At 34.5% G+C, this 144,179-nt stretch overlaps 1 protein-coding gene across 1 annotated transcript; it reads left to right on the top strand.

The window, feature by feature from the left end:
• Positions 1-54,173: 54,173 nt before the first annotated feature.
• LOC118201049 (sperm transmembrane protein 9-like) lies at positions 54,174-138,813 on the top strand. The gene is made up of 9 exons (XM_085811275.1): positions 54,174-54,353; positions 70,130-70,210; positions 89,487-89,756; positions 96,520-96,768; positions 103,419-103,667; positions 106,338-106,583; positions 130,946-131,191; positions 137,379-137,624; positions 137,812-138,813. Exons 1-9 carry the CDS (start codon positions 54,290-54,292, stop codon positions 137,931-137,933), a joined length of 1,773 nt encoding a protein of 590 aa, XP_085667401.1. The 5' UTR covers positions 54,174-54,289; the 3' UTR covers positions 137,934-138,813.
• Positions 138,814-144,179: the final 5,366 nt, after the last annotated feature.

Below are 144,179 nucleotides of genomic sequence, written 5' to 3'. Positions count from 1 at the left end.
TTTTCGTTGCAGTTTTGTTCATGATGGTTAAATGGCCCAAAATCTTTTGTAAGAGAAATGGGATGGATGCACCAACATCAAATAAACTTAGAGAAAAACTATTAATGAAAATGCAAACAAAAATTAAACCATTGGCTTTCTTTCTACTTAAAAAAAAAAAAAAAATTGAGTAAATATCAAGAAGAGTTTATTTTATACTGTTTTACATGTTGCATTATTAATGGAAAAAAATATCCATTGTGTGTTAAATGCAGTGAAAACGTGGCACATGGAAAGCATGAAACCTGCGAAATTAAAAATACATTTAGAAACGGTACTTTTTCCGTTTTGCCGCCGCAAACAATAAAGTCGCCAACAACGGTACTACTGATGCCAAACGGAATATCTTCGCTGCCAACGTTTTCCGCCTCATTTTCGAAACAAGTCGCAGCCATTTCTTATCAGATTGATTGTTTCTTTCAATACTGGCATACAACTACATAGAATTTTTACAAGATAATTAAAATTTATGCCCCAAGACCATTCCGGTAATTAAGACAATTAGACTGCAATCACACCACTCACCCGAAGGCAAAATGAAGGGTTAAATTCATCAATTCTAATGAGAATGCAGTAGCGAAGTAAAGCACTGCGGTTTTACATAATTTCTGAGTAAGCTATTTGTACGAATTGAAATAATTCTTGCATTTAAACTTGTATTCCAAATTAAGATTTAACTTGAAATTAATGTAGATAATTACTGAGAGAATTAGATTTTTTTAGCGTAGTTTACGTGAGATGAGATCACGTGGTGTTACGTGATACGAACCTGCGAATCAGGATGTTGAACCATGAAAACATAGTAAATTCTTAATGTCTTTTTACAAATTTATTATCTTTATTTATTGGCTTTTTACAAAATTTTAAAAGATATTAATATGTTTGTGCCTTCAAAATAAAAATTCTTAGAACTAACGTTTGTTAACATTTTTTATGTGTATATTGTGTGTTGTCGTCAACAAAGTCTGCTTGGCGAGATTTGCGCCAGTAAAACTGAAAAGTACCTCAGAAACTAAACATAAAGATTAAGTAAATAAATCTGAAGAATTTTTTTAAGGAATAAGCTGAGAGCATGAAAAATTAAAATGTATTTTTGAAAAAATATACAATAGTTCCTGAGAAGGATTTACAGGCATCCTTAAAAGTTTCATATTTAATTGCAAAAAATTTAAAACCTCATACAATTGGAGAATCGCTCATTATCGCTTCAGCAATTAAAATGACAGCATTTATGCATGCAGAAAAATATAGTAACGATTTAAAAACAATAGCATAAAAAAAAGATACTGTTTCTTACGAAATTTTTGTCATATCAGACACCATAGAATACAAAATCCAGTCTTTACTATAAAACTCGATGAAACTACCGACATTCAGAGGCGTAGCTAGGGTTTTCGGCGCCCGGGAACAAGTGACGATTTTGCGCCCCTTTCTCTGTGCCAAGAATGGAAAACATTTCATTCTAAAATTTCATAACATCAGTTTGGCGCCCCCTGAATGCTGCGCCCGGGGACAGATGTCCCCCCTTGCCCCACCCTAGCTACGCCACTGCCGACATTACTAAAATGTTTCATTTCATCGTTTATGTGAGATATGTTTTTGAAAACGACGCAGTAGAATATTTTTTATGTTGTAATATTTGGGAAGGAAAAACAACTGGAGAGAAAATTTTTGAAATTATTAACAAACATTTTGAAACAAATAATCTTACCTAGACACACTGTGTCGCAGTTTGTATTAATGTAAGCTTTTAAAACTAAGCCAATACTATGGCAAGGAGAATTGAACCCCCCCCCCCAAAAGAAAAAAAAAAAAATAAAACAGAAACATGCTTTTTCACAATTTACTAAAGAAAATAATACAGATTTCTTGTTTAAAACAACATAGGAAAAAATTGACAGAAATTTTTTTGAAAAATTTCCAAATAAGGAATTAGGTTGGATCTGTGACCCATTTTGCCTTTGGTATTTTCAATTCCAATGTATCTCTAAATGAAAAAGAACAATTAATTGATATTTTAAGTGACGGAATACTGTGTGTTAAGTCTCTAAATTGCCAAAAATTTTAGTTGTTTGGAAATTAATATGCCGATTTAAAAGGAATGAAAGTAAATTATTACGTTTCTTACAGTTGTACAGTAAACCTTTAGCTTATATTTAAAACTTCTAAAATGCTTATCTTACATTTATCTGTTATTTAAGCATTGAAAGTGGATTTCTCACTGAAATAGAAATAATTTTGCTATTGAATTAACATGGAGAACTTTTTTATTGAAATATTTTTTCTCCGCGACATTAGTTGCATCTACTACAAAATAAAGATTAAAGAATGGTTTTTAAAACATTTTGAATTCGTTGTCATATTGATCTATGAAGCACTAGATTAGTGAGTTTTTATTACATTATTGACAAGTATAGTTTTTAAACGATCAAAAAATTTTCAGCGGAGATAATTATTTGCCAAATATGAATATGTTTCCAAAGAGGAAATAAATAATAAGTGATAAAAAGAAAATTGAGATAGAACATTCACATCTCTAACAAAGTAATTTGCTTTGATTTAATCTTTATTATACAATATATTTTAAAATGATACGGCAAAATCCAATTTAAAAGGTTATGCGAAGATTACGATAGTACCTAGAGTATTCAGCATTTCGTATAATCCTATAACCAGATAATAATAATATTAAAATAAATTTTATCTGAATGAAGTTTTCTTATTACAGAAACAGTAAAATTATGCAATTACATAAACGAATACACTTTCAGACAATAAACTTAATACTGTTTAGAAGCGCAGGCCAAAGTTCTGTTTATGTTACTTCTCGCCCTTCACCGCATGCTCAAGAATTACCATCCAGGAGAAACAAGTCGATTTGTCCATGACGTCAAAAATTCGAAAAGTGGGGTAGGGTTTGGAAATACGCCTCCGGTCGCAAGACAAATTACAACATCAACATCGGCTGATCGAGAACCGTGGAGTGATGATGAAGTCAGGAAAGACCAGCTGGAAGACCGCGCCATTAAACCCATAATTGATTTAATGGAGTAATCAACCAGAAAAACCTACCTGGCAAGACATTTCTATCTGTAGTCCTACAACCAAACAGTATTGGGCACTCTGGGATTCACTTCACATTCGAAACGGCGTCTTATAAGGGAAATTCGAATCGGATGATGGGAAGACGTTCCGATGGCAGCTGATACTTCCAAGATCCCGCATTCCTGATGTCCTTAAAGAACTACATAACAGCCCTACGGGAGGTCATTTTGGAATAATGAAGACCTTACAGAGAGTTCGTGAGCGCTTTTACTGGAATGATGCAAAGGATGACGTGCAAAAGTGGTGCCGATCCTGCGATGCCTGTGCAGGTCGGAAAGGACCGAAGAGACGCAGCCGAGGCAAGCTGCAACGTTACAACGTAGGGGCGCCTTTTGAACGTATCGCCTTTGACATCTTGGGACCTCTGCCACGAACTGCTGATGGCAACAAATACATACTCGTTGTCATTGATTACTTCACCAAGTTGCCTGAAGCGTACCCTGTTCCTGATCAAGAGGCTGTCACAGTAGCTGAGGTAATGATACAGCACTGGATTTCCAGGTTCGAAGTGCCTCTTCAGTTACATTCCGATCAGGGAAGGAATTTTGCCTCGGCAGTAATCAAAGAACTATGCAAACTACTCGGCATTGACAAAACTCAAACGACGCCATTCGGACGGCATGCTAGAGAGGTTCAATCGAACCATCCTTAATAACCTCTCATTAGTGGTTTCCAGAAACCAACAGGACTGGGACAAGAAATTACCACTCTTTTTACTGGCTTACCGCAGTGCTGTCCACGAAACTACCGGCTATTCTCCATCACAGATGCTCTTCGGTCGTGATCTTCGCCTGCCTTGTGATCTACCGTTTGGCCGCCCTCCGGATGCTCCTTCTTCGTCTGAGGAATATATTCAAGATCTCCAGGCCCGGTTTGAAGTGATGCACAACTTTGCACGAGAGCGAGTCAATTTGGCGACGGAGAAGATGAAGACCCACTACGCCACAAGAGCTACTGAACATCAATTCCACGAAGGAGACAAGGTGTGGTTGTGGAATCCGACTCGACGGAAAGGACTTTGTCCGAAATTACAGTCACCTTGGGATGGCCCGTACACAGTCCTAAACAGGCTGAATGACGTCGTGGTTCGGATTAGTAAGTCTTCGAACTCTAAACCTAAAGTCGTTCATTACGACAAGTTAGCTCATTAGTATGGCCGTAGTACATAATGTAAATAATTGTAAATAGTATAAGACCATGGTCCATTTTGTTTTTAAATGTGTATTTGATTTGATTTGTATTTAGTATTTGATTTGCATTTAGTATTTGATTTGTATTTGATAGCATTTGATTTGTTTTATTTATTGCATTTATTGTGCATGTTGTTTATTATTGTAATGTAATGCTTATTAATGCATTTATGCCACAGTTGTAAGTTTAGCTTCCTGTCCAGGGATTGTACTATGCAGTCCTTGGGAAGGGGGCAGTGTAACGAATTTGGTATTTAAACAGCTAATGTTAGTTCAATTATAAATTAAATGGTTTTATTTCTCGCGCAGTGCAGTGCGTGACGAATATTAAAAGAAAGCTAAGCCGGAAAATTGAAAATACAAGAGCGCGTGCATTAAATAAATAAATATCTCTTTTTGATTTCGAGAAAGTACTGGAAAATTCTAGCGCGTGATTTTAAAATCTTATAAAAGGAGGAAAACATCTCAGTTTGTAGTAGTTGCTTAGTTTGTTGTTGTTTAGAAAATTGTTCTTGTTGATTGTAGCGAATTCACGGATTAGCTTTCTTTAGCTGTTTTGAATTACGTTCTATTGGACATTTGAGTAGTTAAAAGATTACTACTGTGAGATATTGTAATATTGCATGATAATTTGAGAAAATTTAAGCATTATTGTTGTGATAATAATAAATTTTTGTTTATTTTTCATCGGACTTGTGCATTCATTTCATAACGAACCCGTACGCACGCAACAATATTAAAATCTGTGTGCCTCTGTCTGTGTGTTTGTTTGTTTGTAACATCATCTCCTCCGAAACGGCTGGGCCCAGAGCTTAGCGAAGCATACTGTTGGAATCGTCAGGTCCGTAGCTCGCCATATGGACCATCGGCGTCTTCGTGCGACTTTAATTAGCCGAGATATTAATTAAAAACTAATTTTCTTCCTACTTTCCCTACGTTTTGCACTCTCTTTCTCGGGTTTCCCCTATTTTAGGGATTTGGCTGAGTGCCAAATTTTGTTTTCTCGAATATCTACAGAACGGCGCAGAGTTGAAATTCGAGACGCATATCCTCGGATTCCAAAAAAATCAACAAATCCATCGACGCCGGTCTCATCTTTGTACGACGTTAATCGGCGGAGCTATTAATTAAAAACTGCGAAAACTTTAATTCATTTTTCGGAGTGGCAACAGTTTCGGAATTAGCTGAGATAAAAATACTTTCTCGAAAGCGATGGGGGAGGGGCAAACAGCTGGCTTCTGCTCTAGCATTTTGTTGGCGAAAAGGTCACGGGCCAAATTATTTTTCCTCAAATATCTATGGAACGGCGTTGAGTTGGAATTCGAGACATGTGTCTGCGGATTCCAAAAAATTCTCCGAATCCATTGATACCATTCTCATCTTCGTACGACTTTAATCAGCTGAGATATTAATTAAAAACTGAAAACGCTAATTTTCGCGCTCCTTTTTCCGATTGCAACAGTTTCTTTAATCGCCGAAGATAAAAATCAAGGTAATATTCTGAAGTTAAATAAAGCACGCGATTGCATGTTACCTCACTGTATTTTGAAAATATTTCCTTAATAACAAGTATCAATTTTTAGATTTTTGCGATATATTTAATGCTTTGCTTCCTATTTTTTTAAAGATCTATTCATTCGTGTTATATATTTCTGTTACTGTTACTTTAAAAATTGCATTCACATTTTATACACTTTCAATTTTGTGTGTGATAAAATAAAACAATAAATAGAAACACTCTCTTCATTTAGTTGTTGTTAATTGATTGCAGATAGGCTTATCCCATTGATAAGTGGATTAAACTGCAATAAATGAAAATAGCTACTTTTTTTTTCAATATTTAAAATTTACTTTTGAATTCTTTTAAAATTAAACATTTTCTATGCAGATATTTAAACAAGAATTTGAAATTACTAGATTTTTTTTTTAGATTAAAGGTTTTCTATGCAGATATTTAAACAAGAAGTTGAAATTACTATTTAAACTACTAATTTAAATTTTCACTAAAAATTTCCTTTCGTTCAGGGATTTAAATTGAATATGTGTTCCTTGGACATGGTATATGGAAACGTTTCTTATTATAAATAATTATGAATTATTAATATATATATATTGATACAATTTTGTGTGTGATTATATTGAAGTTTATAAAATAAAAGGAATTTTAATAACTAATTTACTGTTTGAATAATAAATGCGAAAATTTTCGCGATTACACTTTCTACAACGGCCCATTAGCGGCTGAGCGATAAAGTCACTGAACACTGGTAGTTCGGTCAACTTTCGAATCCCGGCGAACGGGCTGGCTGCGTGGTTGTTTTCGTTATTTTCCGTATGCAGTATCCTGTGCATGCATACGCAAATAAAGCGGGCGCAGCCCGCGCAAAACCACTGAACACAGGTAGTTCGGTCCAAATTTCGAATCTCGGCGAGCTGGCTGGCTGAATGGGTGTTTTCGTGATTTTCCGCATGTGTATCGTGTATGCAGTGTCTTCAATGCATATGCGAATAAAGCGGGCACGGCCCGCGCAAAATCAATGAACAATTGTAGTTCGGTCCAACTTTTGATCCCGGCGAACTGGCTGGCTACATGTGCGTTTTCTTGATCTTACGCATGCGTATCGTTTATGCAGTATCGTCTCCATGCAAACGTGAACAAAGCGGGCGCAGCACGCGCAAAATCGCTGAACACTGGTAGTTCAGTCCAACTTTCGAATACTGGCAAAATTCAAAATGGGAAATCTTTTAAAAACGAATAATGATAAGCGGGCTTGCCCGCCAGCTGATTTCTGGATACATAGGTAAATAAAGCGGGTGCAGCCCGCTGAACACTGGTAGTTCGTTCTAACTTTCGAACACCCGCGAAAGGACTGGCTGCATGGGTGGTTTCGTGATTTTAGGCATATATATCATGTATGCAGTATATTTCGGTCGCATACGTGAATAAAGTGGGCGCAGCCCGCGCAAATCCGCTGAACACTGGTAGTTCGGTCCAACTTTTGAATCCCGGTGAGCGGGATGATTGCATGGGTGTTTTCGTGATTTTTCGCATGTGTTACATGCATCCGTAAGTGAATAAACCGGGCACAGCCCGTGTAGAATCGCTGAACACTGGTAGTTGGGTTCAACTTTCGAATACCGGCGAAATTAAGCCAGTTGCTCTTAAAATGTCCTCCACAAAGGCATCACAGCCCTTATACTAGCGGGCTTCAGCCCGCTCAGCTGGCGGGCTTGCCCGCTAGTGCTAATATAAAATCTCCCAAAGCGAGTGCTCGTGGAATATGATGCAACTGGATTATTTTTCTGAAAGCTAGTGTGTTGTATGATCTCACTCTTTTCGCTAACATAAATACCACTAGATCTTACTAAGGAACCTTGCAACTTCTCGCACAGGCGTAAAAGAATACCATCAGACAAAAAGAGTAACATAACCCTTTAATATTCGTCAAACTATGAACACTTCGTTCACATTACACTGAATAAATTCAAAGATAAAGAACAGTGCTGGACTAACAATTTAATTTAAGGTTAATGAGGCTGACTAACAACCTACCCGGTGATATTGTTATTAAGTGGCCAAAAAGGCGTATCAGAAACTCCGCGTAACAGCAAAGACAAATTAGTAACGTGCGCTGGTTAGCGAAATCACACTCTGAATAAACTAAAAGATTCGTCTGTTTAAGTACTCACCTCACTTAACTTTAAATTTGCATCCTAGCGATGATATGCAAGGGGAAAATGAAAGGTTCAGGAAAGATACCAAAGTTAAAATAATTTATTATGCAAACTAAGAGAAATCCTACTGTGTATGTTTTGTGTAACTATGGCTTATAAAGATAATAAATTAAATGAACTCCAGTTTCAAACGTTATTCCGTTAATCTTGAACCAACTACCGGCTACGTTTCCTGTTTAATGTCGTAATTAATTATCTTATCGACTCATCGATCTGGTCATAATTCAGATCAAGTAAACGGAATCATCCTGGAAGAGAAAGCATCTGCTGTTTACCAAGGCTTTGAGCATTATATAACATCGAATAGTAATGCAGACAGTATGAATTTGCTGAACTTTGTCTCAGCTTCGATAAAGAACAATCCATGAGACAGATACAATGGTCTCCTAACTCTTTTCCAGCAGCAACCTTACAAGGACAACCTTAATTTTCCTGTTGTTGTCAAAATATAATAGTATCTGACAGTGCTTCGAGTCTTCAAGCTATAGTAGGGTAAAGTTGCTCTCCATTAATGAGAGATAATCAATATCTATTAACGCTCTTTCCAACAGGTCAAATCAAAATTATATTAGACACGTGCCCATGTAGGCACTGTCGACAATGAGATCGCTGATCAGCTAGCACGAAGAGGCTGCAAATAATATTTTATCATCAATTATTTCTTTCTTAAAATCATGTTTAGAAAAAGATCTGATGTCACAATGGAAATTTTTATGGTCACAAAAGTGACTGAAAGAAGAACATTTACTATCTTACCCATCCCCTGAAGTAAATTAGCTTCTACAAATAGTGCAGTGACTTATCATCTGACAGCTCATAGATCTTTGAGGTACATAACAGACAGCTGCATTTATGGCTTACCAGATAGATAGATAGAAAGATACATTAGACCACAACACTACTTCTTTCAGTGTCAAATAACCAAAGATCTACATTTTTGCCCTGCATAACAAATGGTTTCAGCAGATTCTCAGAAATAAATCTCTTTGCCAGAAGCTTCATACTATAATGAACTATCTCATTATGAACAGCGACAATCTCAAAGCAGTATAATTCTCATTTTTATTTATAATGTTTATTAATATAAGTAGTAAACATTATAAAATAAAATTGTTATAAATTTATTAATAAAAATTAAATGTAAATATTTACATTAATTAAAATAAATTTATTAATGTAAGTATTAATGTTATTAATGTAAGTAGCAGCCCGAAAAGTGGCTTATTATTTTAATGATAATAGTTTTACTTTTGTAATGTTATTTTATTACTTTTATTTTTATTTTATTAGTTTATTATTTAGTTTGTCATTTCATTAGTTTCATTTTTACTTTTGTAAAATTATTTGATTTTGTTAAATAATTTCTCTAAATTGTTTAATTTTCTCAGAATTGTAAAATCTTCTCAGAGTCTTAGAACTTATGGCAAAAGTATCCACTAACAACTCTGCTCATCAATTTACTCACTGTGAAATATTCTATAATATAGCTTTAATTTGTCGAAACTTTTGCGATGTTCTTTATAACATTTAACTTATACCTGTCATCCAGTTTTATACTTCACAGCAAAATCTCTGTCAAATGTAACATTCTTTGTAAATATGTAAAAATTCTCTATAACATTTATATTGCAATTATATCGAAATTTTGTATCCAAAGAATTTTTTTAAAAATGAAAGCCGCTGAATGAGCAGAAAAAGTTGAGACGGAACAGCTGCTCAATCTGTGGTTTCCTGTTGTTATCAAAACTTTCAGCCTATGAATTATCTATCATTGTAAGAGCTGAATTTTTATTTCCTTTAATTCACAAAATACTGAAATTCCTGCCGTATTCTCATGTACAAGATATTTCTTGATGAATCAGAAAAAATTGATCAAGCTCTCATTCTAAGAAATGTAGATTTATTCATGCAATTCTTCACAGTACATTGGAAAACAATCCTTTCTTAATTCAATGTTCCTTTCATCAAGAATTATTTTCTATAAATTATTCGAGATAGACTAATCATTCGAAACTTAACTTGAAGTTGGATTCCTACAGGGATTGCGGATATAACGAGAATTCCTTAGAGAAATCCACAGCTCAGGAAATTTTAGGAACGAATCACAAAGGTCACAGACTATTTAACCCTTTCAAAACATTATATCAAAAATTTTACAGAGCAATGGAAATTGATAAAAGATTTTCCTAATGATTTTGAAATCCACAGATTGAAGTAAATATCAGTCTTACCATTTTAGTGATAATTGCATGATTTTGTAAACGCAAGATATAATTATCGGTAAGACACATTAAAAAGAGAAAAAATATGTAGGCAAATAATTATGTAAAAGAAGTATTTTATGAATTACCTGTTATCATCAGAAAATAAATGTAATTTGAACACCGAATTTTTAACATATTCGAATCAAAGAAAGTTGAAGGGAAGACTCAGACGTATTCTACGTCTGCATCAATTACAAATATTCTAACAGAGTGCTTTTTTTTTTTTGTAACAGTGGGATGTACAAGAAATACAACATGTAAATGGATTTTGAACAACAAATTACGTAATTGTGGACGAGTTTGTGAGTAATGTTGAGATGATTCACAAAGTGGCCATTTTCGTAATATGCTACAGAGGCTGTTCGCACACGTTGTTTTACTGCAATTATATTTTTGAAAGTGTAAATTATCGTCTGCTATTTGAAAATTCTGCTTTCATGCAAAATGGCGCTTTTAAAGAAGTAATGGAAGAAGGCTATGTTTGAGCTCTTTCTGAAGAAAATTATTCGCATTTAGTTATTAAAATGTGCTGTCAAAGCCATGATGTTTCGGTATTTAAAGGAACAATAGATAATATTGCCGATAAGAAAGGGAAAAAACGTCGAAGTTTGGCTTCAAAAAGAAAAATTGTACAAAATACGTTTCTAGAAAAAACGAAATGTTTCTAATGGAGCAAAAGTAAGAACTTTAAAAGAAAATTTTCGAAGTAAAAGGACAGTTGTATAATCGTTAAAATGCTCAGTGTCAACAATAAACAAAGTGATTAATGCTGATTTTAATCTTTAAAAGACGAGAAAAAGTAATGTGCAAAGTCTTTCTCCACGGCATTTAGCCGACAGCAGAACGCGCTGAAAAATTATCTGTGAGAAACAATTATTCGTACAAAAATGGAAAAATGTTGTCATATTAGATGGAGCTTGGGTATATTTAAATGACCGAAATAAAAAGAGATCCATTTATTATCTTCGAAGAGAAAAAAATCTTAGAATATCGTTCGAAGAACCTAAAGACGATTTTTTAAAGGGATTTGTGATTTTGCTGGTTTTTGATACAATTACAAATGAAAATTAAAGGAAATTCAGAAAAATGTTAAAGTCAACTCCATATGTTATCAGGAATATATTTTATCAGCAATTTTGAAATATGAAATATCTTCTCTTTACCCATATTTCCTTTGAGAATGCAATTTTCTCGCACCACGAAGTTTATCGTCATTTAGCCGATCGTACGTTGAATCATATTCGAATAGTTGCACCGAGAGAATAAATTCTCGGCGAACCGGTTTTTCTCTCTCTTGTGTTTATAGCATGATTTTGACTTCATCCTCATCACTCATTTAATGCAAAGCAAAGGGTTGTAAATATTGTGTATATAATCTTCCAGTTAATGAGAAAAATTTGTATTTTATGCATTATATCTTGTCTCCAGGAATCACTTAGGCATTTCTGTCCCTGCATCGCTACATAAAACAACCAAATGAAGATAGCCGGTATACAGCTTGCAGCTTTGCAAGTTAGACGCGGCGCAACAGCAAAACGGAACGAGACGGATTTTCTGTCTCTTTCCGACGACGACGCCGTGGCCTTCGAGATAACTTCGAGATGTTATCTCGAAGGCCACGACTGAAGCCAGCTCTCAAAACATTGCATCTAAATGTGGAGGTTTTTTCCTTAATCCAGCCAAGGAATCATAAAAAATTAAAAGCCTACATTTTACATTACATACATACATAAAAAATGATTACATCTCTGCAAATAAGGCACTAGATAAAGGAAAGAACGAACTAAAGCCATTCTAGAAGTAATTCAACATAGGACACTGCATAAGAATGATTAAACCAGCGTGAGAACAAGAGGAATCATCAATAACGAATGCATGTTGACATCAGCGCTGGTCACAAGCTCTCAGCAGTTTTAAATTATTTCCATCGATTAAAAATGAAGCCAAAAAATTCGTGCAAATTTCAAAAACAATCAGGAGCAGAGAATTTTCAGGTATGGAAGAAGAAATCAAAGAATTAGTGGAGAATAATGATCATGAAATAAAATATCAAGAATTGGATGATCTTATAACACGAGTCGACGGTAAAAGCAGTGGTAAAGAAAAAGATAAAAAGCCTTTAACATATAAGAAATTAAACCAATTATTAAAAACGTGCGTAGAAACTGTCTGATTTTGTTACGATGATTGATCCAAATGAAGAAAAATGAGGGCATATTATGAGAGGTACTGTTTTGCACTCCTTACTGCGAAACGTTTAATGAGTTGGGTCAGATATCGGCCAAACAAAAATCAAACTACTTAAAAAAAACTGCATCATGTACCTACTTTTTAAGAAGTAACAGAAATCCTTTCAATTAACATTTGTCTCACGTTTCCTTTACAATCACAATAACATTTAGTTTCATAAAAATTTTGAATACTTTCTTAATCTGAGCTATGCATAACCCATTTTTCCAAAGAAAGTTAACTTTGCGGAACGCAGTTTCACTGTAGGCGAATTCTGTTAATGATCTAACCCCCACGTTCGGCAACGGTTCACTGTACTTAAATGCTCTAAACTTAAGTTACTGGAAAACTTTATGATGGATGAGGCTAGAGATCATACTCGAGAAATGGCCCACCAACAGCTAGCTGCTGGGAGTCTTCATGGTTGTAACATGCATACAAGCATGTGTAACACGCATACATACAGGTCCCTTAGAATGTCCTCCACGAAGGCCTTCCTTTCCTCAGGCAGACATCCCTCGCGTGCTTTACCATAATCCAGCAAGCCAAACACAGCGAAACCATATTCGAGAAACCAAACAAAGCAACGACAAACACTGGAAATCATAAAACTTATAATTAGCATATATGCATGCTGAACTAATGTTCTCATTTTTATAAACCACCGCTAGTCTCAAAGAGACAATGTTATATATAAACTATGCTACATTAGAAGATTTCATTGGTAATAGCAAAAAAAAATTTCAATGTTCATATCTGCTAAAGACACTAGAAAATTGGTAGGCAAAGGCAAGAGTTTGCTTCATAGTTTGTAGAAATTAATGCTTTTCTTTGATCGTGTTTTCCAGATATAATTGATTAAAATATTCAACTGAAATTTGAAAGGAACGTGTTGGACGCACCTTTGCCTATAGGGAACTGCAACGTCGACAATAAGAAAAGTTAAACTGTGAGGAATTGTTTACCTGTTTATACGATGCTAGTTGCGCACTAGGAATGCGCGTTATGACTGAAGTTAACGCTCATTTGTATTGAAAATTTAATATTTGGTATGAAGGAATTCGCATAAAAAGTTTCAAGATGATGGGATTCATTTTAAAGGGTGCATTTCGTTTTTTTTTTAAAAGGGTGTATTTGATATATGTATTAGATTAGATTTGATGTAGTTCATAAACTTAGGCGTCTCACAAATATTGAAATTGAACCAATAATAGCAGAAATGGGCTTACGGGCTGTTGTTACAAATTGTTATGGCTGGCCTCATGATAGGTAAATTCCTCGGAAAACTCATTTCGATCATTGCTGGATAAGTTGAATAAAGATCGTAAAAGCTTGTTACTTGAAAGGAGAATCCAAGAACACACACGCATAAGTAAAGCATCTTCAGGATTTTCTTGAATCTGTGAGGTTCTCTGACTTCATTCGGTATGCCAGTGACCAGAGAATCTTGGAGCACTTCTCCGGCGATTCCCCTAAATGATGTTTGAGTGCTCGCTTCTGATTCACTGATCATGTTCTTATGAAAAATATTCTAAAGGAATGAAGTATGCTACATGAGGAAAATTTTCCGGAAAGTGATTCAGTTTATTAATTTCATACAAGTCAAACTGTATTTTATTACATTAAATAAGTACTTAGCACAATTTAAAAACACAGCCATTAAAGATATTGGTAAAGATCATTATGAGTGCCACAGAAAATAAAGACAATCAACGTAAGAACGAAAACCTTTTCAAAGACTTTGGTATACTTTGAATATATGAAGGGCTATAAGTAGCCCTTCATATATTCAAAGTATTATTCAAAGTACTCTATGATCTATTAAAGAATATAAAATATATTCTTTAATAAATTATAGAGTTCACCACTCAGAATATTGAAAATAATTCAGTATGAGTTGACAGTGTCTCATATTTAGGTATTTATTCCCTAAAACCAAAGGGAGAAGTTCCCTAAATATGAGATATGCAACTATTAAGAATGAGACACTATCATTATATTTTTTTTCACACTTGTGAAATGTTTTATTAGAAAATACGATTTGATTGCGAGAAAAGTTTGCTTGGGCCAAAGCGTCAAATGAATTGTACATGATGAGAGGGCCTTAGGGCATGCGATGTATGCAGAGCATGCCTATAAATTTGAAATAGCCCCCCCCAAAAGGAATTATTATTTTTTAACTCAATCGTATAATAAAGTCCTTCAAATACACGGCTTAAATACTTTAAATACACGGCTTTTCATTGAATCATAGATTTTATTTAGAATCAGAAATTTAAAACAAAATCAACTGTGCGCTGTGGTTTTTCTGCATACTGTGCGAATACCAGCATTATTAACGAAATAGTAGAGCTGGAGTAAACCGCATGTATTCGTTACTGAGTAACGGGTACATCGGTTGACTCGAAGTACCGATTCGGTACTCACAAATTCATTTCGTTACTCGCGATGCGGTTTATTCGAGTGCGAATGATGCGGTTTCTATGCGAATACGAATGATACAGTTGCGTCACAATGCGCTCATATTTTTCATAGATAATTTTTAAATTTTTTGGGGCATCGGGCAAACTCTTGTTTACATTATGTGTTTTAGTTGAAATATTATTTAGTTGTTGATATTTAAGAAGATGAGCAATTTTGATAACGTGAAGCGTTATTTTGTATTTGCTTTTTACATTAAGATTTATGTTTGTAATTTGAAAATTTAGATGATTATTGATTTTTTTTCTTGAGCGTGCCATAGTGAGATTTTATTGATTCGAAATATTTATATACTGCACTTAGGTATTATTTATATAAGAATATGTAGGTTAATATAGGTTCTTTATTTCCTTGTACGAAATGAAAAGGTAGTAAGTATTGTAATCGAGAAAACTTTTGGGTATCATATTTTAACGGAAATATCCATTTTTGACGATTATGGAATGCATGTGAATTATATTTTTGGCTGACATGACTCTAAGTTGATACTTGAAAAGGATGTTTTCGTGATGTATAAGCATGTATGCATGCATTTCGTATAACTCAAAAACGATTAGTTGTAGAACGTTGAAATTTTGTATATGGGTCCGTTATAACATCTAGATGTGCGCCTCTCTTTTTATTGCAATCGGTAATACTACCAAACGTAAATATGTATATATATATATATATATTAAATAAATTAAAATTAAATGTAAAGTACATATACATATATATATATATCAAGCAAGGTAGTAATTACAATTTTGAAAAACTAATTTTGGTCTAGAAAACATCTTGCGCAATATGCTGCAAAATAAGTAAAATATAAAAAATGTAGTAAGCTCGCCTAAAAGTTACCAAGAGCTGCTGCTCCAAAAAGTTCAACACGTTTTAAAAAAATTAATACATATGAAAATCAAACCATTAAACATGTAAAACATTAAAAAAACAGAATCAGATAAAAAAGTAAGCGGAAAATGGTAAATTAGTTCAACTCGACTTCCAAACTGGCTTTTCAAGGGAAATTTAATTTATTTGAACGTCGAATCAAGCTAACCCCATTACGCGTTTCGCCGAAACAGACAATTGAAACTTTTTCGCTACAAAAATATTTTAAATTTAGACAAAGTGTCTTGGAAATTTTAATAGTCTCAATTCTCTGTTCCAATTTCCCGACGCGTCCGCACAAAATGACACATTAAGGTGTTAAAATATGTTAAACTATACCTAAACATCTTAAATCTAGACTAAAATCAAAATTAAAATCAAAATAAAACGAAAATAAATAGCGGTCAGCTATTAGTCCTAAATATACAAAAAAAAAAAAAAAAAAAAAAAAAAAAAAAAAATACGGGCTGGGCCTGCAAGCTTAAAGATTAACAATTTAATTTTTTATATATTTTAGAAATCTGTAATGAAAAACTGTAATTAAAATAAAAGAAAATTAAGATGATAACAAACTAAGTGGGTCTTGCTAAGACCAAGAAAAAGTTGTAACAAAAGAAACAAAAAACTGACCTGTGGCGATGCAAAGCTCTCCCTCTTAAAACTAGTTGAAAAGTGGATGTAATTCCTTTCTGTGTACTTCATCCGAATGACGTATGTAGGGGGGAGCGAAGTTCTGTGGGCATTAGCCAATACGAAGAGATTGTCAGTTATCTGCAACTCGTCTCCTATTATCGAAGGGGGACGGAAACCTCGGAAAAACGTGAAAAGATCTCAAAAATGGCGCCTGGCATGTAGTTGGATGGAAAAATTTTTTTTCTCGAAGTGAAAATGGCTATTCAGCTAAAACTACAAAAACTTGGCCATTAAAGCAAGAGTAAAAGGAAAAAACAGTCATTTGTTAAAAAAAGTCGTAATTCTTCAAGCTAGCGGGCGATCAAACTACTATGAAAAACGAAAAGGCCCAATTTGTTAATAAAAGCAGTAAAATTGGCCATTATAGTAATTTAAAACTATGTACACAATAGTATTTAAAAGTTAAGTGCCAAAATTTTGGAGGAAAGAGAATGAATAAATTAGAATTATCTGTACATTTTTACATTAGATTCTCTGAATTAGTCATCCATCTTAAACCGTCCGTGGCTTTAGGTATAAAATATCATTATCTAATTCAAAAAAATCTAAAAATAGGTAAGGCTAATGCCAGCTTTTGTAAGGGTATTTTTAATTATTTTATGAGGAATTAGGTTATTTTTTAAAATAGTTACGAAGTATAGTATTTCTTCTTGTAAGTGTTTCGCAGTATTGCATATTCTTTTTATTGCTGTGAATAAATTGTGTTGAGTATGACTCTTTTGGAAATATTTGAATTCCAGTTAGTTAATTTAAGTGTGGAAAAATTAAATTCTCTTCTTTTGTCGTAAACTTTAATAAAATTGTAATCTATAATATGTAAATCAAGGTAGACTACATTATGTTGTTCTGTATTTGTTTTATTTAGTTTTAAGCATGCAGGGTAGATATTAGCTATTTCTATTTTGTTGTAGTTATTAAATGCAATGACATCATCAATATATCTATAGATGTGTTGGTAAAAGATACGTTCTCCTGTACTGAGTGAACGGACATAGGTCAATTCTTTAGTAAACAGGAATAATTCACAGACAGAGGTTGAAAAATTACCGCCCATAGGGATACCCTGTACTTGTTTATAGACGTTATTGTCAAATTGAATAAAATTATTGAAGAGCACGCTGGTAAGGAATAGTTGCCATTTTTCGTTGCTGAGAATGGTAGAAATTTGCGGAAATAAATCTGGAAGAGCAAGTAAACTTGTAAAAATTTCTTCGAGCGGTAGAGATGTATAGAGGTTTTCAAAGTCGTAGCATTGGATATGGTCTATTTTAAGTGAATTCATAGTTTTAAGAACTAGTTCGTTACTAGAGATCATCCAGTTTCAATGCAAACCCTCAAAATCATAGTTATTTATTAGGTCACGTATCATACGAAGTTTTTGTGTAAAGAGATAATCTATTTCTTTGAGATAACTTTTGGTACTATTCGCTATGAACCTGAATTTAATTGGAGACTTATGAAATTTCGGTAAGGCATAGAGATTGGCAAACCTGTTGTTATATTTCTGGGGTTGTATTTTTAGTCTTATGGAGTGCTTTAAATTTATTGAGAAGAATCTGAGTACTGGTAGTTATTTTTTGGTAAGTGCAGGTGTTATTTAACTCTTTATGCAGAAGGTTGTAGTAGAATTGTTGTCAAATAATACTAAAATTGTTGCTTGCTTTGTCAATCTTCGTGATGATAAAGTGATTTTGCAATTTTTGAATTAGATCCTCCAGGCGTTTTTTATTGTGTAAAGAGTTGAAACAAGGTGCCTTGAACAGCAAACGTTGAAATTCTTTAATAAGTGCAGCTTTCCATTCAAGAAAAGTTGTAGTGGGTAAATTGGATCTATTACTAGCTAAATTAAATGTAAAGTACATTTATATATATATATATATAAAATAAAAGCCAAGTAAGTTACTTGACTTTTATTTTCGCAATCGTTGGTTGTAGTCAGGACTTAATTTTTAAAATTAGAAGTGCTGGAGCTCTATGGAAGGCCATCAGGAAAGATGAATGAATAAATAAATAAATAAAAATAAAAAATAAATAAAATAACTATTACAATAATAAAATAATTAGCAACTAGAATATTAAATTACTATTATTATAATTCAATAAAAATTTAAAGACAAATGAAAATTTAATTAATTCTTAAATTAATGATGATTAACTAAGTAATGAAATAAAATACCAGACATCGTCTTGTTTGGGAGCTGTGGCTGAAATTTCCTGAAAGGTGGCAAGCATTAGCTAAATGTAGGCTTTTTGATGAGCAAATAATGTACTGTTTACCACAGTATGGATAGAAATTTGGTTATGTAGCCCATTCTTCTAAAACGACGTTTCGTCGCTGCCTTCCACCATGAATTCCGTTTTTTTTTTTTTTTTTCGGTTTCGGTTTATTCGGTTACGGCAAAGCACACTAGGGCTATTGCTTACGGGGAGGGATGCCTTCGGGGAGGATTTTTTAAAGGAAACTGAATCATATGCAAGTTACACATGGGAAAAACCACGAAAACGCCCGTGCAGCCAGCCGTTAGCCGGGAATTGAACCCCGGATCGAACTATTAGTGTTCAGCGACTTTACCGCTCGAGCTCTGGTGGGCTCTATTTTCGTTTCATTCGCTGTTTCAAAAACAAGTGTTCACTTTGCGATAAAGCAAGCACCAGTTTACTTCAATTAAAATGGGTTAGATGATATGACTCTTACTACTTCACTCTCACTTAGCTTTTGATTTCTAGTATTGATTCATATTTTCTGTAGACAAAATATTCTTATTAGAATAACGGATTTCAAACATGTTCAAAAGTATCATGTTGTGTATCTGAATATAATTAGGTTTTTATAACATAGGGCCCATTTTATTAGTTTCACATATTTCTAAAGCAAATGAACCATAGTATCGCTGTTTTGAAAGAAAGTAAAAATGTGACAAATGTATAATGAACATTAATATACATGCTTTATGAAAAGTAGTCAGCCTTTTTAAACGTGACCGTCTATGCTATTAGAGGATTTTGGAGCTCTGTGCATTTGCTCTGGCATCTTAAAAAAGTGATGTTCAATATCAACGTATGTTTATGTTCTCAAAAATACAGGTCTCTTTCAAAGAGCGACCACTTAGAAGTCATCAATAAATGGTTCAGTGTAGTTATTTTCTAATAGATAATAGAATAAATTTATTTTAACGTCAATTTAAAAATGGCTGCTTGTACTAAGAGTTAAGAGCAATAAGACTCTAATTTTTCTTTCGCAATTAGCTGTTATGCCAGCTGAATTGTTTTTTGCATAATCTTTATTGTGTATAATTGAAATATTTAGCTACGCATTCAACAAATATACAACAAATGTAAGACCAAGCATTTAAAAAATTAAAATTTCAAACATTAATAATAATTTTTCTGTTATACATAAAATATTATTAATGAATGATGAATTTATATCATATTATATGTAAATCAAAATTTAAACTCCTATTCCTTTACAATAAATTGAAGAAAAGCTATAAAGTGAATTAATTTTTAAAAACAAAACGAAAATTTAAAAAAAAAATTGTCATATACCTAGAATCTAAAAATGACGAATACTGAATTTTACGACTCATATAATAATAAATGCATATTCATATTGTAACAGAAATTTTGTTAGAAGTCTAGCATATGTATAGTTATTTGTAATCTTTTAAAACTGTCGTAACATAATGCATATTTATCATTATCGTGAGCATGCTTTACATCCTTACAAATATACGTGATAGATTTTAATATTTATCTCTGCATATACTTACGTTTCCCAAAGACACGAAAGCAAGTTAAGCAGATTTTTGTTGTATTAAACAGACTTAAGTTCTCTGTTAGCTAGTGTAACATAATTTCGGATTTTATGAGCCTTCCAGAATTATTAGCAAAATAGTGGAAATGTCTTTACAAAGTGTTTTTGTAAGCAAACAGCAGATGTACACTGAGCAGTGATCAACTGATATATTTCTTAAATGATTTGGTTTAGTTGATTATGCAAAAACACACTGGGGCTATGTGCCTAAGAAGAAGAATGCCTTCGTAGAGCACTTTCTTAGGAAAGCTGGCTCCTATGGTACGTGGTAAGCTGTCTTGTAAGCTTGCACGTGGAAAAAACCACGAAAACGTCCATGAAGCCAGCCCGTTCGCCTGAGATCGAACTCAGGTCGGAACTACCAGTGTTCAGCGATTTTACCGTTCGACACTGGTGGGCCATTTCTTAAATGAATAAAGCTATACTCATAATATTATGAAATAACACTGATTGAAATATTTAGTGCTTCACTATTATCTCTAATAAAGTAACATAAAAATTTCCTTACCTTTTATAAATTTCTAAATTTCTTTCAAGTTCTTTCTTAATTCGTACTTAACCTATACATGTGCAGATGTTTTTATCGATCATATGGTTAAGTGTAAAAAAGCAAGTTGACATTTATAATGTAGCATTCCTTGTATTAACAAATAACACTCTCAACAAGGAGTTTTTGGAAAGGGGATGAATCGGGGAAAATTCACCCTGGGGGGGGGAAGCAGCGAACGAAATAACGAATAACGGACAAATAACGAAAGCTAATCTTTAATGCAGTCTCACAGTTTCTGTATTTGTATTTGGGAAAGTTTTATGGTTATTATGTGTGTGTGTGTGATTATGGCAAAGCCTCGAGGGCTATCTGCCTAAGGGGAGGAATGCCTTCGTGGAGGACTTTCTAAGGGAAACTGGCTCGTATACACGTTACACATGGGGAAAACCACGAAAACGCCCATGCAGCCAGCCCGTTGGCGGGATTCGAACCTCGGACCGAACTACCAGTGTTCAGCGACTTTACCGCTCGGCCGCTGGTGGGCCCCTATGGTTATTATGAAAAAGTGAAAAATTCGATATGGATACCACATGACTTCCTTCTACGACTATTTAAATTACGCTTATTTTTGCTGCATTTCATTTAAACTTGTTTCCTCGAATTATTCTAACTTAATTAAGCGATACCCGAAGGCAAGTTACAAATGGCATCAAACATTGCAAATTTTGAAACTAAATTTCCCGGTCAATGTCAATCTTGTCCTACGGGACACAAACTTCTTGTATTTTTATTTTTTCATAACGAGTATAAAACTTTGCCAGCTATAAATATAGGAACCAGAAGACAACATTAAAAGTTGGATTTCATAATTTGTCCAAAATTAATTCTTTTTAAAATTTGACATTGACAAAATATGAATATTTTCGTCATTTAAAATACTTCTGTATTTTTGTTGCACCGTATTCAAACTTGCTTCTTCTAGTTATTGACATTAAATTACATTAATTCCGTTATCTATTAGAAAATAATTATAGCAAATCATCTAATTACGACATCTCTAAGAGGTCACTTTCTAAGAAATCTGTATTTTTGAGAACATAAACAAACATTGGTAGTGAACATCACCTTTTTAAGACCACGACATGTAAAATCCTCTAAAAAGCATGAATGTTTGTATTTTAAGAGGACCCATTACTTTTAATAAAGAATGTAACATTAATGTTAATTATACATGTTTTTTGGTGTGCGTGTGCCAAAATAGTGATACCGTGGTTCTGTTGCTTTAGAAATGTGTGAAATTAAAAAAATGGATACTACATAACAAAAATGTTATTATATTCAGATACAACACCTTCTGAACACGTCTGAAATTCATTCTGCTCAGCATAATTCGTCTGTATAAAATAATAAATAGTATTAGAAATCAAAAGCTAAGTGGAAGTAGAAACAGTCATCTCTTCTAAACCATTTTAATTGAAGTAAACAGACGTTCGTCTTATCCTAAAGTAAACACCTATTTTTCAAACAGCGGATAAAACGGGAAAGCTCGTGAGAGAAAAATTCGTTTTTTTTAACCATTCATATGTTTTTGCATTATTTATACTCTTTGTAATTAAGTTCTAGATTTTTTTTCATTCTTTGTGCTAAATTCTACGTTTTCATATTTTTAAAATCAGTGTTGTATTTATTTACACTGTGTTAGTTACACTGTTTACATGTATTTACCCTGTTTACTTGTGTTTTGTCGCATTTATTTACATTGTTTACTTGCATTATATTTTGTGACCGTGTAATAAACCTTAAGTAAACTTTAGAATGGAATTTTGGCTGGCCTATATGTTATTATTAGTGACCTATAAGTTACTGTATTTGTTGCTTCTATTTTGAATTTCATCGTCCAAAGAAATCTGTTATTCATTTTTCTTTTAGTAAACTTTAATGAAGAAGTTTAAAAATTTCTCAAAGATGCGAACTTGAACACTCACAACAAAAATGTCATGAGGTGATGGTGCTCTTTTTAAAGTGCATAAAATGTCCCCCCCCCCGAAGAATAAATAGAGTAATAATCAAGCAGGAAAAATAATTAAAAGAAAAGGCTATCTTGCTGTATGACGTTATTAGTTTTCCAGCTTATATGTGTAGCTTCAGACGTGCTATTTGCCCTTCTCTACGCTTTTTGAAACTTTTATATTATTTTGTTTATTTTCTATTTTAAATGTAAATTACGCTAGCAAGATTTTCTGTTTTAAATGTAAATTATGTTAGCAAGGTTATTTAAATGTTTTAAAGTTTCTCCAAAAACAGACACAGTATTGTAAAAATAAAATAAGTCATAAACTTAACTAACATATTTAAATTACATATTTTTAATATTTAAAATAAAATATAGCTATTATGCTACCACATTACTTAGAGTGTCAACGTCTAGAACAGCAAAGAGAGTTACGCTAATCGTCCCGTGGTAATTTCTATTAAAAAATAATTAACTCAAATGAAGGTTTGCAATAAAATTATTATTATTAACCCCTTAGTATGATGGTTATACAACCCTGATAACACCAATAGAAATTCAAAATTTCCCAGCTTGTAAGAAATTCAATGCAAATTCAATTCAAACTAAAATACTAAATACAAAGTAGAACACACCTAAAATAACTTTTGCTCAGGACTCGAAATTTTCATGAAGCGTTTACGGTTACTTGAAGATAAAAACCAGTTAAGCAATTCGGATAAATAGTTAAGCAATTCTGGTAAATGGTAGGAAACTGTCTTAGAATAACTCGCTAACGATAGCTGCTAAAGCTTTCCTTTTCGAACATGAGAATTCCACTATTGTATGCTATTTTATTTGCTATATAATTGTATGCTATAATTTTGCTATTTTATATTTTTATGGTAGGTCAAGGAAAAAGGCAGGCTGCTAAATACGGTAACAGCACATTGCTCTGTTTCATATATAGCGAATCCGCTCTGAAATGAGGCACGAAGCAGTAAAGTAGCTGAACACCAGTAGCTCGGTCCGACTGGCTGCGCTTTCGTGGTTTTACCCTGTGTAACGTGTATAGGAGTCAATTCCCCTTAGAAAGTCTTCCACGAAGGCATCCTTTTCCTTAGGCAGATAGATCGTACCGGTGTTTATGTTATCAACAGTACTGGTTATTTTCCAAAATGATCATCCTATAAAGGTGATTGCCAAAAAGTATTCACTTCGTTTATTTATACGTTATGCATGAATATACTCTTTTTAGTCAATCTAACATATATAAATTACTAATGCTTAAAACAAATTCAATTTTCAATATTCTGTTTCCTATTTGTTCCTGTTCAATGAAACAAATTCATTCACAGCAAATCCAAATGCGTCGCTACAGGAAGATGATAAACCAGCTCAGTACGTAATTACAGTTGCATCCGGAAAAGAGTACATATACATATAAATATATAATATATATATATATACGATATACAATATATATATATATATACGATATACAATATATATATATAAATATTATCGTTTTTTAGGATGTATCTATAATATGTATCATTTTACTTTAGTAAAATATAATATTCAATTTTGTAATTTAGGAATTTCTTCCCCCTTATCATGTATTATCAGCTTGTACTTTACCCCTTCAATTATCAGCTGTATTTTATAAACCTGAAACATAGAAACGCAATTTGATTTTATGCATTTCAGTATGAAGTGAAATCTTGAAACTGATTGTTCATTATAACACTTTATGTAGTTTTCATTCAAAGCGGATCTCAGATAATGTGCCTTGTACTAGAAAAATTTGATAATGATTTATCCACTTTTGAAATAAAAAAATAATAGTTAGGAGTGTCATACGATTTTATAATACAAGTAAAAAATATATATAAAGCTCTGGAAAATGCTAACACATATTTATGGAATATTATGGATGGTAATTTATGAAATATTATGGATGGATAAGTAAATGGAATATTATGTGCATGCTATATATGTATACACATGTCATCAAGTATAAATTCATTTATATATAATTTTTATGTCGCGATGAAATTACCGAAATGCTTAAAAATCTACTTATTTTTAAAAACTGTTTTCTTCCGCAGAATAACGGCAAATTATGAAATATTACGCAACATTGAAAAGCGTGATGAACAAATTTTGCGAAAAGAAATAGCGACTGCTGCACGTATCTCATAGATATCTTTCATTCAACACAAAAGTGGAAAAGTTCTATTCCTGTTCAAAACATACCCTGCAGTCTGAGTCACAGACGGAAGAAATGACAGCAGGTCCTTTTGTTCAACTGAGGGGATGTGTTTAAGTGTTTTATGGCTTACTCACTTTCCCGCCAAACGAGTACAGAGAAAGGGAAGCGTCGTTGCCATAGTAACCGGGCTGTAGGTAGTCTTACAGATTTGAGTCTTTATCGCTCAACGTTCGTAGCGCCATCTGTTATTAAAAATCGACATGAGAAAGGGGTATTAAACGCTCTTAACTAATTTGCATCCTTGTAGGAGTTCACGAAAATAGAAGTAAAGTCAAAATAATAATACTGTAACTGGTTTAATTAATATAGACCCTTGCATAACTGTTTAAAATAATAAATTGTATTGAATTTAGGAGTATTAATGCACGGTTTCAGAAATTACGTGAAATATCTATTGTTTCATCTTTAAACCTAAAAATATAAATCAGAACAAAATTTCATGTTTTGTAATTTTGTGTTCAAGTTATTTCGTTAAAAAAATTGGGCAAATTTTTGTGAGCATAATTTTATATTATTTAGCTTTGATGATGCGTTATCACTTTTATTTTAGCTACTGGAGCATTTCCTTGCTGCTAGAATAAATAAAAGAATAAAGATGCAGAAAATCCGCGCTCCTTCAGGCCAATATGCCTTCTATCCTCCCTAGGGAAGATATATGAGAAGTTAATAGTCAATAGACTCAGATTTCACCTTCATCGCAGCCGCTATCTCAGTAATAGACAATTCGGCTTTAGAGTTGGACAATCCACCACTCATGCTCTGCATGCTATCTTGGAGGAAATACAAAGGAATAGATCAGGCAACCTGCACACCGCCTTCATCTCGCTGGACCTCCAGAGTGCCTTTGATACACTCTGGTGGCCAGCAATCAAGCAGGCACTCAGGAAAGCGCAATGCCCCATCAATCTCTACAGCGTCCTCTGCCACTACCTGCAGGACAGAAGTCTACTAATAACTCATAACAACGGAGTTACTACTAAACACCAAGAAAGGGGCTGTCCGCAAGGCTCGTGTGCGGGACCGATTCTTTGGACGATTACTTTCAATGCCATCCTGGAGGCCACATGGCCAAGACATACGTCCATCGTCGCCTACGCTGACGATGCCGCATTGTTAGTACAAGGAAGAACCCGCGACGAGCTTGAGAAGAATGGCACCGAGTCTTGTGCACTATTTGCAGAACTCTGCGGCAAACTTAAACTTCAACTATCTGCTGAAAAGTCCTGTGCCCTGATCATACCGAAGCAAAGAGCCAACCTGAGACGCAAACCATGCATCAAGTTAATGCAGAGGAACATTAAAATCAATAACACCTTGAAGTACCTTGGCCTTCTGTGGGACAACAAATTAACATGGATCCCCCACCTCCAAAGTATTAAACAGCGAACTTCCGAAATAGCAAGAAAAGCCCGCCTATTTCAGGGGCGAAACTGGGGTCAAAATCCCCACATACAGAAAATTCTTTATCTCACAGTCTCAGAGAAAATAGCCCTTTACGCTTCAGCAATATGGGCCAATCCGATGAGTGGTAGAAAAGTCAAACAGCTGGGAATTATACAACGACCTTACGCCTTACTCTTGTGTAAGGCCTACAGAACAACGGCCACTAGTGCAGCAGTGGTATTATCTGGTCTAATGCCACTGCACATACGCGCAGAAACTGAAGCTGCTTACGCTACTGTTATCCATTTAAAGAAGAAAGCTACCTTCTGCGGAAACACTTATAGTCCAGTTCAGTATGAGCATCCAAGGAATACCCTGGAGACGCACCCTGCGCACAAGGGAAGAAATATAAGGATTAACGTCAGCAGAAGTGGCGAGCAAATTACAATACAGGATCCACGGTACCCAATGCAGTACTATACAGATGGATCCAAGCTCGACGAGGGTACAGGTAGTGCCTTCGTCCTGTACCACGGAGGATGCAAGGAAATCGAGTGGAAGGGGCATCTTCAACCAATAAACAGTACATTCCAGGCTGAAGTCATAGCCATTACCACTGCGATTCAGCATGCAATTGACAGCGGGATCACCGATGCAATGCTGCTTACAGATAGCATGTCAACGCTATTCGCCCTAGTCAACCATAACCACACCTCCCCATTGGTAGCGGACCTCCAGAATATTCTACAATCACATCCTCAACTAATTGTAAATTTAATATGGACTAAGGCACACGTTAACAACGAGGGTAACGAGACAGCTGACCAACTGGCAAAGGAGGCAGCAAGCAACATAGCTGCACAGATGGTAACTATTCCAGCGCCACCCTCGTATCTCAAGAGAACTCTTAAGGAAAAAGGTCTGCAGAAGTGGCAAGCTGAATGGGAGACCTGTGATACGGGTCGCAGAACCAATTTATTTCTGCCTAGAGTGAAAATGGAGCGCCAATACTCCATACCTCCCATCACTAATTACATCTCGGGGCACGGGCCCTTTCCCACCTATTTTGAGCGATTTGGTATCTCTAATACAGGCTTGTGCGTCTGTGGGTCGCTCGGAACTCCAGACCATTACATCTTTGAATGCCCGCTCACGGAGGATAATCACCTCCACTTGCCAGTGGACAACCAAATAGCCTTCAAACGATTCATCGTTAATAACAAAGGCACAGTGAATACCATCTGCAGAATAATCAGCCAGATAACCGCCCTGGGGCAAGACCTATGCCAACCCCACTAATTCAGGGTCTTAAGTGAATGTAAGTACTCCTCTGCATCTAAGGAAATACAGTATCTTCCTTCTGCTAAGCGCATGTACCTTCTTTAGTAATAGTATTTATGTGTCATGTCATGTATGTGTTATGTTAATATTTTTTTTTCTTTTTCTTTTTTCTTTCTTTTTTTTCTTTTTCTTAAATGTGTAACCAGTATATTATGTAACGTATACCTTGCAAACCTAAAATCTGTAATACAATATAAATAGCCAATGTATCTCTCATCTGCCCTTGTATGGCAATGTAATAAATCTTTTAAGATCTCAATAAACCCCCGGTAGATAGGGGAGGGCGCGGGACATATGCCTGTTTACCTCTGTTAAACACCAGGCGTCCCCGTCCTCCGTCACCTGTCACATGTCACCTGCTTATAGGAATACTTATTGTGTTACTGGCATACGAAGTGTGTTACAGGATGCATTGTGGCGAATAAAACGTTAACGGAAATGACCAAAACTATAAAGCAATAAGGAATTGCTAGTTAATTTCGTAATCTGATCGGCCGTAGTATTATTTACATATCATGCTTTTTAAAAAAATGCAGTTGCCATAGTTTTTTTCTTTTTCCTACTGCTTCATAAAATTGTTTTCTTAGAGTTAAATGTCTCTACTTAAATGTCTCTACTTAATGCAGCCAAAGCAACACTACCATGATCAAACAGCATCCGGAATGATTCATTTAAAACAGGGTTTCTTAAACTTGTTTCAGTCGCGACCCCTTTTTATCACTGAGATTTTTTTCGCGGATCCCATAATATTTACAAAAACTTTGTGAGACCCCATAAGTATCGCACAAATCCAACATACGTGTGAATGAAACTGTCATTTTTTTTCACTTGTAATATACTATTGCAGTTTTAGGTAATTAACTTTAATTTCTAATTTTAAGACACAGAACAATGTGAAATGTTTAAATAAGTAACAGACGAAATGACAGGGTCACGTACAAAGCAAGGAAAATGAATATTTATATAATAAAAAGAATGCATCGAAACGTTTTCGTTTTTTTCTTTGTGTGTATTGTCTTATCTTTATCTACACTGGTTATCATAAATTAAGGAAAAATCACAAAAATAGCGATAACACCCTCAAAAATAAGCCAAACCGTGTAAAATTTGAATATGTTGCCAAGTAAGAGTAGCTGAGTAAAACTGCAATATGCAAATTAGTGGTGTTGCACTCGGAATACGTCATCTGCGAGGAGAATAAAAGTCCATGCTTGAGAGAAGCCCACATATTTCACTGTGATAGTGACATCAGAAATCTGAGATAGCCAATTTGTAACAATGACCTCCAGGCATCATTTGCCTGCAGAACTACGATGTAGAGCCACTGGGAGACTAGAGGCAGGATAAAGTCAAACAGAAGTGGCCAGATGGCTAAATGTGAGTCCTTCTGTGGTTCATAGACTTTGGAGGCGATTTCAAACCCCAGATTCGGTCTCTAGGAGGTTCAGCCAAGGACGGCCAACTGCTACGACGAGCGCTGGTGACCGATATTTGGCAGGAATAGAACCGCTACTCCGACTCTTCTTAGATCCTCCTTTGCTGCAGCCACCGGAAGGTTGGTGTCAACGTCAATTGTGCGTAGAAGGCTTCACGAAGGTGGTCTGTATGCGAGACGACCAGCCATTTGCGTGCCGCTCACGTCACGCCATAGGAGGGACCGTTTGCAGTAGGCATGACAACATGTCCACTGAACGCTTGACCAGTGGAGGGCTGTTCTCTTTACGGAGGAGTCCAGGTTTAGTCTAGAAAGCGATAGTAGGCGTTATTTGATATGGAGAGAACCTGGAACCCGTTATCATCCGTCAAACATCCGTTAAAGAGATGCATACGGAAGAGGCAGTGTCTGTGTTTGGGGTGGCATCTCTTTGGGTGGACGCACAGACCTCTATGGCTTTCCAACGGAAACCGTGAATGCTCCGGTTTATAGAGATGACATCCTTGATCCTTATGTGCGCCCATGTGCAGGGGCAATAGGTGATGCTTTCCTGTTACAGGACGATAACTTAAGATCACACACGGCTCGCATCGTAGATGATTATCTTCAACAGGAAACAATTATGCGCATGGAGTGGCCAGCTCAATTCCCGGACTTGAATCCTATCGAGCACGTTTGCGATGCTTTAGAGAGACGTCTAGCTGCTCTCAGTCTGTCCCCTCAGACCCTTGCTGCGCTTGCAACTGCTTTGCAAGAGCAATGGCTCTCGCTTCCTATGGAACTGATAGACCGCATGATTGAAAGCGTCACGCATCACTGTATGTGCTGTATTGCTTCTAGAGGCGACCTATTGAAGGTACTTTTCCTATAGCAAACTGATACTTTCGATTTGTTCATTTTATACAAGTGCTAATTTCTATACCATAATTGTTTGGTAATTTATTTTTATGTTATTTTATGCCTTACTATGTGTTGTGTATTGTGGGTAAGTTTCATGAAATTCTACATGTAACTTTTTCAGTAATCGTGATTTTTGTGATTTTTCCTTAATTTATGATAACCAGTGTATTTTCAAATATATTGTGTAAAAATATTTGGCAATTGTAAAATTATTATAATAAGTTAAAGAAATATCAAAACTTCTAAAATATTTGTTTGTTAATAAACTTCTAAAATATTTGTTGCAGTTCCCGCGACCCCCAAAGGGGTCGCTATCCACAGTTTGAGAAACCCGATTTAGAATATTTATGAGTAAAGAATTGCTTGCCAAGTTTTTTCAGAAGGTGTTATGATTTTCGTCTATACCTGACAACAATCTGTATATCATTTCCTCTTATCGTTTATAAATAAATTTATTATTCTCCCCCCCCCTAAAATGGCGAATGTAACTGAGTGAAGAACATGCATTTAAATTTTTGGATGTTTTCGCAATGGAGTTTCTGCTGTAAAACCATTTAAAATCTTTCAAAGGCCTTTGAGCACAGCACCTTTACCCATAACAAGAGCTTTCGAGTGGTTTAGATGATTAATATAAAGGCAGAGAAGGCTTCAAAGCCGAATCATGCTCTAACAGATCACCAACTTCATCTAATCATAGATCGGTCGTGCCAGACATAGATCAATCGTGTCAGAAATGTGACGCTTAGCAAGCGTCATTAAACAATCACAGATAACATCTAACGAATTCCTATATCATTTGGATCCTATCTAGCAATTTGAGTTAAATTTGGACTTGCTACGCGTCGCGTTGGGTTGCTACAAAAGGTGCATTTTTCTCAAAAACAATGTGTTCTAGCAATTCAGGGGATTTTTTTTCTTCAGTAGAAACTTGAAACGCATTATTGGCGATGATAAACCATTCTGCTTTTTTAAGCAGCTCAAAATGGCTGTCGAAAAGTGAAGACCTACAATATCACGTGAAATTCGGCCAAAAATGAAGAAACTGATTAGTGGTTTTTACTGATTGTCAAGGTATCATAATTTGAACTTACCAGTCTCTTAACAAGGAATATTTTTTTAGTATGTAGCGGCGTTTGCATGAAGTAGTTCACTGAAAACGTCTGAATTTTGATGAGATAACTGACAGAATTTGCCTCACAATAATGCATGGGCCCACCCACAGTGCTTGTTGAAACTCTCACCGGCAACCACGTGATTTGCGCATGCGCGCAGCAAAAACTAAAAACAGAACTTTTTAACTGAACTTTGAGAACTCGTGATGGACGTTTGAGTGAAACATGTAATCCTTATCTTCTGTGTTATACATATATATTTTAGTTTAGAGATGTGATTGTAAATTAAATATCTTATTATCTTAGAAGCCTCTCTCTTTCTGTGAGTAGTGCATCGATGAATGAAATAAACATTCCCGGATATGCCTTTGGATTAGAAAGAAGATCGATTAAAAGGTAAGTCCTTTTACCTTTTATTTTATAAGAATGATTATAGTTTAATCATATCATGAAAATTACATTTTTTGGCACCCCGTGCCGCGAATGAAAGCGAATTGTTGATACTTGTTGAATTATTGAATATTAAATAATGACGGAATTCATCGATACATTGAAAAGGAAACGCGGCCACATAAAGGCTGCCGTTACAAAATTAATTGGCCGAATCGAAACTGAATTACCAAAAACAGAAGTGAATGCAGAGGAACTAGAAATTTCCTTAGAACTCTTAAATGAAAAATCGAACGAGTTAAAACAAATAGATGCCGATATAGAAAAATTAATAGACATAAAGGAACTAGACCAGGAATTAAACGGTGTTGACGAATATCGTAAAAGAATAACTTCATTTAAATACAAAGCTAACAAAAAATTGAAAGAAATTAATATAGAACAACCAAAATTTTGTGTGTTAAGAAGCACTGAACAGTTAAGTGAAAGTATTATAGAAAACGTTAAAATCGAAAGTCATAATGTGAAGCTTCCTAAACTTACGATTCCGAAGTTTTATGGCGAGAGCTGCGAATGGCTGACATTTTGGAACACTTTTTCATCAGCCATACACCAAAATAAAACGCTTGACGCTATAAGCAAATGCAATTATTTGAAATCCTTTTTTGGGAGGTACTGCTTATAACACCATTGACGGTTTCGATTTAACCGAAGAAAATTACGAAACTTCAGTTAAACTACTCACAGAAAGATTTGGAAATAAAGATGTACTGATAAACGCCCATATAGATAAATTACTGAAAATAAGACCTCTAAAGGATTCTAATGACATTCAAAATTTCCGTAAGTTATTCAATTACATACAAAAACATATTCGATGTCTTGAATCATTAAATATGACCTCAGAAACATATGGAGCTTTATTAACACCTATTTTGCTTAAAACATTGCCCACAGATTTGGTTTTGGAATATAATAAAACATTTCGAAAATCAAATTACAATTTGAATCACGTAGTGGAATTAATTTCTCAGCAATTAATTGCTCGGGAAAAAACAGTTTTGCAGTCGAAAGAAGCGGCGTCAATTTCTCCTCCCCCCCCGACAAACAAAACGCGGAAGCAAGCTGTCGACTTGGCATGATAAACGGGTACCAGATGAATCGTCTGCCTCGCAGTTGTCTACAAATGAGAATCAAAATTATAAACATTCGAACTGCATATTTTGCGATTCAGATCATGAAAGTTCTGAATGTCGGAATGCGAGTCATTTAACCTTAGATTAAAAAAAGCAAAAATTGCAGAATCACGGATTATGTTTTAAATGCATGTACCGGTACCATATCTCCCGCTTTTGCAAGACCAAAGTTAAATGTTCCATATGCGGTAAAGCTCATTTATCAATAATGTGTAACTCTCACGGAAATAATTCTACAGACATTATTGGGGATGAAAATAATAAAAAGGACTGTGTTTTGACAAATAAATCTTGCATGCAGTTAGTAAATTTGCAAACTTTAGTAGTAAAATTTCGTGAGGATGGGATCGAAAGATATGTGAGAATTTTAATAAATAGTGGTTCCCAGCGATCCTACATTTCGAAGTATGCAGTTAGTATAATGAATTATAAAACAAGTGGTAAAGAAGAATTAATCCATGGTTTGTTCGGAGGAAGTGAAAAGAAAGAAACTCATAGTAAATATTTAATTAGATTGAGTAGTCTTAAAGGTGATTATCACTGTAATTTTCAGGTTTTGAATCAGGATAAAATATGTACTGACATTCCTCAAATTCGTATAGATACATATCTTATTGAACTGCGAAAACATGGAATTTATTTAACTGACATGCAGAATAAATCTGTGGATTTGATATATGAAAAATCACCTTTAGAAATTCATGTTCTTTTAGGTGCAGATGTGGCAGGAAAGCTTCAAACGGGGAAGGTTAGACAACTAAAATGTGGGTTATCATGCGTATACACTAGATTAGGATGGACAATGACGGGGAAAACTGAAAAGCGTGAGTTCTCTAACAGTACGACAACTGTATTGTCACTTCATGTTAATGATGCTAAAATTTCGGATTTATGGTGTCTTGAGTCGTTAGGAATAACGGATCCTGCTACAACCCACACAAGAAAGGAAATTGATGAAATTGCTAAAACATATTTTCGCCAGTCATTAAAGAGAGATAGTGAGGGTAGATATCAGGTCTCTCTTCCTTGGTTAGAAGGGCATGAGGTTTTACCTGACAACAGATTATTAGCAGAGAAAAGGTTAAAATCCTGCGTCAAAAATCTTCAGTCAAAAAACTGTCTGAAAGAGTATGAAAATATTTTTAACGAATGGGCTGAAGAAGGTATTATAGAATCTGTTGAAGATAAGAAAACCGAAAATTGTCATTACCTACCACATAGGGCTGTAATTAAGGAAAGTTCAACCACAAAGATTAGACCTGTGTTCGATGCCTCAGCGAAGGAAAGGAATGGTGTGTCCTTAAATGACTGTTTAGAAAAGGGCCCAAATTATTTGGAATTAATACCGAGTATTTTAAACAGATTTCGCCTAGGTAAATACGGGGTTATCTCAGATATACGTAAGGCCTTTTTGCAAATAGGTGTCTGTCCTCGAGATAGAGACTTTCTTAGATTTCTCTGGTGGGAAGAAGGAGATTCCGACAAATTGAAAATATATCGACATAAGCGCGTTGTGTTTGGCGTTAATGCCAGTCCTTTTCTTCTCGCCGCAACACTGAATTATCATCTCGAGAATGTTCCTGGACATCAACAAGAGGTAGCTAAGAAATTAAGTGAATCAATGTACGTCGACAATTGTGTGGCCAGCGTTGATACTATTGAAGAACTAAACACTTTCATTAATGTGTCGAAGGAAATTATGTCGACTGCTAAATTTGATTTAAGGGGATGGTATTACAATGAACCTAGCGGTGAAACTTTAAAAGGAAATCCTTGCAATGAAGACATCGATAAAACCGTATCAGTTCTGGGGTTGAAATGGAATTTATCAAATGACACTTTGTCTTGTGACTTTAAAGATAGTTCTGTGAAACAGCCTGTCAGCAAAAGGAATATATTGTCAATAGTACACAGGATTTTTGACTCGATTGGGTTTACAGCTCCTGTTACTCTGATTCCTAAGCTAATGCTTCACGAATGCTGGAAACAGAAGATTTCATGGGATAAAAATTTACCTAAAAGCATTTCTGACAAATTCGAAAGTTGGAAAAATAAATTGCACAATTTGGAAAAAATAGCTATACCCAGAAGAATTTTTGCTGACTCCGAAAGAATTTCCGATTTATCTTTACACGTGTTTTGTGACGCGAGTAAATCTGCTTATGCCACATGCATATTTATGCGAAGCTGTAATGAAAATTCCGTTACATGTCAGCTCATCTCAGCTCGATCTAGAGTGGCACCTATCAAGCCGATTTCCATACCTCGACTAGAGCTCTTAGCTTGTACGATTGGTGCTAGACTGGCACATCGTGTTAAGGAAGATTTGAAACTAGAAAGCTTGCCTATTTATTATTGGAGTGATTCTATGGATGCATTATTTTGGATAAAAAAGAATGAAAACTGGGCCGTTTTCGTTCACAATAGAGTGAAAGAAATCCGTACTCTAAGTAATCCCAACGACTGGAATTATATTCCTGGAACGCTAAATCCAGCGGACCTCCCTTCCCGAGGATGCAGTCTGGAAACCTTAGTCAAATAGAAATGGTGGGAGGGTCCCGATTGGCTGAGAAATGATTCAGAAAAATGGCCTGCCTCTGAAATTGTACCGAATTTTGACATTATAAATGCTGAAAGAAAGAAGACAATAATTTCTGCAGTTAATTCGAATGCTATGACTGAAGTTAATTTTGTTAAGATTTCTTCGTACAGTGCCATTCTAAAGATAATATCTTGGATCTTCCGTTTTGTTAAAAGTGTCAGACTAAGTCCTAATGAAAGAACTTTTGGAACAATTACAGCGGAAAAAATTAAAGGAGCCGAATTAACTCTTTTGAGATTAGTGCAGAGTGAATGATTTTCTGGATTAGATAACAAAAGATTACGTGTACTTCAACCAATTATTGATTCTAACGGAATCCTTAGGGTTAAAACCAGAATTTGAGAAGAGATGATACAGAAAATTTTCGATTTCCTATTATTCTTCCTTCAGATCATCCTATTGTAGTAAAATTAATTAGAGCTAAACATGAAATGAACAATCATGCAGGAGTACAATTTGTAATATCCGCTTTACGAGAACAATATTGGATTTTGAAAACACGAAAGACTGTCAAGAAAGTCATAAGAAGCTGTGTTGTATGTCAGAGGTTCGATACTAGTTCTTCGAAAACACCCATTGCTCCTCTTCCTGAAGACCGAGTAAGAGAAGCAGCAGTCTTTGAGATTGTAGGTGTTGACTTGACTGGACCGTTGATATCGAACGGAAATCAAAAATCATGGATAGTGATTTTTACCTGTGCTGTTTTTCGCGCAGTACATTTGGAATTGATTTTCTCGCTATCAACTGAAAGTTTTCTGCAAGCGCTGAGACGTTTCATTGCTCGACGTGGAAGACCCCACACCATCTATTCCGACAATGGAACGAATTTCAAAGGAAGTGATAGATTATTCCAAAGCTTAAATTGGGATAAAATCTTAGAACAAGCTAGTATCCACAGGATCACATGGAAATTTCTTCCGCCATCAGCTCCCTGGTGGGGAGGATGGTGGGAGCGATTAATACGAGTCCTGAAAAGAATCCTTCGAAAAGTTTTAGGACGATCATCTCTGAATCATGAAGAAATGATAACAATTTTGTGTGACTGTGAAGCAGTAATGAATAATCGTCCATTGACGTATGTCTCGGAAGATGTTGAAGATTTATCTCCGATCACACCTTCCATGTTTCTCCATGAGAAATTGGAGTTCCTGATCTGGATAATATAGATGCGAAATCTTTAAACAAAAGGCTTATTTACCGACAAAAACTTTTACAAGATCTACGTAAAAGATTTCGAATCGAATATCTCGGACAGTTACGGCAAAATTATGAACATGTAAAAGCTTCACAACCTTTGAAAATAGGAGATCTTGTTTTAGTGTCCGATGATAATAAGAAGCGAACAGACTGGTTATTGGCGAAAGTAACCGATATTTTCAAATCTCGGGATGGACGTGTACGTTTAGTTAAGGTCAAGACTGAGCTTGGAGAAGTTTTGCGACCAACCAAGCGTTTGTATCCTTTGGAGATAACATCATCAGATGAATAGTCTAGATTTAGAAATGTGGCAAGCAGCTCTTCTGATGAACCAGAGACTAAAGGCCCGTTTCCACTGCTGCGTATGCGTTGCGGTGCGTATGCGTTTCTCCAATCAGCGAACGAATTCACTTTGATTGACATCTGCAATCCGGTCGGTGTGCGGTGACGGATGGCATACGGATGGAGTTCAACAATGTTCAACTTCTATCCGTATGTCTGCGGATGCGTTGGGGTCACGTGGTAAAAAAGGAGCAATCAGGTGCAGTCACTAAAAATTAATGGCGGCAGAAGTAGCGATGAACGCTCGCTAATAGGGAAAGAATGTTTTGCTAAAAAATACTTATTTCTGAATTAACATTATAGCGAGAAATCTGCGTGCTGAAAAAGACAGCAATCAGCTGAATTTAGTTAAAAAAAGATAAGAAAAACAAGATAACTGCAACTACAGTACTTGTTCGTTCAAGAAATTCAGTTCAAGAAAATCAGCGGCAAAAATTATAATTCCAAGTCCATGAAATAGTAAAATTTGTTCTGATAATCATATTTTAGTTCTGCATACTTATTTAGCTTTAATGAAAATGAATGTCTGACTATATCAAACTGCTATAGCAAATTAGATATGATTGAAAGATTTGCTATTTTTTTCTTTTGAAACAGGTAAAAACTAAAAACGTTAATTATAAATTAAATTTGATAGCCTTTTAAATACTCCAGTTCATTGAAGAGTATGTTAAGTTTGTATTTCCCTTTATAAATATATCTTTTTGGATAACATATATGTGTAAGCACATGAAATATAACTTTAGCAGCCCGTTTAACTTCAATCCGAACGCCACTTTAAAAGATAATGATTTTTGTAAAAAATGTACTAGAAGCTGAAGAACAAAACTCTGGTGAATTTTTCAGACGATAGCACACTAAAATAGGACCAAAAAATTTAGTTTTAAAAATTGATTTACTTGATGATGCATATAAGCCAAAATATGCAGGCAGCTTACGTGCAATCCTAGCTTAGTGGTAAAGCTGATGGTAAGGATGTTCATTTTTTTTTTTTGGAGTCGTGAGTTCGAATCCCATACGCTTTTTGCACCCTGTCTGCAACTTTCTTACCTTTTTATTCCAATTTGATCTATATTCGTGTTTTATAATTTATTTCTATTATATGCATTAAATATATTGTTTTATTTATGCTCTTATTTAAAATTTTTCCCGCAAAAAAGTTTGAAAATTATATAATACTAATTTAAAGCATGTCCTTGTACATATATATTTGAATTTAACAAACATTCTCTATTCGTAAAAAGCAAATTTAAAGTGAATTAAATTTAAATTAGAAATGATTAATTATTGCTGCGAACTAATCTACAATATCATTTAAATTCTGAGAGCATATGTAAATCAAGTGCAAGTATCAAAATTCATGAATAAATATATAATTCCAAAAATTTATTAATCTTAAAAATTTTAAATAACAAGTTACGATACATTTAACATAACATAATACGATGTAGTTAAGAAATGATATGTGTTACCATCATTTTCTTCTCACTTCTAATAAGTGATATATCATTATACTTAATACATGACACAGCGCGAGGATAAACTCCTGAGAAGTAGTCAAATATATAACTATAGAGAAATTATAATATGATAAAAATACGGTTCAGTATGATAAAAATCCAGTATAGGATGACAAAAATACAGTAGTTTACAGCAGATTACAGTAATGATGAATACAAAGGTATGGACTAATATGTTTGCGGTAAACTACATTGAAAATATTATGCCAGTTAAAAATAGATGTGCATATGACATGATACAATTTAAACAGTTGTAGCATACCTTGGCAATAAAGATTTGTTGCATTTGTATAAATAACAGATTACGATACATTTAACATAATACAATGTAAATACGAAGTCATATATGTTATTGCATAAGACTTCTAATATTAGACTAAACTAATCTTAACTAAAGAGATATAGCCAAAGCTATCTAAATTCTAACAGAGTTGGCCCCTTAACGCTAACTGATTGTGAAGCTATCAAGGGCCTCAAGTACGGCCGAGAGTAATAATACCTTACGAGAGAATAGCCTAAAAGGGGCGGACGCTTGCAGCCAGAATATCTGGTACCTCTCTCACAAAGACTGTAGAACTTCGCATTTATATACCGCGCTTCCTCATTAGCACTCAGACGTGCTTCTAAAACTACGTTCTGGCCGGAAGTGGTAAGTTGAAGTAAGAATCGATAGGAGAGGAAGTTTAACTCAAAATTTAACTGTTAATAAAATTAACATAATTCTTACAACGTTCTTGTCGCTTACGCCCCATAAACATCCAAATCACAAAATATTTGAAAAACGCATATCTTTAAAATTTCCTATAGAAAGACTCGAGTGCTGACGATAAGTGCTTTTTTTTTTTTATTATTTATTTTTTTTACAGTGTTGCCACTGCTCGATTTGAAATTTTTGAAATTGTTAAGCAAAAAGTCGTTAAAGTTTTCCAAAATATACTTAATCTTCCACGTGCTCATGTTCTACGTTATTTACAATTGGATGGCTCTATATGTACTGTTGTTTTTTCATAATGAGAGCAACATGAATACAATCATGCAGATTCTTCATTATTTAATTTCTTTAAATATAACACAAGGCGATTATATTTGATGGCAACAATCTGAAAAGAGATACGCCGTTTAACGTGTTTCAACAAAAAATGCCATTTCGAGACTAATATCTCATTCGGGAGTAACGCCCTCTTTGGACTAATACAAAAATGTTTGTCCAATTAGTTATGAATGTGTTAAACTGTTTTTAAGTATATTACATGAAGATTCCTTTTATTTCCTGTTGTTTTACTCTTAATAATTTTCTTTTAATACGACCGTATATACAAAATAGCGATTCATCTGTGCCATAAGAAGCAAAAGATGCCTTTTCCTGTTGAGTTACTTAACCATAATTACTGAATTTTAAAATTTGAACTGAAATGTAAGCTGTTTCTCAAATATATTTTGTCTGAATTTCGAAAAAAAAAAAAAAAAAAAAAAAAAAAAAAACCTCAGTATCTTTTTAAAGATATAATTTTTTTATTTACAGAACTTCTCCAACACCTTCTTAATAATAAATACTGTTGTGAAGAAAACTGCATTCTTAAATTTGTTTTTTACTAAACGCAGATTTTATATTTTGTTTCATTTAAAAATCTTAGTATTCAGTTATATTATTTTTTATTTATTTATTTTCATATGAAAGTATGCGAGAACTTCGAGATTTCAGTAGCTTCTAAGATTCGGAATTGAGAAAATTTTACATGGCTGATATTTTTCAAAATTATGATATCAAAATAATTTTTTGCAGATTTTGCTTTAGAATAAATGAACCTTATAGGATTCATTTACTTGAAAATGGGAAAGAATTAATGATGTCCTAACATCTGAACCTATTATTGTGCATTTCAATCGAAATCTTTTTGAGGAGGTGAGTAAGAACCCTCCAGCGGCTGAGTGGTAAAAACAACTGAACGCAAGTAGCTCCGACCTGGGTTCAAATCCAGCCGACCGGGCTGGCTGCATTGTCGGTTTCGTGGTTTACCCCATGTATAACGATTATATACGAACCAATTTCTCTCAGAAAATCTTCCACGAAGGCATCCTTCCTCTTAAGCAGCTAGAGATCCCTAGCATGCTTTGTCATAATAAACTAAACAAAATCAAGCCAATAAGTGAGTAAACAGTAAGTGAAAATTATCATAGTAAGAAAAAACATGTATTCAATTGCATTGTTTACATTAATTATTTTTTCAGGCATTGTATATAGATTCAAAACTTTACTCCTTTGGTATCAAATTTCAAAAGTTCATAGTTTTTTCATTAAATTTTTCAATTGTATGAAATTTCAACCTTAATATTTAATACTAGTAAAAATCCAAAATTAATTTCTTTTGGAAATTCTTTACGAAATTTTGTAAAAAGATTTTTACTCTGAACTTTCCACATAAAATTAACTTAGGAATATTAAAGTCAGGTTAACTCAAGTAAGTCGCAAATAACTCAAGTAAGTCAGGTTAACTTAAATAAGTAGGTAAATTCAGGTTACTTTTTTTAAAAGGATTATTTTTATAATTTTGTTTTAATTTTTTATCAATACATCTATTATGAAATCGCTTTATCTTTAATTCTAATCATCATCGGACATGAAACAAGAATTTTTATAAATCCTATGATTCAAAATAATAATAATAATAATAATAATAAAAATAAAAAAATAAATAAATAAATAAAAATAAAAGTACATGTTTTTAGCTCAGAAGGGCTATTAGTTTCAAAACGGCATTTTGTGGCGTTTCACTATAAACGACGATTCGCTTTTTAAATTGTTGCCACCAATTATTATCTCCCTGTATTATATTTAAAGAAATTAAATAATGAAGAATCTGCATGAAAGTATGTTTGTCGCATTGGGAAAAAACGACGGTACCTAGAGCTATCAAATTTTGAATAACGTAATCCTCCACCAGAACAAGGGCACCTGGACCCTCGAATTTTGAATTTCGAATTAGTTTTATTCTCTATTTCATATTTTGTAAAACCGTAACGAATTTATGATTAACAAACTCAACGATTTCAAAGCGAACAACAACACTGTAGAGAAAAGACATTTTTATCTCCAGTATCGGAAATTCTAAACATGTGCTATTTTTAAATATTTTGTGATATTGCTGTTGAATTGAGTTTTATGTGGTTTAAGTGACATTTAGTACATCTAACATGACATTCCATATATAAAAGTAACACATCTTTAAAAAATGCCCTTTTGAGCGTGATATAAAATCTGAAAGCTTTCACATTTCCTTTTCTTTTTTTTTTTTTTCTTTTTTCTTTTAATAAAATGCACAAAAAAGCAAAATATAATTTTTTAATCATCGCTTAATATTTTTAATCATGTAATTAAAAGCAAAATTATAGAGCTGATAACAATTTAGTGATAACTATCAAAGAAATTTAAACGAATTGGAAATAGTTATTGCAACTATACTATTATTTCTTGAAATTCCTTTAATGTGCTTTTACAAGTCGTACATGGGAGCTCCACGTTTTTATATTTAGTCACATATAATCGAGAACTATATATATTAGAATATATTTTACTACTAAAAATATATTTCCTTTTTAGCGGGTTTGATTAAAACCTTATAATTTAAAAAGATTCTTATATTTTATTTTGTACTTTTAATATATACAATGTAAACAAGCAAAGAATAAAGTTATTGCTTATTGAACGTAAGAAATTCATTCTTTCCAGTCTGACTTAAGACTTCATGCTATTTTTTTAAAAATTTGTACTTTATTTAGATATCCAATCCAAAATAATGAGTTTGCTAATTATGAAAGATTAGATCTTTTAATTTAAATATCGGTTCTCGGAGCTGAAAGAGCCAGAAAATTTTTAAATCGCCGAAAATTCAGAATTTATATTAGAAATTCTGAAATAAATACATTCTGAAAAGATGACTTTTTTTTTATTTATTCGACTATATAAAAATCAAAACCCTGCCAGGATTTATTTGTCTGTTAAAGAAGGATTTGTGAAAAGATTCAACACTAAAAAATATCTTCTTGGAAAACTGCTTGCGAAATCTGCAAACCTGTCTGCAGAAAGCAATATTGTCATCGCAAATATGTGTTATATATTTCACGAATATCGGATCGTTAAAATGAAGTTAGAAATTAATATCAAAATTTGACCCAAATAAACGGAGAAACTAAATCAAAGGAACCCTGTAAGTGAAAACTGAGTCAAAGCTTCAATTTTCAAGCAAAAGAGCAAAATAACCTTACCTACTATTATTTTGCTTTAAAGGGTCTTCAGTCAATCTGATCAATTTCTCTCATCAAGTTTGTCCTCTCCCTTCGGTCATTTGGAGACATTTGGTCATGCATCCGACGCATCTCTTTCAAAATGAAGCGAAATAGATCTGTTATTAAAATTAATGTGTTCTAGCTGCATATTGGATGGAGTTATGTTTTAATTATTTCTGGTAATTTAGTTAAAGTCTGTTACTGGGTCTCATTTTGTTTTTATTTGTTATTTTCACAGAGAGTGAGTGACCTCAGAGACTCATTTGGATATTCTATTTAGTTTCAACATCAACTGCCTAACTGTGGTCCCCGTTCCATTAACATGATTGTTGAAAGAAAATGTATTTCGGAGAAATAATTACACAAAAATAAAAAAATAAAAGATTAATATAAATAAAAGAATTAAGATATATCGCATGTTTTCAAAAAACTACCGCTAACAAGAATTTTTTGTCTCTTTAGCTATATTATTAAACATCGCTTTCTTTGCATTTGCGCCACGTTTCATTCAACAACAAAATCACAAAAGTTTTAAAATCAGGATTAATATTTAGAATTTCAGATGAATGCTAAACGCTGACATGCATTTCCCTATTTTTGCTGAAGAGGGTGATTCGTCTCGAAATGCAATTATGCGCTGTTTCACTTTTCGTTCGAGTCTGTTGATATCCAGAAAAATGTAAGACATTATTCTTTCACATTTTATCTGTTAGTCATTAACAAACTAAACTATTTAAAAGAAATAGGTGCAGTACTGAAACACATTATGTTTTGCTTTTAAATCTAATTCCTTTAAATAAACCTGCGTTTAATTTATGATACATCGAATTAAAAACATTCAATATTTTTATGGAATTAGTATGGGATCGGTACTTACTATCTTGAAGTCTGTGAATTTACTTCAAGAGATGGCTGTCTAGTGGATAATAAACTAGTCCGATTTATAGATAACTTGAATATTGAATGAAAACACGAACAGTTATTACACAATGTGAAATGATTGCATTCGCAGATGGTAATTAAAGAGATTATTTGCAGATGTAGAGAGGTTACCATTTTTTACATGGAAGCGTCTTTCATCTTAATCGAGTCATAGCCTTAGTGCCGGTATCGTCTGAATTCTATCACCAGCAAGAAAAAAAAGTTCTTTCCCACAGCTTGAAGAACCATATGATTGTTGTAGACGATGCCATCTTACACTAAAGTACATATTGTTTTGCTTTTCAAATATACAGTTATATGATAATCTAATTACAAATTAAAAATATTTCTCCGTTCTCGGTCCTCTGTATTGATAACCTTTGCTGATAAATCATATTTTGGGCTATCATTAAAATTTGAATTCAGTTTTTCCTCGGTTCATAATATCAATGTTTAGTTTTCTTACCAAGATGACATAAAAAAAAAATTCTCTTTTTCTTTTTATTATTAGCCCAAGACAGCTATTAGTCTCTAAACACGATTTTACGTTGTTTCACTTTTCATTCGAGCCTATTGTAAATTGTAAAATAGTGATATGTTTTTTTTTATACTTAATCTGTCTGTTATCAAGCAAAAAACTAAACTATTACATTAAAATTACAAATTATTACGAAATTATATACATTATTAAGCATTGAAATACTAAGAAAAGCTCTCAAAATAGTCAACTACTTTGCATTGCTTTATTCTTTTAATATTAGAGTCGCGCTTGTTATTTTATCTCTTATGGGATAAAGCTCTGGATTTTCGATATGTAATCATCACAATAATAATCCTATTCTCATTCCAACCAACTTTATTTTTTCTTACATCTTCTTTATTAGGTTTCCAAGGTTATTCTTCCTGTTCCTCACTAACTCCACCAAAGTTTTCTGTGTAAAAGAAAACCCTGCTTAAATTAAAAAAGTAAAGTTTCATATTCAGACTGAACATATGAATATTTTTACCATGTCTACCATGTCATCAAACATTACCAGAGGGTCATGGTCCTTATGATTACCCCCAAATTTAGCCATGGCATATTTTAAGGCAATTAAGGAAAATTCAGTTCTAAACTTCATATGCGACAAGTTAATCTAACATTACTTTTCAACGTCCGGTTCAACAGAAAACATCTTCCTTTAATTTGTTTTCTAACAGCAGAGGAAATATCAAACTGCACTTCCCAGAGATGCTAACTGAAGTTACGTGTTTTTCACTTTATTTGCTTTAACAAATTATTTTGTAAGCTACCATTTTTTTTGGTAAATATGGTGGCAGTAGCATTTCTCTTTGCTATCAAGTCTTTTATAAAGCACGTTCGTAAAATGTTCTTTTGTCAGATTGAAGAAGGTTTCATAATACACTGCCCTCTACATGTTAAGGAACAGCATAATTTTCAAAGCTCACCATTACAAAAATGTCAGTAACGTTTAAATTCACAGTTCATATGCATGGTTGTAACCACGTTTAAGAAAATATATGCAAAAACAATAGCTACCACTTTTATTTTATAGAAATGATACTTATATAGAAGTTGGAGAAAAAAATGCAAAAATTATAATTTTTGTTTAGAGAGAATAATGGTTTGGGCTTGGATCTTCAATTGTTATTAGCAATTTCGTTGACAATATCCAGAAGAGTCTATCAGTGTCCATGACAGGTCGTTTGTCCGATTCGTTGAGGTCGCGCGCGATCGAATAGATGGAAATGGGGATTTCAAAAGGTGATGTTGCTAGACGTCTCAATGTCTCTCGTAGTGTAGTCCACCGACTATGGAATCGGTTTGAATCCGAGGATTCTGTGTCTAGAAGACATGTTCCAGGCACACCTGGAGTTACAAAACCTGCAAGAGACCGTAATTTAGCTCTTTCGGTCCTAAAGAGTAGTAACATTACTATGCCTCAGCTCATAGCAGATCATTTAGTGGCAACAGGAACAAGAATCTGAGTTACTACATTGCGCAGAAGCCTGCACAATACACAGGTCTGTATGCAAGACGACCAGTTGTTTGTGCCCCCTTAACCCGAGGACACAGAGTGCCCGTTTATGTCGGGCAAGAGAACACGTCTCCTGGACCAGTCAGCAATAGGCGTCTGTTCTCTTCACAGACAAATTCAGGCTCAAGTTGGGGAGTGATTTAAGTCATCAGCTAATCTGGAGGGAATAATGCACCAGATACAACCAATCCTACATTGTGGAAAGACACAGTTACAGAGGTTGTAGAATAATGGTTTGGGCTGGGATCACTCTCGGGGGGGGGGCACAATGGCCTGTATGTGTTCCATGGAGGAACTTTGACCGGTGTGAGATATCGAGATGAGATAATAATCAATAGATCTCCCCATATGCCGCTGCTATTGGTGCTGGATTTCTTCTGATGAACGACAATGCGTTACCGCACCGAGCTCGTGTTGCTGAAGAATATATTGAGGGTCACGGTATGGAGGGGATGAAATGGCCAGCTCAATTCCCAGATTTGAATCCGATAGAGCATCTTTGGGACTACCTTGGGAGACAGGTTGCTGCTTTAAGCTCTCCTCCAATTTCGTTATGAGCTTGAACAAGGATTACTCCATATCTTGTCGTTGCTTCTGATTTCACTGACCGACAACTTAATTGACAGCATGGAACGTCGCTGCTGCTAATGTATTGCAGCTAGGGGTTTAAACATTCTTTATTAGAACCTATTTTTTATAATGTTACCACATGTTTCCTCACAAAACCCCATGTTTCCTCTCAAACTGTTGTATACTGTGTCTGCAACACTGGATTTCTCTGCCAATAGTGCAAGTTTTGTTATAATTCATGTTTGTGTTAAACTTTAGAAACATTCTGTATCGCACTCATTAAAGAACTGTTTAGTGAACATTCCTGCAAACTACTTGTATCTATGTTGCTTCATTCTCAAATTAGACACAAAATCCATGCTCTTCCTTAATTTTTGAAGGGCAGTGTAGAAGAAGGTGTACTCATAATGTTAGCTTTTTACTCTAATATTGCATGCTGGAGAGGCCCACCAGCAGCCAAACGTTAAAGTCGCTGAACACTGGTGGTCAGTAGGAGGTTCAAATCTAGCTAACGGGTTGGTTGTATAGGTGTTTTCGTGATTTTCCCCATGTATAACGTGTATACGTGCCAGTTTCCCTTAGAAAGTCGACATAAAGGCTTGCCTCGGGTAAATAGTGCTCTGCCATAATCAAATCAACCAAAGCAAACCATGCCCAAGGAACAAAGAAACTTGGTATAATTCACCTACTAATAAAAAATCTTACATAATATAACTGTAAACATTTATCAATATTTATTTTGATTTAATAGTATCATGCTTTCTGTATTGTTCTAGGTTATGTTTTCATATATTTGTGTGTTCATTACTGCATTTTATGTAATAATTTTATAATGTATTTATGCGTAGTCAAATTTGTGGAACGTATTTTATTTGTAAGCGTTCATTTCTAATTCCGGATCGATAAACATTTAAGTTGTGACAAATATCTCGATTAGAAACCAAGACAGAAACATTTTTGGTGAGCCTTGGCGGCAGTTTTTGTCACTAAGCATTGTTAAGAAATTTTTATCATACTTGACCATTTTATGCCAACTTTCCAACTATAGAAACTTTTTAAGGCGCACTTTGAAAGCCCTAGAAAAGTGTTTTTCCGAAACTTGCAAAACACGTGGCAGCCCTATGTAAACTCCTCCACTGAGCCATGGATTCATTCGTGAATATTCAATGATAACTGGATCTCATGAACTTTTATAGAAGCAAATAAAGACAAGAGAAAACACGTTTTCTTCCATCGTTTCCAACATTACTCAGAAAGCTATGTTATGCTATTCATTCCTCGAACCATCAGATCCGTTTAGTTCGTTGATGATGTTCGTTTGGGTGAGTAAGATTTTGAGGAGCTTTACACTAATCACAGTAGAGATAAGGGACAGAGTTTACAATCCGCGGCAGCTGAACTTCTTGATATTTATTAACATTTATGAGGTAATTTATGTTCAACATCATATTCAGAAAATAATTTTATACTAAAAAATATAAATAAAATTAAAACTGCCCATTCTATATATGTGATCAGTTTTTTTCGTGATGCATCGTAGTACGAGGAATATGTCCAAGAGGTGTGAGTATAAATAATTGCATACATAGATGTAAATTATGTAATGAAAATGACTGGACTCTTGTTTAAAAATATGTACGGATAATATTTAAGAAAATCTGATGTGCACACCAAATGACTTCCTTGTACGGAATATCAAATTATACGCATTTTTTCCTGCATTTTATTTAAATTTTTTCACTCGAATTTCATTACAGATATATTTCTCATTCAATTAATTCATTCCTCACTTCGCGACAAAGCAACAATACGTAAAAACTCAATATATCTATATAAAAAATTGAAAGATATAGAAAAATGTAAAACACCGAATGCAGTTAAAACAATTAAAATTTTGTTTTCAGTTAAGATTATAGTATCTGCTCAAAAACAAGCCTGCTAGCGGGCAAGAAAGCAGATTTTTCGGTGCACAAAACTGAAAATTTACTTTTGGATTAATCCAGAGGGATTAAGCATAATTTAATTCCCAATAATAAAAGAAGACGTTACTTTGTTGTTATGAATCGTAGTTTTTCTAGATTGGCAACAAATCCGCTATTCTGCTAAGTTTCAAATGTAAACAAATGTGGCTGCTATACTAAAAAAATCTTATGTGTACACTACATGACCTCCTTGTACGTAATATTAAATTATACGCATTTTTTCTTACATTTAATTTAAATCTATTTCCTCCAGTTTCATTAGAGATATATTTCTCATTCAATTAATTCAGTTCTCACTTCTCAACAAGGCAAAAATACATAAAACCTCAAAATCTTTTTATTAAAAATTGAAAAACAAAACATTAATACAGTTAAAACAATTTAAAAAAGAACATTTACAATTAAAATTACAGTTTCTACTCAAAAACAAGAAATTCGGCCAGCAGGCAAGAAGGCAGATTTTTCGGTGCACAAAACTGAAAGGTTAATTTTAGTCTGACTCGGCAAAAAGACACTGAAAGCGTAGAAACTGATTTAATTTGTTGTGGAGTCTATGTTGATTCAATATATGGGATAATTTAATAACTTAAATGATAATTCCAGAATAGATTGAGCATCATTTAATTCGCAATAATAAAAGAAGACGTTACTTTGCTGTTGCAAACCATAGTTACTCTAAATTGGCAACAAATCCACTTTTCCAAATGTAAACAAATATGACCCTGGGTTCAAATCACAAATGCTCTAAAATATCTCAACAACAACCAAAGTGTGTAATAGAACATTTCTGAACAAACCAGAAAACATACATTAATAAATCCATCGGTTAAAATACATAGTTGGTTGATACAAATCTAAACTTTAGCAAACGCAGTCCCAATGGACCTTCTTGTGAGTATTCATTAATGATGAACTAAGTACACGCATTGTCTCTCCAAGTAACGAATGGCCAGATGTGATGACCATGCAATCGTATCATTTGCAATTAAATACCCCTCCAGCTCAAGTACATAAAATGGAACAATCTGTGACATTGCCAGCGGTGGCAGAACTTTTGGTGTCAGTTCACCAGACAACAGTAACAGGTGACAGGTGACGGAGGACGGGGACGCCTGGTGTTTAACAGGGGTAAGCAGGCATATGTCCCACGCCCTCCACTAACCAGATGCAACAACTCCCTGGAGCCGCACAAGGCCGCACCTGGAGCTTATTGATATTCCATTCAGATTAAACATGGCCATACAAGGGCGACATTGTGCTACATTGAAATTTGATGTACATTTGTGGGTGGGGCAGTCTTGTTTGTACATTAAACAGAGCATAAACACACATGAAATGTGCACATAAATAAATAAAAAGAATACATGAATACTAAAAACATCTATAACTTTCAAACACCTAAGACGCTTCAGACACGTAGACACCTAAACACTTAAAGACACTTGAGAAGGTACACAAAAACAACTAAACAATTAATACAATACACAATACAATATGCAATTGAGGTAATACAATGTACAGTGACAATATGCAATAATAAACGCATATAATGCAATACTCACATGCTCAGAAGATACGTAACGCAGTGCATATGTACACAGTACACATTACGCAGGACACATGAGTGATAATCTGAGATATTAACATGTTAACGCGCGCAATGCAGTAGCGATAGTAGTGTACAATCAATGTGGCTGCAGAGGTAATACAATTTGCAATAGAGGTAATACAATATACAATAATACAAAGTGCAATAATAAACACATATTATGCTGTACTCATATGCACAATTGATACGAGACGCAGTAACAGCTCGGCAACCGAATGGCGCCGTGGGCTCCAACAAGGCTAGTGTAAGGGGACTTTATTTACTTACTCAGGGTAAATAATAGGTGGCTGTTGCACTTATGTCTAACATAACCATACAATACGTTAATCAGAGTGCATAAAGCATTCCTGCACAACATTAGTACTTGCAGTACCTCTGCGACAGTTTTGAGTATTAACTGTTCCGTTCTAGGGTAAAATGTCATTCTTCTCGCCACATAATATTGTTGCGTGCGAACGGGTTCGTTATGAAATCAATGCACAAGTCCGATGAAAAATGAACAAAAATTTATTATTATCACAACAAAAATGCTTAAATTTTCTCAAATTATCATGCAGTATTACAATATCTCACAGTAGTTATCTTTTAACTACTCAAATGTCCAATAGAACGTAATTCAAAACAGCTAAAGAAAGCTAATCCGCGAATTCGCTACAATCAACAAGAGCAGTTTTCTAAACAACAACAAACTAAGCAACTACTCGAATTGGGAGGTTTTCCTCCTTTTATAAGATTTTTAAATCGCGTGCGAGAATTTTCTGGTACTTTCTCGAAATCAAAAAGACATATTTATTTATTTAATGTTAAATGCACGTGCTCTTGTATTTTCAATTTTTTCGGCTTAGCTTTCTTTTAATATTCGTCACGCGCTGCACTGCGCGGGAAATAAAACCATTTAATTTATAATTGAACTAACATTAGCTTTTTAAATACCAAATTCGTAACAATATTGTAAGGCCATGTATTGTGAATGGCTATTCTGGTCGAAAGAAGACTAGAAAAATCAGGACGTTTTTCCGGGTTTGCAAGATGCATGTCTTACTGAACATGGATCTTGTATGGATACTATATTACAATGGATCACAGAACTAGACTAGAAGAGAAACACGCTAATGTGACAATCAAAATCGTAAAAACAACCTTGTATTTAGCGTAGGTATAATGAAACACTCAATCGATTTCGAGGGCAGCTAAAGGTCCCTCCTCATCAGGAGAAAGAAATACATAGAAAGAAGAAAATAAAGGAGAAGGAGTCACAGAAACACGTGGTCCTTATCAGCAGAAAGAAGAAAATAAAGGAGAAGGAGTCACAGAAACACGTGGTCCTTATCAGCACTTGCTGATAAGGACCACGTGTTTCTATGACTCCTTCTCCCTTATTTTCTTCTTTCTATGTATTTCTTTCTCCTGATGAGGAGGGACCTTTAGCTGCCCTCGAAATCGATTGTTTCATTATACCTACGCTAAATACAAGGTTGTTTTTACGATTTTGATTGAGGATCACAGAACCTTTCGTACTGTTGACCAAGGCAGAGACATATCGTGCGACACCGCTTGAGCATTCGTTGAAGAATATTGGGAATCGGACGCGCTTTCGACCACGGATAGGGCGATGTTCCATAGTTTAATTTGAAATCCGTCCACCTCCTCGCGGCACACACAAATCTTCAGCTTCTTCAAATTTAGGTAATCATCCTTTTTAGACCCTGCCTCGACATAAGCATTTTTGTAAGCCTTTCAAGCATCAAAATTCTCGGACTGCAATTGAAAAATTTGTGCAATTCTGATAAAATAACGTGATCAATAAAACTCAACCTTTCTTCGCTAAAGGCTCGGGTGAAGAATGATTTTACGGTATTGACTACTGGATTTTTAGAATGATCGAAATTTTTCCTAACGTCCGTTCTGACTTTCCTAAAATGCGGCAAAAGCGCCATCTGTCGATCTAAATTTGAACAATTAATTTTCATTGCAGATTTCTGTTCTCCATGGTCTATATAACGTATTATAGACTCTTTTATTATTTATTCGTATGTTTTTAGTTACAAAAGCAAAACGCTCTGTGTATATAGTTTTTTTTTAACAGCAAAAAAATGTTTTTACTGTTTGAAATTAAAGTATTTATTTTCCCAAATGATAAATTTGGCGATTTACACCAATTTCCGTTCTCGAAGATTGGTTGGGTGCATGCGGTTTTATGATTTTCTGTATCTGCAGCGTGAATAAAAGCCACTTGCTGATATCGTTTGAAGGTAGATGATCATGTGAGATAGCCAAATTATGTAGAAAACGCCAAAGCTGTAACTCTAGCTCTAATTGTAAATCTTGTAGCGTCATCTAGACGTACGCGCTCATTGTTCCAACAGGCTGACGGCAACCTGAAATAGGAAAAGGCTGCATAAAGAGTTTGAATGCTTTTTAATTCTTTGTATGCTATTGTAATTAAATTCTAGTTAATTATTAATAGTGTATGGAGGCCTTTTTTGCTTACATGTGTTTATATCCTCACAATATAAATTTATAGGATTTTTGAAATTGTTTTAAAATATGCTTAAATTTCTAAAATTCTTTTCATTTTTAATTTTACTGTTTGAAAGATAAGCTTAGATCTTAATTAAGTTAAGCTTAGATCTAATATTAAATATATTTTTTACATATGTTAAGCTGACTTCTCTGACACTTCACTGCAGTCTTTCTAAAAGGAGGTCTGTTGTAGTCTTTGACTTTAAATAACAAAGTGCTCACTGTTTATGAATCTGTTTATGAATATCAAACATCATATAAGTTAATTATTTTATTTTGAAATGAGTACAAGTCTAGTTAAATTAGCCTTCATCTCTAATTTTGTGATTTCAATTATTACATTAAAATTTCGAGATTCATTATAGGCAAATTTATGCTGAGGAAAAGGTTTCTATATCAGATCACTTGATTCATTTTCAAAGCTTATTTCATTGTTATACAGGATATCTAAAACACATCTTTACAAATTAAAATATTTATGACACAAATTGTAAGTCAGATACTGAAATGCATTTTATTGTATATAATGCAGAACTTCATTAAGTTTTTTAAATTTTAGCTCAAAAGGCGTTAGCCCAGAAGGATTATTAATTTCGTTCTAGCACTTTGTGATGAAAACTTTAAATGTGCGTTTCACTTTTCAAATGGTTGCCACCAAATATTAGAGCCCGGCGTTATATTTAAAGATATTGAATAATAAAGAATCTGCATAAATGCATGTATGTTTCTCGCATTGTGATACAACAACGGTACCTAGATGCATAAAAGTTTTAATAACATAATCCTCCACAGATTACGACCATCTGGAAGCCCTAATTTGGAATTCGTTTTATTATTGATTTCATATTTTGTAATACGTTTACGAATTTTTGATTAACAAAGTCAACGATTTCAAAGGGAGCAATGGCAACACTGTACGGAAAAAAACATTTTTATCGCCAGGGCGCGAGACTTTGCATAAAAAATTCTGAAGATATACTCATTTTAAAATTATTTTGGGATATTGCTATTGAATTGAATTTTATGGCTTAAGTGCAAAGAACACGACATTTAATAAATAAACATAATACACAAAACGTTAAAAAAAGGCCCCTTTGGACGTAATACAAAACCCTGTCAATTAAATTTAAATTTTTATACTGTTTTTTATTTTATTTTGCTGTTGTGGAGGTGAATCATTAGGAAGTGACCATGTGAATGTCACTGGAGAAAGCACCTTGTGTTCACAGTCTAAATCAGATAAATAGAAACAGCTCAACTTTGGGATGCACGCATGCAAGTACGAAAGGTGGGCAAAATACTGAAGTAATGAAGATAGAGCAGCTAAGTTCCTGTGCATAAGATGGAAAGAAAGTGTGCGTAAAACATAACCTTTTAATATTCGCAAATGACGAAAATTAACAATGAAAACAATAAATTACTCAATCAAGCTGTATATAAAAAGCATGTTTCATCTTAAATTTTACCTAACAGCAAAATATTATTCATAATCTGCAGCAGTTGTTTCTCGCAGTGAAGTAGAATTCTGGGAATGCATCGTTATTTATAGTACTTACGTGACATTTCTTGCCACCGTTCTTATCTCTTAATTATTTCCGCTGCCCGCTAATTATAAACAGCAGTTTCCTTTCGCTAGTCTTAAGCCAAGTTACATTCTCTTAAAGAAAGCACCGATAGAAAGTATCAGTTATGGATTTATGAATGTAAAACTGGTTTTTATTTAGAAATTTTCTAATTTAATAAGAAACTAAGGTCTACTGAAAGAATGAAGAAGATATTATTGTTTGTAACAGTTCTGATTACCTCGGGATCTTTGGCAAATGTTCATGGTAAGTACGTATAAATACTACAGAGTTATTTTAAAATTCAAATTTTTCTCATATCATCTTGTACACTTATATAAAATTATTTTGAAGTAATATTTGGAGAAATTCAACTTACTTAATGAAGCTGATAATTGAAGTGTTAAAAAATAATGGTTTGCCGACTGAAGAAGAAACCAAATTTCCTTGCTCAGGCAGAAATCCTTGCGTGGCAGATTATTATGAGTACAAAAGAAAAAGAGAATTTTCCATTTTACTGTAACAATGAGTTAATAATTCTGATTTGGAAAGTAAACCAAAGAAAACCTTATGTTATTACATAAAATGTTCTAAAACATCACTCATTAAAAACATTCTAAGAGATGTTTGTTTTCGCATATAAATTATGATTATTAAATTCTCTTAGCTGCTGAATAATATTTGCGAGTTTAAAATAACTACATTACCAGGAGAATCTCAATAAATTTAAATTGTAATTTTTTCACACGCAGATTTTGCCTCGCAGACAATGTCTAGTTTTTCTTAAAGGGCTCCAGCAATAATCTATGAACAAATTTGGAGTTTGTTGACTGTGAATGCACGGTTCAAACTTGTATCAATATATGTAAAAGTATTTCAAATGCTTATCATTTTTAATAAAGTTCCTACGGAAAATAATAAAATGATATAAAAAAGTAGAGTTTCTAAAACTGTGACCATCTTCAACTTTCATAGTTCTCTTTTATAATTTAAGAATTAACTGAGAATATATAGTTCTACGAGCTTTTATAATGTTTAGGCATTTTTTAAAGACGTTCTAAGCCATTCTTTAAAGACGTTTCTCTTCTATTCTTTACGACGTTCTTGTACAAAAGTAAAGGAAGTATTGTAATCACGAAAAATTTCGGGTATCATATTTCAACCGCTCTTAAAACCATTTGAACGATGTTTCCGCCTGACATCTGTACGTACGGACAAAAAAGACAGTTTTTTCAAAAAGGATTGTGAATTGGATTTAAAATGGATTCAGAAGAGATTTTTTTTTTATGTCTGTACGTATATACCTATGTATGTACATAGGTATATATGTATGTATCTTGCATAACTCAAGACCTAATAGCCGTTGAAATTTTGTATATGTTACAGCTATAACATGTAGTATCTAGTTGTCCACCTCCCTTTTTCGTTGCAATCGGCTTCACCAATCATTATAATCATATATTTCCACTCTATTACCCGGCTCGTTGAGCTTGGTTTTTTATTCTTATATGCCAGTAAATTGTGCATGTTTTGCTTTAAAAGTGATTGAATTATGTGCGTTTTATGTTACGGTTAAGATTTTTATGCCTTTAGTTAATCTGCGTGGAAGAGTAAGACTAGAAACTCCAATTTTAACTGTAAAATTCTTTTTTTAAACAGTTTTAACTATATTTGGTGCTTTATGTTTTCTGTATTTTACAATTTTGATTGAAGATTTTTTGAGCTTTTATTTATTCTTGCTTTGCCGAAAAGTGAGAATAGAATGAATTGAATGAGAAATATATCTATAATGAACTTCGAGGAAATAAGTTTAAATGAAATGCAGCAAGAAAGATGTATAATTTAATAGGCCATACACGGTGTGGTGATCCACGGTTTGAAAATGGTTTCTGAATCAGAAGAGATTCGTGCACTAACCTAGTGCTTCGCATTAGAGAGTAAAGAACATCTATGATATAAAAATATACTTTTATTTACACAGTGAAAACGCGCAGCAACATTATTAACGAAAGCTCATTCTCCTAATAACCTACTTCTTTTTTCCACTCCGCTTGCGCATGCGCATTGACAATTACCAAAGGAGCTTGGCAGATACTGCCATCTGTTGGATAAACTATTCGCTACATATTCCTCCCACCTGAATTTACTGGGAGGTAAATTCACACATCTGTTAAGTATAATATATGCATAATAGTACAGTATACAATATTGAAGTATAAAATTATGCCTACCAAGATGTTCTAATTAAATTGAAATACAAATTTACCTGGAGATGCAGCATTCCATAATTTTCTAGACATATTAACAGATAATACTAAACCTAGAAAAATAAAAATAAATCAAATTATTACAAAGTATTCAAACAAGTACAAAACATTTCACAGACGTATCACTGGTTTCACAGTTCTACCACTGCTGGTAGTCATAGGAATATTTTCAGTCATATCCTTTTGGACTGGGTTATCCAGCTCAAGTCTGTACAGTCTTTGCACTGGTCTCAGAAACTCAAAAGTCGCTGTTTTTATGACAGCAAGTCTTATTTGTCCATCACGACCAGGTAGCAGCTTTATGACACGCGCCAGGTTCCAAAAAGCACGTTTCTTGTTGTTATCTTCAAGTAGAACAATTTCACCAACCTGGAGAGGTTTAGCTATAGAGTTTTTAATGGACTGCTGACGTAACTGTCCTAGATATTCCACACGGAATCTTGCTCGAAGGTGTTCTCTCACCTTTTGTAGATACTTAGCTCGTTTACTCAGTTTTTCCTTATCCTCTGTATCGATATCAGGTACTCCTGATTTGGAAATCTCCCGCAGGAACATTTCTGGAGTTAATGGGGATGAATCTTCAACGTCTTCCGACACGTAGGTAAGTGGCTTAGTATTGATTACTCTCTCACAGTCGCATAGTACTGTAAGCAACTCCTCGTAATCCAGGGCAGCACGACCTAGAACTTTTCTCAGAATCTGTTTCACCATTTGAACTAAACGTTCCCACCAACCGCCCGACCAAGGTGCGGAAGGAGGAATAAATTTCCACTGAATTCTTTGCTCAGCGGCCTTTGATCGCAGACTCTCCCAATCAATTGTATGCAGAAGGCTCTCCGCTCCTTTAAAATTACTGCCATTGTCTGAGTATATTATAGATGGTCTTCCTCGACGAGAAATGAAACGTCTCAATGACTGGAAAAAAGCTTCAGTTGTCAAGGATATTACTGACTCCAGATGAATGGCCCTATAGACCGCACATGTGTAAAGACCAATATAAGCTTTTCGACCATCTTTAAGGTAGAGGGGTCCTGCCAGATCGACACCCACTATCTCAAAAACATTTGCATCACGTACTCTATCTTTCGGCAAAATTCCTGGAGTTACATCACAACTTTTGGATTTAAATCTTTGACATTTAACACATTTTCTAATGCAGTTTCGTACTGTCTTACGAGTTTTGAGGATCCAATACTTTTCCCGCAAATGAGACATCACCATAGAAGTACCAGCATGCAGCAGCTCATTATGTGCATTCATTATTAGTAAGTTTACTACTGCATGATCAGATGGCAAAATGACAGGAAACTTAAAGTCATCAGTATCGTCGCGATAAGAAATATTTGTTTTAGCTCTGATCAAACCATCACGATCAACTATAGGTCTGTGGTCTTTAATTTTATCATTGTTCACACTCTTAAATGATTCTCTTTGAACCAATAACATAAGAGTTATCTCAGCTCTTTCAATTTACGAAACTGACAAAATTTTGGAGGTTTCGTTTGTAATTCTTCGTAATTTAAAGTAAAACCTAAGAATCCAACCTAACATGCGTACAATTTTCTTTATGGATGAAAAGTACCTGTAATACCAATTGTCAGGTTTAGAATCTTTGTTAAGAGTTGTCAATACTGATTTACGCCTTTCTGAATTTATGATCTCTTCGTCCGGCAAATCGGTGCCTCTTGACCATGACGATTCTGGTTCTAACAGCCATGATGGGCCCTCCTACCATTTCGACAGCAAAAACTGTTTAACTGAACAGCCTCTAGAAGGGAGATCGGCGGCATTCAGCTCCGAAGGGATGTAATGCCAATCTTCTAGTTTTGTAAGTGTTCTGATTTCTTGGACACAATTCCAAACGAAAGTTCCCCACCGTACGTCTCGCTGGATCCAGCACAAAGCGGTTGTTGAGTCAGTCCAGAAGAATGTTCTTAAATTTGGCATGTTCAAATCTGAAAAGACCATACGTCCCAAGCGTGCTCCGATTAAGCAGAATAATAATTCCAAACGAGGAATGGATATACTCTTTAAAGGCTTAACTCTAGTGCGTGCTTAGCGGCCGAGCGGTAAAATCGTTGAACACTGGTAGTTCGGTCCGAGGTTCGAATCCCGCGAACGGGCTGGCTGCATGGGCGTTTTCGTGGTTTTCCCCATGTGTAACGTGTATACGAGCCAGTTCCCCTTAGAAAGTCCTCCACGAAGGCATCCCTCCTCTTAGGCAGATAGCCCTAGTGTGCTTTGCCGTATTCTCAATACACACATACACACACTAGTGCGTGCTTGCACAAAATTTAAATAAATCTTATTTTCGGTCTTCACTTTTAAGAAAATACAGGTAGCATAGGCATGTGTGCTGGCATCGCTGAAAACATGAAGACTTACATCTCCGTTAACCAATCTGTCAATATTAAGCCATCTAGGAATTTTGACATCAGACAGCAGTTTCATTTCCTTTACCCATTGCATGGACTTCTTTTCTAAATGTTCTGGCAATTTTTGATCCCAATTTAATCGTAATTTCCAACACTCTTGCAATATCACCTTTGGGAACAGGGTAACGGGAGAAAGGAAGCCTACTGGGTCAAATAACTTATGCGCGCAAGAAAGGAGTGTTCGTTTACTCGCGACAATCTCCTCTTTCTTTAGTGACTCAATTTTACAGGAAAGAGTATCATCCTTCAAATCCCAGTTTAACCCTAAAACGCAAACGAATGTATCTAATTTAGAGTTGGGAATTATTTCGGTTTCACAATTCGACTGCCATCCTATAAGATTAAACTTTCCCAATGACAATAACATTCTCGATTCTAGTACAAATCTATTCAATTCTTCAACATTCTTAAAACTAGTCAGGCAATTATCAACATAGAAGGACTCCTTCAAAATGTTGGCTGTGACTGCAAACTGATCTGGGGCACGATTTAAATGATAGTTCAACGTAGCGGCTAACAAAAATGGATTACAGTTAAGCCCAAAAACCATGCGACTATGTCTGTAAATTTTAGTATTCTCTTCTTCTGCACCTTTCCAAAAGAAACGCAAATAATCTCTATCCTTCTCTCTTATACCAATCTGCAAGAAGGCTTTCTCAATGTCTGAAATTACTGCAAGAGGATATTTCCGAAAACGATTCAACAATGTTGGAATTATTTCTATTAGGTTGGGACCTTTCTCAAGACAATCATTTAAGGAAAGTTCTCCTTTGGCGTGTGCCGAAGCATCAAAAACTGGCCTTACTCGCGTAGTTTGGCTAGATTCTTTAAAAACCGGCCTATGAGGCAAATAGTGCTCTCTATCTACTTCGCCTTCATTTACCTCTTCAATAATTCGTTCCTTCAACCAAGTATCAAATACTTCCTGATAAACTTTAATTTGATTCGAATCTAATAATTTCCTTCGCGTATTAGTCAGGCGTTTTTCTGCCAACGTTTTATTATTAGACAAGCGAGAGGGGTCCAGTACCCAAGGTAATGCAGTTTCATATCTCCCGTCTGAATCCAAATTCAAATTTTCCTCAAAATATTGCATGGTCTCCTCATGAATTTCAGCTTTCTTTTTAGACTCAACTGGGTCATTTATACCAATAACGTCTAACTTCCACAAGTTTTCTGCTGATCTTTCGTTTAGCAATAAAGAAACACATGCAAGAGAATCATTTATACCCGAAGATTCTTTCGCTGGAATTTTACCCATTAAAATCCATCCCAAACTTGTTTCCATCGCGACCGGACCATTTTGTAAACATTTAATATTTCCGGTGAATAATTTTCCAGCAATATCAGAACCTATCAACAATTTAATGTCACTTTCGTTTTCGGGAGCATTACCCTCTACATCTGACACTTGAATATTTAATTTACGAAGTTCTTTCAACCAAGGACCTTTAGGTATTTTCTTAACATCAGAACAGATAACAGATTCACTTAAACAATGCACACTACATACATATTTATTATCAAGGCTACTCAAACTAACTATATATTTAGAATGCAATTTTTCTTTTGTTTCTACACCTCCGAATAATTTATGAACTAATTTCACTTCACCAACACTGTTACATTTCAAAGAATCTGTAATATCTTTCGTTAAATAACTTCTCTCGCAATCCGTATCTATAATCCCTCTGACTATCCTTTCCCTGTTGCCATTTTTTACCCTTACGATTAATGTTTGTAGTAACACATCGGAGCTCGCGGATCTGCTAGCCAAAACATTGACCTCATTTTTCGCCACAGGCTCTACTTGTTTAGTCTCTTTCAATTGAGAAGGAACTTGTTGACACATTACTGCCAAATGCCTTTTCCGGCAAATTAAACACTTAACCTTGGACTTACAGTTACGAGAAATATGGTTTTTCTTCAAGCATAATAGACATAAACCCTTCTTAAATATTAAATCATTTTTATCCTGATATGTAAGCGTACTAGCTTTAAAACATTTTTCTGTTAAATGTGGCTTATCACAAAATAAACACGATTCCTCAACTTTCTTAATAGGAGCATTTTCTTTAAATTTGTCTCCTGTATACAAATCATTACAAGTAGGAATATTAGACTCATCATTAATGTAACTTTTAGATTTTCTACTTTTATCAAAAGAAAAACGCGCTAATTTAATTCTCTCTTCAAATATCATTTCATTTTTCAAAAACAGAAGAATAGATTCAAGATCGCTCTTACCTTGTTGTGACGAGCTCTCCCGTTCCCTCTCCCACACGCGTAAGATGTCAGGGGGCAGGCAAGATTCAACTAACGGAAAAATAACACTAGCGTATTTATCTTCAGTCACACCGAGAGATTCCAGAGCACGCAGTTTTGTTTCTAAACTGTCGTACAACGATGATAGCGCAAAGTCCTTTTTGGTTGCATTATTATTTATCAACACAAGATTCAATAAATCCCGAACGTACACTTGTATAAGAATATCTTCACGTCCAAAACGATTCTTTAAATGTTCGATGACTTTCGGATAATTTTCCTTAGTTGTCGGGAAACTCTGCACAATTTCCCGTGCTTTCGATTTGGCAGCAGTAGCCTGGATCAGATATACGAATTTCAAATGATCATCTAGCACTGGATCTTCGTGTTTCTTACTAAAGGTATTCCAGAAATTCAACCATTGTCGTGGATCACCTGTAAATTCAATCAAATTTATTTTCGGAAGCTTCAAATTCGTTGCCGTTGTTCTTGAATCAACAGTTCTGGTTTCATTTACCGATGCATGAGTCAGCAAATTTTTCTCTAGTTTCACAGTGATTTGCTTCACTTTCATCCTGGCTGCTATTAATTTCTCCTTGTAAGTCTCACATGACTCAAATTCTTTAGTATATTCTTCTTGCGAGACTTCTTTCGATTTTGATAGGAGATCCAATATTTCTTCATCCAACTGTTGTAGTCGAATTCCTTTATCTTCCAGAATTTCCAGGGACGATAATAGAACATCACTGTTCAATTCTGACTCATTCAAATGTCCATGTAGGCTATTATATGCTTTCGTGAAGGCTGCACGCAGTGGTATTCTTCTTACTTTCAAGGCTTCCATTTCTGCTGTTAAACCATCAAAAGTGTCCTTTACCTAACTAATGCGTCCTGTTAGACGGACGCCACTTTTGTTGTGGTGATCCACGGTTTGAAAATGGTTTCTGAATCAGAAGAGATTCGTGCACTAACCTAGTGCTTCGCATTAGAGAGTAAAGAACATCTATGATATAAAAATATACGTTTATTTACACAGCGAAAACGCGCAGCAACATTATTAACGAAAGCTCATTCTCCTAATAACCTACTTCTTTTTTCACTCCGCTTGCGCATGCGCATTGACAATTACCAAAGGAGCTTGGCAGATACTGCCATCTGTTGGATAAACCATTCGCTACACGCGGAACCCATGTGGTGTCCACATCAGTCTTAATACATCATACTGAAAGCTCAACGTCTTTAAACACGCTGAGCTTTAACTCTTCAATACATGTGCTAAACGTAAATTGATTAATTCCTACCGTTAGATATCCTTTTATATTGCTTTCAGTAAAATAGGGCATTTTTAATTAAACTTAAAATCGTGTCCAGATTTATCCACGTTCGAGCAATCGCACAGTTCATACAATATCCTAGTTACAGACATATAATCAATTTATACCTCGAGACTGTGAGGCTTACAGAAGTATTCAGTAATACCGTTTCAAAAGATTTTTGTTGCATGTTATTAAAATTAAAAATATGCTGTACAGTTTAATTACAAATGATAGAACTCGATATGACATTCCCTGATGCTTATCTTCATTCGCGGAATACAGTGAAAATGCTTCTAGAAGAAAGTTACATTTTGTCATCAGAACGCACATTTTGTTTTAAAATAATTTCTTAAATGTGTTTTCTTATTTATCCAAATAAAAAGATAATTCATCTATTCGCGAGTAATTTGGCGCAGTACAACGATTCTGCGAAGTTAATTACTGCGAAGTTACAATTCTGCGAAATACAATGATTAAGTTAATTGGTACCAGCGACAGCATGTTAAGTTGCATTGGCGTATGTCGGAATTTAACTTTGCCCATAAATACATGCGAATTTTTGTTAAATATCACCAAGGCCTAAAAAAACTTGGATAAATTTAGATAAAAGAAACTATGTCATAAAGAACATAGTTTTCATACATATGAGTACAAAATAATATTAAAATAAAGGTGCTACATAGAATGAAATTATCTCGATGTCGGTGGCTTCCTAAAATTTAACAAACTTGTCTGACAGCTAAACGGCTAATGACTTTTTTTATTCTTCAAGGTAATAAATTCGCTATTCTTTGCCTTCCAGCTAGAACGATTTTCCGTCCATGTTTTCCAAAATTTATAAAATTTCTCCTTTTGACTCGGAACCTAAAATCAAGCTTGTAACTGTAATATGCTTTTCTGGTGGGTTTGGACATGAGTTGTCGGATTCTTCGTTACCGATTTGCTCATACATTTCCATAAGCTCATCATCTGTCAGCTTTTTGCTATGCAAGTTAAAGAGCTCGCTCATGTCATTATTAATAACTTCCGAGTCTGATTTGTCTGTCAAAATCGATAAATTCTTCTATTACATAAGCGATTCCATTAGTTTCTACTGTCTTTTCATTTTGCTCTTGAAAACTAACGAACACATTTTGCTACAGGCACCATTGAAGGTATTTTCAGAATTTTAGTATAAGATTCTTGAAGAGTTTTAACGAATTTGAAACAATCAAGTGCCTCTGAGGCGTTTTAACAGACAGAGGCCGCACAGAGTTAATCAGTTAGGCAAAATGAACGTTTCGTATAATATGCCTTAAATGGTTTCTTGATCTATCAGTCGAAACAAACTAATTTTGTTTGCAAGGGAGAATAAAAAGACACAGACATTTAGAATATGGAAAGCTACAAATTTTCCTTGCGGTTTATTCCCGTCTCTGGAAAATGAAAAGGAGAAGAACAATGGGTGATTTTGGACGCAGAGAATTTTAGTTCACAGCATTTTATTGTTGATACTGTGTGACCATTTAAGTAAATGGTAAACATAAAAGTATCTAATTAAATATGTACTAGGAATATGGTCTCAGAAACAGTTAAACAGCCATTTCCAGGACGAAATATTTGCCTCGAATCGGAAACTTGACAGTTGTCCCCACGACTTTCCTGTTATGATTGCAAGAAACAGGTGCATGTTTTTTAACTTAAAAGACATTTAACAGATTATTATACCACAGAACTATGGGACTTAAAGCTGAGGAAAGAATGCGAATGAGAATGCTCTAATTGTACGCATCAGTTCAAAAGATTTACTCATGAATGGCAGAAATATCCAGCAAACAATGTTTTCTGTAAAACTCCGCACGTTAAACCTTTTCATACAGCTTTTTGAGTAGAACAGGCTGTAGTCTTTCCAAACGGTCTGGTAATTTCACTAGCCTTTGCACTAAACATTTGTTTACACATTGACAAACTGTGTTTTTTTTTAATACCAAATAATTCAGTAATGTTTTTTCAATGTTCTTATGGTCGGCCTTACTCGGCATTTTCTTCGAATCAAACTTTTTTTCCATGAGCAGAAATTACCGAGTTTCACGCGGTTCATTTTTGATTTGGATAAACTTGTAGAATCATAGTTTTTTTAACAGGTAACATGAAAACTGTGTTTAGAACACCGGACCTCCCGACTGCTAGTCAGACGTGCTATGCATTTACATCACGAAATCAAATTGCAAGGAGGGAGAAAACACCTTATATACTGTTCTTTTTTAAAAAGTGACTGGGAAGGAGGGGATGCAATCGCCAAATCCTGATAGTGATGAATTATAGTCCAGTTAGTTCGGGCGCCACTTGTAAAGTAATTAGGTTTATCGATGCAGCAGACGGGAAAAATCCGAAATGCTCTCGTCGGGATTCTTCCACTGAATATGGGCATCTGGAGGTCCGAATTTGGAATTTGAAATTTGTTTTATTATCAATTACATATTTGTAGCACTTTAACGAATTTTTCGCTAACAAACTCAACGATTTCAAAGCGAGCAATGTCAATACTGTGCGGAAAAAAAAAGCATTTTTATCTCTAGCGCGTGAGACTGTGTATCGGAAATTCTAAAGATATACTCATGAGATATTGCTGTTGAATTGAATTTTATGGTTTAAGTGCAAAGAACATGATATTTAATAAATAAAGGTAGCATACAAAACGTTAGAAAACGCCCCTTTAAACGTAATGTAAAATCTAAAAGCTTCCAGATTTTTTAAAAATTATACTGCAACTGATAATTATTCCACTTTTTTATTTTTGAGTTAAAATGTACTATTGGCTCTTTTCGAGAGCTCTGAGATGGGAATGCTAAGTTCTCCATTCTCAGTTTCCATGTCACAAAAATGGAAAGATATTACTTAGCAATTTCTTAGCACTACTATGAAATGCCTTCTATTTATCAACTGAACTCATTTTAACGATGAAAAAACGCTATCCTTAATATTTACAGAGAAGACTAATATATTGGAAAACGACATGTTAAAATCAACTATGATCTAGGTAATAGCAAAGGATCCCGTGCAAATGGAGTGGAACCCTATTGACCTATTGACCCTATTTCTTTACTGGCCCACCAGCGGCCGAGCGGTAAAGTCGCTGAACACTGGTAGTTCGGTCCGAAATTCGAATCCCGCGAACGCGCTCACTGCATTGGCGTTTTCGTGGTTTTCCCCATGTGTAACGTGTATACGAGCCAATTTCCCTTAGAAAGTCCTCCACGAAGGCATACCGCCCCTTAGGCAGATAGCCCTAGTGTGCTTTGCCCTAATTAAATACACCAACACCACCTTTTTTTACTACAAAAGGAATACATCCGCTAATGAACATAGTTCCATGATTTTTTTTTTACCTTACCTTTGAAAGAAAGCAATAGAATGTGCAATGTTCATATAAAACTCATAAATTATTAAAAAAACTTGACAGAGCGTTAATCAAACGGTTCATTTTTCGTACAGTGAGTATCTAAAAGATTTCAATATAGAAATATGAAAATGCATTAATCGACTCTGACATTGAAAAACAGAACAGATGAGAATGACTGCATAAAAGAAGGCATTATTTTATGCGTCTGGAAATTTCGTTTATGAAAATAGTTACACTTCTTTAACCATAATAAGGAGTAGATGCTTCTTAAGTATTGCTGATAGCCTAAAATTGTACATAATGTGTGAATAAGTATATATATATATATATATTAAAATTGTTAAGATTGATTAAGTAGGTATCGCAAAAATAAGCGTTTCATGTTTATAACATATATTGTTGCGTTCGTAAAGGTTCGTAATAGATTGAATGCAGACAGGTCCGATGACAGGTTGCTAAAATTTATTTAACAAAGGAAACACTTAACAGTTCTGGAACTTTCCACAAAAATAGTCGTACAGTTCTTCACAGTATCATAGAGAACAGACAGTAGTTACGCTTTAGAGTATTTTCCCAGCAGCCGAGAGATTTCTAGTAGTTTCTGCGTCTCGAAATTACTGGAAGGCATATAAAGTTTCGATTTAAGGTCACAGCTAATATAGTGATTAATTACATTTATTCAATTACAATAGGTATTGCGGAGCTAGAATTGTCGCCGAATGGGCGCCAACTTTGTCGACTTCTGATGATTTATCGCCAAATTAGCGAGACAGCCGTTTACTCAATGTTAAGTCAATTTGCTCCTTTCCTCTTTTTTTTTTTTTTTTTTTTTTTTGTTCCAGCTAAACATTGTCGCGCTCTAGATTTTCATGTTACATTACATTACACAGTAAAAATACAGTTTCACCTATAATTTCACTAAAATTTTCTACCTATTGTACAAAATTCGTAACATATACACAAAATCAAGTATAACTGAACAAAGCATATGCGAAGACGTATTTAAACAAGAAATCTGCAACTATAATTAAACATATTGATGTAAACTTTATTACATTTCAACACTTAATATATTCCAAATTTGATTTTTTCGGGCCTTCCCTTTCAAGACGGGTGTATTGTAAATGCATCAGTACTTAATTCTCTTACTCGACGGCATGCCGCTTAGAGCAAATCGCCGTTGTTGCAGTAGGTACGATCTCGCAAGGCGGAGTATTTCGCGTTTCTAGGCCTAACTTAAAAATATTATAAAATCACTAAAACTATTTTTTTAATCAATTGTTTTGATTTTTTCTGTAATGGTATCTAACAGTAATATAATCATAAATAAAGAATATCAAGAGGTTCTGAAAAAATTTGAATTAAAATCTCAATGCAAAATAAAATATTTGACTCATCTTGATGAAATGTAAAAAACTTACTTAAATCTATATCTAAACATATGTAAAAAATAATAAAATACATGATTAAGTATTATAGCATAACAATTACAATTCGAATATACTCTTCTTCCGTTGAAAAATTCTTCCTCTTAGACATCGCACTATTAGTTTAATTCTTTTAACCTGTAACTTACGTTTGCTATCTACAGAAGATACAAACTGAATACAAATCCGAGTTCCTAAAACCACAGCTTCACTCCAATATTCACACGGTGGGAAAAAACAAATTTGTAGCATAGGAAAATATTCAACGTTTATATCATGCGAAGCCTCAAGCTGCACGTCAGCTGGGTTTTGTACGTCATCTGCTCGTATACCTAAACGAATCACCAGAATTAGAAAGTACTTCACGGACAGAAGTCCAACAATGTATATGTTCAAATAAGCTAAGTGTAGTGGACGCACGGAACGCCATCTAATGATTTAAATAGTTCTAAAAGAACGTGTATGTTTGAAAGTACGTAGGTTGATCCAAAAAAAAGTTTACAAGCAGAAGCATTTGAAACGTAATAATTGTGGAGCGAATATTTCCACCCAGGTTGGTTAACAGATGGCGCTTGTTGTCCTACAGCGTTTCTACGAGTAAGTAGAGTCAGTACGCAGACACTTAAAAGCGACAGTAATGGCAGGACGTCTAGAAAATGGTCTCGCATAGAGGTGCGAGCCGTAATTCGATTCTTATGGGCCAAGAATGTGGCCGCATCCGAAATTTACAGACAAATTTTTGATGTATACGGGGACAAAGCAATGAGTAGATAACAGGTAGCGAAATGGTGTCGTTCTTATCAAGCGGGCAAGGAACATGTGGAAAACCACAATATGGAAGTGAGCGGCCGTCCAAGTTCTTCAAGGACGGATATCAACATGGCACGTGTTGAAGAAATCATCCAAAGGGATCGACGAGTAACCGTGCGTGAGATTGCCTCAGAGTTGGACCTGAGTTATGGTAACGTTGAGCGTATCGTAACCGATGAGTTGCGATATTCCCAAAGTTTGTGCCCGCTGGGTTCCACGTGCGTTGTCCGCGGAGCATAAGGCCACTCGAATGACGTGCAGCCTCACATTTCTTCAGCGATACCATTTAGACGGCCAACACTTCATTGATCGCATCGTTACCGGTGATGAAACATGACTTCATCACTTCATCCCCACATCCAAAAGAGGCACGATGGAGTGGAAACACGCTAGATCACCGACGAGGAAGAAGTTTAAGGTAACCAGTAAGGCCATCACTTTACTGGCACCCTCTGCCAGTAAAGTGATGGCAACCGTTTTCTGGGATACGACTGGTGTTATCCTAATCGAGTATTTGAAACGTGGCCATGCCATTAAGGCCGATCGTTATTGTGCCACCTTAACGAAATTGCGTAAAGCCATCCGACGCAAACAGCCTGGATTACTGAGCAAAGGCGTCATTCTTCTGCATGACAATGTCAGGCCCCATACAGCTCGCCAGACTCAGGAATTGCTGCAAAGGTTCAAGTGGGAGGTCTGGAATAACCCCCATACAGCCCCGATTTGGCTCCAAGTAACTATATCATTTTTCCGGCGTTGAAGCGGTACTCATCCGGAACACGGTTTACCTCATACGATGTAGTGAAAACAGCTGCCGAGAAATGGCTCGATGAGCAGGGCCCTGATTACTAACAAGACGGGATAAACAAGTTGGTCGAACGTTCTGACAAATGCCTAAACAGGTTTGGCGTCTGTGTGGAAAAGTGAAGGCCAGATGTGTCTCTTGATTTCCATTTGTATCTTGTTTCTATTATTAATAAATACTTTTTCATTTGCCTTGTAAACTTTTTTTTGGATCACCCCTCGTACATATATGAAACACCCGTCTGGAAGATCAATGCACCAGTGCAAACCAGTGCAACATCCCGCTGCTAGTGACATTTGGGACTGAAGCATTTATGACACACCCGTGTGCAGAGAGTTTTCAATTCAGCAACATACTGTCACGAAGGGGTTAAGAGCCATAAATTGAAATTCTCTTTGACAGTCTGGAATTTAAAAATTCCTAAAAAATGAAGTATAAAGTAAATACAGTAATAATAGTAATAATAATAAAATAATTACATGAGTAATATAAAGATATCAATATATAATTAGTAGTTTGAAAACAGAGCTTGGAGTTAGAGGTTAATGAAATAAGTAATGAAACAGCAGATACAGATGAGTAAACTTACCCCCTATCTGGCACCTGTTCTGATATTAGAAGAATAGTGGGGAAGAGAACAATTCTCTGCAGATGAGAAAGGGTAGGCAATTTGTCTAAAACATCACTTTGTACGAATAGACTACGTATCCATAAGTTCAGGGGAGTAACCGGTGAGAAGACTTTTTTCAAGATTATTCTATTTTTAGAGATAACATAGAAATGCTTAGAACTTTCTAAGACGGGTGCATTCATTATAGCCAATGCAAAAAATATACTGTAGCTACTTTTTATATATTGCGAATAATGCATTTTGGATTATGGATAGTAATCATATTATTGTTTTACTATTGTATATCTTTCTGTGAATAACTCAGTATTCGAAAGGACGTTTCTCCACAACCGTAAACAAGCCAGTGGCGTATCTGTCTTGTCTGAAAGTAACATTAGAACAAGTCTACTAATTACATCGGGCCACGAATGGCATTATTGAATCTTTCGCTGCCACGTGCATTTGGCGCCTCAAAACTGTGACGAAGCTCCGTCCCAGTTTTGATGAAGAATCCACTGGTGTATTCTCTATCAAAACTGGTCACAAAATTTTCTTCGGGATTCAGACCCGGCCAGCCGATACAGCAACCAGCATCTCTCATCACTATATCGACCAGATTTCTCTATTTTAAAAGAAAATTATTATTAAAGATTTTTATTGTTTCGTCGGTTTTTAATTTGTATATCTTTTTCAACCATCTCATTCTTTGACCATCTCTATTTACAGGGTTTCAGATGAGTCGGGGTGTCGTTATCCCGCCTGGAGGGGTTTTAAACTTCAACTGTTTTAAACATTTTATTGAAAGCGGTAAGGAAAGTTCTCTATATATTCAAATTTTGTCCAAATATTTCTCATTGTAATTGCAGATTGCCAATATAAATTAATTGGTTGTCACATTAAATTATGCCCATATCTAGCCTCTTGACAAATGAACTTATCTGGTTTCATTAAAAGTAAATAATGTCTACGCTTATGCTTATCTCTTGCAGTTTTTAATATATCGGCAGACGAGTTCATCTGCGCTGTGTACCAAAAGCCATAAATTATGTGAACATAAATAAATAGCTAGTAATAATACCGAAACAAAAAGGTTTTCCAATTAAATTTTAAATAGCCTTATAAACGTACTTCTTATTATTGTACCGGTTAAATTGCAAACGGGAACTTCCTGTTACAAAAGAAGTTTGTCAAATGTGATAACCAATAAGTATTGTATAATAATAAACTTGAATTAAAAGAACATGAACAATTATAGGTTTAAAATGTACTGTTTCAAATATTGGTATGTTTAGGGATTATTTTGAAATTTTCAAGCCCATATTTGCACAATTTTCGTTAAGAATTTGTGTACTTCCATACATATTAATTTCTCACACTTACATTGCATAAGCATTAAAACTGTTGCGTTACAACGCCTTTTATTTTTGCACTGCACTTTTGTTGCTGTTAACATTTAAAAATTTCTGACATATATCCTTTGACTTTTTCATCTGATTTTGAAGATCTTCTAGATTACCAATTTTCTTTTTTCAGAGACTTTAATTTCACTGTCAGATTTCAAAATACCTCTCATTTGATTAGAACATTTAAAATTTCCTTTTAACTCTTTTGCTTCGATAGAGACCAAAATCTGTTCATCTAAAACACGTGAATCGTCCGTATGTACGAAATTCTTGTGGAATGGATTTTCTGCCCCCTTGCCTAGTCGAATCCGACGAATAAAGTCCGAACGACTTCGCTATGAAAAGGTTAAGATAGCTTCGGGACCCCCATGTTATTTCATTATGATATTTATTAGCCATTAAGATGTATTATTTTCCACAATAAAACCTTAGGGTAGGATTTCAAGTTTTACTGACCTATTAATTACACACAAGCAGTTAGAAATTACTAAGATATGCTACTATTTTTAATAAACAAATCCATTTCAAAAAGCGTTTGCTAAATAAATCTTTTAGTGATTCATTTGTTTAGAATAAAAGACTGTGAATGTGTTGAAATAAAGGTCTCAAATCTATCGCTTCTTAAATTGCAAGGAATACAGCAAATATATTTTGGGCCAATATAAAACAAATCGCGGTAAACCCTCGTTAAATATTAATTCATGTCATATTTTAAAAAAATTGCTCATGTAAAATATTCGTAAAATTTAATGCTCTGCTTTTTATTCCAGAAACGTTATGGATAATAATCACGAAGTAATAAATTACAGGGTTAAAAGAAAGAAATTCGGTTCGTTTCAGAATAGAAAAGAAATAAGAAGTTTAAGAAACATAAATAATGGCTGTACAAAAGGTTTTCAGTTTAAGATAGTTAATATGATATAAGCACGTATCATTTTACCCAGGTTTAGGCATTAGGCTGAAATATAACCATTAGTGTGAAGTAGGAAAATAACAAAAATCTTTCGTTTAATAGTGAATGTAGATATTTCCATTTCTTGCGCAGTAATATGCTTTAGCTTTTATGTAAATACAGTAATAATAGGCTCTGCGCATGCTTGCACCATTACTGTGTGCCTTTCGGTCAGCTGCATTATTTTGCTTATTTTTGCGGTGATTGGTTTGTGAAAGTGCAAGAGTGCGATTGATTCGTGTTATTTCTTCGTTCGTATACTTAGTTCAGTGATTAGTTTGATTTTACACACCAAATTTAAGGATTGGTGATCATCTTAAATCTTCAAGTGAGAGAAGCCAACATGGACGCGATTTGTTGAAGATCGGAGACCGTTGTGCTTGGGATTTACTATTTATTCACTGTATTTATGCTCTAAAGTATAAGTATTTAAGTTAATTCTTTATCCGGTTTTGAATTTAATCCTTATTGTGCATTTTCACGGTACATCTAATGTATTAGGACCATTTTTATTACTGCAGGCACTTAAGCCTAACCAGACGGATTAATGCCCGTGTTTCCCAACGTAGGACCCACGCCCCACAAGGGGACAATGCGACTGTTAAGGGGGGCAATTCGAAAATGGAGTTTATGGAGACAATGGACGTTCAAACGGGACAAAGAATGTTCTAAATATGTTTCATGAAGTCAAAATTTTTCAAAATCTCATTTTTTATTCCCCAAAATAAAGAAAAATGTAAGTTATGTATACGTAAAAAAGTTTTTAAATTGCGTTGCATTTTAAATATTTTATAAAGAATTCTCGCTGTAGACACAGACACTTAAATGCTTTTAAAGGCATTTAAATATCCATGTCTGTCATTCACATTATGCTTTCCAAACGTTTCGCGTACATTTCAGCCAACAAATTAATTTTATTTTTTACTGTAGGAATGGCAACTGGTATATTATTCTTTCCTTGAATGGCAAAAGCAGCTGCTTTCAGCTTTGTTTATATTGATTTTATATTTACACTGGTGTGCAAAAATTAAGGACCAGACGGTTTTTTTCAATATAACTTTGTACAAAAGCTTTCCAAATCAACACATTTAATACCGTAAGATCCCCAATACGTAAGGACATGAGTAATGTAAGCAACACTTACTAAAAGAGAAAGAAGCTTTATAAAAAGAAGCTTTATTGAAAAAGTAGCATGGAGCGCAATGCGACTGAAGGCCGAAACATCCCTGTGATGGGAGTCCAGCAAGAAACATCCGCTCTTTAATAGGGGATATGATCTCCCCTGACTGCTAGGCAGGTTTCACAGCGTCTGCCTATGCTGAGAATGAGGGTGTCAATGAGTTGTTGAGGCATTGCTGCCCATTCGTCTTGCAGCGCCAATCGAAGCTCCGGAATCGTTACTGGCGGTAAAGTACGAGCTGCCAAGCGTCTGCCTAGAAAATCCCATACATGCTCGATGGGACTGAGATCCGGAGATCGTGCCGGCCAATCCATACGTTCAATATCCTCACTCTCTAAGAGCTGTTCGGCAGCTACTGTGCGATGACATGGTGCATTGTCGTCCATGAAAAGGAACTGCGGACCCATAGCGCCTCTAAAAAGACGCACATATGGAAGAAGAATCTCGTTACAATAACGGGTCCCGTTGACTGAACTTGCGTCGAAGATGTGAAGATCTGTACGACTACCAAGCATGATGCCTCCTCAAACGAGAACACCGCCACCTCCATACCTGTCCCTTTCAATGATGTTCGAGGGATGATTGCGGCTTCCCCGCTCTCTCCAGATAAGTATGCGATGAGAATCGCTACTCAGACTGAATCTGCTCTCATCTGTAAAGAGTACTCGTCCCCATTCATTCTCTCTCCAATTCCGGTGTTCCCGGCACCACAGAGAACGCCTTCTCCGATGGGCAGGCGTTAGAGTTACACACCGTACAAGGCGTCGTGCAAACAGGCCACCACCGTGCAGTCTTCTGGCGACGGTAAAACGCGATATCGGTCGTCCAGTCGCCTGATTCGTGTGTCTAGCGATTTCTCCCGCTGTCTGCCGCCTGTTTCTTCTGGCCTGTAAGGCAATATACCGGTCATCTGCGGGTGTGGTTCCTCGTAGACGACCACTACTAAACCCCCGGATAGCTGTTCGTGTAGTTTGAAATTGTCTCCAAAGTCGTGAAACGATGATGTGAGCAATTCCGAACTCTGCAGCCACACTTGTCACATTGCGGCCTTCCTCCAACTTCCCAATGATTCGACCTCGGGTAAAAGCATCCAGATGTCGTCTAACAGATTGATTATTCGCCATTTCTCACTGAGGCAGCAACTCGGTGTGATTTTAACTGCTATACAGCGTGCAATCTCTTTGCCAGAAATACTGATCTTACACCGACAACATGTTTTATAATACTCAGACACTCCCCCATTACGTCTACCTGCATATCTGCGCATGTGCTACCGTACATCACCTTACTTAATCTCCTGATTGGTCTTTCTGTCCGCTCTGCCTCTTCGTTCAGCTGATATGCTAATTTTTCGACTTCGTCCTTAATTTTTGCACACCAGTATATTTATTTATTTCAGCCCTTAGTGAAATGAGGGGTGTAAGCAAGAAAAAACGTTCGTCGGTATTCGGAGGCATATTTAAAATTTGGTTTCATACCCGGTCCATAAACGGTCAACTTTTGTCTTTTTATGCCAATAATGCCTGACCAACAAATCAATGAAACTAGGTCGTCTTGAGGCACATTTGAAGGCGAAAGATAATGCTGATATTAATTCAGATTCGAATTATTTTCACACTTTAAGGAAATTTTTGAAAATAAAGTAATATTAAAGTGTCTATTTACTGCTCATAATGCAACTGTTAATCGTGCTCTTAAGGCTATTTATCAAATTTCATTACTGATCGCTTAATCTGGGAAAAGCCGTACTATAGGGAAGAATTTAATCAAGCCATCAATATCAGCATTTAAAACTGTTCTAGACAAAGACATTAAAGCTATGCCACTAAATAACAATACTGTTTGGAAAAAAAAAAAAAAAAAAAAAAAAAAAAAGATTAAATGAGTAAGGATATTGAAATACAACTTGTTGAAAAGCTGAAAAAAAGAAACCTTTCGGTCCAAATGGATGAACCAACTTTGAGAGACAGTGAGGCCTTACTTGTAACTTATGTAAGATATATTAATAAAGGGAATTTTGCCGAAGAAATGTTCTGTAAATCATTACAAAGCACCACTACCTCCAAAGATATTTATAGTAAGCTAAGTTACTTAGATATAAAAAATATACGAATAAAAATATAATACATCTTGTACTGCAGATGGTGCTCCTAATATGATGGTTGAAAAATAAAATAATGCACGGAATAAGAAAAAGGGTTGCTTAAAATTGATAAAAGATGAGAACCAGAAATGCTTCTTGTGCATTGTGTTATTCACAGAGAAAACCTGGTAGCTAAAAACAATTCGCCTGCTCTAAATGAAGTACTAAATTCAGTTATAAAGTGTATCAATGCTATTAAGCTAGGGCCAAATGTGAACATCTTTTCAAGTTATTTTATGAAGAACAAAATGAAGACTATATGAGACTTGTACTTCACACTGACGTAAAAAGGCTGTCGAAAGGGAACTGCTTGGAAAGATTTATGGAACTATTTGATACTCTTAGTTATTTTTTAAGCGACAAACCTGAAATGAAAAATCCTTTAACAGATGATAACAAGGCAATTGTGAGTTATTTAGCGGATATCTTTGAAAAATTAAATATATTAAATAAACAACTTCGAGGAGCAAATAAAACTTATGATGCAAAAGGAAGATATTTGGTTTCATTATCTTTGTTGAATTATGTCAGGCATTTACTATTTACCACAAAAAGTTTGAAAAGTCTCATTGGCTCCAAAAATGTGACGTGACTACCGCTCTACTTGTTATTGATACCGTTATACTTGTTATTGATACCGTTATACTTGTTATTGATACCGCTCTACTTGTTATTGATACCGCTCTACTTGTTATTGATACCGCTCTACTTGTTATTGATACCGCTCTACTTGTTATTGATACCGTTATACTTGTTATTGATACCGCTATACTTGTTATTGATACCGCTATACTTGTTATTGTCGATCAACTGAAAATTTTATCGACTGATTTAAAAGATTTAACTTAAAACAATTTGATTTTCAAACTTGGATGATGCAGCCAATGTTAGTGGATTTGGCTGATATTTCAAATATGCAGTAAAAAGAAGAACTCGCAGAAATGCAGAATGATGAGTCAATCAAAACTTAATTTAATATAAAAGGAGCGATGACATAGCTTTGTGAGGAAACCAGAATCAGATATCCAAATGCAACAAAATTGGCAAAAGAGAACTATTGTTACCGTTTCTATCTTCATATTTTGCTGAATGCGGATTTAGTGCTATAAATGATTTGCTGCTAAAAAAAAGAAAAAAAAGAAATCGGTTGGATATAATGAAACCGGGAAACTTGAGAGTCAAGTTATCTAAATTGGAAACTGACATAAAATTTCTTTCAAGCGCAAGGAACTCGCTAAATTTAAATAATAAAAATTACTAATACTTAAAACAAAAAAACTTTCACTAAAATGAGTTTTTCCTTGAATTTCAGTTCTCCATGTTTTGAAAGTTCACTTACTGTGTTTGCTCACAAAATGTCGTAGTCATTTCTTCCTAAAAGTTATCATTCAAGTTTATTTCGTGAATATTTCAATTTTTAAGTATTAAAAATTATGTATATGCTAGGGGAGCTTAAACATTTTAGAGAGGATTAGGTGGGGCATAGCACAAAAAAGGTTGGGAAACACTGGATTAATGTTTACATTTGAATCAATGAGTGCCTAACTGTAGTAAATCACTGTGGTGGTTTCTTGCCCATTGGACAGGTTATTCAATTTTTGTGCTAGAACTTAGATTTTAACTTATTATTCTGAAGTGTTTTTAATAAGATTTTATTATCAAAATATAATTATTGGCATTATTGTGTGTTTTTGTTAAATGCGGTGATGTAATTTTGTGTGTTTTTATGAAAACCGGCTGTAAGGATCTTAAGTTTTACTAACGTTTATTTTATTTTAAATCTTTACTATCACTTCTTATTTTCTACTTCCGGCCAGAATTATAAGCGTTAAGGTTTTTATGCAAAGTTTGTCTGGCGAACGCCAAGTATTTAAGTTGTGGCTTTTTGCCAAGCGAGAGAGAGGAAGCAGTGAGTCGAAGCAGGCCGCTTACCTTAGAAGTTACGCAGTTGCTGGTTGCCTTCCAGGCCAGAGGTTTTAATCCTCTTGATAAATTTTAAACGTATTGTAGTGTTCACAGTTCTCTGTACTACATACGCTTCCTGTTAATATAAGGCCAATCTTCCATGTTTATCATTTTAAAGTTAAATTAGAGTTTAGTTCTATTTTTTATATTTTTACGTTAGACCCCGAGTAGCGGGTCTGTGTATTCCGAAGTACGGAAGTTATTGTATATAGAGAAAAATAAAGGGTTTTGTATACCCTTCCTGTGTATCCTGTCTACTTCCCACAATTAGTGAACATAGCTTTAGTAAGCTCTCTGTTCCGAGTCAGGTCCTTGCATGTTCCCGAAGAAGGTAAGAAGGAACATTGACCCTGATACGGGTACTATAAAAGATGTTTCGAATTAATATGATTTTAAATGCAAAATATGTTATTGTACATAATGAATTTTAAATTGGTTTTATGAATTTTAGTTGTAAATATGAAATTTTAGATTTTTTATTAGTATATTGAAATTTTGAGAGTGATCTTGAGTACATTCATACAAGTAGTAATACTTTTGATTGTAGGAGTATATTGGAAGGATGTTTACACCTGATAGTACAGTCACTGGCGAAGATAATGGTTTTGATTTAGCTATGAATGAAGCCAATGATATTGTTACTTTGGCTAGAGAATCACTTAAGATTGTGGGAAAGATTAAAATCCAAAAGAAAATTGCCAGTACATTGCCGGATTTGCTGCAGTTAATTGAGGGATTAGATAAAATTTTCAGCTTGCTCTAAAACAGATTGCCTTATGGCAGAAGCTGATATTATACCCGGTAATAGAAATGAACATTATGAACAAATGGCATTAAACACGAAATTTCTGATCTTAAGGTCTCCCTACTGGAACGAATGGATTGCCTAAGTGAAAATAAGATGTCCAACTCGAAAAGAAGTCATGATGAGATAATGATAAAGCCTACCTCTGATGGTGTTGATATATTCGATGAACTTAGCAGCATGATCAAGCCACGATATCAAGGTTAGGATTAAAAGGTCCATTAGAAGTGAAAATGGAGAATTTTTGTTGAAACTAGGTAGTAAAGATGAATTAGTTAGGCTTGAAAGTGCCATTAAAGAAAAAGAAAATTTGAGGAAGTATATTAAATCAAGGAGGCTTAGATTTATTAAACCGAAAATTATTGTTTATGGTGTATTAAACCGAAAATTATTGTTTATGGTGTGGGGGATAGCTTTAGAAATGGAAGAGCTTGTAGATGTCTTGAAACGTAACTGTGCATGTAAGGCCGAATGTGCTAGACATTTGTTTGATATTCCTACGAAAGGACTGGGTAGGACACTCCATTCTGTTTTTTTCTGTTGATTCTGTTTGTCAAAGGGAAATGCTGGAAGAGCAACGTCTGGCAATTGGATGGCTTGCTTTCTCTGCGAGATTATTTTTGAGACCAAGACAGTGTACACAATGCTTGGCATACGGTCATTCTAAGAGATTTTGTAAAGATCAAGTCCATTATGCTGAATGTGCTGGAAATCATCTTGCGACTGTTTATTAAAATAAAGACAAAGGTAGAAAATGTGTAAACTGTGTGTGTTCTAATCATAAATATGGTATAGAGTTGAAACATGATGACAGTGCATTTGATAAGAACTACCCCTCTTTAAAGAGAGAAATTGAATTTATTAGAGGTCACATGGACTTTAATTTTAAAGAATGACCACTATGATTTAATTTTTATGAATTTTAGCATGTATGTACGCATTGCTTCTAGTATTTTATATGATTAGATTTTAGCAACTGTGTTTTTATGTGTATTTGTTCTATTTTCACATGATTTTACTGTATAAATTTATTTGTATGATTATTTTAAGTATCAACCTAAACCACTGCGCCTTAGCTGCTACCCAGCTCTCTGTTCTCCAAAATGTTATTGGTGTTAGTCCTGATCTGATCTTACTGCAGAAGAACTATTGGGTTAATGGAAAATTGGCATTTATTGAAAATGGATGGAGAATTGCAGCTGAAGTTGGAGAACGAACTGCAATTCTTGTTTTAAAAGAGGAAATAGATTTTATAGTGGATTATGAAATGAATGAAATAACAGCTATTACTATATTAATGGGAGACTAGGAATTGAGTTTCATATCAGCATACTTTTCTCCTGCAGATGACATTGCTGTGAATCTTCATAAATTGGAAAAGGGTTTATTTATATATAAAAGGTTTATAATTTGGGGGATTTTAATTCAAAGCATTTTAGTTGGGGGGCGAAACTGATCGATGCAAGAGAAACGCTGGTGTTTGATTTTATTGTATCTAATAATTTAATTTTGTTTAATGACTTTAATTATATTGCAACCGTTAATTCTCCTGTTGGACAAGGCTGGACAGATTTGGCTATAGGATCCAGCAGCCTGGATAGTAACAAATGCAAACTTGAAATCAATACTGTTGATTCACTGAGCGATCATCGCTATATAGTCTTCGAAATGACAGATTCTTGTTTTCAGTATGGAAGAGGGGCCTTGGTATCGAGAAATATTCTAAAAGTCAACAGGCTGTGTATAAGAAAATTAAAGTCGATATGATGAGGCTTGGTGAGAGAATTAGTGTTGTAAATGACAGTAAACAATTGATTGGTGTAGTAAACGATTTTCGAATGTTGCTTCAGAGGCGAGAATAGATTGCGATCTGCTGATACAGAGGAAGACTCGAAATGTAATCTCATGGTGAACGCCCGAATCGGAAAAAAGTTTAAAAGACGTATCCTTGCATATAGAAGAAGCTTACAGGCGATTGGATTGGATGATAATACTAGAATTTTACGTAAGATAAAGTACAAAAGAGAATTGGCTATTTATAAACGTTTGATTAGGAAGACCAAGAGAGTATGTAAAGAGAATTATTAAGAAGCGTTGTTTATTATGATAGTTTTTATAAGACGGCATTTGGAAGGCGAAATTTAAATCTGAAGGTGAAGAGACCTGATGGTATGGGTAAGAAGCAAGATATTAATAGTGTGTATGTTAAAGAGGTACTTGATTTGGGTGAACCAGAAGATATACATATTTTAGAAGATGATGTTTTGAAATGTAGTGAAAATGACTCACCATTCACATATGATGAAGTTAAAAGAGTATTATATTGGGTTTGAGGAATATGGCTGCTGCAGGTCTGGATCGCATACATTCTGTTTTGATTAAAAGATTATTCTTTTATTACCCGTATTTTTTGTTACCCTATATAATGCCTGTCTTAAGTTTGCTCTTTTTCCAGATTGTTGTAAAATTGGTCGAATTATTTTGATCCCTAAGCCTAATGGAAAGCAAAGACCCATTACACTTTTTAATATTTTGGGTAAGATGCTAGACAAATTGGTAACTAATAGAATTTTGCACTTTATGGTTAATAAATGTTCACTTAGTGAGTTTCAATATGGATTTACCTTTGGAAGAGGTACGGAGGATGCACTTTACCGGGTTGTTGGATATGTCAGACGTTTTAGGGGTGAACAACACGTAGCATTGATTTCTCTAGACATTTCGGCTGCATTTGGTTCTGTTGCTTGGTCTTCCTTGTTGCACTTTAATTGATTTAAAAATACCTAGAAATTTGTTTTATTTATTTAAAAGTTATTTTAGTAATCGAAAAATTGTTTTTAATTGTTTTAAGAATAAGAGTAAAGACTTAGTAAGGAATATATAACGGATGCCTTCAGGGCTCCTGCAGTGCTCCCCTGCTCTGGAACATTATTGTGGATAACTAGCTGAAGCAGAAGTTTTCTCAAAATGTGGAATTAATTGCATATGCTGATGATATTATGATTATTATGAGACAAGATTCTCTTAAAAAAATGGGAAAAGTTTTTGATGAAACTGCTCTAATACTAAGTGATTGGCTAAAGAAAGAAAAATTACAATTTAATATTGAAAAAACATGTGCATTTTTTTCCTAGAGGAGGTAAAAAGACTAGACCACCAAATTTGAAATATCAAGGCAAAAGAATCAAATTTGTAGATAATATGAAATAGCTTGGCGTTATGATTGATAACAAATTAAATTTTATAGAACATATTAAGTTGGTACAAAGACGAACTGATCTGATTTTATTAAATTATTGAAGAACTTTTTCAGCTGAGATTTTAGCCTTGAAATCCTCCATTCTGAAGATTTACTTAAATGTAGTGCTTCCAATCATCATGTATGGAATTCGAGCCTGGGGATCCAGGGAAGGGGAACTGGTTAGATTACGGATGAAGTTAGACAGTATTCAGAGAGCTTGGGGTTTAGCGTTAACCCGATGTTTTATAACGGTGCCTACCGAGGTCGTCTTTGTGTTGGCTGGGTTGCCTCCTCTCTCAGTTTTATACGAATTTTATTATGAGAAATTTTTGTTTAGAACTGGACGAATGGAATTGAAAATGTATGAAGATTATTTAGTTACAAAGAATGTTTTAGAAAAATTTAATATTCATTTAATACGTCCTTTCAATAGATTTTATTTTGTTTTTGATAAAAGTAATCCAACTGTTGATGTGTTTGATATCTATACAGATGGTTCTGGGGTTGGAGGGCGTGTAGGCGTACCTTTGTTGTTGTTTACTATGGAATTGAGGTGGATTCTAGAATGTTTAAGTTTAACATATATAATTCAGTTTTTCAAGCAGAAAGTGAAGCGTTCAAACAAGCCTTATTATGGATTAAAAATACCTTGTTTATACCCACGTCTGTAAATATTTACACTGACTGCCTGTCGCTTCTCCATGCGCTCTCCCGCCCAGACAATTTCAATCCATTAATTGTCGAAATTAAGAGTCATTTAGAAACTTTGAGTTCATATTTAAATATAAGGCTACATCGGGTTAAAGCCCATATAGGCTTTATCGGTAATGAGAGGGCCTACAGCCTGGCCAAGCAGGCGGTCTCAAATGTCAGTGCAATGGATACTGAAGTAACAGGTTCGAAGAGAATTGCTATTCGAAGAATGAAAAAATTTTACGCTAACAAATGGAAAATACAGTGGTTCTCTTCACCTAAAAAAAAAGGATTTATGGAACTAATTAAAATCACGAATAAAATGAATTGTATGAACAATATTCATGTTAATCAGGTTTTAACTGGACATGGTAGGTTTCCGTTTTATTTCAACCGATTTAATTTGCAGGAAAATAAACTATGTAATAGTTGTCAGGTTGATGGTGATGCTAGGCATTTTGTGGTTGATTGTGTTAACAGCCCCTATTAGACAGATTTTTAACATTACTGATTTTAATGTAACTGTCATTAATTTTAAAGTTTTTAAATAATATTCTATTGCTCTAATGAAGTTTATCAATGAAAATAGGGCGCTGGTAGGAATCTTATGTTAAAATTGAATTTTGTATTTATATGGGTTTTGGATGTCTGTGGTGTTCTACGTTGTGAATTTGTGTTTATGGAATTTTTTTTTTGTTTGTTTGTTGGTCTGTAATTTTGCGTTAGATGTGCTTACTTATTTTTGATTTAATATTTTGTTTGTTGTTTGGGGCTACATCGGCTGGGCTACTGGCTGCCCTCGTTTGTGGAGATACGGGGCCCCTTCTTTTGAGCTATGGGGACACTTGCGTCCAGGTGGGCTGAAGGGAGCTTCCAATTCTTACAATAATAATAGTAATAGTAAGGTAAGCAACAGTATAAAAAGAAATTTGCATTAACTTGCTGTACTTAAAATATCCATAACTTCTTACACCATACGCAAGGGTGCACACAAAGCACACGTACGAATAAATAATGGTTGTTATATTTATATACTGATTCGCTGATAAAATAAACGAGTAAAAAACGTTAGTTATTTCAGTTATATTTCAAAGTCCTCCTGTCTGTATCCCGCTGATTAAGGTAAAATACATTTACAGAGATAAATGTGAAATTTAAACAGACAGTTTAACGAAACAACTTGTGTTCATTGTAAAGAATGCATACGTTCACTAGATGGAATATAAACAGGATTAAATTTTCAGCAGGGAATAAGATGTTCCTCGACAACAATAATTGTAATGCAATTTGTACCTACGCTTAACACGATGTGGAGAGTAATCTGGTTGGATAGCATAGTCCATTCCTCCATTAACTGCTTCTTTATCTCTGTGTAGTCGATGTTGGAGTGCTGTAGGATGTATGGATACAGTGTGGTGACATTTGTTCTTTAGGCGTTAGGTTTCGGAATTTTGTGGGCCAATACAGAAGAAAGAGATCCCCACTTTCCTATAATTCAATTACATTCACATGCATAACTGCACGCACATCATCGCTGTGGTATTATCGCCCTTAGGGTATAAGACCATCGCAGTCGTTAGAACCATTGCCATCAGGGTAACTAGTTTTAGTTATAACTGGTACTACGAACTGGTTATAACTGGTATACGCACAACCAGGCCTGGCTCCAACTTAGGACCTCCATATTAGGCAGAAGGTGGGTATTTCAGGCAAATCTGCCACCGTCGAGAATGTAACCGTATTCATGTTGCTACCGCTTGTCCCATAGTTATAGGTGACAGACTGTAATTGTCTCTCTAACCCATGGCTAAACTGTTCAACCAGGGTCCCCTCTCCTGACAAGCAGTGAACGCCATGGGGTACGGCTATTGTAAGCCTGAAGATATGACTGATCCCACTAGTGCTACACAGCCTAAACCCGCAATAAGGATTTACATCGAGTGATTACTGTGAGCCCCTTATTATAAGTCATTTCAGGCCCATGACCTTCTACCCACGGCGTCACTGGGCTCCTGTTTTTATAAATAAATAATAATAAATGGCTTACTTTCCTAGGTATTTCATTGTTGATCTTTTTCACGATTTAAGACATTTTGTATGTGTGAATAAGCAATTGCTCTCTTATTTTCAAAACGAGCTTCAACAGCTTTAGAAGTGAGCTATGATTTGTTTCTATCTGTTTGGTTTAAATAATTTAGCCCTTAAATAATTGAGCTTTTGTAACTAGCTACGTTTATCGCCAATTAAAGAAATAAATTGCTGTTTAAAGCTACTAAAGTCTTCACCATTTCCCTTAAATATTGGCAGTGGAACTTCAGGTAACTTTACATAACAGAAAGTTTTACTTTCATTAAGCTCTGATACACCACCGCCTGTAACTTTTGAAGCATTATTTAATTTAAGTGTTGAAAGAAGGTATTTAATACTCACCTCCGCATTATCCAGTGATAAAGCCAGCTCTTACATATTTTTGAAGCCTTTATCAACATCTAGCTTTTCGTCAATGTTGCATTAGTCGTTGGAGAGGTGAGTCACGCCAAGTTTAGTTCCTTGACGTTTTGTAATTTATTTGCCGCTCAACTGGACTTCCTTCGGATTCTTTGAAGTTATTCACGAACTTCTCCAGTTTTGTAATTTTGCTTTCTATAATGCCTCTTTGGCGATTAAGTTGCATTAATTTACCCATTTTATTTCTGCCGCTTCACCGGGAACTTTTAGAAGATCAATAAAATATGTCGAAAGATAAACTTACCCTTTTGCCTTCTTTGCGGTGGGTGGCTTGAAAAGGTCCCCTAAAAATGGGAAATACTCCAGTTTAAAATGATATAATCCTGTCGAAAATGGGAGGCTTCATTTCAGGCCACAAACTTACTTTATTAGTAGTTACAAAAAAATTGAAATGATACACATAAAATTAGAAACATGTAACACTATGACGCAAGCAATCATGGCTGCTTCCCCTTCGTTCTTGATTGCACTCTGACTCTAAGTCTCTCTGGTTTTATTCTAGTCCTCAGTTCATTTCAGCTCGTGAGGTTCACTCAGTTTACTTTAGTTCGTGGTGAACACGACGTCCTTCCACCTTGAGTTCTGGAGGAACTCAACTTATTGTTGCAGATGTTACAATTGTACTCTATGAACAGGTTTCTCTGTTCGTCCACTATGAGTGACTGTGATTTCAGGTGAGGATTCTGATTGTTATTCTAGTGGAACATGACCTTTTGGAGTCTTTGACTTTTGAATTTTTGTCATTGTCTTACAATCAGTAAGGGCTTGTTGTAAAGGTCTTGCGACGATTCCGGAATTTGTTTTCAATTTTACAATTCTAACAGTGCCATCTTTTCCATATGACAAGGTATGACTTCGACAACTGGTGCTATTGGCCATTGCAAACGCTTCAGGGTGCCAGAAACTATGAGTTCTATATCTCCAATAGAAATTGGTTTGGATATTTTTTTAGAAAGATTAGCATGTTTTAGATGTCCAAGATATTCTAGTCGAAATCTTTTTCGTAGATCTCCATGTGTCTTCTGCAAGTAAAGATGTCTTTTACGAATATAAGTAGCATCAATTTTATAAATGTCTGGCACACCACTTTCTTTGTTCTTCTGTAAGAACCTCGAAGGAGAGAGAGAAATTGAGTAGTTAACATCTTCAGACAAGCAGGTCAAAGTTCGTGAATTTATAAGACTTTCAGTATCGTAAAACATTATATTATATTCTTCATAAATAAAAGAATCTTGTTTTGCGTTTCATTAGTACATGGTGGGAAGGTAGAGTATTTTGCCTTACTTTCGAAACCGAAACCTTGCTTTACCAGGGATTTTCTATCTTTACCCTCTACTTCGGATTTTAGAAAGTTCATTAAAGCAGTAAGTTTATTTGATGATTTACTAGTTTCACATAAACCTACGCTTCTTTCCCATACTCTAATAACATCTTCCGGCAAACAAGACTCAACGAGAGGGTATAACACACATGCATATTTGTCAGACGTGACGTTTAATGTCTCGAGTGCTCTCAAATGAGTTTCAATTTTATCGTACAGCTTCGCGAGTCGTATTGCTTTGTTTCGACTGTATGAATTATTCAAAATTAAGCTCAACAATTATTTCACATGTACTTCTATGAGGAGATCCTCTTTGCCGAATCGAGCTTTAAGACATTCAATTACTTGGTAATAATTGTCAGCTGACGGGGGAAAAGAATCAACGATATCTCTTGAACGCGAACCTTTAATAATGGCTTGAATTAAAGATTGAAATTTATCTTCAGGTGGAATTTCTAGATCAACGTAAATTTTTTTAAATTGACCCCAGAAGCCCAACCATTCCTTAACACCACCACTGAATTTCTTAAATTCGATTTTTGACAGGTTAAACCTCCTGTTTTGAACTGTAGCATAGTGCTGTTAATAGTGCTGTTATTAACATAATAGTGCTGTTATTCCCCGAATTAATATTTCTCCTTATTTTTAGCACCTTAGTTCTAAGCCTCACATATCTTTCACTGTACATTGTACTACCTCGTACTCTTTATCAAAACCACTTTGAGAAAATTTAGGATCATCAGATCACACTTTTGTAATTTGTTTTTCTACCAAATCAAGTTCCGACAGCTTTTCGTCTAACTGTATCATTAGGATTTCGATTTCTTCTATATCACACACTTCTTTTCCTAAACAGTCTTCCAGTTTAACATAGAATCTAATTTATTACGTATTCCTGTAAAAACGCTTCTTAAAGGAGTATGTAATTTCTTTAGACCCTCCATATTTAGAACTTATAAATAATCATACAATAATACAGAGAATAAATTCTTCAAGCCCTCCCACCCGAGGGCGCAATTAAATATTTTAGAACATCAATAAAATATGTCGAAAGGTAAACTTACTCTTTTGTCTTCTTCACGGTGGACGGCTTGAAGAACTCCTCTAAAATGGGCAGTAATCCAGTCGAAAAATGGGAGGCTTCATTTCACACCACAAACTTACTTTATTAGTAGTTACAAAAAGAACTTAAATGATAGAAGCACATTAAATTAAAAACACGTAAGCAGCAAGCAATCATGGCTGCTTCCTCTTTGCTCTCATTCGTACTCTAAGAGCATATAGTAAATTTGAGTTTCAGAAAGCAGCACCTCCTTTCACTCTGTATCAGGTGAAGAACATCGGTAAAACAAAAAGACGAAAATAAAAGTCAGGTGGCCGCCATCAGTCGACGAAAAAGGTGAGTTTATGGTCGAAGGTCCAAATCAGTGAGCTGAAGAATCTAGTATGAGTAAAAAAAATGTTAAGGATGGAGAATGTCAGATGGATATTTGTGCTTTTCTCTGGGAAATGGAGAACATCTAAGAGAGTTGCTACAGTTGTGAGGATGAGTGAGAACTGAATAAAAGAAATTTCTGGCAAGTTTTGGATATAATCTTGAATTGTATATACTTTGAGATCACGGTGGATATACGAATTTGCAGTGAACCATGGCGTGTTGATTATCACTCTGAGTGCTTTCTTTTGAAGAACTTGATGTTGAAGGTGAGTTTTGGCTGCGTGGCCACAGACAAGACTAGCATAGAGTAATGCTGGTCGAAGTATAGATTTATATAAGAGGAATTTATTAAAAGCGGGCATATGACTTCTTCTGCCAAGAAGTGGGCGCATAGTTGCAGGCGTGATATTAATTTTTTTCACAGTTTCCCTGAGATGTTTCTGAAAAGTCAATTGTTTATCAAGAATGGCTCCTAGATATTTAACTTCGCCAAACCAGTCAATTTCTTCATCAAACAGAAGAAGTCTAGGTGGCGTGAAATTTGTTTGGCCTTTGCGAAAAATTATTGCTTTTGATTTTTTGGTATTAACTGCAATCCTCCAAAGAGTGAGCCAATTTTCTAGATGATTGAGGTAATGTTGAAGAAGGAGCCGGACAACAGTAACAGTAGAAGCTTGGGCCATAATTGCAGTATCATGAGCGAAAAGAGCAATTGTAATTTAGGGGGTCTTAGGAATATCGTAAATGTAAATGTTATATAAATATGGTGAAATTACAGATCCTTGGGGCACTCCAGCGAAAAGATTTCTCGTGGAAGAAACAGAACTACCAATTTTCGCTGCAAAGATTCTGTCTTGGAGATAGGAAACAATAAGTATAATACAATGATCGAAGAAGTTTAACTTGATAAGTGTCTCTCTCGTTTTATTTTAGTCCTCAGTTCATTTCAGTTCGTGAGGTTCACTCAATTTACTTCAGTTCGTGCTGAGCAGCGACAGGTACTGATCTACATCCGGCTCGACGGACTCTCTACGGAGTGTATACCGATAGTGAATAATTTTATTCTCCCAAGTATATACAAAAGATGCCGCTAGAGGGCTGTGGTGCATAAGTGTAGCTAATGACATAACAGAATATATTATTTGAATCTTAAAATTCACAATTTTAAGTTCATAAAAATATCACCTTACACTTTTCAAAATAAAATCTTAAACTCAGGATTCCATTTTAAATTTCTTTTCAAATCGTTGCCATCCATAGTTTCAAAACAAAGAATAATTAAATTAAGTATTTTGATATTTAAGTCTTTTTTCAGATATTGAATCAATAGTTTTGTGGGTTAACAGTGCGTATAAATGTTTGAATATACATGCCAGAAGAGAAAAAAAAAAAAAAAAATCTGAAATGTTTCAGATTTTAAATTACGTCCAAAGGGGCGTTTTTTAACATTTTGTGTGTTACCTTTCTTTATTAAATATCATGTTCCTCGCACTTAAACCATAAGATCCAGTGCAACAGCAATATCGCAAAATAGTTTTAAAACGAGCATATCTTTAGAATTTCCGATACAGAGACTCACGCGCTGGAGATAAAAATGTTTTTTCTGCACAACGTTGCCATTGCTCACTTTGAAATCCTTGAGTTTGTTAATCGAAAATTCGTCAAAGTTTTAAAAAATAGGAAATCGATCATAAAACAAATTTTAAATTTCAAATTTGGTCTTCCACATGCTCATATTCGTTGGAGGATTACGTTATTCAAAATTCGATGACTCTATGTACCGTTGTTTTATCACAATACGAGAAATATACATACATTTATGCAGATTTTTCATTATTTAATTTCTTCAAATATAATGCAGGACTCTAACATTTTGTGGCAACAGTTTGAAAAGTGAACCGACATTTATGAGTCCGACGCAAAATGCCAAAACGAAACTAATAGTCCTTCGGGATTCAAATCCCTTTGGACTAAAAAAAAAATAGCCAAAAGTTTGGAACCTTTTCCACAGCCCCAGTAATAATATTTGCAGGTGAAGACGTCGGAAGCAAATCATTCGAATAACTTTATAAATTTACATTCCAAATATAAGTAACATTGCGAATATAAAAAAGTATGGCGACGATTTACATTCTGTAAAAGTGAAATTTGCGTCTACTGCGCACACATTAGCCTTTTCTAATATAAGACGTTTGACATGTGTAGTCTTCATAATTAAAGATTATAAAATGCGTACTCGTGCAGCATAATTTCTTATTCAGATGATGAATAATCGTTTTCTTCAGTTGAAGGTTATTGAATCGTCGTAGTTATTTGCCAAAGAATGCTTAATATGAAAACATGAAACCATTTTTATTAGAATTTTAGAATTCCTTTTTAATATGATGGGTTGTTATTATTATTATTATATAATGCTCACTTCTAATTTCTGCAGACTTTAACGCCGAACGATGCCAAGGTGGGCCATGCGAGAATGGTGGGTTGTACTGTACTTATAGTCACAGTCATCCTGATCTGGGCGTATGCATTTGTCTGCAAGGAACATCTGGTGATTGTTGCTCTGTAATCGCTGGCTGCAGAGATGCTCTTTGTGGTCACAACAAAATAGCTGCTACTTGTCAGTTTGACGTAACCGAGAAGTTACCTGAATGCGTGTGTTCGGCGAGTGATGTAAAGTTTGATTACACACAGCAGATATGCAGAAGTAAAGTTCTTTTATTCTTTCCATTCACCTTGGTATCAGATCTCTGAGTATTCAATAAAAGACATGCTCATTTCAAATTTGAATTTTATCTTATGCCCAAATTTTATTAAACTGAAGATATTTCCTTGTAATATTATTTCTACTTAGATGATCATTTTTATTAGCAGTTTTGTTGATGATGATGTATTTGTAATTTCTTATGTACAATCTATTTGATATTATTAATGTCAAGAAAATAAATGATTATCTTAGTACAATTTTTGAAATCTCAGGTTAAGTGCAAAATTTTATACGTTTGATTACTAGCACAACAATTACATATAAAAAATAAAAAGGAGAAAAAATGCAAAATGTTATACATTAAAGTTGTTCATCTCACTGTTAAATTATTTATGGTTGCCTAAATAAGTGCATATGATGTGTACCTGTGAAAATATTTATAACCTATCTGTAGACGCATTTTGTATTTAAAGAACCTAAGAATCGTGAGAAGTACGGTAACTTAATTTTATTAGTAATTTCTAGCAAATTATCTTATATAATAATACGAAATATGATTTATAATGTTTTTATTTTTAAACATGCATCGATAGCAGAATGTTGTGATATGTGGTAAAGAGATCTCTCACTTTAAACGTAAACTTTACAATTGAAACTTCGATATTGCATTAAAAAAGGTACAATCCTTCTTATTACATACAAAATTATTTGGTTCAGTTTATGGTAAGAAAACATCCAATTACTTTTTATGCAAAGAACAATCTTATACTTTTAAAAGCACACATATTGAGAACAACATATGTACCATTCGCCGTTTAACCTCCAAATATAAATCTTATGTTATTTAAGAGTTTAGTAAAACGCAGAAGGTTATTCTCTCAAGTTAGATCATTTTCACAAACACTCAAATCCGGTTGCCAAACTTCGTTTACTGGCACCATTGCAGATGGTATGGAAACGATTCCGATGTCGTCTATGAAAGTAATTCATGCTATGCTTTCTTATCGTGAGTAAAGTGAAATCGCTACTGTCATTTTTCCCCTGTAAAAGTCGAAATTTAACGTGCTTTATAGTGGAATTTAAAGGCGTGCAATAAATTACCAAACAAAACTGTGCCTCTGAGTTTTGCGGCAAGTTAAAAAAATAGTAAAAATTTGAGATAATGAAAATAGTGAACTTTGGAAAACGACTGGTTTGACTGTGGTTTAAGATGGCAAACACTGCGTATAGGTGGAGCCGAGAAGAGAACGTCTATTTAGATCTGCGAAGGATAAGAACATTGTGAAAACAGAAATATCCTGTAAAGAAGACAGGCAATTCTTTATTTTTGTGTTGCCAACTAAACATATTGTTGTAGTCGCAAAATATGATAATATAATCAAAAGACGCTTGAAAATGCTTCTTACGCTAATACCGAGTTTCGTTGTCTAATGATGAATACAAGCATCGCTGCATTCAGCACTATTAAGCATTTTTTCAACGCGTGATAAAAAATCTCAAGTTTTCTCACAAAATAATTATTATCGACGAATTGTGGATTAGACAGTAAGGTCACTAATCGTTGAAGCAATCTAGCTTATGTTCTGCAAAGTGATTCCAAGAAAGCAACTCACGGAAATGCCCAGGTACGTCAGATGAGCTACGAAAGCTTTTCAGTATTATAGTTTAATATAATGCAGAACAGATCCCGGAAGGGTTATGTGCATTAAAGATTAGCACGTACTAGGAAACTATAAATTTCTTGTTCACTTTCATACATCGGCTGGCATAAAATGGCCTGCTACATGGATTTGTAAAGCCAGTACGTCTCTGTAAATGGTCTGCAGAATGTGAATGCAGCTGTTGCACACGAATTAAATGATCAGACAAATTAAACTCATGCGTCCGCTTATACAATGAAAGCATTCAAAACAGCTTAACCAAATTTCGGAAAACTTATAAAATCGAATTAAACGTTAATCAATAATATAAGGCTTAATTTAAATTGCTAACAACCTAAAATATAACTTATGTTGCTAGCTGAACAATTCACGAGCGCATGTATTATTTTTAATAATTATGAGTTCTAAATGTAATCTTAGTAGGGATTGGTTTTATTGTTTCCTTTAGCTTACTTCTGCTGCTATCGTGAATTCATCAGTGTTGGTTCAGCAGTCATTTACAGTTGGCATCTCCATTAACAATATTAAATTCTTTAATTGCTGCATTAACGTTTTAAATTTTTAGTTATTATATGCATATATGTAAAGAAAAATCATTCAAAAATATTAAAATTTAAACAAGACATTTAGCTCGCATTGAGATTGAAGCAGTTTAATCCGCATACAAAGACAGTTTGTTGAACTAGTGGAAGTTAAATTGATGAATGCGAAGATGCTCCCATATCTAGAACGAGCAGAATGTTCAGTTTGTACAAATGCTAAAAAATAAAAATTCGACACAAATAAAATAAGAAGGACCTTGCGTGTTAGTTCGCTTGTCCCTAGTCCACCCCTCTTTTCTCAAAGCTAGGTTGACAATCGAAGGTTTCCTCAGCACATCTGCTAGCAATTCGGCTTTTGTGCCATTGCGGCGACCTGCAAAGACATAACAAAAAACTGAAACACGTGTTTTTTTTTTTTTTTTTTTTTTTTTTTTTTTTGTATCCGCGTCCCACGCTATAAAGCCTCTCGATGCCCACGAAGTCTCACCTACCTGTGTTGATTACGTGGAGGAGGACGTAGTGAGTTTTGAACTGCTACTGAAAGCACGAGAGAGGATTCCGTACACGTGAAATAAAAGAAGGAGTCGTCGTAAGACATCGGCTCCCCCCGCATTTGCAAGGTGTTTGTTACCAATGACGGAATCGAGTTGTTTGCAGCTCGAAGGTTCTATAAATTTAGAAAAGATAATTGGTTGAAACTGTTGGTAGAAAATCTGTCTATAATTGGTAAAAGAAATTTAAAAGAATCGAGAAATAAAGAAATGAATGTGGCATAAAAAACAACACAGTTTTCATGTAAAACATTTTACAGTACAGTAAAAATACGTTGGTGATCTAAACAACACGAATTAAATAAAAGTGAAGTTAAAGATCAAGTATAAGCCCATAAATAGTCCCCTGAAAGGAAAACCAAATGAATCCAAAATACAACCACCTAACGCATAAACTAGATATTACTTTATAACCTAGAGAACGGACACTGCTCAACATTGAAAATGCAACACCAAGAAGGAGTGGTCAGAAATTTATGCAAATTTTAGAATAGACGCACGCCCATGAGTTATGCTAATGATGTGAAATGCGCAGCTCTCCGATGCACGTGAAGTAAGATATAAGGAAAGGAACGTGCAGAATGGGCAATATTCGTGTCGTTATTTCTGCCAGACGAATTATCGAAGAATGTTAGTTTTTGTCCCGGAGGATACATGTAATAGAAGAGAATGCCAGGCCGCCGTCAACGAAGACACTTCCTGCAGATAGACGATTTTACGAGGGGTATGGTGATCGGACTGAGAAGGGCGGGTTGGTCCTTACGTCAAATCGCAGCTGATACCCACATGGATGCGAGCACGGTGCATCGGCTATGGCGAACATGATTGGAAGAAGGAAATGTGGGAAGAAGGAGGGGTGCAGTGCAGCCAGAGTGACGTCAGCACGCGTGGATCGACGCATCCGCCGACAAGCTGTGGCGGTCTCGCAAGTCACTTGGAGCGTAATTCTGCAGCATGTGCAAGAGACCATGGATGTTCCTGTGTCGACCAGAACCATTCCCGTCGATTGGTTGAACGTGGCCTGCACTCACGGCGTCCGTTAAGAAGACTGCCATTGACCCCACAGCATAGACGCCAACGTTTAGAATGGTGCCATACTGGAGCGATGTGGATGACAGAATGGCGAAACGTCGTGTTTTCAGATGAGTCACGCTTTTGTTTATCCAGTGACAGTCGCCGCATATGTGTGTGGCGTCGACGTGGAGACAGATCTAATCCGGCAGTAATTGTGGAAAGCTCCACCGCGCGACAACGTGGCATAATGGTTTGGGGAGTTATTGCCTACGATTCCAGGTCACCTCTATTTCGTATTCAGGGCACTATGACGGCCCAACGATACTTGGATAACGTACTGCGGCCGGTGGCAATCCCCTACCTTCAAGAGCTGCCTAATGCAATTTTTCAGCAGGATAATGCCCGACCACTCAGTGCTCGCATCTGGCAACATGCTCTGCAAGGTATACAGATGCTTCCCTGGTTACCGTACTCTCCTGACCTGTCACCAATCGAACATGTTTGGGATGTGATTGGACGCCGTTTGCAGACTCTGCTCCTGCCTCGTTCAGAAGACGAACTGTGGCAAATGGTTGAAAGGGAATGGAGAGCCATCCCTCAGGACACCATCCGTAGTCTTATTGACTCTATGCCTAGACGTGTTTCTTCGTGCATCGCTGTCTGCGGTGGTTCTTGTATCGTATCGTATTATGGTATTGTTTTGTATTGTATAGTATCTTATATCAGTTGGCTTTATACAGGTTAAATATGTTAATTTTTTTCATTATAATCGTTTAATTAGCTTTGTATTGTATTGTATTGTAGTATTGTATAGTATTGTATGGTATCTTATATAAGTTATCTTTTATGCAGGTAACTGCATCAATTTATTTGCTGCATTAGGATCACTGGTGTCATGACAATTTTAAATGTATTTTTGTGTCACCAACACTGAATGTATTTTGTATTTTCATTGTATAGTATTGTATAGCATCTACTGTATCGTATTATATTGTGGTATCTACTGTATTGTATTGTATTGTGGTATTGTATAGTATTGTATAGTATCTTATATCAGTTGGCTTTTAGTACAGGTTAAATATGTTAATTTTTTTTGTATTGTATTGTATTGTAATATTGTATAGTATTGTATGGTATCTTATATTCGTTAACTTTTATGTAGGCTAAATATGTTATTTTTATTCCTCATAATCGTATAATTAGCCTTATTGCATGTTTTTCCCACAATACCACGTGATCAATTGTATTGTACCGCTATTGCATTCTGTTACATTGTATTCTTTTATTTTTATTTCTTTTGGTATATCCTCTGTGTATTGCTGTAATCATTTACATTCATTATTTCACTATGTTCTCTATTTTTATGTTATATTGTCATTAAGTCTAATTCTACTGTCTATATTTTACTCATTGTATATTATTGGGCTGCCCAACATCAGACTGTACTTTAGCTTATTTGTATTCTATATTTGTATGTATTACACCTTTGTAAAATTTTTGCTTATTGTCAAAACTCGCCCTTTTTGGCCCTGCATGCTTTTGTTATTTTATTTAATAAATGTGGGGCCTGGGCGGTTGTTGGGACTGTCTTTCGTGGGCATTTGGTCTGTTGGACTGCCCCCGGGTTGAATTTGGCTCTGGGTTTGGGCGCCCGGTGCGTGGCGTCTTGTGATTCCTCTTTAGGCTCTAGATATAGGTGGACGTGGTGCTATACCGATTAACCTTTTGGTAAAGGGACAGTGCCCACGTCCTCCGTTGCTTATCGCTTATCCTACTGAGCCGACACCGTTCTCACTCTATATTCTGACTATCATTTTGAGATAAAAATCACTTATTGCTGCTTGCTGTCTCTGTCTTTTTTTTCAAATTTCATCACTTTCTGACCACTCGTTCTTGGTGTTGCAATTTCAATCACACGTGTACATTTTTCTTAGAAAGGATGTAGGTTTTCAATTTCATTAGCTATGTTTCTAAACTTTCATTTATACGCCATTAAATAAACAGAAGTTTTAAATTAAGCAAATATAAATAAAGAAAATTAACGAGTACATATGATATACCCCGACATAAAAGTAGAAAGCCTGGAAAAAATTGAAGCATGACCCAACCACAAATAAAGTTCATAAAGTTTGAACTCGAGATTCTTATATACAGATATTCAGATCCCATACAACTTGTCATCGAAAAGGAAAGCTAATGCACTCGTCGTTAGCCTTAGGCCTTCATTATCCTCCTGAATAAGTGAATAATGAACGAAAAATTTTATGTTATGGAACAAATTATTGCGTAATTGAATCCGTAAATTAGCAGTATAAATTAGTGCATCATAAGCGTTCGAACGCTTAGTTTCGAAAATCAGACCTTCAGCTGCAAATTTGGAAAAATATTATTTTTGCATTTATAGTTATGGAAACGTTCCGAACGAAACAAACAATGTCTCAGATATCTGATTTCTGGAGAAAGAAAAGTTCCAATTTTGATTATTAATTTCTCATTTGTATAATATTAAGTTCATCTGATATGTCCTTTTGTAAAGAAAGAATATTTTGTTCATTTGAAGAAAACGGCAACAAAATAGAAGAACAATATAGATAAATGTTAGAAGAGTGATTTGCAAACTTGAATAAGGCAAAGAGCTTCGTATGTTTTACACAGACGCAAATCAGTGTAAGGCAAAACCTAGTGGTTTTAACTCAGTAGTACAGAAACATGTTTTCAGAGTCAAACAGCGTAATCTAACAACGTGGGAGTTCCAAAGAATATGAAGTTTGACAAAAATCCAATTGTCACCTCTAACATCACCAGAAACAAAAACTAGGTATCTCTTTAACGAACAATGAAACTTAAATGGCTTCTTGTATTTTAATGCAAAAATAAAAAGATAATAAGTAAGTAACCATTTTCAGTTTTATTGATTGCACCGGGAATTTTGTTGCCATTATTTCCATCACTAATCCCATATATTTTTAGATCTCGAATTCTATGATATTTTCAGAATCATGTGAAAAAGACGATGACTGCTTAAACAGTGGTAAATGTACCGGACATGGCAAGTTCAAATTTTGCCAATGCTTGCCAGGTACAGAAGGCGACTTTTGCTCTGAAGTTACGGAATGTAAGAAAAACAATATTTGTGGAACAAGCAGGGAAACTATTTGCACGTATGACAATACTCAGATGCAAGCTACATGTAAATGTTTGGATCCTTCTAAACAAATTGATTACAAGGAGAAAATATGCAAAGGTAAGGTTTTATGTTTTTCAGTTTTCTTTTCAGTATCACACGTAGACATAAAGATCAAGAAATTAACTCGTCAAGAGTAAAATTTTACTAATGTTTCACTGAATTTTGAAAATTCAATTCTCTGCGCCTTCAAATAGTAATTTTCTTTTTAATTTACATTTTTATTATGATTTTAAATTTTCTCGTTAGCCTTGCATGATAATTTTCATGAAAATAAATCCTTATTATAAAGCAATGCCTTTTCAGAATTTCTGTAAAATAAAAAGCAAAGATAGTCTTTATACTGACTAATTCAAGTATAAATTTCTTGTTTCAATATTTGAAATCTGATATTTCAAAATTTGATGTCTCTAAGTACCGTTGTTCTTTCAAAGTGCATTCATGCAGATTTTTCATTATTTAATTTCTTTAAATACAATGCAGGGCTCTAATATTTGGTGGCGACAATTTCAAGAATGAAACTCCGTTTATAATAAACAAACTCAAAATGCTAAAACGAAGTTAATAACCCTTCTGGGCAAATTACCCCTTTAGACTAATAAGAATTAAACAGATGAATAAATACTGAGAAGATACTAATTTAGAAGTCAAACAACAAAAATCAGCGTTATATTTACAAATTTTCACAACACTAGTTTCGATAGATTTACCGAACCACCCTCCTCAGCTGCAAAAGCGCAAATGAACAAGAAACAATATAGTGATTAGATGAGAAAGGATAAGAAAGAACGGACAAGCGTCAAGCTACTGGCGCCATTTGTTGGTGAAACCAGAACTAAAACATAATTTCTTTAAAGGCGGAAGGCAAAGATGGATTCGAATTAGGGTCGTTATCTATACCAGAAAGATTTTATTAATGTGAAATGCCTCTAGAAAATCCAATTCACCAATGAAAGCTGTTTTTTGAATAATTTTGGCTGAAAAAAAAAAAAAAAATTGAAAGCGTGATTTTCGGACCAACAATGCTGGTCAACAGAAGACTTCTGCGTTTCCTTTTTTCTAACATATGCCTTATGTTCCTTAACGCGGAATTTAAAGGCTCTCTTAGTTTGACCAATGTAAATTAAAAAACACTGGCAAGGAATCCTGTAAATAGCCCAGGAATTAAAATCATTCAAATTTCAGCCTTTAAAGAAATTATGTTTTAGTTCTGGTTTCACCAACAGATGGTGCCAGTAGCTTGACGCTTGTCCGTTCTTCCTTCTCTTTTCTCATCTAATCACTATATCTTATCTAAAAACCTCGTGGTGACGAATTATTCTCCACCACCCTTTCAGTTCGGGCGCATTGTAGAGTCACTAGTTTAATTTGAAACAAGAACATAAAAAATGAGCAGTGTCCTCTCCGGCACTCGAGGCTGGACTTCTCAAATACTTGCCGAGTTTGCTATCGTTATACCACGAAAGCATGCTGGAAGGAGGTAGAAAATATCTTATAAGGTGGCAATACGATTTTGCCTAGTTTCACCCCCATTCTGAGGCAAGGTATCCCGGGTATCGGAAGGTTTTTCTACCCCTCATTCCCTACCACCAAACCGTACAAGAGCACATCCAACTTGCCATATATTTAGAGTGCTCCCATGACGCAAAGGAATTATACATTTACAAACATCCGTTCCTTCTCCCCGATTCGAACACGGGACCTAAGCACTGTCTCGTTTGGGCGGCTTAAAGAAGATATACATTTAATATCAAAACTGCATTTTTCATCAGATATTTAATAAAAAATATTTAATTTAGACGGCTTCTTTAAATCATCTTTACTTTCCAATTATCTGTGCTAAAAATAGCAATAGGTGTGTAATAAATCTTTCTAAAACTCATCATTTTAAAATTAATACATGATTATGATTCTCACGAGACTATTACATAATGTCAGTAATAGAGATACTTATATTACTGCAAATATCCCTAGAAATAAAGTAAAATCGTAGCTTCGATAGTTTTGATAGACAGATATAAATTTTGCAGGTAGACAAATACAAATAGACAAATACAAAATGATTATGTTATTAATCAACATTATATTATTACAAATAATATCATATTATAACAATTCTTTGAGAACAGCGTAATCTTCTCTGGACTCAAATAATATCTTTCCACCTACAAATGTTTCGTCCTGCATTTTTCTTCATCACATGTTATAATGCAATACAAACGTGATTATATGCTTATAACTGTTGAATATAAGAGACTCGTCTTACTAATATTTATTTATGTCTTTAGAGCTTTAAATATGTTTTGCCAGGAATAACAAAACACGTATCAACCAGCCATATTGTCATCATTACTGTAATGATCCAGTTGTCGCAATTGACGTGAAACACTTTATTGCACACCGGCATGTAAATACATTATATGCAGGTATACATACAATAATGGAAAATAAAGTATTACGTTTAAAATCCACCCCATATTCAATTCGGACCAAACTCTACGTAAGCAAAAGACAACAGAAGCACAATGGTAAACTGCATGCAAGGAGTCAGAAATACAAAAAATTAAAAAAAAAAAAAAAAAAAAAAAAAAAACGAAATTTACATCTCTTGCTGCGTCATCATCAGGGAGTTGGTGCAACGAAAGAGGTATATACATCAGCCTGTTTCTGAACCAACAAAGACACAAATTCAAGTTTACTACTTAAAACTAATCTCTGAAATTTAATCAAAGTGACTTGTGTCTTTATCAGTTAAGGCCCTACAGGCAGTAGTAGAGATTATAGCATCAAAACCATAAAAAAGAAAAGTTAAAAATATAAAAAAATTGATTTTGGCTAGAACAAATACTATAAACAAACATGTATAACCTAACGCTAAATGGCAGCAGTCAAAAACATTTTGAAACATCTGACATCTGAACCGTTAGTTAAAGAGATTCGACAGATTTTTGATGGACATAACTTTTCCTCTTATTCAAGAGTAATTGCTTTATGTTACCTTTATTACTTTTGACATGTAATTCTTCCGTGTAGTGTTTTTCTTTATAATTATAATTCTTTCTTATTTGCTTGGTTAAATGTAAAGTTTGCATGGCCCTCTGGTCATAAACTGGCAGCCCAACAGTGGGCCCGAAGCCTAAAAAATTTAAAACTTATTACCGAAAGCGGAGCGCAATTTTTTTCTTCGATCTCTTCCTGCGTTAAAAGAAGAAAATTACCACCCTGATGATATGGAAAATTTTGATTTTTGACGATCTGGAAATTAACAACCATCCTAGGAGTGAAGGATTAATCCAGTGTCCTTGCGTTTATCGTAAAGCAATCATGCAGTAAGTAGGAATTGTATTTTATACAAAGTTAAATTGATTATGATAGTTTAACATAGAGCAAAAGCATGTTTAATTTTGTAAATAAAAAGAAATAATATTTGAGAATCAAAAAGAAATGAATCAACAGAAGGAAATAATTGAAAATATGTCATTAAAACTCAAAGTTACTGGAACGGATGTACCAAAGAATAAATGTGGAAATTCTCCAGATCCTAAATTCAATCTTATTAGTCTCAGTTATCATTGATTAGAAAAGAAATCTTGAAGTCTATTTGAAAAACCTGCGAAAAAATGGAGCAACTCATCAGAGGCTTGGAAGAAAAAAAAATAAGACCTTGATGATGAAGTGGAGGAAACGGTTTAAAAACTGAAAGGCTCTAGTTCTACAACAGATGATTGTTCTAGTAAACTTTTTTATATTATCATAAGAAACGAAATTCAAATTTAGAAAAGGAAAATAAGTGGCTCAAAAATGTGTTGCATTAAGTGCAGTCGTCTAGCAAAAGTAATGAAGATAAACAAAATAGTAATTCCACAGGAGCTGTCAAAGTTGCCTTCGAACTATTCTGACATTTTCAAAATTTTTACTTTAAAAGTTCCTTTTATAGTAGGATGGATCTGATATTGTGATTTGGCTTTTAGAATTCGAGACTCGCTTCAAACAGGGGGAGATCCAACCCCATATAATGAACTTTTCAAGAACTGATTCTATCTTAAGTGAAGCATTCCGATTCAGTGATGTTTCAGGGAATCATCCCGATTCCATGTTAAATGAATCATCTCGATTCAGTAAAGTTTTAGGGAATCATCCTGATTCCATGTTAAATGAATCATAACGATTCTGTGAAGTTTGAGTGGAATAACTCTGATTCCATGTTAAATGAATCATCCCGATTCATTAATGGTTTGGAGAATTATCCTGATTCTGTGCAGTTAAATCAATCAATTCAAACTCGTCATCAAAAGATTCCCGGTTTTCGCTTTATAGAGATGAATGTGAAATATCTTGCGGACTCTTCGTCGAGACGTCATCAGAGCCCGAGGGGGAGTCTATAACCTAACGCTAAATGGCAATAGTCAAAAAAATTTTGAAACATCTGACATCTGAACTGTTAGTTAAAGAGATTCGACAGATTTTTGCATGGACATAACTTTTCCTCTTATCCAAGAGTAATTGCTTTATGTTACCTTTATTACTTTTGACATGTAATTCTTCCATGTAGTGTTTTTCATTAAGAAGAAGGAAAGAAAGGAAAATCTCCTGAAGGTTGGGGATCGTCTTCAAATAGTTGGAAATTCTATAAGGTATATCTCCCGCTTTCTTATCATGCCTTTTTGGTGTAGTGGTCAGCACACTCGGCGCGTATTCGAGAGGTCCGTGGTTCAAGTCCCGGGGAGGGCATTACTCATTTTTCATCTCTCCTTACTTTCAAAAAATACCTAATGGTTCTTCAAATTAAGACGCCGCTGTGCTCGTTGTACACAAATGAACATAAAGAAAAGAATAAATATGAATTGCCCAATACATAATGCTGGGTTATGGAAAGAATGCTTTAACCTTCAAGATATAATGTAAATCTATTTCATACAAAGGTATGCTTATAATAAGTCGATAGCTAAGTGCGACATTTATATTTTATCATTAACTACGGCTGGGAGAGATGTGTCTCAGCCTTTGGCTAGAAAAGTGTTTGTCAAAAAAATCCCAAATGCTAAATTTTATTTACGACATATTTTGTTCATTTGGATAGAAAACGGGGTAATTTTTTTTTTTAATTCGTAGTCTAGACGTTAATATGTTTTTAAACGTAAATAGAAAAATACATAATGCTATGCTATCATTACAAATATTTTTTCAATGTTACTGTGTTGAACTCTTATAACTATTTACTTTTTTCCTTATGACAGTAGACATCTTGAAGGATAAATTCAGCAGCAAATTACTCTTATTATCCAAGACGATTATCTCTCAAACAGACCATTAGTTATGAGTGCATTATATCGAAACTGAACATAAAAAATACTATTGTTGTTTAAGACGACAACCTGCCGCAATAATCTTCGAAATGTAGGCGGTTCTTCTAAGAAATATCACGATATGTTTTTCGCCATTCCCTAGCAATATACAGAATGTTCATAAAAGAAATTCTCGATATATGTACCCTTAGCGGCTTATCTGCTCAACCAATCGAAAGGAAATTTCAAATATGTCAGATTTAATTTCTCATTTAATTTAATGTAATTCAGATTAGACACCAACTTTTTTTCTGCGCAAATTAGTCAAAGCGTGAAAAAACCCTACATAACGTTGATGACTCTATCTTGAAACGTTGTACATGTTAAAACTGGTGACTCCAATTTCTCTGCGTTCAGAATGCATGTAATTGTTATTAGAAGAATCAACTTCGTTACAGTCTCCAATTCCAAGAATGTTATTTCACATTTTTCTATACAAATACCGATTGGCGAAAAACTTCTGTCATTGTTTCCACCGTGTATTGACATTTTTGGGACTTGTGGCTGTGCTGTTTCATTGAAATAAACTGAGAAATCGTTATTTTTCTTATATGGTATTCACATGACTTTTTAACTGTAATTTAAAAATCATTCTAAGCAATAAACGTACCCATGCTAAATTCATTAAATGAATCCCATATCCCCCCTTGTGTTATCATTGGTCTTGTGTTATCATGTTTTTCTTTGCAAATGTTTTAAGCGGCCATTTTCATCATGCTTGTATCGTTCGATCACCATTTATGGTTTTTCAATACGCTGATAAATTTGGGCAAGAAAAATGTAGATGATGCCTTTCGAGAAATTCAAATGTTTTCACTGTAACCGTAACCGGAAGAGCTCTATTATTTTAAATCATCACAGTCTCGAGTGCGCATCATTTTCAAACAACAATATTTGAAATTTCATAGGTGTTTATATATCGAGGAAGTTTTTCTATGAACAACCTGTACTTCGCGTATTCAACAGACGTATTAAGTTTAGTTGATCTGTTTTGCCTTTTGACTAATTTTTTATGAACAAATTGGTAATTTAATCAGTTGCTAATTTAATTCAATCAAAGCACAAGAAGCCTGTTAGCACACTTAAGCCATTAGTCACTTTTCGAATGTCGGTAATTTGATGCTTCCAGTGCACACACTATGACGAAACCAGAGTTATACACTTATTCCATTATTCACAAAAATGAAGTTGCGCGAACTATACTCTTATTTTGCTAGATATATATTAAGTTATTTTTATGTGGATTAGTTTTATTGCTGAAAATTGTAGATGCACTTGTGACATGTTGCTATTTTTATACGACCATGGTATTTTCAAGTTCTTTATTTCATGCTTTATTTAAATCCAGTTTTGGAATATTTTCAGGGCCGTGCAAAAATGATACTGACTGTGAAACTGGACACAAATGCATCGGAGATAAAGCTTCGAAGTTTTGTGAGTGCGAACCAGGAAAAACCGTTAACTCTTGTTCTCACGTGAAGGACTGTCATGAACCCGATTCTTGTGGTATAGGGAATGACACTACGTGTGAATACTATACTGTTCAGCGAAAAGCTAAATGTCAGTGCTTGAATTCCAATAAGCAGTTTAATTATAGAGAGAAAATATGCCAAGGTAAGATTATTTATTTCATACAAAACATTCAAATTTTTTGTTGCAGTATCAATTGAGTAACCTAAACGCCTACATTTCGCATCTTGCGAATATTTAATTGAAGAACTGAAGATTTACTATATCTGTCTGTTTATCTATCTATTTAATCTCTTTCTCTCTCTATATATATGTAATAATGCAACTGTCATATTCAGTTCTCCTTAAAATAATTTGATGACATCATGGTATTTTTTCGAAATTTTGAAAAACATCTGGAACATCTTAAAATATAATTTGATATATATGTAATGAAAATATAAAATGAAAACATTTTGGCACATTAATCGTGCCTTTCCAAGAAAATAAAAATTTTTTATATTGTTACGATAGGAAAAAACAGCGTCTCAGCTTCTAAGCGGCAACAGAGGTAAAAGCAAAGTATGCTGTTATCCAATATGGCAGCTTATTAAGGGAAATTTTACGTTTCTCAAAATTCTGATTAAAGTTCCGAATTAGCGACGTCATGATAGTTATGAAAAAGTCATATGATAGGATTAATCTAGACATGTCGCAGTTCGGAACGCCCAAATAAAAATGAGGAATTAAGGAGCTATAGCGAATTTAAATTATACTAAATTTACTTATTTCTATCTTTATATATATACATATATATACTTGATATCTTGTATCTAGCACCCTCCCCCCAACCATCAGCAAGCTAGTCACGATGATCTGTTGGCGAGGACGTGCCAAAATTTTGATTCAAAGTGTTAATGTCTTATTGTATCATATCATTATTTATATTGAATTGTATCGCAATGTTTTCTATTGAATTTTTACATTATTTTAAAATATATCTATGTATTGTTAATTACCTACGATGAGAAGAATGAATGCACATAATACATTATTTAGAAATAGTATAAATTGTATATCTTCTAAGTTTTATATGAAAAGAAAATTTTAAATATCTTCTATTCAAAAATTATTATTGAATCATATTTATTGGAAAAAGCGCATAATATTTGTGAACTTATTAGTCCACAGGATAAAAATAAGCTGACTTATTGGCTTCAAGAGACTTCAACCAATAATTTCATTCAACTATTTTTCGGAAAAGGACTTTAAAACGAAATAAATAGACCTTTTAAGAAAATCTGAGGACTTTTATGCTTGTAATTTATTTATTATTATTCTTCCATATAAAATTTAGTTATATATTTATTTATAAATCATTGTAAAACTATATAATTCAAAAACTTTATACTTATATAAGAAAAGATCATGATTTATGATAGGACATAGGTAAAGCCTGTAAGCTATGTCCTGGATGTTTGTTCATGCCTTTCCTCATATTTCCTGCTTCACTAATCTACTAATGCTTTGCTCATCCGGCCTCTTGTTTTTTTTTTTGGGGGGGGGAGGGAGATGTAAAATATAAAAAAATACGATGGCTTTGCTCTACGCGAACACGCAACCTCCAATTAACTTTCTACGATTGTATCTTTGCCCTAGACCAGTACCTTCTAGAATATGCTAGCCTATTGCGAAACCGCTACTATAAATACCGTGTATGCGCCATTTTGTTATTCAGGCTGCTTCCTAATATCGCTGCTACAAGATTGTGAGCTGCTCTGTTCATCTTTTTTTCCTTTGTTAGAAATAAATTCACAGAAAGTTTAAAAGGACGCAGAAAGTTTAAAATCAATCATACTTAGTTAAAATCACTATGGATATATAATTTAGAGAGTTTTCATCTAAAAGAAAAATTATCTGCTAATTAAGTAAAAATGTGCAGTTAAAAGCTAAATTATCAGGTTTCGTCATCTGAATTTCGCCTTACCACTCTGCAAAAGCCATGCCTGAACTTTGATGCCAAGCTTCCTTACAACTGTTGGAAAATATCATATATATATATGTCTTATATTATTTTATTTATAAGCTCACACAGTAATTTTATTATTTATAAGCTTACACACAGGAACTTTGTTTTATGAGCATGAAGCCCTAATTCATACATTATGATTATTGGTGCGATCACTTTTATGAATGTCTAATCGGTTTTTCATTCCGTTTTCATGTTTCAAAATTTATACCTATAAATTATGTTTTGTAATATAAAAAGTTTAATTAATTTGGCTATTATTGTTTAAAATTAAAATAAATCTAGTTAACAATGACTATGAGACAATACCTGTAACTCTTGGTAATGAGAAGGTGCGCCAATTCATCCTGAACTGTACTGAAATGTGTGTTTCATAAATGTCATTTACTAAGTTTCTAAGCTTACTTAGTTTCTAAGCTATACTTCTAATTACCTATAAAATACACCTATAATGATACAGCTAAAATACACTTATAAAATACACCTGAAATAATACACATAAAATAATGCAAAACGAAAATCCTACTCTTCTACATAAATAAACTTATGTGTACACAAAGAAACGTTTTTATTTTACAATTAAAACATACAGTTTAATAAAGATATAGGGAAAAAAGGAAAACGTTCCAATTTATACCTTCTTTCTAACCCGGACACTCTAAACTGAGGGTGTTAGGAAACAAACTATCAAAAATATATGCTCAGATTAAAGCGCTTCGTTATGATTTATTTTGATATGACCTTTTCTATTATATTCATTACATATTACACATATTCATAAATATACAATTTCATAACATTTTCAGAGCCATGTCGAGATAATGATTGCGAAAACGACGGCAAATGTACCGGTATCGGAGATTTCAAATTCTGTGAATGCTTGCCGGGGACAGCGGGCGACCTGTGCTCTGAAGTGACAGATTGTAATGAAGCTGATTTCTGTGCCGAAGGCAACGATACCACGTGTATATATAATAGCACTCGTCTAGAAGCTATGTGCCAATGTTTGGATTCTAGCAAGCAATTTGATTACACGGAAAAAGTCTGCAGAAGTATGTTCTACGTTCTCCTTTTTCTATTTTGTATCACATTAGAACTGATTGTTCTGTTAAAAAAAACTCATACATATTACATTTTTACTAATGTTTCAATGAGCTTCGAAAATTGTTTTATTTGTCTCTTAAACTGTTTATTTTCTTAGTAAAAATTGTTCTTTAGTTTAATATAAAATATAATTTTGCAGCGAGATTACTTTAAGTGAGTAAGCCTAAAGTTCAAAAGAAATCATTCTATTCTATATAACATTAGCACTGACTGGTCAGTGAAAAAAAAGCTCATTACTATTTTACTAATGTTTCATTGAGCTTTGAAGTTTATTTTTCCTTTTTTCTCCATGTTTATTTTTTTTTCTAAAAATTATTCTTTAATTGAATATAAAATAAAATTTTCCAGCGCTATTACTTTAAGGAAGTAAACAATCAGTTTCAAGACATGGATAAATTAGAATATCGACATTTTATGCTTATGACTCTATCTAACATATCTGGGTAAAAATATCTTCTTTTAATCTTTGAAGTTAAATTATAATTCTTGTAGCTTTCCGTTTCACCGTTATTTTTAACTCATTTCTCTTAAGATAATATTCAAAGTTTGTCGAAAATATATATGATACATATACCGTTAGTCGAATAAGAGCAAACTTGTTCTTTGTCAGAGTTTCATCTAGGTGTTTGAAAGAGATTAGGTTAGGTTTTTGAGTACGGCAAATCACAATGAGGGCTAGCTGGTTGAACTTCTATTCACATTGCACAGAGGAAAAGGTCACGAAAACTCTCATGTAGCTGTCCGTTTTCCGAGATTAGAACCTACATCGAACTGACAGTATTATGGGCGTTCACCCCTCGGCAGCATTTAGAAAACGAAATTGGATTTTCCATTTCAACGGAGAAGAATCATTTTTGGGCACTTTTAACCTCATTCCATGAATTAATTTCACAAATCCTTCACAGAAAGTGACTGTAAATTAAGAGCTTGGAAGGGGCATTCTAATTCGACCCATAGATTCTTAGTGGAATTAATATATAAGTAACCTGGCAACCCACAATAATTGCGCAAGTAATTGGAATGTTCTTCAACCCGTCTAGACAGCAATAGCGTGGAGTATTTATCGCGCTGAAAAATGGCACAAATTCAGAAAATAGCTCTTAAAAAATCTAGCAGACTAGTACATCCACATATTTGTGCCCATTAATAAGTTTTGCGGGGTTTTAGACATCTTTCGGAAACCTATCAAAATTATATAAACGGTTTGTATAATTTTACTACCGACAAGTTACTATGGCAAGTCGTTACAGATTAGTACGAAATGGTAACGAAGCATTAACTTTTTTATGATATTTTGTGAAAAAATATTTTCGGTTGAGACATTTGGCTGCATGTCTTTTACAAACGGAAATGACGTACAAGAAACGCATGCTTGCAAAACTTTGGTATATGCTTCTGTAGGGAAAGGATTCAAATATTATTCTTTAGTGGAAGATCTTTCTACCTCCAGACTCGTATGCATGTTGGCAGAAGCAGAACAGCATCGACAGTGAAGCTCCGAGTATAACAGAGTGTTTTTAATGTTTTTTTTTTTTTTTTTTTTTTTGGTTTGTACGTTGTTTTGTGACGAAGCATAATGATAAATGTAAAGTCTGTTGTTGAGTTACTGACTATAAGGAAAAAATTCTCAGCCTTTCATACCTATAAACCTATTCATGTACACTTCGCCAAAAAAAAAAGGGAAGGTGAGGGGAAAGTTCTACATCTCCCGTTCTACTGGGCCGATTGACGAAATTCAACTTGCGTTTTTCATGTCTTGAAAGCATGACTTAGGATATTTATTAGATTTATACATAGCATTGTTTTAATATTGGTACTTGGACACAAAATCGGACTTTTTCTGAAATGCCATGCCAGTTTTTCCATATTTCTATGACTCAAATTATGCCAAACTGTCAAGTTTGAAAAAATCGCACGAGTACTCTTTAAAAAATTAGCTCTCAAAATTTTAGCTCCTCCATGTTAAGTGAATTTGTTATATATTTATTAATATCTCTATTTTTTACTAAACTAATTTGATTCTTTCTTTCACATTTAGAAATTTAGGTTCATTCCTAATAAAATTCGTCCATTTTTTTTAAGATTTATTTTTTAAATTTGTATTTTTAAATAATTTTTCGAAAACGTTTGATCTATAACCTATAAACATTTTATAATGATATTAAAGTAGACGTATTTCTAAGCATACCTGCAAAAAATGAGAGTTTTTATTAAAAATCTCCTAAGATATACGTGAATTTACATATTGCGACGTTTTGAAATTTGGCATATTTGCTATAAGCGATAATAACGCCAAATGTGTTTTACGCACTTTATCAAATTTATTTGAAAGTATGAACAATGATCATTTTTCCGCTCGTGTACAATGAAAAAATTAGGTTGCTATAAATTTAAAAGATCGTCAAGTGGCGCAAAGATAAATTTTATAATTTCTCCGTAAATTCGGCACCAAATTTTCTAAAATTTAATATTTAGGCATAATTTGAGTCTTAGAATCAAAATAATGAAAACAATACGCACGTCATTTCAGAAAAAGTTCGATTTTGTTTCAAAATACCTATATTACATTAGCCTACAATATATTTGTGTCAAAATACATATATTCCCACATAGCACAAAAATATCCTTGGGATATCCCGAGGATGTTGCTCACGGGATATCCGCACATCCTCAGGACATCCCGGAATATCCCGCGAACCTCCTAAACACCTCCTCCCGAGTGCTTAATGTCACATCCCGGGATATCCTCAGGACATCCTAACGAAGTCCCATTGACAGCGTGCGGGATGTTATTAGATATGAACTCCTACTTACTACATCCTCAGGACATCCCGGGATATCCCACTAACCTCCTAAACACAACCCATTATATCCTAAAAACATCCTATCTATGTCCCATCGACAGCGTATGGGATGTTATTAGGATTTAAAGTCCTACTTACTTAATCCTCAGGACATCCCGTAATAACCCAGTTTCCTCCTAAACTCATCGTCCCGAGTGCTTAATGTCACATTTCAGTATATCCTTAGGACATCCTATCTAGGTCCCACCGACAGCGTATGGGATGTTATCAGGATTTGAAATACTAGTTACACAATATCCCTTTAACCTCTTAAATACATACTCTCAACTGCTTAATGTTACATCCCAGTATATCCCCAGAAATCTTCTTTATATTCCAGTGAAAGTGTGTGAAGGTGTTGTGATAACCTGAAACTTGCTTATTTTCCACAGACAGTCTCAGGTCCTCCATCTGTGGTTACTATGTAAAAATAAGAAATTTTAAGAATATTATACAATTTATTTTCTAATTTGAATTTCAATTTATTTAATAATTTGTAAATATATCTAAAACTGAGCAAGAGACTTGAAATGAATTATTAATACAAAATATTATAAGAGAAAATTTTGCTTTAAAATATTAAAAATCTTTCGATCATTTTTAACCATTCAATAGCCCAAAACTGAATTCTTCGATATATTCATAATTAAATTATTCTACAAATTCAGTTCTGATTTCAGTTAATTTGTATTCAAAATTCAATAATAAAATTAAGCATTTAATAACCTTTAAGTAGTGGACCAGATGTGTGTAAATTTTGAAATTCTGAACTTAAGTCGGTTACGTTGATTGAATCATTATTCATGGCTACAATATGATTAAACAGTTCATGAGTTCGTCTTGCTATTTGCTGTAATGGAGCGGAAGATTTTCTAATCAATTTTTTTATAGAAGATATATAGCTTTCAAATTTAAATGCACTGTAATTATCTAACGGCTCAAACATTTTTACATCTTCGCAAATATGCAGTAGGCCGTGAACATTATGAGCAATATACTGTTTTCATAATAAAGCCCAAAATTTATTACGAAGAGTTTTAATAGAGACTGTGCGTATTCATCAATTGCCGTCTGATTCTGTATTTTGCATAAGAGTCTAATCGAAATATGAAGTAGTAAAAAATGATCATGTAGCTTTTTGTTAAATTTAAAAAAAAAAATAAATAAATAAATAAGTGGGCTAGTGTACAGTAAAAATTGACGGTATTCTGTAGCTTTCCAGTGTTTCAATTCTTTTAGAGTTGGTTCCTTGGTTTTCTTGAAAATTCAATTGGTTCATAAGGCTTTAAAAACTGGTCATTTAAAAAAAAATTAGTTCAACATTTTTATGTGGTAATCGTGCTTGTAAGGTGCCTCCGCCTATCCTAATAGTAATCATTTTTTGTACTACTCCTAAGCACACAAGGGATATAAAGTCTAACGGAATGTTTATTAGTCCTATACTTGGAATATTCCTTAAAATAGGATAATCGTTTTGGTAATCGCCATCAGTCAGTTCTTGAGACATAAAAGTTCATATTTCGAATCACAGCTTGAAATGGAACTTAAAGAATATTTGCTAGCGCGAAAATTCGACACAGTCCTTTTTCATAATTAAATACTACTTCATCTTCTGACGAATCCGATAATATACGTTGATTTATTCTGCTGTAAATCCGTCTTTTAGATATCTGAGAATCATTTTTGTATAATAATTTTTGTATAATAAAGGAAACATTTTGACTGATCATTTTTGTATAATAAAGGAAACATTTAGAAACTTACTTTTCACACTCTGTCAATGTAACGCTTGCAAGCGTCAGCAAGTCAGTTCGTAACTGAAAGAGAATTTGGAACGACGGCTATTAACGTTTAACAGAATAGCAGAATTCTGGAAATCAGAAAGTAAGTACGTGTACTTTCCACTTTGTGGGGTTCTTCAAGGATATCACTATTACGGAGCAATTAAAACCGTTGGGGGCGTTCTGCGTCCTTTGTTGTGAAGGGATGTTTCCCTTGTAGGGGGATACAAAAGAAGGGAAGGTCTGACACATAAATCTGCCACGTTAACAAAAGAGAAATCTTCTTGGGGCATCGGCTACAGAAAAAGTGGGTGTGCGGAAAAAATGTCACCTGGAAAAAAGGGAAACGGAAAGAATGTCCTCGGAAAATAAGGAACGGAAAAAATGTCACTCGGAAAATAAGGAACGGAAAAAATGTCACTCGGAAAATAAGGAACGGAAAAAAAGGAACTCTAAAATCTCGCCAAATAATGTCGCCGTTTGGAGTTGGGGAAACCTGCTAAATTCTAATTTAACGAGCAGGATTATAGCGGGATCTCTTGAGGGAGGTTTTAAGGGTAAGACATTGAGCTAGCTGCAGCTGAGCAAGGTCATTTCGATAGAAGGTTTTTCCAACTTGCCTGCGGGAAAATCGTATGTTCTCCCCCGCGTTTGCTTCACCCGTTTCCTTTAGGAAACCGACCCACGTCACCCGGAAGGCAAGAATTCACGGGGAGCAAATGTTTCTCTTCTGTTAAATACCAATGATTGCCGGCCTTGAAACCAGTGGCGGCTCGTAATAAGCACTGCGGAACTGCAGCACCCCCTATTTCCACTTATTATTATTTTTAATATTTAATATAGTGTGCCTTTTTGTCTTTAATTCTTTCTTTATACTTTTACAATACATAATCTTTAAGATTTATGTCAGAAGCCATCCCCTACTTTGTGAAAAAGGTACGAAATTCTTTGTTTGGAACTGCGCACTTCACAGTTCCAGCGACGGGGTGTTTGGCTGTTCTGCGCATGCGCGCACAGAAAACAGCACGCGAGCCGGGTAGCGAGAAGAGCACTGTCGCTCTTGCAGTGCCGAAATTCTGGCATGTTGTTGGAAACATGATTTCTTTTTACTTCGCGCGTGCGGTATTCCTTCACAAGGTGGAACTTCATCACACGGACCATAAACATAGTTTATGAAAATTTGCAACCTTTAAAAAATTGCCTTACTGAAATTCAATCAACATCAAATTGCAAAAGCAACAGGAAATTAAAAAAAAAAAAAAAAAAAAAACGTATATGATGATAATTTTAAGTTTTGGTTAGAGCTTTTTTATCAGATGTCTCATGTTGAAATAATATACAACTAAATGCAATCCAGAGAAATTAGTGTGTTGTTTAAAGTTAACGAATATATAACAAATTTCAAAACTGCTATTTTAGAATTAAGAAACTCAAAGTTCTGTAAGAATTCTTCAAAGACACTGATGGCAGAAACTAAGGAAATATGTGACTTTATAACTATGTATTGATATAAATGCACAGATATTCTTCCACTAAACACTTAGCAGCTGCTAAATTGTTAAACAAAAAATGCTTCGCTAGTTTTAGGAATGAACATTCTACAGAAGAAATAGTACTGACCACTAAAGCATATTTAATGATTGACAAAAAAAAGCTTGAAACTGAACAAAAAGTATTCTATTGTAGGTCTGATGTCCATGAATACTGAAAATTAATTGAGCTACTGAAATTTATCTTCGAAAATAATCTAGATGATGTTCTTAGTGAAATTACGAAACAGATAAAAATTCTCTTGAGAGTTCCCATGATTACATCAGAGGCAGAACGCTGCTTTTCAACATTGAAAAGAATAAAAACTTTTCTAAGAAGCTCTAGGAATTCGGAAAGACTAAATGCGCTTGCATTGATTTCAATAAGGAAAAATTTCCTCAGTTGTCATCCAGAGATGAAGGAGAAAATTATTGATCTTTTCGCGCAAATTAAAACAAGAAACATGGATTTCATTTTTGAATGAATAGACAAAGATTTAATAGAACCATCGAATACAGAGAAATTAATATAGTTATTATAAAATTATAATTATAATTAATATAGTTATTATAAACTAATTAACTAATTAATATAGTTATTATAAAATAATTACCTAGACCGGCTTGGCTAGTTTTTTCCTCGTCAAATACTTACTTATTCGAGGAAATAACTGAATTAAACGCTTTAACGGTAACATATATTTTACACTATATTTATTTTATATTATAATTTTTCCTTTATATAAATATAGATACGGGCGTACACGCAATCGAATAGGCTTAATGTATTTTCATTTATAGAATAATGCACTTCAGAATGTGAACAGTGAACTTTCTTCTTCTGATTATCTTCTTATGATGATCAGTATTTTTGAGAACTTGGACATCGGTGCCGAGAGCTATTTCTTTAATTCGCAAAATCCCAAAATCTTATGAACCTGTGTTAATCATCTTAGAAAGGGTTTACTGTACTTTCCGACTCTAACTGTAGCAATTTATTGGTATGAAAACATTTCGTGTAGTAGAATATAATCCATTCATGCGAGCCCTGTCATAAGAATAATTTAATAAAGAAGCAAAATTATCATTGTATTCAAAATTGCATTTTTCGAGCGAGGTAATAAGGAGTTCTGACTTTCTTATCGGTTAAATGTTGCTATTTCCGATTTCTAACTTGCTAATTTAACATTTATTTATTTATTTATTTATTTATTTTTAGCCCAAAGGGGCGTTAGACCCAAAGGGCTATTAGTCTCAAAACGACACTTTGCGTGGTTTCACTTTCTGCGTTGATTCACTTTTCAAACTGTTGCTACAAAATATTGCCATGCATTATATTTAAAGAAACTAAATAATGAAGATTCTGCATGAATGCACGAATGTTTCTCGCATTTTCCAAAAACAACGGTAACGAGAGCCATCCAGTTTTGAATAACGTAGTCCTCCAACCGAACATGAGCACTTGGAATCCCGAATTTGGAATTTGTTTTATTAGCTATTTCCAATTTTGTAAAACTTAAGCGAATTTTTTTATTAACAAACTCATCGATTTATAAGCGTGCAGTGGGAACACTGTACGAAAAAAAAAATGTATTTCCAGCGCTCGAAACTGTGTATCGGAAATTCTTAAATTATGCTCTTTTTAAATATTTTGTGATATTGCTATTGAATTGAATTTTATGGTTAAGAGAGGTGAACATTATATTTAATCAATAAAAGTACCACACAAAATGTTGAAAAAACATCCTTTTAGGCGTAATATAAAATATTATATGGGCGTAATATATAATATAAAGCTTTCAGATTTTACTTTATTCTCTCTCTCTCTCTCTTTTCATCAATTATAAACTGTAATATTAACAAAACTGACTTTTTGACAAATATAAACTGTAATATTAATATTATCCAAATATAAACTGTAATATTAACAAAACTGACTTTAGACTTTTTGACAAATATTCAGTGATTGCCATAAAACTTGGTCAGAGAACGGGAGACCACTAGAGAGGGAAAATAAGCAATGAAAAGAGTCACACTGGCAAAAATTATTATGGAATACACTCCTTATAATTAGAACTGATTTATATGAATTTAGCAAAACTACGCTACAGTAACATATCATTGATAAAAGTATATCCCAGGAGAAAATATTCATATTATTATATAATGTTCTCTTAAAAAGAATGTAATATTTAGCAATCATACTTAGTATTGCCGATTTTTCAAGAAACACAAAATTCACAAGGTTTTGCAAGCGAGTACACCATTCAATACTTTTCAAATGAGTCGCACTTGATGAAACAAACCATAGGCTTATACACAACCGTCCAGGAGTAATTTAGTCAGGTATTTTTTTTAAATGTTAATATGCAAAATATAGAATTAGTACTATGCATACATTTTAGACTTGATTTTATTTTAATTATGTTATAAGATCAAGGACACTTATAACATAATATTCACGTCAAGAAGGTGGGAGCCTTCTTGACGTGATGCTTTCGTGGTGTAGTGGTCTGTACGCTGGGCGCGTATTCCAGAGCTCCGCGGTTCGATTCCCGGCGAATTTTTCATGTCTCCTGCTTCCATAAAATATCGAATGTCTCTACAATGTAAGTAAAGAAATATTCGACATAAACTACATTTAACGTTTTCTTATAATATAAATTTTGCGTTGGAACAGTTTTACATTGAGCTGGAAATACGTTTATGTACTCTGAAGTAAAAATTTACATTCATTCAATTAATTATTTATGTGTACTGAAAATTGTTTTTTAATTTTATGTAAAATTTATCTGGCGAAATTGAATTTATAAATTTTCTGCATTGGTTATAATTTTCTTCCTTCTGCAGAGATTGGTATATAAACGAGACATATTTTGTCGAATGCCGTTACAGTACTGCCGTAGCACAGTGTCCGTTTATTTATACGATGTTCCCATTATCGCATTTTTTGCGATCCTTTTATGTTAATATATTCCAAAATTTAAAGTGCTATTACATAAATTACAGCATTATGTTACATGAAGGGGATTAAATTGAATCCAAATTCAAAATATTTACTTGTCCTTTCACTCATATTTCTAGAAATTTTACTTCCATAGGGAAAGTTATCAAACACTGATAATATAATAAGATTGACAGTCATTTGTGTTATCAGGTTCAATGTTTCTTCTAACCTTCTTCGGAAACATACAATGACCTGACTAGAACAGAGAGCTTACTAAAGCTATGTTCACTAATTGTAGTAAGTAGACAGGATACAGACGAAGGGTATACAAAACCCTTTATTTTTTTCTTTATATACAATGACTTCCGTACTTCGGAATACAATGACCCTCCACTCGGGGTGTAACTTAAAAGATATCAAAATAAAACTAAACTCTAATTTAACTTTAGAATAAGATTGGCCTTATAATAACAGGAAGCGTATGTAGCACAGAGACTGTGAACACTACAATATGTTTAATTTATCAAGAGGATTAAAACCTCTGGCCTGGAAGGCAAAGTAGCAACTGCGTAACTTCTAAGGTAAGCGGCCTGCTTCGAACTCACGGCTTCCTCTCTTCTGCTTGGCAAAAAGGCCACACTTAAATACTTGGCGTTCGCCAGACAACTTTGCATAAACTCCTTCACGCTTATAATTCTGGCCGGAAGTAGAAAATAAGAAGTGATAGTAAAGATTTAAAATAAAATAAACGTTAGTAAAACTTAAGATCCTTACATACTTCCCGCCAGAGTTAATTAGTTTGAAACTGAGGTCTAAAACGACCTTGTTGAAAACTTTTAGCTCTAGAAACTAACGCGAGGCCAACCTTTAACAATCATAACTTAGCTAGAAACTAGAAAATTTTAAAAGAAAGAAATTTGTTACAATAGCAGCTCCCGGAATATACAACAATCTTTTTTCTTTTTCATCTGTACTGCATCTAAACAGGAGCTTTATTCAATTATGGTTCCTTCCAGAGATCTGGAAGGAAAACTAGTTTAATGAAATGTTACAGAATGACATTGAAAATAACATATAGAATATACTTTTCTTAACATTCTTATTTCATTCATGACTATTTTAATTATCTCTCCCCGTGCTCTCACATGTGTTGTAAAAACACCAAACACGAATGTGTTTCTGTCTATGTGTTCAACACTTCCTCCTACAAATAAACACTAACGTGTTAAAACTCAACATACGAGACCTCTTAACACACCCTAATTTCAACTCTAGACCCTGAGGTACTATTCTGAAAGTGGCTAACTCTAAAGTGTAGCGTCAGAGAGCCTAACTACATCATTCAACCTTTAACACATATTCACCATGATTTAATCTTTACAGTCACACGAATAACAAATTTTTAACATTACTTTCACTTTTACCATATCACGGTATTTCTAAACATTCAAAATAACAGTTCACATGTATACAAGAACATATCAAGATGCCGTTAATTTTACACATTTGAAAACATACATTAGTAGTACATTGTTAACTTCTATTCTTTTCAAAGCAAGTGCCAATTCTTTCTACATTGAAATAATACTACATTTCAAAAAGTCTTTCAGACTAAAACTTCTTTCTTGTTAGAATGTTTTAAATAAAATTTATACAATAACTTTTTACAATATTTAAGTCTTTATACAACGCTATTATACATCAACTTTAGTTTTACGCGCGAGTAATTGAAAAACATAATAAGAAAATCGGTCACAACTCATTTCTCGCCCTTTTGGCGATAAAGGTAGACCTCGCATGAGGTAAAACTTCTTGAAATCTGCCACTTGCAGTAAGAATGAAAGATTAACTTAAGTTTGTAAAGTAACATAAAATTTTACTTATCTTTGTAATATTCAGACATCCTTTTCTGGGCCCAATCTTTAAAGGTGCTGCAGACCGTAGCTTGGTTGATCCTCCTTCTTGTACGGGCTCGCCCTTCAGTGCTTTCCTCTGGAAGCTTCCGTTTTTCACCACTACGGCCACCCTTGAACATCTTCCTTCTGTCCTCTGCTTGTGGTCTTGGCCGTTTGAAGGCAGCTGGTCTTGGTGGAACCGGGAAACTTCTGTCGTGATCCTGCTTGGACCTCGTTGTTGGCCGTTCAAATTTTTCTTGTACTTTTTCCTCCGCCGCTGATGGCCCTTCCGCAGTTCGGCGACTTTTGCTGCGGAGAGTTCTGTCGGATGAGTCAATCTTCCGTTTCACAGCCGGGTTATAGTTGCCGTCCTTTCTCCCGGTCTTTTCCACATACGTCGTCCTTCTCCCTTCTTCATTCTGGGGGTGTTCGTGAACTCTGTTTTTTGGACGGTGGAACGGCTTCTTTTTCTTTGTACCTTCAATTTTTCCGCGGGGCAATTTTCTTTTCACTTGCTTCTGTCTCTCATTGGCTTGCCCTTGTACTTGTCGTTTTCCCACCTCTGGAACTTGTACCTGCGGTGTCTGCCGTACCGGATCCTGCAAAAGATCTGAAAAGATTTGCATTTTATTACGGTCATAGAATGGTTTTATCTGGTCAATGTTTGCGGAACAGGTTTCACCATTTCTTGCCTTTAACACTACAACAGCGTGAGTTATTTTTTCTATAACATATGGTCCTTCAAAGCGTGGAAAAAATTTGGCAGTTTTATCTTCTGGTGCTGAAGAAAGTGAATGCTTAATTTTTAGTACTTCATCCCCTACTTTATAAGTTACTCCCCGTCGTTTCAAGTCATAATACAATTTTTGTTTTCTTTGTGCTACTTCCGTATTCTTTTTTGCTTCTTTTATTAGTTTTTCTATATCACCCATTTTAAATTCTGGGGCTCTTTGTTGCACGTAAAATAGCTTATCTAACGGTGTTATAACCTTTCTGCCTAGAAATAACTCAGCAGGAGTTTTGCCCGTTGTATCATGTTTTGCGGTCCTAAGGGCGAAAGCAAATTCATTGACATAGTTATCCCAGCTTTTATGAAAATTTTTAACATAACTACGGATAATTTTCACTATATTTCTGTTGACCCGTTCCGCTATATTTGATTGCGGCCGATACGGGACCATTTTTAAATGACGTATGCCCAGTTTTTGGCACATGTCTTCAAATATATTACTTACAAATTGAGGACCATTATCCGATATAACTTTTAGGGGCGCCCCGTATTTTAAAATATATTTATTTAAAATAGAATCGGTAACTAATTTCGCGGAGGCTCGTTTTAAGGGAACAATTTCGGTCCATTTACTAAAATGATCAACTATAACAAGGAGATAGCGACTTTTGTTTAACTGACTTTTTGGGAAAGGGCCCAATAAATCGATGCCGATTATTTCATTTGGAAATTCGGATTTAATACTATTTAGAAACCCGGCCGGGCGGAAATTAATATAATTAACGGCTTGACATGTTGGGCAGGACTGGACATACGCCCTTGTTAACTTTTGCAGTTCAGGAATGTAGACTGCCTCGCGTACGCGTTGAGTAGTTTTTCGAATACCAGCATGAGAAGCTAAAGGGCTGTCATGGAGCTCTTGCAGGATATTTAATCTAAGACTAGCTGGGATAACAGGTCGAAATTCGTTGTTGGAATTCGTAGTTTTTGTATAAAATAATAGACCATCTATTAGTTCGTAATGGGCCGCCCCATTTCTTATCGCCACAATATCTTGGTGGCTAAAATTTTCAGGATCCTTCAAATACTCATAAATACTTCCAAACTCAGGATCCTTACCCAGTTCGGTTATTACAGTTTCTCGGGAATTTATTGTACACGCTGTCAGCATTGCAACTTTTACGGTATTACCCTGTTCGTCTAATTTAATTCGTGACAGGGCATCTGCTACGATATTTTCCTTTGCGGGGGTATGCTTGATTACCAGATTATATTCTTGCAGCTTGAGTGCCCATCTTATTAACCTTGGGGATAAATTTTTTCCAGAGTACAATCTAGTTACCGCCGCATGATCAGAATATACTGTTATCGGCGCCTTTCCAAAATAGACTCGGAACTTTTGCACTGCTAACAGAACTGCAAGTGCCTCTCTCTCGGTCGCGGAATAGTTTCTTTGTGTTTGATTTAAAGTTCGGCTAAAAAATGCCACTGGCTGCTGATTTTGCGAAAGTACCGCTCCTACCGCATAATCCGAAGCATCCGCTGAAATTTCTAAATTTTCATCCTTTTCAGGAAATTTCAACACAGGGGCTTGCGTTAATGCTTGTTTTAATTTTTTGAAAGCACTATTGGCTTCGGCCGTCCACGAGAATCTTGCCTTTTTCCTTTTTAATTTTAACAATGGCTCAGCGATAGCCGCAAAATCTTTTATAAAGGACCTATAATATTCACAAAGTCCTAGAAAAGAAGAGAGCTTCTTTGCCGTGTTTGGAGTCGGATACTTTTGTACAGCGATTATTTTTGATTCATCTGTCTCGATCCCTTTTTGCGATATTTTGTAACCTAAATATTTTAATTCAGGGGCTGCAAATTTGCACTTTTCGACATTAACTTTTAGACCGGCCTCATTTAATAAAGAAAACACCTGTCTTAAATCCTGTACATGTTGGTCTAGATTATCACTAGTAATAATGATATCGTCTAAATAGATAAATGTGGACTTTCCGAGAACAGGTCTTAACACAATGTCCATGCATCGCTGAAATGTTGCTGGGGCGCCTGAAAGGCCAAACGGCATTCGCAAAAATGCATAAGTGCCAGACTTGGTTATAAAAGCAGTCTTAGGCACGTCCTCAGGCCTGATCCCTATTTGAAAATAACCATTCGTTAAGTCTAAAGTTGTCATAAATTTGGTTGATTTTATGTTCCTTAAAATTTCTTCTATAATCGGTAACGGATATACCGGATATTTCGTTATGGAATTTAATTTACGGTAATCAATAGCGAATCTCCACCTTTTTGGATGCTCCAAAGGATAATCATTATTTTTCTTACATAAAACCACCGGACTAGCATAACTACTTGAGATAGGCGTTACGATCTTTTTACGTAGCATATCGGTAATATGCCATTCTATAATTTTTTCCTTATTCTTATCATACCGGTATGGTTTTTGACGAACCGGCAATGCATCTCCGGTGTCAATACTATGGTTAGTAACCTGGGTAAATCCTGGAATATCACTAAATAAGGAAGCAAATTCACTTACCACTTGTCGGATTCTATCTTGCTCGTCATTAGGCAGGTGGTCAAGATTTAACCTCGGCGGTTCAACCTTTTCTACACGCACTGGTTTCATCGTCAGCTTAAGAGACGCTTCATTAAAATCCAGTGTAGCTTGTGCGTCTGAAAGAAAGTCTATTCCTAGTATTAAGTGTACTTGCAAATTCTTTACTATAAAAAACATCACCTTTACTTGTTCGTCCTTGATACGGATGTATAAAGGTACTTTACCTACGCACTTACATTGTTCTCCTTGCGCCGCTAATACTGTTGTATTATCCGCATTATATATGCGGTATTTGCGAAAATACTTTCTAAAAAAGACTTCTGCCACACAGGAACACTGCGCGCCGGTATCCAGGAGTGCGGTGGCCCGGATATTATTTACCAAGACTTCAATCTTCGGAAGAGTTAAATTTTTCACCATTACTGTATTTAACTTGTAGGAAGAGGGGTTTTCGTGGCCTTCGGATTTTCGCACCCTCTCGTCAGCAGAAATCCGTTTTAGTTTAAATTATTTTTTCTTTCGGTGCTTTCCTTCTTTCTCCACTGGCCTTGAGACTTTTTTCCTGGGTTGCTATTGAACTGTCGACGTTCGCCGGCTGTTTTTGAATGCTCGGGTTTCCTTGCCCACTGATTCGCTTTTTCTCCGTAGCCATGTGCTTGAGTTTGCTGTAGTCTTGGCGTACCAATTGGTTTCGCTGTTGATATTGGCGTCTTCTTTCGACGTCCGCCGTTCTTCTACTTTCAAACTGGATTGCTAGCTCAAATAATTTATCCAGTGTAGTCGGATTTCTCAATTCAATAAAGTCTTGCACTTGGGGTAGTAGCCTCGGCAAAATCACTTGAATTATTTCAGGATCCGGACGGTTTCCATACAAGAGCTTGAAAACGTGAATTTTTCTTAAAATAAAACTGGAGAGGTTTTCCATTCTTTGTTGATATATACTGAAAAGTTCTGTTTCTAATTTCGCACGATCACTTACGACAGGGAAGGCTTTTAGTAGGGCAGTCTTGAAATTTTCGTAGGTATAGGTGGGACTTCCTGCTTGACCCAAGAGACTTCTGCCGATACATTTGAACCAGTTAAGCGCTTGGCCCCTCAAAGCGCTGGTAGCTAAGGTAACTTTTTGAAACTCGTGCACGGGGTAGAGCATGAAGTGGTCATCCAATTTTTCCAAAAAACTGGTTACCTGTGAGTTTCCAGTAAACGTTGCTTCTGGTTTCATCGAAGCGCGCATGGTCTGGACAATATACCCAAATCCTTCCAGGGCGGCAGCTGGCATTTCTGGATTCTGAGCTGTTTCTGCAGGCAGCACAGGTTCTTCTTGAAACTCGGCCATGGTTATTCTTCGTCGGGCGCCACTATCAGGTTCAATGTTTCTTCTAACCTTCTTCGGAAACATACAATGACCTGACTAGAACAGAGAGCTTACTAAAGCTATGTTCACTAATTGTAGTAAGTAGACAGGATACAGACGAAGGGTATACAAAACCCTTTATTTTTTTCTTTATATACAATGACTTCCGTACTTCGGAATACAATGACCCTCCACTCGGGGTCTAACTTAAAAGATATCAAAATAAAACTAAACTCTAATTTAACTTTAGAATAAGATTGGCCTTATAATAACAGGAAGCGTATGTAGCACAGAGACTGTGAACACTACAATACGTTTAATTTATCAAGAGGATTAAAACCTCTGGCCTGGAAGGCAAAGTAGCAACTGCGTAACTTCTAAGGTAAGCGGCCTGCTTCGAACTCACGGCTTCCTCTCTTCTGCTTGGCAAAAAGGCCACACTTAAATACTTGGCGTTCGCCAGACAACTTTGCATAAACTCCTTCACGCTTATAATTCTGGCCGGAAGTAGAAAATAAGAAGTGATAGTAAAGATTTAAAATAAAATAAACGTTAGTAAAACTTAAGATCCTTACAGTGTTCTATATTCTTAAGCAGAATACATAATGCTGCTCATCAGCACTCCAGCGGTAGCTTAACACTGATAGTTCGACAGGAGCTCAAATCCCAGCAAACAAGCTGGTTGCAAGATAATTTAGTTATTTCTTCATGTGTAAGATAAATCAAGTTTCCTTTTCTCATACTTCGTGAAAACCCCCACGAAGGCATCCCTTCTCTTAGACAGACAGTTCACGTGCTTTGCCATGATTCAAATAACCAAAGAAGAAATGAGGAGAAAATGCAGTCGATACTAGCTATTCAAGGGATAGAACAATTAATAATGGATGTAGAAGAGCATTCCAGAATAAAAAATAAAAAGTTCCAGAATTAAGATCTTATTGTAAATGCACAAAGTTTAAATCTTGGCATAAAATTAAATAACTTGGGCATTTAAAGCCCGAATATTGGAAAATATCATAATTAAGAATTTTTAAATTTTTGCAATAGCATACGTACAAAATAATGATCAACAATCGATTCAAGGCTTTCATACGAATACAATAATCCGAATGGAATGTAAAAGATTATTACTATTCTAATTTATATTCAAAGTTGTTACACGACCTTGAAAAATCAATATTATAATTTATAAGGGAGACATGTAACTGAAATTATTAAATGCAGCAAAAATGCAAATATAATGAGACTTTTCTAATGCGACCACTAACGGCGGCTTCAAGCGATTTAGGCCACTTATATAGATGGTTGCATTAGAAAAGCAAATGTATAAAAGCCTATTTATTTATGTTGTATGAAACACTTTTAGAGTTCGCCGTCATGAGATTCTCTGTACTTATATGTAGAACAGTTACAAATAATACGTCTTGCTAAAACGATCTGACATATTTAGGCTTCTAAAATGATGTCAAAAATTTAAAAAAGGAAATCTAACAGAAAAAAATTCTGATTTGGTTAATTTAAAGCAGTTAACACAGTTTATGATAAATAAAACATTAATTAAAGCATCACAATATTCAGTATGAGAAAAGTTTAGCATGATCATCAAATCAGATTATTTAGGTTATGGCAAAGTACCATAAGATTATCTGCCGAAGTGGATATGCATGCTTTCATGGAGGACTGTTTATACCGAGGCGTTGATACAAAAATTGTTTCATACGTCTGATAGAAACTGACTCGTATTTATGTTACACATGGAGAAAACTACGAAAATTTCCTGGTAAGCAGCACATCCGCCATGATTTGAACGCCAGTCGAACTACCAATATACCATGTGTAATATGTATACGAGCCAGTTTCCCTTAGAAAGTTCTCCACGATGGCATCCCTCGCTTTCGGTGAATAGCCCTCGTGCGCTTTGCCATAATTGAATAATCCTAATCCATCCACGTTTCTAGTTGATTTTTGGTATTCTGTGAAGATCATCACCCTAGAAAGATGATATTCAGTGCAAGTGTTTGTTTATACCTATAGAAATGCCTATCACTTTTGGAAAAGATCGTCTTAAGGAGATGGTCGCCAATCGTTTATGGGCTACTAGATGGTCCGGCTCTGAGTAGGTTGCGAATTAGTGCATTGTAAAATGCATTAAATCCTCTCTAAGACGATCATCACCGTTTCTAATTATTTAGGTCTTTGGTGGAAGTGATCGTCTTAAAGAGATAATGCTCGGTACAAGTATTAATTTCTACTCTGGGAAATTATTTTGGAAGAGGTCGCCATAAGAGGGTTCATTGCATATTAAATGTTTAAATCCAGATCACGTGGTTATAGGATCCATTTTCATTGGATTTTATAATTCTAGTAAAATAAAAAATTTGAAAGGTTTCAGATTTTAAATTACGTCCAAAGGGGCCTTTTTTTAACATTTTGTGTGTTACCTTTATTTTTTAAATATCATATTTTTTGCACTTAAACCATAAAATTCAGTTCAAGAGCAGTATCGCAAAATAATTTTAAATTGAGCACATTTTTAGAATTTCCTATTCACAGTCTCACGCGCTGGAGATAAAAATGTTTTTTCTGTACAACGTTGCCATGGCTCGCTTTGAAATTCTTGAGTTTGTTAATCAAAAATTCGTTAACGTTTTGCAAAATATAAAATCGATAACAAAACAAATTTCAAATTTAGGCTTTTAGTTGCCCATATTAGCAGTAGGATTACGTCATTCCAAACTCGATGGCTCTAGGTACCGTTGTTTTATCACAATATTTGGTGGCAACAGTTTGAAAAGTGAAACGGACATTCACATTCGACGCAAAATCGCAAGATGAAAACAATAGTCCCTCAGGGACTAATAATTGTGAAATAAACCTCTTAATTTTAATAACTGTGGTATTCTTGTTTTCAAACTTAAGTGCAAAATTAAACAACTGTTTCCTGTGCAGATACGTTACTTTTAATTAAAATCAAATGAGAAAAAAAATTATGCGAAAATTAATTAGCTAAAAATTTAGTACTATTCTTATCGCAAACCGTAACTTTAATTTGCACCTACAACTGTTTCTTATACCAAAGATCAGGATGAATTAGTTTTCTGTTGTGTGTCAATAAGTGTTTCACTAAACCGCAGCTTAAGGCTATAACTACATGCGGTGCGCAATTACTAAAGACCTGACAATGACTGACGCTGGACAGCCCGCCTTCCCCGCTGGCTTCCATTGCGAAAGCTTTCCCCGCTAAACACCCCTCTATTCTTACCATGGAAGTAGGAAGTAAGATGGAGTCGCCCTAAACAAGTTTCTCCCGTACCCTGCTCTGAAGCACCGGCGATCCCTACGTGGTGACCAAAACATTGGGCCATTTACCATTGAGTTTAATGGGATTTGATGCGTTCGGATGTAAATATTTTGTAATTACGTCGTAAATATACATATAAATGTATATATTTTCTTTTTCTACAACACTTCAGAGTCCTAAGTATGTGAAAACAACATATTTTTAAACAACATTTCATTCTGAACGGAATTAAATGCTATACTTTTCACAGGACAGTTTTCTCAGAATGGTTTAATTTGAATGAAATATTTTCACAAGTTTTCGTTAATTACATTAGAAAAAAAAATTAAGGTATTTCGATTTTATTCGGTTAAGGTACAAAAATTAAGATCAAAGTTTATTTTATTATTAATATTAAAATTATGCATTATTTCTTTTCTATTTATAGAGCTTCTTCCTAAAATACTTTCTTACATATGACATGATTTTTTGGCTTCTGAGGCATCTTTTAAATCGAAAAATGTAAGTCAATTTATAATTAATGCTCTATTCGGTTCATTTTAAATTAGAGAATTATTAGGAATTAGCGAAATACTTTAAATAGTACTTGACTTTTTCTGATCATTTCTGAAAGGAAATAAAATAAGTTTTTTTTTTTTAAAGTATTATTTAAAACTTGTAACTGAGTTATTATAAAATGTAAGGGGAATAATTCTTTTAATTATACTTATCAGATTATTTTTACCCTTCATTTCAACAATACATATTCCAAAACTCTTTATTACGTTCTGATCGGACCATTCATGATCGGACCTCCTTTGGCAGGATATACGATGTTTTCACCTGCGTCGATTACCCTATTTTCAAATTCTTAATAAGCTGTCTTGATGATGTAGCACGTTCACATGGTCACATCATCTTGACCGCACATGGTACTTCCGCCAAATTCGCAAATGTATTCCTCTTCTGTTCCACACATTTGTGTAAAACTGTACATAATTTTAAACAAATGTGTCGTTCCAAATCAAGGGAAAGCTAACTTGTTGGCATATCTGTGTGTATATTTATTAATTTTGACGAGGATTGCAGCATTTGAAGGTAATTTTATTTTTAATTAACCCAAATAAGTAAAACGTGTAAGCCCAAAGTTATTATTTTTCAGATATATAAAATTAAAACGATGGGTTTAAAATGAGCAGCAGTAAAGCCTCTCCTCTAAAAAATTTTAAAAGGTACATGTTACAATAATATATGGATGTGAAAAAATTTGTTTTATTTAAAACATTTTGACGTTTGGAAAATAAAATAAAAGTAGCGAATACTCTATCAAGGGTATCGAAAGACGTATACAATTTTAAATGTACCGTAAGGTATTTTTCATTCTTTAAGCATAACATTTTTCTTAAAATCTATATTTTTGTAGTGCAACAGCTTAGAATTTTATAAAACAAATTTATAATCAAAATCGCTGTTGTTAGTTATCGAAAAATAACCAAGATGTGATTTTTGCGTAAATGTCACTAAACTATACAAATTGCTATTATCCATCACACTATGAATGTTTCTTTCATGCGAAAGGAGGGCCAACCAGCGGCCGAGCGGTAAAGACGCTGAACACTGGTAGTTCGGTCCGAGGTTCGAATCCCGCGAACGGGCTGGCTGCATGGGCGTTTTCGTGGTTTTCCCCATGTGTAACGTGTATACGAGCCAGTTCCCCTTAGAAAGTCCTCCACGAAGGCATCCCTCCTCTTAGGCAGATAGCCCTCGAGGCTTTGCCATAATCACACATACACATACACTCTTTCATGCGAAAGTGTCCCTTTTTCGATTTATATAGAACTGTCGTGCGTCGAAATACTATCAGAATCTTGTCAAGCGAGCTTCTGAATGTAAACAAAGAACACCCCATCTGGTGACCCAAGCTTCAAAGCAGTGCTTCACTTTTAGCGCGGGTTGGCCCCTCCTCCCTTTCCTACCTCCATGATTCTTACCACCAGCCAACACATCTTCTTGCTTATACTCGCACATGTTTCCGGTAATCCGAAGTTACGGTTGTTGAGATAAAACTTTTATCACCCAGCTTGGCGATCTTTCTAAACATGCCTTATATTTCCCATTGCAAACGAATTGTGACATTTTTTCCGTTCCTTATTTTCCGGGGACATTCTTTCCGTTTCCCTTTTTTCCGAGTTACAGTTTTTCCTACAACCGGAAAAGTGCTCAGAGGTGTTACATTCTGAGCGGAGCTCGGTTTCTCAAAAGCAGAGAAATTTTGAGAAGCAGTTTTACGAACAATGATAATGATGGAAACGAAACTTTAAGATTTTCAACTTCAATTGTTATTTATAGTATAAAATAAAGTAATAAAACTGTTGAGTTTAAAGAACGCGTTTAATTTAAAAATTAAATAATTTTAATTTAAAGTTTGAACATCTATTTAATCCGTTATCTAATTTTGAGTTTTCATAACAACATTTAACTTTGTGTTATATACCCTGAAGAAACGGGTTTACTGCATTTTCTGGATGTTACAAATAAATTAATAAAGCAGCAATTATTGTTAATTATGAGGAGTCATGTAGCATTGTCGGCATAACGTATAAGACTGCAGAGCGCTGGATATATTTTTTTCGCGCTTTGTTTAGCAAAGACCGAATATTTGTATGGTTAAAGAGGTAGCAAAATGAGGTTTGAGGAGAGTAAGAACTTAATGTTAGTTCTTCCCATTCTCAGACCTTATTTTCCTATTACAGAGAGGTAAAAAATAAGTTACTTCTTACCTCAGTCGCTTTGAAAGACTAATTCTCATTATTAAAGAACTTACCAGGAAATGAACGAAGAAACTGCAATGAATGTTTTAGCCCAATAAAATTATTCTTCTGTTTATAAATTCAAATTAAAGGAGGTTAAACCTCGTACAGACTAGATTTTAACTGCGTCTGTAAACTAAAATTTCGTTTGTTAAAAAAAAAAAAAAATGTTACTTATTACTGCACAGCACTAAACATCATACATTACTAATATAATAGTGTAACAGCTCAAAAAGTATTTTTTTCTTTTGCAGTTTCAAAGTATAGTTATTTCTATGCTAAGAACTATCGATGAATTTAATAGAATACTTTTTTATAACTTGATATTTCTGATTAGTGCCTCAGAGACGGGTAAGTGATTATAGTGACTGATTGCCGTACAGAAGGGCTCAAGTTCGAATGCCATATATGGCATGAATGCACATCATGCCCATCTGTTCATAGGATAAATGTCTCCGTGAAAGATTTTCTGAGCTAACCTGTAACGTAAATAATATTTGTGTTCAAAGATATTAGAAAAGTATCTAAAATAATGTTTACAAAATATATTATGTAGCAATTAGAATTTAATCGTAAACACACTTTCAATATGAAACTCAAAACGGCTGAAAACACGTGCCTATAATTTGTAAGAAAGTGCTCTGATCACTAGGCACTGTGAAACAACAACAAAAATTTGAAAATATTATTACTTAATACTTACAGCCAACATATACAAGACAAAAATAAGTGTGTAAGCATAACAATTAAATTTTCATATGCAGAATAGGTAATCCATAGAGTAAGATTTCGATTCTTATAACATGACTTGCGTGTGGTATAAGGTTACTTTACTTTAATATTTTCGGTTATGAGCATCCTTAAAAAGTAAGTACTGAAGATATCTGAGAAACATCCTCAGGAGATCTTCATATATCCCGGGACATTACGACTTGAACAGGACATCCTTAAGATGTTGATTTACGAAGTCCTCGGGATATCTGAAAATCAACATTGAGGAGATCTTCAAATATCCCGGGACATTGAGACTTGAATAGGATATCCTCAGAATGTTGACTTAAGAAGTCCTCAGGATATCTGAGAATCAACATCCTCAGGATATCCTAACTGCTTCCCGGGACATTGCGACTTAAATAGGATATCCTGAGGATGTTTTGTGTTATGGGGGTTTATTTGACAATCTATATTATATTAACGTACATATATAAACAAAAATCAAAATTTTCTTTTATGGTATAATTCTAAAATTACTCATAACTTAGAAAGGAACATTTTTGTTCGTTTCACATAACAATTAATTTTCTTTCATAGGAGTCGTAAGGATAGCATATTTACATATTAATTTTATAATTCCTGCATAAATATAGCCAACAATATATTTGTGTCACCTATATTGTAATACCTATATTGTATTTGACAATATATATATTATAGTAAAGTGAAAATATAAACAAAAATATAATCACGTTAGTATAATCACAAGCATCCTCAGGATATCTGAGAATCAACATCCTCAGGATATCCTAACTGCTTCCCGGGACATTGCGACTTAAATAGGATATCCTGAGGATGTTTTGTGTTATGGGGGTTTATTTGACAATCTATATTATATTAACGTACATATACAAACAAAAATCAAAATTTTCTTTTATGGTATAATTCTAAAATTACTCATAACTTAGAAAGGAACATTTTTGTTCGTTTTACATAGCAATTAATTTTCTTTCATAGGAGTCTTAGGGATAGCATATTTACATATTAATTTTATAATTTCTACATAAATATAGCCAACAATATATTTGTGTCACCTATATTGTAATACCTATATTGTATTTGACAATCTATATATTAAAGTGAAAATATAAACAAAAATATAATCACGTTAGTATAATCACAAGCATAAAAAGTCGGTTTTCTAATTTATAGCTTGTTATTATTATATAGGTTGCCAAAATACCTATATTATTATATTAGAACAATGATCTATATAAATCTAACATATATACTAAGTCGCGCTTTCGAGACATGAAAACCGCAGTTTGAATATAGTTAGTCGGCCCAGTAGAACGGGTGATATAGAACTGTCCCCCTTTTTTTATGCGCAGTGTACTTATATGGGAATGGATGGGTACGGACAGAAATTAAAATAATACGTAATCTATAAAAATTCGGTTATTAAGGAGTTCTATGAAAACGAACCTGCCAATATTCTTCAAAGATTAGGTTAGGTTAAATTACTGGAATACAGCAAAGCACGACAGGGCTATCTGCATAAAAGAAAGGATGCCTTCCTAGTGGAAGTTCTAAGGAAAACTGACTCGTAATTTACCCTACACAATGGGAAACCTAACATGCAGTCAAATCGCTCGCCTGGGATCGAACTCAGGTTGAACTTCCACTATCGACCACTAGTGGGACTATTTTTCAAAGAATGAGACACAACCGATTGATGTTATGAATAAAACATATATTAAAAATTAAGTATCCTTTCTGATGAATTTAAACATAGTTCACTTTATATTTACTTTTTATTCTAGATATTATTATACTTCCAATTTCTTCAAATTTTCAGAGACGTGTCAAGAAGGTGACTGCAAAAATGGTGCTAATTGCACACTATCCGAAGGTTTTGCATTCTTCGAATGCCTACCAGGAACAGTAGGCGACGTTTGCTCTGAAATTCTGGAATGCAAGAAGGATAATTTTTGTGGTGCGCACAATGATTCGATATGTACGTTTGACAGTCTTGGAAAAGAAGGGATATGCCAGTGCTCGAATCCAAATAAGAAATTCGATTACAAGGAGAAAATCTGCAAACGTAAGTTCCTTATAAAGCTGCATTTTATTCAGTATTAAGACAGCATTAAAGTTTTGTTAGATATGTGCATATTTCCCTTTTTTCGTTAATGTAAAATTTGGTATTAAAATTATATTTTATCTCACGATTTTAATTTTATATATTTTTGTGATATCGTTATTTTCACGGAAATATAAAAATATATCCGTAGTTTGAATAAAAGTCAATACCAAAGGAATTATAAAATTAAATCTGTAAATATGCTATCCTTACGATGCTATCCTTATTTTTATTTATAATTCACGTTATTAAAAATGTCTTATCCTATCCTTAAATTAACATTGATCATATAGCGTTTAAATTGTTCTAGGAAAAGTTAAACTAACTTTGCAACCTATTTGTGAGACTAGATAACTCTTAAATCAAAGGCGATTTCTGAATACACCTAATTTGTGTTTATTTCGCAATAATTATTCGAGTGCATTGACATAATTTTAGAGAGTTAGTTAATAATTATAATTTTTAGAGTTAGTTATTAAGTCAAAATAACACATTTTTAAATATTTCCTTATAACATTACCCGAACTATCGCCTTCATAAAACTTTTACACGTAGCAGCTGCTTACATTATTTATATATTTTATCCAAGTTATCCTTTGATTATGTCCTGGTCAAAATTAACAATTCAAAGAAATTCTTGGGGAGGTATGCTAAGAGTATTAAGGTGAGGATATTCAAGATGAAGCTAAACATGTAACGACATTAGAAGAACCTCGGAATTTATTCGAAGATGCCGCAATGCTTCTGTGTTATTCTTGGTATCTGCTTTTTAAGTAGTACTGTAGGGTTTCCCTTATTTTGTATAAGAAACTTTTTGTTCCTTTCTTGAACCTCTCGTTTTCCCCTTGCAATTCCTCGCTAGGATGCAAATTTAAAGTTAGGTGTAGTGAGTATTTAAACGGACGAATCTTGTAGTTTATTCAGAGCATGATTTCGCTAGACAGCGCACGTTACTAGCTGTCCTTGCTGTTACGCTGAGTTTCTGATACGTCTTTCTGGCCATTTAATAAGTGCATCGGCGGGTAGCTTGCTGCGTCAACCTAATTAGCCTTAAATTAAATTGTTAGTCCAGCGCAACTTTTGATTTTGAAATTATCGTGTAATTATTCTTAAGTTCCACCGCAATTCGTCAATGTTATTGTAAGGATGAAGTGCGTGCATTTGTGTTAACAGTTTGACGAATAGTAAAGGGTTATTTTAACTTCCATCTGTGTGGTATTCTTTTACGCCTACGCGAGAAGTCAGCAGGTTTCCTCGTATGATCATTTTAACTGCATGTTAGCTAAAAGGTTTAGATCTTACAGTACTTCCCAGAGCAATTACAACAGAGTTTCTTCCGGAGTCTGAAAAGGAATAGTACACGAAAACTGTTCGTCTTAGGAGGCCTTGGATGGTGAAAAGAAGAGAAGAGGGTCTTTGCCTTTGTAGCAGCTAGAGTCGTCATGCATTTGGTGGTGCGATCTACAGCAGTAGGTTATAATCCAGGTAGGTGTGTATAAGATGAGTGTTCTTAACGGTGAAAGTAGCGTTAGTTCCCAGGTAGCGATATCCAATCCAGGCAACACACGATATACGTAAATATTGTTACGAATTTGGTATTTAAAAAGCTAATGTTAGTTTAATTATAAATTAAATGGTTTTATTTCTCGCGCAGTGCAGCGCTTGACGAATATTAAAAGAAAGCTAAGCCGGAAAATTGAAAATACAAGAGCGCGTGCATTAAATAAATAAATCTCTCTTTTTGATTTCGAGAAAGTACTCGAAAATTCTAGCGCGTGATTTTAAAATCTTATAAAAGGAGGAAAACATCTCAGTTCGTGTAGTTGCTTAGTTTGTTGTTGTTTAGAAAACTGCTCTTGTTGATTGTAGCGAATTCGCGGATTAGGTTTCTTTAGCTGTTTTGAATTACGTTCTATTGGACATTTGAGTAGTTAAAAGATAACTACTGTGAGATATTGTAATATTGCACGATAGTTTGAGAAAATTTAAGCATTTTTGTTGTGATAATAATAAATTTTTGTTCATTTTTCATCGGACTTGTGCATTCTTTTCGTAACGACCCGTACGCACGCAAAAATATACAGAATTTACTTCGTGAAGCGTAACATGTAGTTTGACTATGTAAAGGTAAGGAAGGAAACCACATGTCAGGTGACATATCCTTCTTGCCGTAGAAGATTTGCAGCGTATGGACGAATGAAAAAAATCCTCCACAAAAATTTCATAATTTAGAAGCGAAGCGCAATTTTCCAGTAATATTGGCCTCTGTCTTATTGCAAAATTTCGCATTAAGATTGTTAGGTATTCTTTTATTCAGTTTTCAAGTATGATGCAAATTTTCATTGCGGATGAAGTAAGCGGCACCAGTGATAATCCACAAAAACTTGTTTCGCAAGACTTGCAATTTCTTTAGTTCATTTTCTTTAGCACTTGTTCATTCTAGTGACGCGTAAAAAAAGATCATATGGATGTGTACACGTAACTAACGGGCAAATATGAGTCTGAATCAAGTAATGAAAAAAATTTTCGAATGACAGAGTATGGATTTTCTGCGTGCGCTGTTTATGTGCGTATGCCATGCGAAGGATTGATTCAACTAAAATCCTAAGTATTTTGCCAATTGTTCATTCGAAGAAGCGGAGAGCAGCCGGATTTATTTTGAAGTTGTCAGAGATGATATCTCAAGTTGTCTGTTCTAAAGGATGCGTGTCCATAAAGCAACTGTCTTAAGCCCCTTCAAGAAATGAATAATATTTCAATGAATTGAAATGAATCAATTTGATTTGCGATGAAGGGAAATGGTTGATATTAAACAAAATGGCACAATTGAATCAAGGGCTGCATGCATTTGGACTCCGTCTCTCCTGAGCGCTGAGCGTCGCCTGGGATATTCATAGACCTGACTGTGCTGTCTTACAGTGTTAATAGTCATCCTGGCAGAAAGGATTATTTCATCCATATATAAATATTACATGGGCTTACAAGGCTTGTGTATAAACATGCATATGTTAATTATAAACATTGTCTTGTATAAAGTTACATGAGATACTAACATATATATTCATGACAGTTATGTGTACGTTTAAACATTATCTCATTTCATATTTACAATACTGTTACTGAGATAATCACAATAAATTTGTATTTCAGTTACACATTGACTGGAATTTTAACCGGTTTACAACATTACATTAAACAAGTATATACAATATGAATAGTAATAAGCTTACACTACAATAGTTTGAGTTCTTACAGTCCAGTTACTATTCTACGGGGCGAGCTACTTTGCTAATGTTGATTTTCAATTGCTGTAATATTGACACACTTCTCCAGCTTTCCTCCGTTAAATCGTAAGCTGAGATATCCCTAACTTTGATCTTTTGATACGTCATTGCTTCTACGTTTTTCAGTTTCGTCTGCCCAATCTTCAGACTACTTTCCTTGACAACACCCAGCCCATGAAATTTATTCTTGTGTATGTGCGTACTTTGCCGAAATAATTCCAGAACTCTAAAATGCTCATTTCTAATGCCCCTACGTTAAGGACTCCAGATATGCTTCATAATGTATGCCGTGAGATGAAGTACCGCTTATATGTTGTCCTTGTTACCAAGGGGAGTCATCTATAATATTTATAAAGCATGTAAACAATAGTTTGAGCTTCCTTTCACACTCTCTGCAAATCTTGTCGATAGATTCTTTTTAATAAAATAGTTATAGTCATTTATGTTCGCTATATTCATTTCGAATCACCCAACACAGATCAATACTGCAATGAGGTTTCAGAGGAATCTTTAGTAGTATAGAAACATTAGGTTATTTAGAAAAGTCGGAGAGATGAAAGATTAGCAACCGCCTTCGCCGGGAATCGAACCACGAACGTCTGGAATACCGGCCCACCGTGCAGAATCACTATACCACGAAGGCACGCTAGGAAGGAGGGATATATACCTTATATACTTCCTCTTTTAACAGCGACTGGGGTTTTTAGGGGAACCAATCGCCAAATCCTGAGTGTGGAGAATCTTCATCCAACACCCTTTTACTTCGGGCGTCACTTTAGAGACATAAGGTATTTTTTTGGAAGCAGGCAAGATGAAAAATTAGCAACGCCTTCTCCGGGAATCGAACCGCGGACCTCTGAAATACCGGCTCATTGTGCTGAGCAGTACACCACGAAGGCAAGCTAAGAAGGCGGGAGAAATACCTTATAGTATGTTTACAGCTTTATAACACTTTCCCTTTAAAAATCTAGTATGTGAATGAAAGATGAGTTTACATCTTTTTTCTAGAAAATTTGAAACCGCCTTTTTGTTAGTTTCATTAATAATGATTTTAAAGGAAGCTGTAGTTGTCTGTCTATATGTTGTATATAATTATGTGACGAAGAATGTATCTGGAAAACATTTATTCGCAAAGAGCCCTTAATTACAGAAGAGGTTTATTAAAATACGATAAATTTTAAAACTAAATACTGCGACACACAGGATACATGAGAAAGATACCAGAGGTTGAATAAATATGGCGGTCGTTGCCCACTTGGTTAATGAACTCGTCGCTTCGAATCGGTGATAAAGATAGACTGTTTATTATGTTTGGTGTGTGTATGGATAACGGGTATTTAAACCCGTTCCAATGAAAGCCCTATTGATGAAGCTATAATACAAAAATAGGGGCCCAAGTTGTCAACAATATTCCTACAATATCCCAATTATATTAGATCGGTAAGAGATGGTATTGGCAGAAGTGTCAATGTCAAATGCAAATGTGCACTGTTATCCTAAGAATGAATATTAATAGACTTCTAGCTATCGAAAACAATAAACAGGGCTTAATTTCTAAAATTAGAAGTACCGGAGCCCTACAGAAAATCGGTGAGGAATAAAAGAAAAAATAAATAAATAAAATAAGTAAAAATAAAAATATTTGAATAATTTAAATTAAAAGAAATGCAAAGAAATAAAGACAAATCTAATAAATTATTAAATTAGTTTTAAATAGTTAAACAAAAAGTCATCGGACCTCGTCTTGTTTGGGTCTTCTTGCTGGAATTACATTTTTACTCAGAAGCAGCTGGCACCGTCTTATGCAGAAGCACTATTTCAAGAGATGCCAGATACAAAAGCCATCTCTTTTTTTGCAGCACATAATGAAAAAAACATAAAACTACAGCATCACTAAATATAATATTGATAGTTCTAGAAGCATAATGAAGAGATGGAAGGAACTTTGAACGGAAAAGTGTAGCTTTAAAAATGAAGAGTTCAAGATTTTCTGATTCCGATGCTCTGTCGATATAGTTCTAACCATCAAGAAGAAATTTTCTCTGAATACGATCCAATAACAACGCGAGAATAAACGTAATATTTCTCTGTACAAATGACAGCAATGGTCCTCCCGTTTGGTTACATCATTTAAACAGTCTACAGGAGCTCTGCAGGAGGAAGACCCTAGTGTGGAACGTGCACGACCAGGCTATCACTTCTAGTACTTTCAGGAATATAAAATTTACTCGCTGTTTTAAATTCATTGCATATCTTCGAAAATAAGCCTTTAATATATAATTGGGAGCTTTTCTTACCTTAAAAGTGTTAAACTCTGTGCAAGGTTTGAGTGCGAGGAAACGATAGGCCTGCAATCAGAAGAGATGCATTAGAAGGGATTTTTAAAGCATGTTTATTATTAAAACAAAATTTATCTGTTAAAATTGTGCTTCATTTACATAACAAATGTGTCGAAGCCCTTTTAGGCCTCCGGGTTTTTTTTTATAACATTTATTTGTGAATACTGTATTGAAACAAAGAAGCATATTGCGTTAATTTTGTGCATAAACACATTTACATCTCGTGTAGTTTTTTTTTTTTTTTTGCGTTCCTGCCTTAACCCGTCACTTTAAAACCTACATTCCTATAAAAAAATGCATGTTTTAGTACGCTCCACCACCCCTCCAAATTTGTACCATGATCTATGAAACATCCTGCATATTCTTCCTCAAATCCTTAATTTTATTAACGATTTGAGGAATCATTAATTAATTCATTATTCAATTATTTATCATTAATTGTATTAATTTTAATATGGTTGTGTTGCTATTATTTTTATTTAATGTTCCCTTTATTATTACGCCTTCACCTCTGATCTTTTTCAGCATCTTGCGAAGAAGGTGACTGCAAAAACGGCGGAAATTGTACTGAATTCAGAGGTTCCACATTATGTGACTGCCTGCCAGGAACATCAGGAGATTACTGTTCTGAAATTGCGGATTGCAAGATAGATAATTTTTGTGGTTCCGATAACGATTCGACGTGCCTGTACGGCAGTTTTCGAATGGAAGCTGTCTGTCAATGCTCGAATACAAGGAAAGAATTTAATTACAAGGAGAAAATCTGCAAAGGTAAATTCCAAATTTTTCGAGTTCTTTTTCATACAACTAAAGAAATGAACGTTCAAGATGAAAGATAGCTCATATAAGATTATTATTTTACAAGTGTTTCTTATAATTATAAAGATTGATAATGCATGTCATAAAATGTAAATTTCGTGTTAATACTTGTCATTTACATAAAGATTTTAATTTTCAGAATTTCTCTGGCAAGATTCTTTTTATGCAAAGACATCGGTGGCTTATGGGCAAGTTATTATTAAAAAAAACTTCATAAAATTCAAAAGAAAACAAAATATTCTTATGTTAAAGATTTTATGAATACATTTCTGGCATTATTTATAAATAATAAAATATATATAATATATTTCTGAGCCAATATTTTGTGCCTGTGGAATATCCTTACGCTGTCCATCGACAGTTAACTATGCTGCCAATTTTAAAATATCACGGGTTTTGTCTATTGTCATTAAAACAGTATATTGTTGTGCTAATATCATTTTAATTCTTCAACGACCGTTTAAGCTATTAGATTAAAGAAGTATTTAGCTATAAGGATAAAAAGAATGAAAAACATTTTTAATAGCATTATAACGCGTTCTGTTCCCGGTTTACTTCATAATATGTTTTCTCGCTCCTTTCGGCATGCCATCGAGGTGTAACTGCTGGACGAGGATTCGGAAGACCTGAAATTCAAGTCCCGGTGAGTGCCTTCTTCAATTTCCTGATATCAAAAATTTTCAAAAGGCCATAAATGGCCATCGAATTAAAAAAAAAAAAAAAAAAAAAAAAAAAAAAAAAAAAATGGGGTGGATGATAATTCATTCACCACTAAGATTTGGCTACCGGGTACTCTAATTCCCAATCTCCTTCAAACTCTGCAAATATGTGAACCTCACATATGATGTACACTGCGAAAAAAAGATGGGACATCTCCCGTTCTACTGGGCCGATTGACAAAATTCAAACTGCGTTTTTCATGTCTCGAAAGCGCGACTTACGATATGTATTAGATTTATATATAGCACTATTCTAACATAGGTATTTTGACTCAACATCCGACTTTTTCTGAAATAACATACCAATATTTTTACATATTTCGATTTTACGACTCAAATTATGTCAGATTGCCAAGTTTTGTAAAAATCGTATGAGTAGCTTTTAAAAAATTAGCTCTCAAACTTTTAGCTCCTCAATGTTAAATGTTAATTGAGGAGCTAAAATTTTGTCCAAAAAATTTTGTCTCATAAAAAGTCTCAAAATTTTAGCTCCTCAATATTTTAATATTTCTTTTTTTATTAAACTTTTTTTATTCTTCCTTTCATATTTCGAAATTTAGGTTCATTCCAAATAAAATTCAGCCATTTTTGGTGTTTTATTATTAAATAATTTTTATAAATTTTTCGAAAAACATTTTGAATTATAACTATAAATGTTTTACCACACTCTTAAAGTAAGTATAGTTCTAAGCATACCTGCAAAAAATTAGAGATTTTTATTCACAATTCTCTAAGATATACACGAACTTACATATTTTCGCGTACTGAAATTTGGCATATTTTTTTCAGCGATAATAGTGCCAAATGTGGTTTATGGATTTTTTTGTTACAGTGAAATGCCACAGCTATTTTTAACCTTAAATTTGTTGTGTAGAGAATTTGTCTGATAACGGTATAAAAACTAGGTGAATGATTTTCTGATTTATAGAAATTTTAATTTTATTTGATTCTGAATTATTTATTTTAAGGCTTTAATTTTGGGGAAAAACAGATGCTTCTGGGAATATTATTTAGTTTAAAAGAATATTATTTATTTTCCTCTATTTGCAAATCTTGTACAAACTTTGATTCATTGTGAAAGAAGCAGGGAAAGGGAAGCAATTTTTTGCCAAGTCATGATTTCGCGCGCTTTGTCCTTTAGAATGTTCGAGAAGGAATTTTCATTGTGGAGTTGACCTTAAGAGAGGAAGTACGTGACCAAAAGGTCAAAGGTTGCTACTTGTCTTTCAATGTAAGTCATTCAGGTTTTTGGCGATTGAGGGTCCGGTTGTTGGCTAAGCGAAGAAGGGCGCGCATGCGGGATCACCCTTATTTCCGCATTCAGGGGTTGAAAACGCAAATTTTGTCTAAATTAAGGGGGCGATAAGTGAAGCCATAGTGGGAGCCCGCGTTTGTGAAGGAGACAAAGGAAATTCGAGTTGGACTCTCTTACTTACGGGCTTGCTGGAATTTTGGACGTTACTCTGGAAACTTGCTGGAAAGGGAGAGACCAGATGTAATTACGAAGAGAGATGTTTCCCGACGGGGAGCGGCAAATATGCTCCCCGGCCGCGTTTTGGTTAAGAGGACTCTCTTACTGACTGGCGGGTGGAACTTACTTGGGACGTTACTCGTGAAGCTTGCTCTTGGGATGAGTAAGAACAGGCGAGCCGTAATTGCGTAGAAAAAACGTTTCTGGCCGGAAGCTGCAAACACGCTCCCTTGCCGCATTCTGCTAAAGAGGCGAAATTTGAACGAGTTACCTGCATGTTGACTTAGGACTTTCAGGACCAAGCGGATAGCCGTCCTGGGCAGCAGTGCTCCTGTTTCTGTTCTACAGTGGTGAAGTGGCGTCGACATTATGAGAACCAGTGTAAAGATAAGGCCGGCCGACGTCAACGCTTATTAAGATACGAGTCCTCCACTTCAAGATGTCCTACACAAGGTAAGTTGTATATATTTTTTTGTGTTTATTCGATCCTCTCACGTGTAGTAAGCATCTATATAACATTTGGTGCCGTGACCTCTGCTTAGTGGGGGATCGGATCGAGAATTGAACTTGAATTTTGAATTTACCTATTTTTAGTAATTTACTGCTTTAATGAAGGGGTTCAGTCTATGTGCTAGGATTAATTAGTTTTGATTTGTGTTTGCTTATTTGTTAATACTAGAGGATAAATTTTGAGAATTTGTGTGAATTTCAGGAAGTTTGGACTTTAACGTTAGGCAAACAGAATTGAACTTTAAAATTAGGAAAAATATATATTTTAATGTAGCAGAATAGGTACTGTACATTTTTACTGTTGAAAGTCCTTGAGTGTTTTCTGGATGTATATTTTTGATTTCTGATTTCTGATACAAGATGGAAAATGAATTATTTCACGATAATCCTATGCTGTTTGTGTATCCTTGTATAAAGTTTCGAGTGCTTGTCTTTAAAAACTGGACTCATTTTATGAGCACTTCTAAGAGAAAGAGATTAAAGACTCTAATTATTTTACTGAACGAGACAAGCCATAGCTATGCGTAGCTAGAATTTTTTTGTGTGTGTTTTTGCTACTTATTTAACCTAGAATCTTGTGAAATGTGTAATTGTGAGGGGTAACGTTAGAGAAATTTTGATTTTTTTGACTTAATTGAAAAATATTTTGTGAAATGTATGTAATGTTTTCATGATTCTCTAGCGTGGTATATTATTGCTTTTTGATTTACAATGTTTTGATATGATTCCAGTATATTGTGTAATGTGTTAGAAAAGTTAGAAAATTTAATTTAGTATTGAGCAATGAATTTATAAGTTCTGAAGGCATAATGATACAAATGAATGAGTAAAAATTGTAGATTTTTTTTTAATTGAAAAAATTCTGTTTTAAAGTTAACATGGGTTAGATTTGGATTTTTGCCTGAGATCAGCAATAGTGATGTTTGGTTATTTAATTTTTTTTTGGATTGAATTCATCAGCTTGAGTGAAGTTCTAATTAGTTTAATGAGTCAGAGTAATTGAGATTAGTTATCTTCTGAGTTTTAAGTTTGTGAAGAGTTGTCATGTGAGAATTGTTTAAACAGTAGAAATTGAGTTAGTCTTGTGAATTGTAGAAAGTGAATTTTAATGAGAATTTTGGTGACAACGGGAATTGGTTTTATGAAATTTTTGAAATAAGTTGAGAAGATTAGTTACTTTTGCTCTGTACTCATGTGTGGGAATTTTCTGTTGATTACAAGTAGTTTGTCTTGAATTTGCTAGTGAATCGTAATAGATTTTATTTGACTTATTGAATTTTCTTTCTTGGTTGGACTTGTTGCTGAATTTGGGGTTAATTTTTGTCTTGACATAAGTTTTGTATTTGACTTGTTAGTGTCAAGTTGGTTGTATCAGGTTTTTGTTTTGTTTTCTGGTGGTTTCTGCCAAGGTCCGAAAAATGTAAGTTCTCTGATGTTTAGTTTCTGTGGAAGAATTGAGATTTCTGTGGTCATAGGAAAATAGTAGAATCTGAGTTATTAATTTCATTTGTGTGATTTTTAGGGATTTTTGAGTTACGAGTTATGAGTATTTTTTTTTTAGTTTAGCACTTTTGAGAACTTTGCATTTGTTGCTTGCAGTTAGGTCTTGCGTGAAGTTGTAATGTCCTGAAAGCTCGTTTTTTTGTAAATACTTGCACTTCATGGTGGCACTTGACCTCTTACACCGGGGCAAACAGGAACTTGTTATCTGAGAAATCTATTGTTGTATCTCTTTCATTGTGTTGGTTCAGAATTGTAACGTTTCAGTCAGCGCACTTTTCTTTCCGAGATTAGAGATCTTATGTTCTCTTTCAACGTGTCTGGAGGTTTGCTTGATACGTAAAAGTTTGAGTCTGTCATTTATAATACAGCGCTTTTCTCAGCTTACATGGACGCGGTAAAGAGTTACTTTGTTTCTTTTGTTTGGGTGGAGGTGTTGCTGAAGGCTGCTACTTAGGTTACTATACAACGTTTTGGAAGAGTCTGATGCAGAATAGATCTCAGTTTTTGCCTAAAATTGGGGTTTTGTTTTGAACACTTTTTTTGATTTGTGATATTTTATTTAGTGTTCTAGTAACGTGCTTCAGTCCAGCTTTGATTGATTTCTTTGACTAGTTGAAATTTTTTTTGGTGGACCTAATGGATTTTTAAAATTACTGAATTTTTTGGGTGTTGTCTTACTAAGGGGACTTAAGTTTGGTGTTGTTACTCACTAGTGTTTACTTTGAGGTTTGAAATTTTTAGCGACACTTCACTCTTGCTGGTTGATTTTATTTTTTGGATTGATTTGAATTACAGTGAAATATTTTTGACTTGATATGGTTTAACGTAATGATTATTCGTGTATTTGTTTAGGTATTGCAGTTTAAATTTTTTTAAGTATCACTGATCTCATTGCTCATTTGAATTATGTACGAAATTTTTACAGTTTAATTGTATTTTCATTTTATGTGTATATGTGTATCTTGGTAGTATCTGTTTGTAAATTTTTGGCCAAACGTTATTTTGTACATGCATTAGGTATTAGTATTATTTTTGTGTGTCTTGGATAAAATTCTAATTGGTATTTGCACAGCGTATTCGTTATGCTATTTTCGGAATTGATTTTGGTTGGATTGAATTTTTGGACAATCACGTTTTCTTTCTTTCTTTCTGATTTTTTTGTGTGGGGTATTTTCGGCTGGTTCCGACGTTCCTTGTGTTGTAACGTTCTTTTCTTTTCTAATGCCTGGCCCTGATCAGGCCGCTTCTTGTTCTTAGACGTGATTGTTTGGGATTCATTCCTGGAAGTTATTCAATTTCGTAGTACTTAGGGGGGTCTTTAGTCTTTGTTTGAATACGTTCATGTGACATATTTTATTTGGAATTATTTGAATTATTAGTGTGTTTATTTTCTCAGGAATGTATTTTATGTATCTGCGGCGCGTTAATTATCTTATTTTTATTTATTTATTTATTTATTTATTTATTTTTTTTGGTGTGAACGATTGGATTAGATTATTTCTTTCTTCGGGTGTGAGTATCCGAACACATTCAGTGGCTTATCTATCGTAAGGGAAAAATTGACAGATAAAGTCTTCTTCAACTTTGAAAGAGTGATTGTTCTTCCTTGGTCGAAGGTGAGACGTAGGAGGGGGAAATCTGGTTTCTTTTAAGGTCAAGTTTCTCTACTAAAGCTATTGTGGTGCTGAGTTCACATTACGGGATTGTTGCTTTCACTTTCTCGGGTTGAAGGCTGCAGGGGGGAGTTGCTAACACAATGATTTCTAACTACAGGGTTTTTCCTCGCTTGCATTGACAACTCCGTACTCATTTATTGTACTCCATATTGTGCTCAGCAGAAATTGTCACAATAGTAGAATGTGCTCGACTTCAGGTGAAATTGTTTACATTAGTGGACTGAAAAAGAATGAATAGATAAATAAACGTTCAAAAATGTGGCCACACAGAGACTGCAACACTAGTGTGATGTAATGAACTGGGAAAAAAAAAGGAGAAATTCTTTTTGTCATAAAATTATTGATTGATCTTAGACATATTTTGTTTGTGATTAACGCCTTACTTTTTATTTTTGTATGTGTTCTGAATTTTTCTAGGTTTAATTAATTAAGTGATTTAATTGATGTTTTTGATTAATTGTTTTTGATGATCTTCCTTGAGTATTTTAATTAGTAATTGCTTTGATTAACCTTGTTGTTTTACTTGCACATTTTGGACTTGAAATCTAATGTGTCAGTAACGTCACTGTACCAAGGAGTCGTGTGAAATATTGTTATGTTATCCTTTAGCCTTATTGCACGGTATGAG

This window comes from Stegodyphus dumicola, chromosome 1, assembly GCF_044657685.1.
Source record: "Stegodyphus dumicola isolate Sdum_Otavi_A_Nest chromosome 1, ASM4465768v1".
In the NCBI taxonomy this organism is placed as follows: domain Eukaryota; kingdom Metazoa; phylum Arthropoda; class Arachnida; order Araneae; family Eresidae; genus Stegodyphus; species Stegodyphus dumicola.
This window is presented reverse-complemented; position numbering and strand designations above follow the sequence as displayed.

What these genes read in the sequence shown, in the direction of transcription:
- LOC118201049 (XM_085811275.1), top strand. Translation starts at nt 54,290, where the DNA reads ATGAAGAAGATATTATTGTTTGTAACAGTTCTGATTACCTCGGGATCT. An exon ending in ATCTTTGGCAAATGTTCATG is followed by an intron (nt 54,354 to 70,129) that starts GTAAGTACGTAT and finishes CTCTATTTACAG; the next exon opens with GGTTTCAGATGAGTCGGGGT. An exon ending in CAAGGAGAAAATCTGCAAAG is followed by an intron (nt 137,625 to 137,811) that starts GTAAATTCCAAA and finishes TTTAATTTTCAG; the next exon opens with AATTTCTCTGGCAAGATTCT.